The 133,400-nt window shown below is 44.8% G+C and overlaps 8 protein-coding genes and 2 non-coding genes across 28 annotated transcripts in view; 7 read left to right on the top strand and 3 right to left on the bottom strand.

Moving 5' to 3' along the window:
• The window catches only part of ZNF605 (zinc finger protein 605), a 23,042-nt gene extending 12,458 nt beyond the window's left edge, over positions 1-10,584 (bottom strand). For 2 of the 4 annotated variants that reach the window (XM_037160878.2, XM_053669704.1), the window contains exons 1-4: positions 10,513-10,584; positions 3,775-3,942; positions 398-518; positions 74-163 (exon numbers count right to left, since the gene is read on the bottom strand). In XM_037160878.2, the coding sequence (XP_037016773.2) occupies positions 74-163; positions 398-518; positions 3,775-3,789 (226 nt within the window). In that variant the 5' untranslated portion in view covers positions 3,790-3,942; positions 10,513-10,584. Of the gene's footprint in view, positions 1-73; positions 164-397; positions 519-3,774; positions 3,943-10,348 lie in introns of those variants that run through there. The other 2 variants (XM_037160879.2, XM_053669705.1) reach the window with 2 other exon arrangements.
• Positions 10,585-11,874: 1,290 nt separating this feature from the next.
• ZNF26 (zinc finger protein 26) lies at positions 11,875-23,006 on the top strand. The gene is made up of 5 exons (XM_053669710.1): positions 11,875-12,103; positions 12,267-12,322; positions 17,854-17,980; positions 18,243-18,338; positions 20,121-23,006. Exons 2-5 carry the CDS (start codon positions 12,290-12,292, stop codon positions 21,470-21,472), a joined length of 1,608 nt encoding a protein of 535 aa, XP_053525685.1. The 5' UTR covers positions 11,875-12,103; positions 12,267-12,289; the 3' UTR covers positions 21,473-23,006.
• A 6,968-nt stretch (positions 23,007-29,974) lies between these two features.
• ZNF84 (zinc finger protein 84) lies at positions 29,975-48,959 on the top strand. 2 transcript variants are annotated; one of them, XM_053669702.1, is made up of 7 exons: positions 30,222-30,707; positions 32,000-32,108; positions 37,790-37,932; positions 38,022-38,196; positions 42,258-42,384; positions 43,105-43,200; positions 46,214-48,959. In XM_053669702.1, the coding sequence occupies exons 4-7, from the start codon at positions 38,152-38,154 to the stop codon at positions 48,199-48,201; spliced, it is 2,256 nt and encodes a 751-aa protein (XP_053525677.1). In that variant the 5' UTR covers positions 30,222-30,707; positions 32,000-32,108; positions 37,790-37,932; positions 38,022-38,151; the 3' UTR covers positions 48,202-48,959. The 2 variants fall into 2 exon arrangements, with proteins under 2 accessions (XP_053525678.1, XP_053525677.1); XM_053669703.1 differs by lacking the exons at positions 30,222-30,707; positions 38,022-38,196 and adding an exon at positions 29,975-30,192 and having other exon boundaries at positions 37,814-37,986; positions 46,214-48,956.
• LOC119060845 (U2 spliceosomal RNA) lies at positions 37,268-37,456 on the bottom strand. The gene has a single exon (XR_005084676.2). It is a non-coding gene; the product is annotated as a U2 spliceosomal RNA (small nuclear RNA).
• Positions 48,960-53,693: 4,734 nt separating the features above from the next.
• Positions 53,694-63,714, top strand: ZNF140 (zinc finger protein 140). Of its 8 annotated transcripts, none has more exons than XM_053669713.1 (6): positions 53,694-53,791; positions 54,366-54,420; positions 54,525-54,613; positions 57,168-57,294; positions 57,545-57,640; positions 61,537-63,714. In XM_053669713.1, exons 4-6 carry the CDS (start codon positions 57,261-57,263, stop codon positions 62,694-62,696), a joined length of 1,290 nt encoding a protein of 429 aa, XP_053525688.1. In that variant the 5' UTR covers positions 53,694-53,791; positions 54,366-54,420; positions 54,525-54,613; positions 57,168-57,260; the 3' UTR covers positions 62,697-63,714. The 8 variants fall into 8 exon arrangements, with proteins under 8 accessions (XP_053525688.1, XP_053525687.1, XP_053525693.1 ...); XM_053669714.1 differs by lacking the exon at positions 53,694-53,791 and adding an exon at positions 53,812-54,044; XM_053669712.1 differs by lacking the exon at positions 54,525-54,613 and having other exon boundaries at positions 57,548-57,640.
• On the top strand, positions 60,530-60,636 carry LOC119060847 (U6 spliceosomal RNA). Its single transcript, XR_005084677.2, has one exon. It is a non-coding gene; the product is annotated as a U6 spliceosomal RNA (small nuclear RNA).
• An 8,114-nt stretch (positions 63,715-71,828) lies between the features above and the next one.
• Positions 71,829-77,435, bottom strand: ZNF891 (zinc finger protein 891). Its single transcript, XM_037161024.2, has 2 exons — positions 77,329-77,435; positions 71,829-74,893 (listed from the first exon to the last, which is right to left on the bottom strand). Exon 2 carries the CDS (start codon positions 74,661-74,663, stop codon positions 73,125-73,127), a length of 1,539 nt encoding a protein of 512 aa, XP_037016919.2. The 5' UTR covers positions 74,664-74,893; positions 77,329-77,435; the 3' UTR covers positions 71,829-73,124.
• A 110-nt stretch (positions 77,436-77,545) lies between these two features.
• Positions 77,546-96,386, top strand: ZNF10 (zinc finger protein 10). 6 transcript variants are annotated; one of them, XM_053669706.1, is made up of 7 exons: positions 77,546-77,850; positions 81,907-82,055; positions 82,541-83,978; positions 86,322-86,411; positions 88,230-88,356; positions 88,718-88,813; positions 91,274-96,386. In XM_053669706.1, the coding sequence occupies exons 4-7, from the start codon at positions 86,379-86,381 to the stop codon at positions 92,734-92,736; spliced, it is 1,719 nt and encodes a 572-aa protein (XP_053525681.1). In that variant the 5' UTR covers positions 77,546-77,850; positions 81,907-82,055; positions 82,541-83,978; positions 86,322-86,378; the 3' UTR covers positions 92,737-96,386. The 6 variants fall into 6 exon arrangements, with proteins under 6 accessions (XP_053525681.1, XP_053525683.1, XP_037016916.2 ...); XM_053669708.1 differs by lacking the exon at positions 81,907-82,055 and having other exon boundaries at positions 83,835-83,978; XM_037161021.2 differs by lacking the exon at positions 81,907-82,055 and having other exon boundaries at positions 83,816-83,978.
• A 1,688-nt stretch (positions 96,387-98,074) lies between these two features.
• Positions 98,075-112,233, top strand: LOC119060718 (zinc finger protein 268-like). 3 transcript variants are annotated; one of them, XM_053669719.1, is made up of 6 exons: positions 98,075-98,540; positions 101,884-102,084; positions 107,290-107,416; positions 107,720-107,812; positions 108,050-108,137; positions 108,410-108,868. In XM_053669719.1, exons 1-6 carry the CDS (start codon positions 98,508-98,510, stop codon positions 108,645-108,647), a joined length of 780 nt encoding a protein of 259 aa, XP_053525694.1. In that variant the 5' UTR covers positions 98,075-98,507; the 3' UTR covers positions 108,648-108,868. The 3 variants fall into 3 exon arrangements, with proteins under 3 accessions (XP_053525694.1, XP_053525695.1, XP_053525696.1); XM_053669720.1 differs by lacking the exons at positions 108,050-108,137; positions 108,410-108,868 and adding an exon at positions 111,646-112,233 and having other exon boundaries at positions 98,077-98,540; XM_053669721.1 differs by lacking the exon at positions 108,050-108,137 and having other exon boundaries at positions 98,078-98,540; positions 108,410-108,526.
• A 7,977-nt stretch (positions 112,234-120,210) lies between these two features.
• Positions 120,211-133,400, top strand: part of ANHX (anomalous homeobox) — a 14,571-nt gene continuing 1,381 nt past the window's right edge. The window contains 7 exon segments of the mRNA XM_037161025.2: positions 120,211-120,459; positions 123,010-123,137; positions 125,091-125,214; positions 126,233-126,479; positions 126,902-126,983; positions 127,886-128,190; positions 133,196-133,343. Coding sequence (XP_037016920.2) covers positions 120,211-120,459; positions 123,010-123,137; positions 125,091-125,214; positions 126,233-126,479; positions 126,902-126,983; positions 127,886-128,190; positions 133,196-133,343 — 1,283 coding nt within the window.

Below are 133,400 nucleotides of genomic sequence, written 5' to 3'. Positions count from 1 at the left end.
AAGGGTGCTAACCTGTCATCTGAAACCTGCGATTTACCTTCCACGGTATGCCGCACACCTGATTATTTCTCACCTGAGAAGTGGTGACTTACTATTTCTTCGTTTACTATCCAGGGCTCTTGCTCCAGCTTGAAAACGGCATCAGGTTTGATGGTTTGATGACCTGTTGGTTGGAAACACAGAGGACTTGGCCACCACTGTGTCGATGGAGGCACTCTTAAATGTGAAGAATATTTTACTACAAAGGCTACAAAATAAAGGAAGTGAATGACAATCTCTAAATTTGGTAATATAAATCAAAAGAATCTTTGACATCTGAAACTTAAATCCAAAATCAGTAAAACCTTCGAGGCCCCCAGTCACTGGGCACACACCACTCATGTAAGAATGCTCTTACCCAGGAACACAAGATTGCTGTAGTTCTCCAACATCACGTCTCGGTACAAGTTCCTTTGGGTAGGATTTAGTAGTCGCCACTCCTCCAACGTGAAGTCCACAGCCACGTCCTCAAAAGAGATCTAGAAAAGCATAATGCCTGTTAAGTCTTCAGTGAGTCTCCTGTAGAACGCAAGCTTTCTTCTCCACAGAGGCGGCAGCCACTGCCACTGAGCACAGGAGGACAGACCTGACAGCTGTCACTTGCAAGAGTAGCTGGTGGAAGGATGCACCTCCATCCTGGGAACCTGCTCTTGCTCCCTCTTGGGGCACCCAGCTGCCATGCTGGGAGGCAGCCTTTGCAGAAGCCCGGGAGGCAAGGGGCTGAGGCCTGCCCACGCCCCCTGTGGGAACTGCAAGGGCCCCAGCCCTTCCAACATCTTGATTACAGAACCAAATGGGTAAGACGCCAGTAGAGTCCTAGCCCCCCAGAAACCGTCAGATGAGTGTTTTGTGTTTTCAGCCATTAAGATTTGGGGTAATTTGTTACATAGCAATAGTTAACTTATCCTATAATCTTGCATTATACATTGAGAGAGATACAGAAATGTTATTAAAATATTTGTCATTATGCCCTGGTTGGTGTGGCTCAGTGGATGAAGTGTCGGCCTGCAAACCAAAGGGTCACCAGTTCAATTCCCAGTCAGGGCACATGCCTGGGTTGTCGGCCAGGTCCCCAGTAAGGGGGGCAGGAGATACAAGCACACACACATTGATGCTTCTCTTCCTCTTTCTCCCTCCCTTCCCCTCTCTCCAAAAATAAATAAGTAAAATCTTTAAATAAATAAATAAAATATTTCTCCTTATGAATCCATTCATCTATATCCATTGAAACTGTTTCTCAAGGGAGGTGCCGCTGGCATTTGGGGACAGTTCTTAGTCGAGCGCAGTGCCCCGTGCAGTGGCAGCCCTTCAGCCAGCCTGGCCTCCGCCTGCTGAAGGAGGTTTCTCAGTCACTGTCAGACCCAAACCCCATCTGTGCATCTAAGACACTCTCCTCCCCCTGGGGTGGTTCCGCTCCCAAGGAGGACGACTAGCTAGCTCCTTTAGATATCTTCTAGATTACAGACATTGAACACTTAAGGATTCTGGAACTGTAACAGATGCTAGAAATAAAAAAGGTGAGTAAGAAAAAAATCATGTTCTCAAATACTTTGTTTTCTCAAGCCAGAGGCAGTAAAGTGTTACAGAAGCCATGAAACAAGGACACACAGGGCATGGGGACGAAGAGCAAAGGAACTAGAGCAGCAAAAACGATTTGGAAAAAAAAAAGTTGCAGTATTCACATGACCTGATTGCAAGTCTTCTTGTGCAGCCACAGTAGTTTAAACAAGGGGGCCATTAGTGAAAGCATAAACACAAATGAGGGGGGCAAAAAAACAAACAAACTGGGATTATCTTATGGAGAATGGGCCCCTTGTAGTACAGGCTTCTCCTGCTAGATCCTAGGGGTGTGTGTGTGTGTTCTAGGAACCCATCTGTGCCAGCTGGTGTTGTGGTGAGAGGCTGCATTCAGCTTCAGTGAATTTGTTTTTGAACTCTTTCAACGCATTTGCCCATTTCATGATTGGTGATTTACCAGCACGCCTGACCAAAAACTGCATGACCCCCCTGCCCCACCCTCCTATTCATCTGATCTTGCCCCAAGTGGCTTTTTTGTTGTTGTTTTCCCAGATGAAAAAAGTCCTCAAAGGGAAACGATGTGGGAGAGGGAAAACAAAAAAACATCAGAAGTACTCAGCAAGAAGAAGGAACAAACAATGCGAATCAATAGCAAAGACATGATTCCATTATGTAACATTCTAGAAAAGGGAAACTGGAGACAGAAGACAGAACAGTTGCTGCCAGGGGTCAGAGGTGCAGGAAGGTGAGGCTTGGAGTTTGTCTGCAGAGGTGGAACATGACTGTGATGGGGAGTATGTGAGTCAATATGTTTTAAAACTCACACGAGGAGTCGGCGGGGGGCTAGAAACCAGGATTTTTCGGGCCCATCTGCAGGCAATGACAAAGGCTTTACCTGGCCGGCCTCCGGGGGAGGCTGCCCGCAGATACAGGGGCACTGGGCAGACTGGGAAGGCACTGCAGTCAGGGCCTCAGGACCCTGGCTGGTCATGAACTTGTGCAGCCTCGGTCTCTGCATCTGAGGCCTCGCTCAGGTGCCTCAGCCAAGAGCTCCTTATAGGGTGAAGAAGAGGAAGACCTGAAGTCACTGCTCATTTTGACTCAGTACCCAGTACTTCCCTACTCCCGGCCCTTCCACTTTACCCTCCTCCTGACCGAGGACCACGGAACTGCCGGAGCTCGCTGTCTGGGGGTCCCTGGGAAGTGGGCTGACCCCACGCCTGCGCTGATGCACCTGACCCTTGGCCTGTGTGCTGTGGGCAACGAGTGGGGGCTAGGTGCCACCTCGGTTAGGCCCTGGCTGCACCTTCACGGTACATGATGAAAGGTTCACTTACTTTCATCTCAGTTGTTGCTTTAACCAGATACTTTGACACCTGGCAGCCGGGCATCTGACCTAACTGCACATCAAGAAAGGGGAAGAGTTGGTATTATTCTGCACTGGTTTAGACAACAGAACTTTTAAAAGAAAGCAAGCTCGGTGGGTAGGAATGGCTTTGAAAGGTGAAGGGATACGAGTCTGTTTCTTGAGTCCACAAAGTAAAGAAATAGTGCTGAAGGCAGACACCTTCGTGCTGGCTTTTGCCAACAGAAGCAAAAACACTTGTGAGAGAATGTTACAGGGCCACCTGAAAGTTTTGTAACCATCACCTCAGCCTGGTGACTCAGGTTCTTCCTTAAAACTAGAATATCGGTAGCACGTGTCCCCTACGCCCCCTGCTGGTTCTCCGAACACCAGCACCCTACACCAGCAGCCTCCTCCAGAGTCAGGCCCTTCGCCGGCACTGGGCTCTGGAAGAACCCGTCCACATAAATGTGTTTACTATGGGATTGGTGTTTAGGACACCATCCACAGTATCAGCGACATGAACAGCTGTTGACGTGTTTCCTCTCTATGTAACTGTCAGGAAAGGCTCCAGCTGAGGAACTGCTCTGCCTTTGGGAGCTGTTCCTGCTGCCTGGCTTCAGGAGCAGGTCAGTAAAGCTCGCAGCTCATCTCCGACAGTGAATGGCCTCACTGCTTGTACCTCCATGTTCCAACTTCAAGTTGGAACAATGCTACATCCACTGTGCTTCTTTGACATCCTTCCCAGGTTCTCACCCTTCTCTCTGGCTATGATCTAAATATCCGTAACCCTCTCCTATTGCTCGTAGACATTCCTGTAAGCCTCATCACACCCACAGAAGAAAGTTGTGGCAAATAAACGGGTAACTCACCTGTGGCGTGATCATTTTCTGCTGCTTTGGGGAATTCTGCGTTCCGAGCCTTGCCTCTGTCCTGATGCTCCGAGAAAGGCCTCTGTCCAGGGCTGTAAACCGCGCCTCTGGCCCTGCGGCCTCCGCTTCCTTATCTTGCCGCAGTCATCTTGCTCCTGAGAGCATGGTCTGGAGATACAGTGGGAATTTTATTTCAGATGGTATAAGTGAATCTCTGTTCTGTCCTACTGGGAACTCGGAGGAGCTGTTCGCTGCGCTCCAATCAGAAGCAGGAGTGAACGGCAGCCACTGGGTCTCAGCTGAGCCTGACACTGCCCTTGGCAGCCCTGGCTCCCAGCTGGAAATGCCAACCAAGCCCACCCAGAGCCTCCCCGCCTTCACACTGCTCTGCAGACACCTCAGCAGAGTCTGAACATACCATCTTTAAAAAAAAAACTTTATTTGTTAACTTTTATAGAGAGGGGGAGGGAGAAAGACAGAGACTGTGTGAGAGATACATCAGTTGGTTTCACCTTTCAAATGCCCCCAACTGGGGACATAGCCTGCAACCCAGGCATGTGCCCCTGCAAATGTGCTGGGAATCAAACCAGCACGTTTCCTGGGGGCATTTAAGTCAAATGACTTGCATAGGTGTGAAATGCAGCTAGCTTTTAGATCAAGCTGAAGTAGCATGAGGTGCTGGCTCTGTACCCCCAAATCAACTCTGGGGCAAAAGGGAAGCAGAGGTCAGAGAACTAACAGAAATGGCAAGAAGCAAGATACAGGCTGTGGTGAAGCTGAGTGCACACCTGTGGCAGCCCGGAGTGGACAGCAGTAAGAAGAGGCCTACGAAAACCTTTGCTTGCTTCTTTCTTGGCCCCCACTGGGGCGAAGCAGCCCCGACACAGGTCTCCAGGGAGAACAGAGGCAGGTCAAAGTGCTGCTGCACCAAGGAGCCAATGAAAAGGCAAGGGCTGCCCAGTGACCTTCGGGCCTGGACTCATCTCCCTGCTCCCATCGCTCTCCAGGGAAAATGCTCCACTGGGGCTTCCTTCTAAGGACCCCTGACTTCTGACCTGAGGAGCTGCTGGAAGAGGCAGTGGTACTCGCCGCCCAGTGGTTCCACAGGGACCCTCCCCTCTCTTCAAAGGCCTAGGCCTCAGCCCTTCCCTGCTGCAAAGTACCAGAGCTTGTGGGAGGGTAGCTAACACCTCTGGGAAAATACAAGCTCAGAGGCCTGTAAGGGCAACTGTAAATGAAAAATAAGAAAAAAAAAAAAAAAACCCCTAATTCTCCCTCATGCAAAAAAGGAAAGAAACTCCCAGGCCCTATTCAAAGAGCATTTACTTTAGAAAACCTGTAATTGCAAATCCTTCCTCTGCCCTTTTGAGATGTACGTTAATCTTGTCCAAAGCAACACGAGCCTCGTCCAGTTTCACAATGCAAGAATGTGAATGTCTTTCGCAAGGACCTGGAAGCCATCTCTCAGAAGATGGGCTAGCTCCCAGTTTCCAGGAGGACAGGAGCCTCGGCAGCATGACCTCGGCACCCAGCTCCATCATGAAGATGTGAAAGGATGATTTTTTTTCCTTCGGATAAAGGCAATTAGCTAACACAGATGACCACCCCAGTCCCCCGGTAAATTAAGGATGGACTGTGCATCCCAAGTGATCATTTACCCTGAGAACGGGCGTGATGGGCTGCATCTACCTGGCCACAGCCAAGGTCAGCCTCCTCCACATACTCCCTCTGCACGCTGCTCACAATGCTCCCCGCACTTGGGTTTACTTGGGATTGAATAATAAAACTGTTTCTTTCTCTTCTACTTCAGTGAATGTTTCTGGGTTTGCAGATTATGGTTTTAATTATTTCCCTAGCAGGCCAAATAGCCAGATAACTGAGTACAACCACTGTTTTAAACACCTTTAAAAGATCACAAACTGCCCTGGCTGGTGTAGCTCAGCGGATTGAGTGCGGGCCTGCAAACCAGAGGATTGCGGGTTCGATTCCCAGTCAGGGCACATGCCTGGGTTGCAGGCCAGTTCCCAGCAGGGGACACACGAGAGGCAACGATACATTGATGTCTCTCCCTCTCTCCTTCCCTTCCCCTCTAAACATAATAAAATCTTTAAAAATGTTTTTTTAAAAAAAGATCACAAACTGCCTGGCTTGTTGGTTGGGCGTCGCCCCATGAATAGAAAGGTCGCTCGCTGGGTTAGATTCCCAGTTGGGGCACAGGCCTAGGTTACAGGTTCTCTGGGCATGTGGGAGAGGAAATCTGTGGGTGTCTCTCTCACATCGATGTTTCTTTCTTTCTTTTTTTTTAAATTTATTTATCTTTAGAAGAGAAGGAGAGAAATATCAATGTATGGTTGCTTCTCGCGTGTCCCCGGCTGGGAACTGGCCCCTGCTAGGAACTGGCCTGCAACCCAGGCATGTGCCCTGAGTGGGACTCGAACCTCAATCTTTTGGTTCGCAGGCCCGCGCTCAATCCACTGAGCTACACCAGCCAGGACTTCTCACATCGATGTTTCTTGCCTTCTCTTTCTCCTTCCTTTTGTCTCTCTAAAAACTAAAAATAATGATTTTTTAAAAAAGGATCATAAACTGCATAACAGTTACCACCTTAGGCAGAATTATTGGGACAAGACAAACCAAGATTTAAGATAAGCATAATAAACAAAAAATACTACGTTTTGATGTATAAAAATACTGACACTTTTGTTGTCTTCACTGCTCATGGACCAGGTCACCTACATGCAGCCACAGCTGGGGCCAGAGAGGGGCTTCAGGGGTGCAGATTGCACAGGCATATTTCCTTCATAAGAACACATCTGAGAGGAAATGTCCAAAAACCTCAGTACCAAGTTAACATGGGGACAGGAGGGACAAATTCCACCTTTCCCAGCAATCCCGCCACAGGTTGACAGCTCACCAGGCAGACCGAACACGGGGGACAGGTCAGTGGGCATCTTTCCAGAAAATAAACAGAGCAGGAAGAGACTGTTCTACCTGCAGAAGATTGGGAGCAAGAGCTCCTTGTCTGCAGGTGCTGTTTCACTAAAGAACGGGGTGGGGGGGGAATGCGGGTACAAATGGGTACAGACGGAGGCGGATGGAAGTGTCCACTCTTCTGCCACCAACGAGGGAGAAAGTTACACCTGAGTGTTAGCAAACTGCCAGGTTTTGCCCCAGGGCGGCTACAGACAGTGGAGTCAGAACCCTGCCCCTGTGAGGCAGTTACTACTCTTCCTGGAGCTGGGTGAGGCTGGGTGCAGACTGGACGGGACCGCTCTCCTCAGCACTTGCTCAGGAACCGACGCCCATGCAGACAGCAAGCCCGAAGTGGAAAGGAAACATCTGACTGTGGGCATCAGCTCCTGACGTTGTCTCCTGACGTTGTCTCCTGACGGCCGTAAGAGAATCAAGGGAAGACTCAGGCCAGGGACGGGGACAAGCCCCATTATCAGCAAGGTAACGAGGGTCTTGTTGGGCAGTGGAGAACCACGGTCAATTTGGAAAGACAGGCTGGATATTGAACTTTGACCTGAAACAGTGGCAGAGGGCAGAGCAAGGACGTCCAGGGCAGGAAGAGTTCCCAGAGGCAGGAAGGAGGAAGAATGACAGGTTTTTGCCCACTGGTGGGGTGTAGACATAAAGAACAGATTCCTCGGTGAAGCTGGACTCTTCTTAGTCCAATGTGAAGGGTCTGGGGCTTGAAGCGGAATTGCTCCAGGAAAACGTTCCGCGAGAGCCCAGAGCAGCAGGCAAAGGAAAAGCCCCTCCCCCAAGATGCCCAGGGAGCTGCTCTGAGCGCCTGGGGACAGCTGGGGGTCTCGGCAGTCGAGGAGGCCCTGAGAGGGCCCCTGAATGAAAACAGACCAGACTTCCTGCTGTCCAAAGCAGGGGTCCCTGAGACCAAGGCCCACTTGTCTGGGAAGGTTTTATTTAGTATGGAGCTCCAGATCTTCTCCAGCTGTCTCCTCTGGAAAAGGGAATGTCCGATTGTGCTGATGCCTGATGCGCCCACACATGCCCCACAGTCACCAATGACCCCCTGAGAATTCTCCAGCCCCAAGACCACTGAACAGCCCCCTACCCAACTACAGGCCGCACAGTCCCTGAACCCATGGAAATGGTGCCAGGACCCAATCCCAGCATGTCTGTATAGAGGCTGCCCTGAGCACCCAGCAATCCTTGGACACCAGCGGGTGCCCACGAACTCAGTTCAATTCTGGCACTACCTGCCCCTAGACAGAATCGGATTCCACCCACAAAGGGCTCCGCCCCACAAGACCGCCCTCTCCTCTGATGCCAGCCTCGTGCCTAGACTGTTACTGGTGCTTCTGACCCCCTGGCTCCAGACTGGAGGTCCCAGTGCCCTCCGCCTCAGACACCAGTCCCAGCCAGGACGTCCCCTGTACTTCTGACCCTCTGGCTCTAAATCAAGGGTTCCCATGACCCCCTCCTTGGGTCGATTACTCTGCTCCATATCCATTCCACTTTTATGGCTCTAAAATGTTTTCAGTAACTGAGAACAAGAGACCAAATATTATAAAAGATGCTCCCAGTGTTCTTATGACTCTAGAGATCCCAAGGGATCTGGGAACCAGAAACTGGGGACGAGGACTAAGCATGTCTGATAACTACAGCTTGGTCATCTGAATGACCAAATATATATTAGAAATCATACCATCATACCCACTGTCACTCATCCTATGTGCCCATCGCCCATCCCCCCCAGGCCCCAATTATTGATTTCACAGTCCACTCTTCCAAGACCTTCAATCACACACACTGTGGGTCCCCAATAACTCATCTAACAAAGTCCCCAATTGCCAGGCCCCAAGTGACAAAACCAATCCACAGGACCGTATGGACCAATGAAACCCGAAGCCTCTCCACAGCCCCGCCCCCAGTCCAACACCCACAGGACCCTTGACTCGGCCTCCCCCCAGGCTCTCCCTCACTCAGCAGGCCCCAAACCACTGACTCCTGCAGGCTTCCAAACGCTGACGCCAAGAAACACCACCATGGGCTCCCCAGACCCGGGACAGTAACCTCCACCGAATCTGTTCACTGGCTGGAAAGTGAGTCACTGAAAGCCCAACCACTGGGTCCCCAAGAAGCCCACGGAACTCCAATCACTCCCCCACAGGCACTCATTCACTCACCCTGACAGGTGCCCACCCCTGCTCTCACAGAGCTTGCTGCTCCCATCACTAAACCCCAAGGTGCCCCCAATCTTATTGCACCCGACCCCTCAACCATTCCCATCCACAGTTCTCCAATCCACCCGGTGCCCGCCCGCCATTCTGTGGTACCCCCACAGTTTCTCCTTATCATCATCCTGAAAGGTTCTCTGGTTCTGCACAAACCCCAGTACCCCGGCCCCTCCTACAACTCCAATTACCCCATTGTCAGCTCATTCAAACCCCCAAAAGGCCACCATTAACTGGTATCTGGCTCTCTGTCACTGACACTCAGTGGCTCCCATCTCTGATGCCCCAATTACCAGACCTCAAACACTGCACAGGCCCCCCGACAGTCCCTTCCACCAAGAAATCAACCACCGATCAGTCAAATAAAAAACAAATGCAGACTTAGTAAAGAATTATTTTATTCCAAAGGATTACTGGGGTGGGACCTACTGCCACAGGCAGAACACTGTGGCCCTCCGTGCAGAGTGTTTTGGTTTCTTTTATATAGAAAGGGGCAAATCAGGTTAGAGGAGCCAGGTGCGCAGGGACCAAAGTTCAGGGAACTGGGGGAAAGAGAGAAGCTGGGTTAACAAGCATTGTTTTTTAATCCTCACCGGCAACCTTTGATGCTCCAACTAATCCAGCCCCCTCCTAGGGCGGGTTAACAAACATTTTGTCCCCACTGATCTGGGGGACATACACCTCAGCTAATCACTAAGTTGGCACAAAAAAAAAGAATTTGGAGGGTCAGCGTCTGGCTTTGTCACTTGGTTACACGAGGGCTCCTGTGAGCCTGACCCAGCCACGGAGGAAGGGGATCTTTGCAGGGAGCTGTTTCCCCGGAACACGGAGGGTGGCAGGTGCGACCCCACGCTGTCTCCCCCAACAGGCTGCTCTGTGGATGAAATCCTCCACTCAATCGTTCGGTGCCCTCCACCGTTTATAGATGCCCCTCAGCGCCTCACCATTTTTCCTAAAGGCATCCGGGTCGTCGATCATCGAATCTAACTGTTCCCCTGAACAAACCCGCGGCCTGCGTCCCCTCACTCCAAAGGGCAGCGTCCCGGGCGCCCCCACACCCGCCACCGCGCCGGAGGACCCCTAGAGCCCCACCCAGGGATTCGCCCACTTAATTCCCTGCACTGGGTTCACAACCACGCATCCCTGGCCAGCCCCCACTTACTGGTTTTCACAGATTCTACCCTCCAGTGTCCCCAGATTTAATCAGCTCCAGTCTCCACACGGTCCCTCGTGCCGCCACCACGGGCGAGCCCGCCGTGAGCCCCCCACACCTCCGTCCTGGCGCCCCACACTCACTCGTACGCACCCCCAGTCCCCTACCGCGACCGCATCCACCTCCCGCCCGCTCCGCGCGCCTCGCGGCCCCCACCCACCTGGACCGGAACCTCTAGCGCCGCCCGGCCGTCCCGAGGGCCTGACTGGCATCGGCTCCAGGGCCGGCAGGTGCTCGCGCCGGGCTCGACGCGGGGCTGCGAGGGTCACGGGGGCCACCCCAGGCCGCAACCTCACGGTTCTGCCTCTCCCCACACACTCTTACCCCTTGGGGCCGCAGCACCTAGCTGACACCACCCGACGGCGTTGTGTCCGCGCAGAACTACATTTCCCTGAGCTCCACTCGCTCCAGAACTACATTTCCCAGTGGGCTCTGCGGTGTGCCTAGCGGGATAGACAGTTTGAAGCCGCTCAGCAGCTGCGACAGATGCTTGGTTCAGAGATGGGTGGAGCGGGTGTTTAGGTTTCAGAATGTGCAGGTATCAACAGAGTTGTGTCCGCAGGAGGGAACTGCTCTATCCTTTATATTTTTATCATGCCTTAAAATAATTTATAAAATGAAAGTACCCCTGGCTAGTGTGCCTCAGTGGGTCGAATTCGAGCCTGAGAACCAAAAGGTCGCAGTTTGGATTCCCAGTCAGGGCACACGCCTGGGTTTTCGGACCCTGCCACGTGAGCGGCAACTACCCTCCCTTCCCCTCTCTCTAAAAATAAATATATAAAATACAAATAAAAATTAAAAAAATAAAAGTAATGTAGGTGTGTTTTAATACATCCAATCCAACAGACTAACAAAAGGAAGTAAATGAAAATAAATGAGGAATTTAGGGGGAATTAAATGAAATCATGGCAAGAAAAAAATTAATGAATATAAAAGTAAATAAGGAATTAAACAGGAAAAGCTAACCTTGATAAATCCAGTTCCATATGTTCATAAAAATTATGTACATTTAATAGTTTTTTGGTAGTGTTCTCTGTCAACTAAATGGATTCATGGTATTTATTATCTGAGTCTTTTTTGTTCTTGCTCATCTTGTCTAGCTGTTTTCTTTTATCCTTACATTTCTTTTCCTTTCTTTCTTTTGGCTTACTTTTTGGTTTTTAATGACTTTTTGAGAATTAAATGCACCTGTTTTGTTTTTAGTGTTATAATTACTCAAGATTATAAAATTCCCTATCATCGTGGCTTAACATTTCTCCCATAAACTCTTATATAATCTACATTTTGTCTGTATTTTCTTATTTCATTCACTATTTGTGGAATAGAAAGCTTTTTAAAAGATTGTCAGACAGGAAGTCCTGTAAAAGTTATGCTATTTATAGTGTTATCGCATCGTTATGAGAATGAGTCGCTTGATCTGTGTTGGACTGAGAGAAGCGTGTTAATAGGTCCTGTTATTTGATGTACTTCTATTTTTCTCTATTCATCTATTGTATTTTCTCCTCTATGAAGTTGGTAACTGTATAATTTGGTGCATTGGTAAGCAAAGCTGTTTTACAACCCTGGGAACTGAAGCTTGTAGCCTCACGAAGTGTTCCTCTCTGCTACATCTAGTAGTCTGAACCCTTCTGGGAGATGTAGTTTTCGTCCCTGGTCGTCCCTCTGGCTTCTGAAGGTTGACGTACTTCCGCGTGCGCCGCACCGCTGTTGTCCGTCTGTGCCCGCGGTGTTGGATCTGGCGCGCTGTCAGTGGACGCGCCCGGGCAGGGGGCGTTCACAGTGTCTGTGACTGCGGAGCCGGCGGTAACCGGAGTTAAACCCGGCTCTGAGCGTGCGTTGCAAACCTGGACCTTGCTCAGCCAAGCCCTCCGCGGTCCCTCCGACCTCGGTCCTCCCGCGTCAGGGCCGCGGAACGGTACAAACCCTTCGCTCTGCGTTCCTCTGCCCAGGCTTGGGGGCCGCGTCCCTGCTAGGGACTTAGCCCCGGACTCTCCCTCCATGGGGTGCGAGGTCTGTCCTGGGTGGGCGAGGGTGGAGGCGGCAGGGAGACCCTTACGGTTTGGTTCTGTCCCCGGCAGCCTGCACGAAGAAACAGCGCGGAATGGCCACCGGGATCCAGACAGCTCCGTGTTGGGTAAGTAGGGACTTGCTTGCCTTTTAAAGCTGACCGCGCGGAGCTCGGACACGTGCATCCCTGCACGGTCACACCCAGGGCCAGAACTCACGGGCTGCCCCCGACCCCGCCGCGCCCGGGCTCTGGATCTCCAGAGACGCTGTCTTGTAGCATTTCGTGTCCGAGGCCGTCTCCCTCGGCAGTTACTCCTGATCGCCAGCTGCGGACCCTTAACTCCGAGGGAAACGAGCGTCCTTACAGAAACGATCCGCTCTCACTTCAGGTTTTTCACACTTAAGGACCAAGTCGCCCTTATATTCAGTCCTTTAGGGAATCTTTAGGGAAGTTATTTACTGAGTGTCTTTTTGTGTGTGCTGTACCTGAGGGCTGGTGTTGGAGGTGCAAACATAAGTTATGTATGTTTCTTGTTTTGGAGGAGCTGTGGTCCGGCAGGAAGGGTAATCAAAAGTGCACATTGGGCACAGTGGCAGGTTAATGGGTAGGGAGAGGAGTTTTGGAGGAGAGGTCCAGTGGACCACCTGGACTGATGGGGTGAGCGAGAGAGGCGACCTCACAGCGATGGCTGAACTGACCTGTGTTGCACGCCATTGTGTTCCGGCCGTGGGAGCACAGTTAGAAGACTTATCTAGGGACCAGGGCGGTTCTGTAGGTGTTAAATATGCACTGCCTGTAGTTGAGTCTCTCGCTCAGAGGGGACTCTAAACTAGAAATATACAGAGGAAAGGCTCCTACGACAGTGTTAGCTCAGGGTGTGACGGAACAGAGCCTCGAAACGGACCGAGTAGAGGACTATGCAGTGACAAGGAAAGAACTGCTGTGAAGAAGGACTGGAGTGAGTGCAAAAGACATGGAAGTTTGGAGAATGTCCTTTCCGCCCCCTGCAAATTTGAGAAGAGAGCACATAATGTAATGGACGGTCCTTTAGTTTTTTGGATAAGCTTTCCTCTCTCAGTTTACTATGTGTGTACCTACAGCATTAATTTTATTTCACTAGTAGTTTTCTATAGGAATATTGATCAGAGTTAATAAATGAGGTTAGACTACAGTTTGTGCTGTCCTTGTCTGCTACTGTCTGTGGGGTTATGCAAGTTTGTGTGATGTGGTGTCTGCATCATTTCCTGACATGACATCTGATTAGATATGGTGGGAACTTTCTCTTCCTGGGATATTGATAGAACTTACTTCTAAATATAATGTGAGCCCTAGCTGGTTGGTGTAGCTTGGTGGATTGATTGCCAGCCTGTGAACCAAAGGACCACAGGTTCAATTCCCAGTCAGGGCACACCCCTGGGTTGTGGGACAGGTCCCCAGTTGGGGGCTGGAGAGAGGCAACCACACATTGATGTTTCTTCCCCCTTCTTTCTCTCTCCCTTCACCTCTCTCTAAAAATAAATAAATAAAATGTTTAAAAAATTAACATAATGTGAGACCATTTTCTTTCTGGAGTTTGTTTTATGATCATTGGCTAGTTATCCAGGCTTTCCTAATTTTCTGGGCCAATTTTGGTTAGTTTTCTTTTCCTAGAAAGTTTTCCATTCTAAGTTTTAAAATTCATTGACATCAACTTGTAAATACAGTCAGTTCTTCTATCATGTTTGGTTTAAAAGTGTCATTCTGTTTCAATGTAATTATCTTAGGGGAAAAGGTGAGCTTTCTGATTTCAGACCACCTTCTTTCTACCACTTTATAATAAGCTGCAGCCCCTTTGCTACCCAAACATCCGGTGTTTTTCAAGGTAAAGTATCAACTATTTTAGCGTATTTATGTATTTCTTAACCATGAAATATATGTAAAACACCTACTGGTTTTCTTTTTGTATGTGTTGTTGACACAAGTCTTATTTTCCCATGAGCCCCATGGTTTTTACTGTGAGATTTTGCAGAGTAGTGATTTTTTGTAGCATACATATCTCATTACAGCAGCACAGCCAGTGTATAGAAATGTCTTAATAAATTTTTCATAGGGGTCCTGCCCTGGTCATAATAGTCAGAACCAATTAAACAATGCTTGGCCAATTTTAAATAGTTTCTTTGGATTTTATTTTTATTCACATCAAACTTCAAAAATAGTAAAAGGCTTAAAGTAAAATAAGCCTTCTGGTTTACCCCCCTCCCTGCTCCACACCTTGCTCTTTCCATCCTGTCCCCAGCATTGGCGACTTTGGTCTGCATTCACTGTTGTGGCATCGTCTCCTGGCTCTTCTGTGGTCACATCTCTGTGCCTGGTTTCACACTTCCCCTCCCTCCCTCTGAAGTAGCCGACCTGATTCATGGCCTGGATGGACTTCATTAGGACACAGACAAGTCGCAGCTTCGTTTTCTCCATCACAACCTCAGACCACCCTGTGGGCTCTTCTTCCCCAGGCCCTGGTGGTCCTCTTAGCAAAGCCCACTATGTTCCAGTCCCAATCTTACTTGGCTGTCAGTTACGTTCAGGTGTTGGAAAGTCCAGTTCACACTCTCATTCCAACCCCAATTCTTCCCCCTCTAGGGTGCAGAGGGGAGACGAGAGGCTTATCACTGTACTCCCACTTCATTTTCTCATTGCCCTCCTGTGAGGGCTCCTCCCGGATTGGGGTGGGAGGGTCAGTGATGAGAGGGGAGGTGCTCCTGTAGTCCGGCCCTCAGCGCCCAGCCACAGGGGTTGCATGGAGCCTTCTACGTCGATGGTGTGCGCGCGTCTCGCTCGCTCACCTGTGCGGCCATCTGGGGAATTGCGTATCACTCACTCCCCTGCAGGTCCTTCTCCCTGCAGGCGGTGCTGTTCTGTTGGTGGGGGAGCCTGTCCAGGGGATCAAGTCCAGGACTCTTCTGGGTGTCACTTCTCATCTGCGTTTTAAGACTGCTCCAGCACTTTCTGTGTTCAGAATTTAAGAGGGTTGGGTGGGCACCTAGGCTGCGTATAAGACACCGTCTCCTCCATCCCTTCTTCCCATGGGAGCTCTCCTCCATGGTGACACTTCTCCTTCAGTGGCCCACTGCTGGGAACTTTTCTCTGGCAGCTTCTTCACGGTCTTCAGCCCCTCATTCGCTGTGTTTCTCGCCCCTCAGGCTTCCCAGCTCCTCAAAGGGCAGCATCTCGGTCTGCTGTCCTTGACCCCCTTCCTCTCTCTGCATTGCTGCCTCACCTCCGCCAGGACGTCGTCCACCCCTGTCCTCACAGGTCACCCGGAAGCCAACCACTACTCCCGCTTTGGCCCCAGCACCTTCAGCTTCCACCAGCACACTTTGAGCCCTGGTCAGCCTCAGTTATACGCTGCACACTTTCTTGGAAGAAGGCTGAGAATTCACTTCTTTGGCACACTTTTTATAGTTCCAGGCTCTCACTCCCACCGATACTCAAGGTGGGCTGAGTAGCTGGCAAGATGACAGATGCTTCTGGAAAGTCAGACGTTCCAGAAGGTGTCTGGCACCTTTATTTAAAATTGTTCTCTAGCTCTGTGCAAAATATACCCTGGTCGTGTTTTTATCAGACTCAAAACGCCTCATTTCGTTTGCATGTGTAGATGTTCATTTCCCTATACAGGGAAAAGCTTCTCAGGTACAGAAGGGGGTTTTATTCATCCTGAAATCTTTTGTCTTCAAAAAGCATCTGGCACATAGAATCTCAAAGTTTTTTTTTATTTTATTGATTATGCCATTAACAGTTGTTCTATTCCCCCCTTCATTCCCCTCCACCCTGCACACCCCTCCCCCACCATTCCCACCCTTTAGTCCATGACCATGTGTCTCAAGTTCTCTAGATTCTATATTTCCCATACTATTCTTGTCCTCCATCTACTTTCTCCCCACCATCTATGCTACTTATTTTCTGTAACTTCTCCCCCACTTCTCCTCCCACTCCCCTGTTGCTAACCCTCCATGAGATCTTCATTTCTATGTTTCCGCTCCTGATCTAGCTGTCCTTTTAGTTTGCTTTTGTTTAGGTGTGGTTGTTAATAACTGAGTTTGCTGTCCTTTCGCTGCTCATATTTTTTATTTTCTTTTTCTTAGGTAAGTCCCTTTAACATTTCATATAAGAAGGGCTTGGTGATGATGAACTCCTTGAATTTAATCTTATCTGAGAAGCATTTTATCTGCCCTTCCATTCTAAATGAAAGCTTTGCTGGATAAATCAATCTTGGATGTAGGTCTTTGGATTTCATGACTTGGAATACCTCTTTCCAGCCCCTTCTTGCCTGTAAGGTCTCTTTTGAGAAATCAGCTGACAGTCTGATGGGAACTCCTTTGTAGGTGACTGTCCCCTTAGCTCTTGCTGCTTCTAGGATTCTCTCCTTCATTTTAATCTTGGCTAATGTAATGATGATGTGCCTTGGTGTGTTCCTTCTTGGGTCCAACTTCTTTGGGACTCTCTGAACTTCCTGGATTTCCTGGAAGTCTATTTCCTTTGCCAGATTGGGGAAGTTCTCCTTTATTATTTGTTCAAATAAGTTTTCCACTGGTGGCTGTTCCTTTCCCCCTTCTGGTACCCCTATAATTCGGATGTTGGAGCATTTAAAGATGTCCTGGAGGCTCCTAAGTCTCTCCTCATTTTTTTGAATTCTTGTTTCTTCATATTTTCCTGTTTGGCCATTATTTTCTTCCTTCTGGTTCACTCCCTTTATTTGAGTCCCAGTTTCCTTTCCATCGCTATTGGTTTCCTGTGCAATTCCCTTCATTTCAATTAGTTTTGCCTTCATATGTTCCTCTGATTTGTGACTAAAATCAACCAGTTCTGTGAGCATCCTGATCACCAGTGTTTTGAACTGTGCGTCTGAGAGTTTTGCTATTTCTTCATCGCTTAGATTTATGTGTCTGGGGCTTTGAGGTTTTCTTGAGCCATTTTTGGTCTGTTCACACGCATTAAGTATGAGGAGCGGAGCCCTAGGTGTTCACCAGGGCCGGGCCACCCAGGTTGCTGGTTTGTGATGCTGTATGTGGGGGCGGGGTCAGAGCGTGGAAATGGGGGGCCCCCTTTGCTGCCTCTTGCTGCTGGGGCCTGCTCGGTCCTGTCTCACTGCTCACTCCCTCGCTGGTCCATCTGCGCATGAATGCGGGACCACAGTCAACCCGCTGCCCTGTGCCCTCGCTGGATCTGACGATCGCTCGCTCACTGGGTCGCTCACTGGGCCCGCCCATTGCAACCCCACGCCTGGGATCCACGAGCCTGAGTCCATCTGACCGAGTCTTCCTGTGCAACCCCGCTCCGCCAGCTGCTGGTTTTGCCCCTCTTACTGGTCAGGCTGAAGAATTTGTTGTTATCAGACTTCCGAAAAGTTCAATTTTCTGTGTTTTGGCTGTTTTCTGTTGCTAATATTTTGTTATCTCTAAACTTGGTTGTGTGAGAAAGCATGGTGTCTCCACCTATGCCTCCATCTTGGCGGAAGTCTAGAATCTCAAAGATTTTTTTTCCTCACAATTCTCTCTCAAAACAAATGCTGACCTGGAGAAAGCAACCTGCGAAGAAACATTTCTCCCGTTCCATTCTGCCACATCTCTTCCACATCACCTAATGCAACTGTGCCCCTTTGAACGGGGTGTGTGTTATTACAGGGATGGTTGTCATTCAAGGATGTATCTATGGACTTTACCTGGGAAGAATGGCAATTACTGGATTCTGCGCAGAAGTACCTGTACAGGGATGTGATACTGGAAAACTATCGCAACCTGGTATCTGTGGGTAAGTGTAGCTCTCTGTTAACTTTGGCTGTGACTCTGAGGTTGCCATCCATCCCCTTCCTTTTGCTGACCTTCCCTGGGACCTCTGAAGGACTTAGTGATTGTGGGCTTGGACTTTACAGGTCAGGTATTCCTCCCTGTTTGGCCATCACCTCATAATTATAATTTCCGCCCAAGTGTTCATGAGCAGTTTCATGTTGTAGCCTCTGACCCCTTAGTCCCTAGCAGTTTAGCGCACATCCTTTGCAATTTTGTATTAACAGGGTATCATGGTACCAAACCTGATTTAATCTTCAAGTTGGAGCAAGGAGAAGAGCCGTGGATAGTAAATGCCAAAATTTCTCATCCGCGCTGCCCAGGTAGGTGAGTGGGGACCAGGACCACAGGAGGCGTTGGAGTCCATGGGGTGCCGTCCAGGCAGCCTTGTGTGTAGAAACTTCTGTCTGGAGTCCCTGAACCACCGGGGTGGCTGGGGGAGCCCGGGAGCTCCCCGGCTCAGGCATTGGCTGTCATTTGCCCACGGTTGGGCTTCCCCCCCCGGCTTGGAGAGGCAGGCGTGCCCCGCTTCTGTGCACTCTGCCCAAATGGCGTTTTCAGGGTTGGGTTCCTTCCTTCGGGCTCCTTTTTGTGCCTTCCTTCCCATGGTCATGACCTCGTCGGCAGGTCGCCTCTCTCCTGGCGTCACTCGTGCCTCCACTTCCCAGACGTCTCTTGTCCCCTTTGCCATCACCGTCGCATCTGTCAGACCGTACCCAGAGCCTTTTACTTCCTTTCCTCTCCTTCACTGTCTTTGGACATTTCCTTGCCTCCTCTCTTCCCACTGATCACTTTGAAACTGTAACTGTTACATTCTTGGCACTTTTTTTCTTAAGACAGTTCTGAAGCCTAACCTGGTCTCCACTAGCTTCTTTTCCCATTTGAGTTGTCCGGAGTGGTTTGTTTCCCAAATTTGGCTGTTTGGTCCCATATTTATAACTATTTTATTTTATTATTTTTTAGTTGTTATTTTTTAAATCAGTGTGAGAGAGGCACCTCTCCTGGCACCTCACTCTGGTGTCCCCCGTGGCCATGGGTGAGATGAGGTTGGGGAGAATGCACTCTCTGGGGGCTACTTACAGTTTCATTAGCCCACTTCTGTTGGTGCACGTTTTGGGGCATTTAGGGTTGAAGAATCACAGGGTGTTATCAGTAGACTTAGAGTTCCCTTCAAAACTTAGCAGGCTTCTACTCGGTTTTTCGTCTGACCCTGTTAACCCAGGAACAACACTCACAGTCGTCTGGATGTAGTCTTTAGGCCTAACAGGTGCTCCCTTCTAGCCACTGGTCTCACCATCCTCCCCCCTCCACCCGGAGTTTAGTGGCCCCACTTCCAGGCACAAACTGTAAATCGTTCCACCACTGTTGGGAGGCGGAGTTTAGGAAGGAAGCTACGGAAGGGTCCCTGTGGTGACTCTGTGATAAGGGGAGCAGCTGTCCAGACCCAAACCTGCTGCTGCTCCCTCAGCCCTGCCTGCTCAGCCGTCCTTCTCGGCATCGTGTTTGGGCCTCACAGACGGACCATCCTGTCCCCTCTGCCTCTCTGTCCAGCTGTAAGTGTCATTCGCTCCAGGGCTGCGCGGGCATCCCTTCTCACCTGCACACATTCCCTCAGAGAGCTCCTGTCATGTCCTTGAATCCCTTCTATACGCTCTTGACGCCTACTTTTCACTGAGCATGTAGGTCTGACTGCCTGTTTGCTGTCCTCACTTTGATATTTCACTGAGATCTCAAATGTAATAAGCTGCAAAACGAAGTCCTTTATTCTCCCTCCAAACGTGTTTCTCTCTCAGTGCTTTTCATCTCAAAGTGCAGGACCACGTGTTTCCCAAGTTTAAAATCTAGGCATTATTAAAACATCTGTATTGAAAACCACTTTCAATCACTGCCCATTCGCTACCCATTCCACAGTGGGACGTGGTCTGGTGGGACCCAGTCCCCTCGCCTCCACGTTTAGCTCTCCAGTACAGGTGCGTGTGGCCACTGTATCTCTGATCGGCATCAGAGGCCTGTTTCCAAGGGGAGACTCGTTACATGGCAGCTCTAAAGCTCTTTCATTCCATATCACGTTCCTGTTAAGATTTAAAAAATATTTTTCTTTCTAGAAAGTTGGAAAGAATGGTACCAGAAAAATCAAGATGTGCTGGAAAGTGTTGAGAGAAACTACGTGTGTAATGCATTTGGAAAACTTCATCTGAGCAAAACGCATGCTTCTTCAAGACAGAGACTCCACAAGTACAACACACATGGAAAAAGCGTGACACAACACTCAGGTTTAACCAGAAGCTATCTCAGGAAGAGTCCTGATAAGTTTCATGGGTATGAACAATCATATTTTCTTAAGCGTCAAAGAGCTCATAGTATAGAAAAAAACTGTATCTGTGGTGAATGCGGAAAAGCTTTTCGTTGCAAATCACAGCTCATTGTACATCTCAGAATTCACACAGGAGAGAGACCCTATGAGTGCACTAAGTGTGAGAGAGCCTTCAGCGCCAAGTCAAACCTCAACGCTCATCAGAGAGTGCACACAGGGGAGAAGCCCTACTCGTGCAGCGAGTGTGGGAAAGTCTTCTCGTTCAGGTCACAGCTCATTGTCCACCAGGAAGTTCACACAGGAGGGAAACCTTACGGTTGCAGTGAGTGTGGGAAAGCCTACAGCTGGAAGTCCCAGCTCATTTTACACCAGAGAAGTCACACAGGAGTGAAGCCCTATGAATGCAGTGAATGTGGGAAAGCCTTTAGCTTGAAGTCACCCTTCATTGTCCACCAGAGAACTCACACAGGAGTCAAACCCCATAAATGCAACGAGTGTGGGAAAGCCTTCCGGAGTAAGTCATACCTGCTTGTTCACGTCAGGATGCACACAGGTGAGAAGCCCTATCAGTGCAGTGAGTGTGGGAAAGCCTTCAACATGAAGACACAGCTCGTTGTCCACCAGGGAATTCACACAGGAAATAACCCTTACCAGTGCAGTGAGTGTGGGAAGGCCTTCGGTCGGAAGGAGCAACTCACTGCCCACCTGCGAGCTCACGCAGGAGAGAAGCCCTACGGGTGCAGCGAGTGTGGGAAGGCCTTCAGCAGCAAGTCATACCTCGTTATACACAGGAGGACGCACACAGGAGAGAGACCCTACGAATGCAGTTTCTGTGAGAGAGCCTTTTGTGGGAAGTCACAGCTCATCATACATCAGAGAACTCACTCAACAGAGAAGCCCTACGAGTGCAGTGAGTGTGAGAAAGCCTATCCTCGGAAGGCGTCACTCCAGATCCACCAGAAAACTCACTCAGGAGAGAAACCGTTCAAATGCAGCGAGTGCGGGAAAGCCTTCACCCAGAAATCATCTCTCAGTGAACATCAGAGAGTCCACACAGGAGAGAAACCGTGGAAATGTTCTGAATGTGGGAAATCCTTCTGTTGGAATTCGGGGCTCCGCATACACAGGAAAACTCACAAGTGAAATTAGAATGAAGTAGATGTTAGAAGCATTCTAATAAAACTTGCTCCTTAGGAGACCTCAGATGATAATGTAGACAGGACACATAAGCAGGAAGAAGCCCTAAAAATACACATATTAAGTTAACACAGGAGAGAAACCAAGTGTATTTGGAATGAGTGTGCAAAAGCTTTTAGAAATGTCATATACAGGCTTTGTAGATGAGAATAGTGGGAGGAACTGGGCAGTAACTGTACCAAGTGTAATGGTATCATGAGGCATTAATTTGGAGAATCCATTCTGAGAACGCTTTATAAATTTAATAAATTGGGAAAGCATTTTTCCTATAAAAACTGTGTTCTGTGGAGAGTCACATTCCAGATTTGAAGCTATGTTTTTCTAAACATTTTATTTATTTATCTTTAGAGGGGAAGGGAAGGAGAGAGGGAGAGAAATATCAATGCATGGTTGCCTCTCATGCATCCCCTGCTGGGAACTGGCCTGCAACCCAGGCATGTGCCCTGACTAGGAATCGAACCATGAACCTCTAGTTTGCAGGCCTGCACTCAATCCACTGAGCTACACCAGTTAGGACTGAAGCTATGTTTTAGACATTTTCATGGTGGAATATGAAGGTTTTTATTTTGATACGTAAATAAAACATCGGGGAAACAGAAGGAACATATTCTGTAAGTTAAGGGTTTTTTAGTGCAACTCTCCTGAGCAACACTGAATAGCATTTTTTAAAATTTTGTTATTTTTTAATGTAACTTGTTATACATATATTTGATAGTTTGCAGAATAACACCCTTCAATATTCTCCATAGTATATGTTAAATATCCGTATTGTCTATTTCTTAGCAATACAAATAATATAACATGACTTAATAAGTGAAAGGACATGGTTCTAACCCCCGATGAAGTCACTTACTTGAGAGTCGACATACATGGGTCTGGCAGGTGGTGCAGGGCTGCTTGTGGGAGGTCACCGTGAGGAACGTCAAGGGCATTTTCAGGGGCGTCCAGCCTTTTGGTGTCTCTGGGCCACACTGGAAGGAGAAGGGTTGTCTTCAGCCACACATGAAATACATCGCAACACGTAATGTATTGGAATGTATTTGCAATCATAATATTTTAGGTAAATTTATGATTTTGTGTTGGGTCGTCTCGTAGCCATCTGGGGACACATGAGGCCTGTGGGTCACAGGTTGGACACCTCCCATTAGCGGGTCAGGAGCCATTCCCGTGCGTCCATATGAGCACCCTCGTTTTCTCTGGAGAACTAGCTCTGTCGTCATCGTGTCTTTCTGGGTGTCCTGTCCATTCACTGCAGGTGGGCATTGCATCTATTGTTGGGGAAGGGGAGCCTCTTCCAGGACCTGGAGTCTAGCGAGTCTCAGGTGAACCAGAAGGGAAACAGCTTGGATGTTGTCTCAGAACCCTACGGAGACCAAAGGCTCCTTCCTGCTCCGCTGATGTCCCAGAACAACTCTGTACGCTCCCTTTTGGAACCTGGTTTTCTGGCTTTATGGGTGCTTCCTTGTACCTTTTTAATAAAAGTGGGTTTTTGTTTCCTGCTAAAGTTAAAGAGGAGTTTCCTGTAACTGCAGGGCTTTAATTCATAAACTTGGTGCCCCTAACAGTGTGTAGGTAACAAAATGGGAGACAGGAGCAGTTTATGGTTTAGATTTTTTTTCCTAAAATTAAAATCTTTCAGATTCTCATTTAAGTTCCAAGACAGAAACTTTTTAGCTCACGGTATGAAATGGTGTTCTTGTTTGCATATACCAGGAACCTGTGGCCCCTGAGCAGATTCTGGGAACTATTGCCATGGAAGAGTTGTACATTTATGAAGAAATCTGGGACTGGAAATGAGACAGCTCCCTCTGGTCATCTTGGCCCTTAAGTTCCACAGTGACAGGCTTGAAGCCCTGAAGTCTCTCCTCAAAGCAGAGCATTAAACTCTGCACCTCTCCGTGCCGTTGCTGAAACAGTGGCTTACTCACAGCTATAGAGTTGAGATGGTAAAAGCCGGATACACATTTGGCTTGCTGAACTAAAAAAGTCCCCCACCTCAAACTTGCATCGGCCTAGAAACAATCCCCTAATAATTCAGGTACAGGTATCTGAGAGAAATCTGAGAATAGCCTAGCAAGCTCTGATATATGTTGCACTGTGTGCTCCTTATCCAGGCACACAGGCCAACGACAGCTCACTGCTAATGGTAAGAAGCAAGAGGACAGAGGTAAATTGATGACTGAATTAAGCATAAAGGAATTAGATCCTAAAGACTGGGAAGACACAGTTTATCCATATTACTAAGTTAACATAGGAGAGAAACCAAGGGAAGTTAACATAGGAGAGAAACTAAAAATGGGAAAGCATGCTGTGGTGAGGACACCCAGGATGTGGCCGGACAGCTGTTAAAGAAAGCAGGTGTGTGACTTGTGAATCCCATCAAATATCTCAGCAGATATTCTACCAACTTGGACTGACAGGGTCAGAGAAGGGTTGAAATGAAGGAAATTGGTCTTCTGAGATTCTACGCGCAGGAAACAAGCTGACAGAGGGATCTAGCGTTAAACATGGGTTGACCTTAAAGAAAAGTGGGGAATGACTCTGGGGCAGGACCACCCCCGGGCCCCAGAAGGTGAAGCTGTTTTCAGGGCAGAGCGCTGGCCTACCAGGCAGGGATGAGGGAGCAGTACCCCCACCAGTACCCGCCATGGGCTCTGTGGACTGAGCCTTCAGCCACAGAGCACTTGGAAATGTCTTCAGCTAAACGTCCCAGTTCACTACTCAGCAGTTCTACTTTTCACAAAACAGAACACAAGTCAGTCAAATTCTTTCCCACTTTATTCCAAAAATCCCCTTTTTCTCCAGGCTCCGATAACATGTCTCTCATTTTTTCCAACACCTTACCAAAAGTACCTGCAACATTCGTGTTTCTGCTGAGTCTTCTCAAGGTAGTCTGGGCTTTTTTCCTCAAACACCTCTAAACACTATCTTCTGCTGCGAACTGCAAAGACTCACCCACGTTTTTAGGCATTGACTCCAAGAGCGCCCTGTTTTCCAGCACCAGAATCTTTATTCACTTGCTAGGGCCACTGGGACAAAGTGCTACAAAATGAGTGTTTGCCTAAAGTCTCAGCTCTGGAGGCTGGAAGTCTGAAATCAGGTGCCGGGAGGGCTGAGTCTTCCAGGCATCACTTTGGCTTGTAGGTACCCATCACCTCTCTTTGTCTCTTTATATCATTTTTCTCTACTTTTTCCCATCCAAATGTCTCCTTTTTATAGAGATACCAGTCATACTGGTTCAGGACTCACCTAATGACCTCATTTTAACATGCTCATCGCTTTAAAATCGCTTTGTGAAGGGAGGGTCACATGGAGGTGTGGGGGTTAGGACTCTCACATGTTTGTTGGGGCGACACAGTTAACCCACAACTGTCGACGAGGGAAAAGACAACTTGAACCACAAAACCAACGAGACCTCACAGACACGTATGGAGCACTCCACCCAGATGCACGGGGGTTTACATTCTCTAGTGGACAAGGGATGTCCTGCAGCATAGGCCAAATGCTGGGCCATAGAACAAGCCTCAGAACTTAATACTGAGGTTTTGTCAAAAGGAAACTGCAACCAGCTTCAAAGCAGAGGCCAAATCTGGAATATTTTGAGCATCCAAATAAATATAAGAGTTATAACCCAAAGAATAAGATGAGAATCCATGTATCCATATTGATATCCACAAATGTAGGGACAAGTAGGGAAGAAGGGAAAACTCTTCCTTACAGTAGAATATAACTTAATAAATACCAAATGAAAAGCAAGAATCATCCACGAATACTAAGTTTAGGTGGGCGAAAGTGTTTATGAAAGAATATTTCATCAGTCACAAAACACTTATTCATTACAATTGGAAAAATCACAAAAGAGAAATATGGCACTTATCACCTTAATTAAACCATGAAAATTAATATTGCCATTATTGGTACAAACTAATTTATGAAACTTGATATGATTCTCTGAGGATACAACGTCACTTCTGCAGTATTCCTGCCAGAATGCTTAACCTGAATCTAAATCATAAGTCAGTATCTACCAAACAAGGTGCGGGCCCTTCAGCACATCCAAAACCAGTGCTGAGGTCGTAAGACAAAGTCGGAGAGACTGTCCCCGTGCACTGGGACTGAAGACTCATAACATTGGGTACGGAACCCAAATTTTGCTTCTTACACATCAGGACATTTTTTGGAATTTGAATAAGTTCTGTGTATGCATTGGTTTGCCCGCGTTCAATCCACTGAGCTCCACCAGCCAGGGCTAGTTCTGTGTATCAGATAACAGTACTGCATGTTCCTTCTTCAGTTTGATCATTTTCTGTGATCAGACCATCGGTGACTGTGCTGGACTTACACACTTAAGTGTTTAGGAATGTGGAGTGATTATGTCTGCACCTCATGGTCCTACCTTACAAGAAAAATACGTGATTCTATAAAGAAAGCAGACTTGGTAAAATGTTAACATTTGGCAAGTACAGGTAAAAAGTATTTAGAATTCTTTAGTACTCTGTAACTTTTGTAGTTCTGTACTTTCTTTTTTCTTTTCAGTACTATGAAATCATTTCATATGAAATAAAAGAAAAAATGAATTCAACAAGGTCATTGAATGTCATAGGCATAATAAACTACTTATGAATACACCTGATACAATGTTGAATTTAAAATCAGATCCAGGAATAAATCTTTTAAAAACTTACACAAACCAAGAATCTATGAATAAAATGATAAAAGGCTAACAAACTTCATTAAAGAACTGAAAAGATAATTGAAAGATATATTGATGGAATAACGTCAATATAATAAAAAATATTATCTCATACAAAATACAATGCAATTCCAATAAAAAATAAAAGAATACCTTTTCAGAAATGTGACCATCAGATTCTTCTATTTACAGGAAAGTTCCCAGGTCTCACAGTATCTAGCACAGCAATCAGCAAGCACAACAATTACAGAGGTTTCACTTCTACACACAAGAGGTAATTTGTTATGCTACAATAATAAAACATTATGGCATTTACACATGGATAGACTAATAGGTCAATGGAACAGAAAAGATTCCATAAAGTACTCTTGTACATATAGGACCTTCAGATATAAAAAAATTAATTCGCAAATATTGAAGAAAGAATGGGCTATTTGATGCTTAGTATTATGGGCTGGTTCTGTCTTCCCTCCTATGAACATAAATTCGTATGTTCGAGTCTAACACCCAGCAGAGTCAGGACGTGACTATATTTGGACACAGGGGCTTTTAAGAGGTAATTAAGGTAAAATAAGATCGTCTGGATGGCTGCAACCCAAAATGAAGAGACTGGGACATACACGTGGAGGTGACCCTGCGCAGAGCAGGGAGAAGAGAGAGGCCTCAGAAGAAACCACACCTGCCAATACCTTCATCTCCACTTCGAGTCTCCAGACTTGTGACAAAAATTTCTGGTTTTTACCCTGCCCAGTCTGGGTTATTTTGTTATGGCAGCTTTAGCAAACTAATACAGCAGGGATTAGGAAAGTAGCTTGCCAAGTGGAAACAGAATGAAATGAGGTCAGTATCTCACACTATACGAATACATACAACTCCAGAGAGACTGCAACATAAATGTCAGAACTGCCTGTTGCAACTCTGAGGAGATAAAACAAAGAAATATTTTATGATATCAGGACAGAGGAAGATTTCTTAAGACACATATGGAAATCATGAAGGAAAAGCTAGATAAATTTCATAATGTCAAAACTAAAATCTAAGAGACCAACAATTTTATAGACAAAGTTTAGAGACAAGGAATAGACAGAAAAAATGAAAATGTATTGCGTATTGAAGATTAGTAAAGAATACCCATTCAAATCCATGAAACTAGCAGAAAAAGATAAACCCAGTAGAAAAATAAGCAAACAAGCAAAGAATTGACAATCTATGGGGTGAACCCTAAATGGTGTAGAGATGTGTATACTTCAGCAATCATCATGGAAACACATTATTTGTATGTTCTCTATTTCAAATATTATTCCAATTTTTAAAATCTTGAGCTTGAGTACACACACCATCTTCATCATTTTGAATGTTCCACTATTAAGCAGCATACAGGCTTCATTGTTAAAGTCTCTCTTTTTTATCTTTTCAAAGTGGCAATTTTTTATATTGTAATTTATGTTTTTAAAAACCTGGAAGTGCTTTTAAATGAAAACTTTTCATCTTATTAAGGTGATTATATTTTTCCTTTGACTTATTGTTAAGGTAATACTAATGAACAGCCTGATCATTTTTGTACATCTAGAACAGAACCCACTTGGTTGCAGTATATTTTGGGTAGGCACGGCCAGCTTCTCTCTGTTAATCGTTCAGTATTTTTCATGGGTAGACATAATTAAGTTTTGTCTAAGTTTCCATTTCAAATCATGACATTTATTAATTTTGGTGTTCCATGCTATTTAATAAAAAGAAAAACTTTCTTCTAATTCCTGTAGAACTATGTAAGCATAAGAATTCTCTGATCACTGGATGTTTGAAAAAAATCATCAGAAACTCATGACTGATGCTTTTTGACAGAGAATCTCTGAAGTTGCCTTCATTTTTATCCTTGATTAGGTTTTCTAATTTCTTAGATTAAATTTGATACATAGGGTCCAGCAGAAGTAACGCTACTTAAATGTGGTTAGCAGGGTAATAATGTTGTAATAATTTTATAGTTTTAATTTGAATATTTCACCTAAAATGTCATATTGTTGATGAGAGAGACCTGGTTCTTCTTGCCAACACACGTAAAGATTTACAGATGAGCAAATCTATTAGCATGTAATCAGTTTATTACTGGCCCGTTCCCATGGAAGAGAACACGACTGGGTAGAGTAGGGGGTGAAAGGCGAAGTTTCAAGGCAAAGCAGGGCAGCAATAGTAAGAGCGGCTGAAGACCAGGGTGGCCTGGGTGGCCAGCCCCTGGGCAGTCTGAGGCCAGGTGGCCCAAGGCCCTGTGGCCGGGTAGCCAAGAGCGCCAAGAGGGCCCCGAGCCCCCCAGGGAGACAGCGAGTCCTGTGTTCTGAGAACTTACATGGTTGGTGGGATAGGAGAAATAAAGTTACATATTGATTAACGAGTAAATGCGGTGCCAGCTTTCCTGAGGGAATGTGACTACCTAAACTTAGGTATGTGTGTGTGGGGGGGGGTCTGTTAGTCTGAATCCTTATCTTGCTCCAGACTCCATTTGTTCATCTTATTGTGAAACGAATACCTGACATGAGGCAGTTAATTAAAATTGGGGCACTTTCTGAAGTTATTTATGGGCTCTTTCTGTAAGCATCGGGGACTCCCTCTTAAAACAGAGAGTGACCAGAGGTAGGCAATAAACCAAAGCTGTTTTATGGGCTTCTTCTTTGGGCACTGTGGACCCTCTCCTGAATTCCAGGCCTCTGGATGAGAGCACAGTTTCAAGGCTTTCTTTCCCAGAGAGTGGAAATGCTACATAGAATTTTAAGGACTTCCCTTCTTTCTTGCTAACACAGTGTTTTTTGTGACATTGGAACACCTGGCAATATTATCAGACCAGGCTCAGGACTGCTGAGTTAGCATGTGAAACCTGTCTCCTTCCTCCTCCCTGCCTCGGTTTACTACTTATTCTACCTAATTGGTAAAAGTTATTTCCTGGCAACTAGGAAGCTAGACGCTGGCCAGAAACAGTATTACAGTCTCAGAGTTCTTACTATGCTGTCTCCTGCCTGAATTTGGTGTGCTTGATTGTTATATTGTTAAGTTACAGAATTGCATGCTTATGATCTTGTAATAAAAATGTTTGTAATAAAAAAAGGAGGGGGCTTTATTTGTGGCAGATCCTGTATATCTGCCATAAAGAATTTTTAATATTTTAGCACTGAGAGGATCCTCACTCAGTTTCCTGTGTGTCTGCGGTCATTTCTTCCTTTTCATCCTGCCCTTCTCTCTCTTTTTCGAGGATAACTATAACTGCTCCTCCCACCTTGAAGTATGGATCAGCTTGCTTTTTCCCTTTAATTCCTATCTTCTTTCCATAATATATTATTTTGTTTCCTCAAATGAATTAAGCCAATTGTCCTTTAAATAATGTTATATATTTTTAGAAAGAAGGAAAGGAAAGGAGAGGGAGAGAAACATCGATGTGTGCTTGGGTCTCCCGCACCTCTGGGAACCTGGCCCACGTGCCCAGACTGTGACTCCAACCCGGGACCCTTTTGTTCGAAGCCAGCGCTCAATCCACTGAGCCACACCAACCAGGGCCACTTGTCTTTCTTTTTAAACCTACTTTTAGGTTTGTATTCCTGCTCTTTTAAAATTCTAACCGTTTATTTACATTTCTCCCAAAAGCCTATTCTACCATCTCGCTGGGTTGCTAAGGGTCATTCCTAGGACGCCGGGACGCCCATACCGCGAAGTCTTCTGGGAAGTGTAGTCCGCAGGCGCCTTGCTTTCGCGCACGCGCACTCGCTTGGTCACCGACGCTTGCGGGTTGCGCCCTGTCTCTTTGTCCTTCGCAGCCGCGCAGAGGCGAGTGTGGACTGAGCCCCGAACTCTGTCGCAGCTGTTAGTAATCGCGGAGGCGCCGGAGTCGCACCAAGGCCGAGGGCCGGGGGCGTTGTGCCGGCGGAGGGGCGGGGCGGCTGCCGGGTCACGTGGTTCCGGATCCAGCGCGACCGAGGTCGGAGACTTGGGGGTGGGTGTCGGCGTTGTTTCGGATTCCGGCCTGGGTTTCTTGGGAGGGCCTTCGGCTGGGGCTTGTGGGGTTTCGGCTCGGACTGTAGGGGTCGCTGGGCTGCAGGCTTCGAAGCCGGTAGCGTCGCGCTTAGGCCAGCGGGGAGTCCAGGGTACCCGCGGTGGGGTGTGGTGGGCGCCGACGGACCTGGCCAGAGCGCGGAGGAGCTGGGTCTAGGCCGGGACCCAGTCTTTCGGAGGAGTTGGGGACCCTGTGGCATCCTGACGGTGCTCCTTGTGCGGCGAGTCGGTCGGGAGGAGTCCGCACGCCGCCTCTGGGTGGCCCACAGCCCTTTTTCCTGAGACTTCGTTCCCTCGGCCCCCTTGGTTCTTATCTCTTTGGGACGTTATCTTTGAGGTCGGTTTTCTAAAGCAATGCCTCCCGCTGGTGGCATCGTGGATGTGCTCGGCTGAGAGCCCTGGCCTGGTTCCGTTGACAGGCTGGGACCCTGTGGCCGCACCCGGGGAGCCTATTGCGTGAGTGTCTGCGGCGCCCGTGTAGGTGGCCATGGGGACCGTTGCGGGGCCTGATATCTCCTCCAACTCAATTGCACTCATCCCTGCTGTACATTTTTCAGTGGAGGTTTTTAAAGGGTTTCTCCCCTTAAATAAATAAATAAAATCCCCCCGCCCCCGGCGCCCCCAACCCCTGGGGGGAAAATTACAATTTGACAGCAGTTGTTGTGTACCGGACATCACTGACTTGGGCACCTTATCTCCACTCATGTTTTCCGGGTTGAATAATTTTCATATGAAAATGAGGGAGTGGAAAGAAATGAACTTTCCCCCCCAGCTTTGATGCTTTTTGCTCTCATTAAAACATACTTTTTATTTTAATTATTATGATGTTTACTTTGTTTCAACCATGTAGTTCTAGACTGAAACTGCTCTGCTTGCCGGTTGTTTTCTTGGTTTTAAGGACTAACATTTAAAAAAAAAAACAAAACCCTGACTGGTGTGGCTCCTTGGGGTCACTGATTGGATTCCTCATCGGGCACAGGTCAGAGTCCCCAGCCAGGTCCCTGCTTTGGGGCGTGGGAGGCAACCAGTCAATGCTTCCCTTTTTTTCTCCTTCCCGTCTCCTCTTTCTAAGTTAATAAAGTCTTTTTAGAAAGATATATATCTTTATACTTTTTCCATTATTATTTAAAATATGTTCAGTGTAGTTAATTTGGAGAATCTTGGTAAACATTCAAATGCAAATCCTTGTCCTATTAACAAGAGAGTCACTGCTAGCGTTTTGGACCATTTCTTTTAGCCAGTAAGTGTGTATGTGTCTTCAGTACGTCTTACTTATATGTACTTTTCAAAAACAAAATTGAGAACGTGCTGTATGTGCTGCTTAAAGCCATTACAGTATATCACAAATATCTTTTTGTAACTTGGAATATTTTTTCCCAATTGGGGAGTTTAAATTTACCTGAGAAGCTTTTCAATTGGCCTATAAGAACCTCTCTTCCCCTTGTTTTTGTGCTCGGTCTGCCGCCACCTTTTCTGCACAGGGCACTGTATCGCTCCTTTACTGGGAATATAAACAGGGCCTTCCCTCCCTGCAGTACTGCTGAGAGGCTGCAGTCACTGGCTCTGGGGTGGACAGCATGGGACTAGTGGCCCAGATCTGCCACTGCCTGGGTGCATCATTGATGTTGGGCAAGCTGCTGAACCTGTATGCTGAATGCTTTATAAGAGACAATATGGTGTATAGGACATTGACACTTAAGTATAAATGGTACTTTTTATTCTTTTTCTTTCCTTTGAAATTCTTTCAGAACTTGATGCTGAGTGGAACTACAGGATGAAGAGGAAGGTAGCTTTCTCCTGAAGATAAACGTGAGAGCTGTAACTGAGAGCTGCGGTGTCCTGCAGGAAATGACCAAGGTAAAGAAAACACCAATGAAGAGCTTCAGTCTTCATAGATGAGGGGACATGTGACAGCCAAATACAAGAGTGGGGGAGGGCTGGCTGATGTGGCTCAGTGGGTTGAGCACCAGCCTGCAAAATGAAAGCCAGTTTGATTCCCTGTTGGGGCACAGGCCTGGGTTGTGGGCCAGGTCCCCAGCTGGAGGTGTGGGAGAGGCAGACATCGATGTTTCTCTCCCTCCTCCTACCTCCCTTCCCCTCTCTCTAAAAAGAAATAAATAAAATCTTTAAAACAAAAAAGTTTAGGGGTAGGGCTTGTCCTGCAAGGGCCAACTTTCAAAAACATTTTAAAATTAATGTAAATGTGAGTCTTCATTGTTGTAAGAAACTTAAATGATCAAAAATATGTTTTAACTGCTGTGCTGATGGCTTAACACAACCCTGTTCGCCTGCAACTCTCTGTTCTGTATATTCTCTGCAGTAAATATACCTCCTTTTGACCTCTCTACTCCTCACAAGCTCTTGCTGAAACCCAACTAAACGTCACCACCAAATAGTCTGTGACAGGATTATAAAAGAAACTTAAAAATCATGTGGATTGGGCTGTGTGCTTTAGGAAATGGTTTCATCGATAAACACAGTTTTATTCATTAAAATGCTAGAATTAAAAAAAAAGACTTTATTTACTTATTTTTAGAGAGGGAAAGGGAAGGAGAAAGAGAGAAACATCAGTGCGTGGTTGCCTCTCTTACGCCCTGCGCTGGGGACCTGGCCCGCAATGTGGGCAGTTGCCTTGACTGGGAATCGAACTGGTGACCCTTTGGTTTGCAGGCCAGCGCTTAATCCACTGGGCACCACCAGCCAGGGCAAAATGCTAGAATTTTTACTACATGAAATGAGGTGAAGTAGAAGCATAATTTGAAGGAAATGACATACTTGTTGAGGGTGTGTTTTTCTGGTTTGGGTATGTGTGTTCTTTATGATTGATATTTTTTTAACCACATACGGGTTTTTGCATTTTTTAATGTTTAAATGTATTGACTTTGGGGGGAAAAACTCTATTGTTTTTACATTTGTATCATGTTTGGAAAAAATTTACCCCAGTTACCTAAATATTCAACTGTGTTTTCTTCAGGCAGTACTGTAGTTTGCATAATCAGCCAGGAAGTAGAGTGTTGTGCTATAAGGGACACATAACTTGCTTTACTGTCTTTCAGATGTTACCACTCCTGTGTATTAAGTGGTCCATTTTACTCTTGGCTTTGAGATGCCAGCTGCATCCCAAATTCTTGCATATTTGGACTATAAGGCTTTATTCATCTGTATATCTTTTCAGTCAGTGTTAAGTGCTCTTCTGATTATTATTATAATTTTACAAAATTTGTTAATATTACATGGACCTGTTTATACTCATTAGTTTGTATTTCCATAAGGTTTCATGCTGCTTCTGAACCTTTTTGCTGCCAGATGAAAATTAGAGTTGCTTATTGAAGGAAAACTTTTTGAGGTTGTGATCTGACTTATTGAAGATATGTCATTTTTTTTAAATTTATTTTTTTAAATTGATTATGCTGTTACAGTTGTTCTATTCCCCCCTTCATTCCCCTCCACCCTGCCCCCCCATCCCCACCATTACCCCCCCTTTAGTTTATGTCCATGTGTCTCAAGTCCTTTAGGTTCTATATTTCCCATGCTATTCTTGCCCCCCCCATCTATTTTCTATCTACTGTCTATGCTACTTATTTTCTGTACCTTCTCCCCCCTTCTCCTCCTCCCACTCCCCTGTCGCTAACCCTCCTTGAGATCTTCATTTCTATGTTTCCACTCCTGATCTAGCTGTTCTTTTAGTTTGCTTTCGTTTTAGGTGTGGTTGTTAATAACTGTGAGCTTGTTGTTCTTTCACTGTTCATGTTTCTTTAACTTCTTTTTCTTAGATAAGTCCCTTTAACATTTCATATAATAAGGGCTTGGTGATGATGAACTCCTTGAATTTATCTGAGAAGCACCTTATCTGTCCTTCCATTCTAAATGAAAGCTTTGCTGGATAGAGCAATCTTGGTTGTAGGTCTTTGGTTTTCATGACTTGGAATATTTCTTTCCAGCCCCTTCTTGCCTGTAAGGTCTCTTTTGAGAAATCTGCTGACATTCTGATGGGGACTCCTTTGTAGGTGATTGTCCCCTTAGCTCTTGCTGCTTCTAGGATTCTCTCCTTCATTTTAATTTTGGCTAATGTAATTATGATATGCCTTGGTGTGTTTCTTCTTGAGTCCAACTTTTTTGGTACTCTCTGAGCTTCTTGGATTTCTTGGAAGTCTATTTCCTTTGCCAGATTGGGGAAATTTTCTTTTATTATTTGTTCAAATAATTTTTCCACTGGTGGTTGTGTCTTTCCCCCCTTCTGGTACCCCTATAATTCGGATATTGGAGCGTTTAAAGATGTCCTGGAGGTTCCTAAGACTCTCCTCATTTCTTTGAATTCTTGCTCCTTGACTCTTTTCTGTTTGGCCATTATTTGTTTTCTTCTGGGCCACTCCATTGATTTGAGTCCCAGTTTCCTTTTCATCTCTGTGGGTTTTCTGTGGAATTCCATTCATTTCCCTTAGTTTAGCCTTCATATGTTTCTCTAATTTGTGGCTATAATCAACCAGATCTCTTAGGAACCTGATGACCAGTGTTTTAAACTGTGCGTCTGAGAGTTTTGCTATTTCTTCGTCACTTAGATTTATCTCTGGGGCTTTGAGGTCTTCCTGCGACATTTTTGGTCTGTTCTGGCCCTTTAAATGTGAGAAGCGGCGCCTTGGACTCCCAGGTCGCTGGGTTGTGACGCTGTATGTGGGGGCGTGGTCAGAGCGGGGATATGGCGGCGCCCTCTACTGCCGCAAGCCACGGTCCAAGCGCCCACTCCCTCGCCTGTCCGCTCACCCACAGATAGGCAACCGCAGTCAACACGCAGCACCGCCTCCCCACTGTCTCCTCAGCAGTCGCTCACCCGGTGGGTTGCTCGGTCGCTCACTAGGTCCAATCCTGGGTTTGGAACCCGTGCGTCTGGATTCCCGCGCCTGGATTCCGCGCCCAGGTCCGACCAAGCCCTCCTGTGCAACCCCTCACGAGACGCTGGTTTCGCCCCTTACCGGTCGGGCTGAAGAATTTGTTGTTACCGGACTTCCGAAAAGTTCAATTTTCCGTGTTCTGGTTGTGTTTTCTGATGCTAATATTTAGTTGTCCCTAAACTTGGTTGTGTGAGAAGGCACGGCACATCCACCTATACCTCCATCTTGGCGGAAGTCCAAAGATATGTCATTTTTGACTAAATTTTATTTAGTATAATATGAAGTCTTTCTGTCCTAGAAGACCAGATTATACATGTATGAAATCCATGTTTATAGTCCCCATTGGTGTTCTTAGTTTGTTTCATGTGGATCTTACATATTTCTTGTCGAGTATATTCCTACATATTTTATGTATTTTTCTATTATGAGTATTTTATTTTCTACATTTTCATTGTTTTATATAAGAAAGCTGGTGATACTATAGAACTACGTTTATTTATCTGGTAAGATGGTCTTTCTATAGTGGGAAAAAGACAAAAACTAATTTTTTTACAAAGATTTTATTTATTTATTTAAGAGAGGGAAGGAAGGAAGAGAGGAAGAGAAACATCAGTGTGTGGTTGCCTCTTGAGCCCTCCCCCCTGGGCACCCAGTCCACAACCCAGGCCTGTGCCCTGACTGGGAATCCAACCAGCAGCCCTTTGGTTCACAGGCAGGTGCTCAATCCACTGAGCTGCACAAGTCAGGGTGACAAAAACAATTTTTAAATGTACCATGTATTTATTTTTTTTTTGTTAAAAATCTACCGTCTCTTCAGAGTGGTTGTCCGTGGTGTGGTTATATCATAGGTAATAATTACTTCTTACTTAGTCGATATACATTTCAAAATTTCACTGTCATATTTTTCTTTTATAGTAATAATTATGGCTAATACTGAGTGCTGATGTGTGCCAGCTCCTGTTCTGAGATGCGTATATTTTCATAATTTAAGGTGTAAAGGAATAACTTCTGGTGTAGTTGTGAGAAACCTCCATGCGTGTTTCTGAGTGGGCGCTGACCTCTGAATCACGGAGAGGCCGGAAAGGGCGGAGCTTGGGTTTCTTTTCAGAGTGCTGCTTTGGCGTTCGGTGTGGTGGTGAGCAGCTTTTCTCCAGCTGTGTTTTTATGGAAATTAGGTGACCGAATTTGTGCATGGAAATAAGTTAATTCCGTGGATGGACATGTGAATAAACACACCCAGTGACGTTGTGATTTTGGTACTTAATGTCCCCGCAAAGTAAGAGGGCAGGACATTCCAGGTCTGCTGCTTAGTGGCCGTGCAGTCCTGGGCACGGTGTCACCGCAGGTCTTAGTTCTTCCGTGAAATGGAGATTTTACTAAATGCTTTACTGAGTCATCTGTGAGGGTAAATGATAAAGTGCTTAGTGACGTGTAGAAAAGACACAGATGTAGAACTAGGCACTTTCCTTTTAATATCTCATGTTTTCCTGAGGGTCCCACGGAGCCAGCCAGAGGCCCACGCTGTCCACCGTTTTAGCAAGTAAAGACATGGAGGCTTGGAAGACAAGAACAGCATTAATGTGGGATATGGAGTGTTGTTACATAATGAAGGAATCATTCCCCAGAAATATATAACCTCTGTACGTCGAACTGCATAGCCTCAAGCACGTACTGCAGACATCAGTGGACTGACACGGAAAAACTCACCAGTCTGTAATCGTCCTGGGAGGTCCAGCACACACCCTTCAGAAGCTGATAGAACTGGCAGACATAGGTTATAGAAGGTTATAGGTTGACGATTATATAAAGCTCATCAAAATGAAGTTTGACCCTGACCAGTGTGGCTTGGTTGGGTGTCATCCTGCAAACAGAAAGGTCGCTGGTTCAATTCTTGCTCAGGGCACATGCCTGGGTTCCGGGTTTGACCCCTGGTCAGGGTGCAACTAGAGGCAACCGATTGATGTTTCCCTCTCTCCCTCCTTTCCCACCTCTCTGTAAGAATAATAATAATAATAATAATAAATAAAAATTTTTAAATTAAGTTTGTTTTTACCTAAAATTACATAGCCAGTAAAGGGAAAAGTTTTACTGAAATACCTATTTGTTTTTATGTGTTTATTGTATTTTTTGGGGCACACTGTTCCTAAAAGAATTGTGGTACCGGTTCCAAGTGCAGACCGGACAGAGCAAGTTCCTATTCCATCTCCCTGCTCCAAAAGTCCACTTAATGTATTTTCCTCAGATAGACCATGTGTCAGATACTAGATAGTTAAGAACATACCACGCTGGATCTTAGCCAGAAGGCCGAGAAGCATTCTAGTCTGTTCTAATATCACATGAGCTTCCCAAAAGTCCCATCTGTTTAAAATGGAGTGTTTTCACAGCACCTTTTAAAGGGACTTACACTTTTAAAGGAACTGTCCACAGTGAACACCGAATGGACGTCAGACTGACTTTATGGCTGTTATTTTTTATCTCTTGGCAGAAACATAGACTTCTGCTGCGTTTTTACACCATGTTCCATTCCTACCCCGTAGCCCTATTTTGGTTCTGCAGAAACTCTGACTTTACCAGGTCATGAATTCCCAGTTCTTAGGAAGATGTTAGGTACAGTGTAAACATACCAGTTGAATTGCGTTTATCCCTAAGTCCACAGGTCCTGCTTCCCCACAGTGAGCTGTTCTTGCAAGATAAGAAAGGAGTTCTTGGAGCCAAGAATTCATTCTCAGTGTGGAAGACCGAGCCAGGACCGCACACCAGAGCTGCACAGCGCAAGCAGAGGAAACGCAAAGGTCTCAGGCTTGCTAATCATTTTCTGCAGAGAACGGAAAATGACCATGTTGCAGGTGAGCTGATTGTTTATTCCTCATTATTTTTCCAGGGGATTAGAAGTGTGTAAGCCTCCCAATGAAATAGAAGAAAATAGAGAAATTGGGGGCCCTGGCCCTGTGGCTTGCTTGGAGCATCGTCTTGTGATGTAGAGGTTGTGGTTTGATTCCTGACCCGGGCACATGCCCAGGGTGCATATCCTTCCCCCCGGCGCTGTATCTGCTTGGGTGAGTCTCAAAAAAAAGAAAGACAGGAATCAGGAGAAAACCACCTCAGAAGAGGAGCTTCAGAGCAGACAAAGTTGGAGCATTAGCACCCTAACTGGGCCCTGAGACATTTTTAAGGCTTCAGTTTTTATCAACCATAATTACTGAGTATATTCATGTCGATAATTACTGAATATGAGCTGCAATCTTGGTTCTCAACTTTTTGGCAGTAGTAGTAAATAAATATGAACATTTATGTGAGTTATATTACGCAAATTGATTCCTCATATAAAGTAAATGTTCCTAGGTCATGCTTGATGAAGTCTGAATAAATGACACAGTGGGTGATGTCCTGCAGAGGCACATGATAGTAAATACACAGATCTTATGGCGGTTTTTTATAGTTGTACACGGAGTGTAACCCAAAGCAAACATGACAAAACAGGACTTAGTGACCGTAATTATTTATTTACCTCCTGTTGTAAAGCAGAATCACATGCAGGAAAGTGCATAAAAGGTAAAAGAACAACTTAATGAATTTTCAACCGAATGCAATTATAGTTCATAACTACCTGCTCCTGACAAAGGACACCGTGGGTGCCCTCTCCTGTCACAACCGCTTTCTTCCCGACAGGCAACCAGGACCTGGCGTACACCTGTTTTCTTGCTTTCCCTTACACCTTTGTCTCGAAGTTTCCACCCGTGAGCACTGCAGGTTGGCTTTGTGTGCTGCAGCAGAGACCGGTGGCTCTCAGCTCGGGGTCCTCGGGGGGCTTCTAAACCATGTGGCGCCGGGCACTGAGTCAGGGGCACAGACCTCTCTTTCCTGAGATGGTCAACCAAGAAAACGTCAGCATCTAACACAACAATGGCCATCCAGTGTGAATGTATCAGAATTACACCTTTTAAAAAAATCAAATGGGGAAATAATGTAATACCTTTTTTGGTGTGCTGCAGACATTTAAATTTTATTTTTATTTTAATTATTATTTTTTATTTTTATCTTTATTTTTATTTTATTCACTTGTAGAGAGGGGAAGGGAGGGAGAAAGAAACATCAGTGTGTGAGAGATACATCAATTGGTTGCCTCTCACATGCCCCCAACTGGCGACCTGAACTACAACCCAGCCGTGTGCCTTGACCAGGTAGGGAGCTAGCGATGTTTTGGTTCCAGGCTGGTGCTCAATCCGCTGAGCCACACCACCCAGGGCAGTGCTTAGTGTACGTGTGTTAAGAGATGAAAAAGACTGAACATCACTAGACTAGACTCATTTGTGTCCTTTCATTTTGTGTTTGATTCTTTCACTTAACATTTTGTTTTTGAGATCATTGCAATGACAGCCTTTCCTTTAATACGGCAGCTGCTTAATATTGATCACCAAATCCAGGCAGTGTTTAAATTCCCAGTGGTCTCAGAACTCATAAACTGTTTCCATTATAGTTTGTTTGAATTACAATCTAAATAACATTCATACAGTGCAGTCAGTTCATCTGTCTCTTAAATCTCTTCATCTTTTTGCAGTTCTTATAGTTGCTAGCCATATTATCTGTTGAAGAAGCCAGGTATTTAATTTCTGTAGAGTTTCCCACTGTCAGATTTTGCCGATTGCTTCCCTAGCGTGTTTCTTATATGTTGGTACATGTGGAGGTGTGCTGTCCCGTATAGAAGCCGCTGGCTGTCTGCAGACTGTTTAAATTTAAGTTAATTAAACTCCTCAGTCACACCAGCCTCAGGGCTCATTAGACATAAACTAGTGAGGACAGCCAGGAACTGGATAGCACAGATAAAGTATATTTCTGTCACCCCGGCTAGTGTGGCTCAGTGGATTGAGTGCCAGCCTGTGAAGCAAAGTGTTGGAGGGTTTGATTCCCAGTCAGGCTGCATGCCTGGATTGCAGGCCAGGTCCCACGGTAGGGGGCATCCAAGAGGCAACTATACATTGATGTCCCTCTCTCTCTCTTTCTCCCTCCTTTCCCCTCTAAAAATAAATAAATAAAATCTCTTTTTAAAAAAAGAAAATTTCCATCACCTTACAAACTGGGACAGATCTGACCTAGAGCCTTGATCAGATTCAAGTTTGAGATTTTGACGTGAATGTTTCAGAGGCCGCATTTCCTTTCAGGAGGCTCATAATTTTTGCTTCTGTCTATTATCATTGCTTAGGTGGAGTATTTCATCAGGGGCTGCAAACTTACAACATCTGCTTCTATCGTTTCTGCTTTGTTAACTAGAATACTGCTTTCTAGCTTGGCAAGATATCTCAAGGCTCAGATTGTACAGTTATTTTTTAAAGATTTTATTTATTATCTTTTAGAGAGGGGGAAGGGAGGGGAAGTTGAGGGAGAGAAACATCAATATGCAAGGGAAACATTGATTCCCTCTCGTGTGCACCCAACCAGGGACCCGACCCGCAAGCCAGGCATGAACCCTGCCTGGGAATCAGGATGGTGACCCTTCAGTTCACAGGCCGGTGGTTGGTCCAGATAGCCGCACCAGCCAGGGCTGTACAACTTTTTTGCCCCAGACCTACAACTATTCATTTTGACAGTAAATGGTAACTTCAAATTTATGTATTTTTGAAAGCTTTTGTTACCAAAGCATGGTCATATTGTAGATGTTTGCATATTGACTTTGTATATAGGAACTTCTTCTTTTTTTTTTTGCAAGGAAGAGAGAGAGAGAGACACTATTGTAAGAGAGAAACATTGGTCAGTTGCTTCCCAAATGGTGGTTGAACCCGCAGCTTTTTGGTGTATGAGGTGACACTCCTACCAACTGAGCCAACTGGCAGGGCTATCTAGGGACTTTTTAAGCTTATTTATAATTCGAGTAATTTTTATTTAGATTTAATGAGATTTTCCATGTTCTGAAAATATCAGCTAAACCTTTTCTTTTTAAAAGATTTTATTTATTTATTTTTAGATAGCTCAGCCAGGGCTCAGCTACATTTTTTTTTTTTTTTTAGTTAAAAGAAATTCCACCTAAATTCCTAGTTTTCTCCAAGACTTTTTAGAACAAATAAATGTGAATTGTTTTTCAGTTTTTAGTTTGTTGGCTTTCTCTTTTTCATTTGCTCTTTCTTTCAGAAATCTAGTCCATTTTATAAATTTTAAATCTGCTTTTTTAACTGTTAGATTTTTCTGTATTTGCAGTTCTTGTCATATACATGCTTCCCTTTGCAGACATACTTAATGTGCACCTATTGAGGTGATTAGGTATTTTTTCTTACTTGTTAAGGTAGTGAATATCCTTGACTTATTTTTTTTTGAAGATTTTATTTATTTATTTTTAGACAGAGGGGGAGGAAGGGAGAAAGACAGGGAGAGAAACATCAATGTGTGGTTTGCCTCTCATGTGCTCCCTACTGAGGACCTGGCCTGCAACCCAGACAGTGCCCTGACTGGGAATCAAACTGGCGACCCTTTGCTTTGCAGGCCGGTGCTCAGTCCACTGAGCCACACCAGCCAGGGCTGACTTATTTTTTATTTATGGTAAACTAATCTAGTCTGAATATTTTTTCTGTATATATTGCTCACTATAATTTAGTAGCATGTTTAGGATTTTCACATTGGTGTTCATGTGAATGGCCTTTTCCTTTCTTACCAAGGTTATGCTGGTATCAAAAAGTTTAGGGTTATGTTTTTGCTTTTATGTTCCTTAAGAATTTGGTGAGATTGAAAATAATTCTGTATTAAATGTTTACAGAATTAACTGCTGAATCCTTTTTTTTTTGGTCAGAAGATATTAACACAGGGAACCAATAATTTCTACATGTGCAATGCATATGTTATAAAGTCTATAAATAAATGAGTCATTCAAAGAACAAGACAAAACTGTAGATTTTAATGTAACAGAATACGAGGAGTTCGTTGTTGTGCACAGATTTGTCTGATGTACACAAACTGTATGTAAACGAAAGGATGGAGGAGCTGTTCCAGCCTTTTGTCCCACGGTGCAGTCCAGTGGTGTGGGCAGTCTCGGACTCGCTGTGGTCAGAGCGAGGTGCTCAAGCGCTGGCCTGGCTTTTCTATGTCATGGAGGGATAACTGCCTTAGGTTCAGCAGGATTGTGCTTTTCCAGGAGCCATTCTCATTTGAAGATCTGTCTGTGGACTTCACCCAGAAGGAATGGCAACTGCTGGACCCGTCTCAGAAGGACTTATACAAGGATGTCATGTTGGAGAACTATAGCAGCCTGGTGGCACTGGGTAAGAACAGCTTCCCAGAGGACCTCATTGTGCCCAATACCTCGTTGTTGTTGTTGTTGTTTTGTTTTGTTTTAGTTGCTGAGAGTTTATGGGGCTCTGGAATTGTTAACGAGTTCCGGCCTAAAGATAGGAGATCAGAGATTCTTGGACTGTGACGGGAGGTGAAGTATTGGGCTCTCACCTTTCCACGGTGAAGTCTTAGTGCTGCTGTGCAGCCTCTGAAACGCACAGTGATAGTCCCGGTGGTGGCAACACCTCGTGCAGACAACTTCCTGTGTTCCCTGTACTGTTCTTGTCCTGACTCAGTTACTCATTAGGATGATCCTTTGTAAAAGGTATGATTTTACAAAGGTAAAGAAAGCTTCCCTCTGTTTTCTGATGAGGAAATTGAAGCTAAAAAAGGTTAAGTACCTTTCCCAAGGACTGATGGAGTAAATGGAATAGTCAGGATTTGAACCCAGGCAGGCTGGCTCTAGGGTTTATGACATGTTTAATGGTTTTGGATGTGAATTATGAGTCACAGTTTCTTAGACTTTGTCAGCCACCAGGGAGACCATTACTATTTCCCTGAGAATTATTCACTCTGATAATTATCAACCATCTGTTGATTTATAGATTGTTAGCTTAACTGGGTCAGTTCTGACGCCGAACCTCGCCCATTCCTCAGGCCCTAAAGTCCAGGTATTCAGGGCCAAGGCCTTTGTGATTCCCCTTGAACAGGGTATGAATTTATGAAACCTGATGTCATCTTCAAGTTGGAACAAGGAGAAGAGCCTTGGATAGGAGATGGAGAGATTCCAAGGTCAGACTCTACAGGTGAGTGTCCTGGGACCAGGCAGGCGGGAGAAGGTAGTAGTGCGGTCTCCGCTGGTCGGTGGGTTGGCATCTTCAGACGTGCTGAAGAGGCTCCTTCTCACGTCTCAGCCTTTGACACGAGCTACTCAGGAAATCACATTTCTGCGGCTTCTTTGCTTGCAGCTTAAAGTGAAATGTTTCCAGCTTGTCCGGGCTCTGATGTTAACTCCCCATCTGTCACATCTTGGGCTTTGACCTCTTGTTTGGTTTTCCGCCTTTGACCTGTTTATTCTCTTCCTGCCTTCCCTTGCCCTCTGGTCAACGACACCTTTGCTTGTACATTTAAAAATTGTTATCTTTTTCCTCATTTTGGATGTGTTTGATGCCCTGAGTAACACCCTGTGAATGCCACTCTGTTCCATTTCATGATAGGGAATGGGCTCAACAATCCTCCCAGACATGCTGTTCTTGTCCTCCCTTTCGAATCAGGTTTGGCTGTGCTTGTTCTATAGGCTACATGCCGTGAAGTACATTGAGTGATCTCTTTCTACCGTTCTTTCTATTATTTATGGTTTTCCCCCCTTCAGATACATATTTTTAAAGCATTTCCTCCTCAACTCCCACTTAAAACTAGGTCCATCCTGTCTCATTCCTGAATTCCCAAATTGCTAGAGAGACTCAGATTTTAATCTTTCGTAAGTTCAGTGATGCCACCGTTTGAGTTCTTGGAGCATCCAGTACTATGTTCATCTGCTGTTTGACATCAGCCAATTTTGGGTTCCCTCCAGAGCAGACCCTGAGATAACTGTCCGAGGGCAAGACTTTCCTGGGGATGTGATTCGCACGGTGTAGTGGGAGAAAGCGAGGGGTGAGCCATGGGCACTTGGTGCTGCTGGGGGGCCCTCTCGGGAACCAAGGAGCTGGCTGTCACCTCCCACTGCCATCTCTGATTAAGCATTGCGCCGGAAAATTGACCTCATAGTGTCCAGCATCCTTGCCTGGGAACCAGGCGTGCCCTTGCATCCCAGGAGAGTTCTCCCGTGGAGAGATGCGGGTGCCTGGGGTAAGCCCCACCATCCTCCTGAGCTGCAGGTGTCCCCTGGGTGGAGCCGAGGGGTGTAGAGGAGGCAGCAAGAGCACCTGCTACAGAACGTAATCTTCACTGACCTCCATGTTGTCTGTTTCCCCCTTTCACGTTCACAGTCAACTCCATGTAAACGTTTCTCAAAGTTTTCAGTTGTGGTATTTATGCTTTTCTGCATCTGAACTTTTGTGTTATGCTTTCTATATTTAGGACCTCTTGATCCTTTCTGCACAGACTCCGTTTTCAGTGCGTTCATGTTCAGGAAATGTTTCTTGACTCCAGCCTACATTTTTCTCATTGTTTTCTGATTCCTTTCCTAGACCTGATCACATTGTGTGTGATAGTGTTTAGTCGGTTGGTTCCTGAGCTTTTTTGCACACTTAGACACAAAGGCTTATAACTTAATATCTTTCATTATGGAACACATTATGCTCATTCAATAAATATGTCTTCATAAGCCCATTGTTTTTTTTTTTTTAAAGATTTTATTTATTTATCTTTAGAGGGGAAGGGAGGAGAAGGGAGAAACGTGGTGAGCAGGGAGTTGTTTTAATACAGATGTTTTTAACCAGGTGTGCATCAGATTACCTGAGGATATTTTTTCCCAATTTGGGGCATAATGGATCAGTTACCAGAGGGTGGTTAAGTAGGGTTTTGTGCATGTGTGCGCGCGCGCGTGTGTGGGTGTTAAGATTGTTAAAATTTATTTTTAGCTCTGGCTGGTATGGTTCAGTGGGATTGAGTGCCAGCTTGGGAACCACAGGGATCACTGGTTCGATTCCCAGTCAGGGCACCTGCCTGGGTTGTGGGCTGGGTGTGCAAGAGGCAACTACATGTTGACATTTCATTCCCTCTCTTCCTCCCTCCCTTCTCCTCTCCCTAGAAATAAATAAATGAAAAAATTTTTAAATTTATTTTTATTTTTTATTTCTTTAATAAACATTTTTTATTGTTACTTAAATAAATGAAAATTAAAAAATAAAATGACATTTATTTTTTAGAGAGAGGGGAAAGGAGGGCTAGAGGGAGAGAAACAGCGATGTGCAAGAAAATATTGATCAGTTGCCTCTTGCATGCCCTCAACTGGTGGCCTGGCCTACAGCACAGACATGTGCCCTGACAGCAGTGGAATGGGGACCTTTCAGCTTGCAGGACAGTGCCCAAGCCACTGAGGCACCAGTCAGGGGCACATGCAGTTTTTAAGCTGGGTGTTCTGAGACTGGAATTTGTAATTTGAGACCCGCTAAGTGACTTCTGTGTACCACATTATTTGAGACCCAGTGCTTTAATAATGACTACTAAAGTGATAAAAAGTAAGAGACATAGAAAATACCTACCAGTAGCTTAGAAGTTATTTAAGAAGATGGAACATTTGCATATACTATTTCAATTTTGCATTTAAATGTTTTTCTCTTACATCAGTGTTTCTCTCTCCCCCTCATCTTTCTCTAAAATCAATAAATATATTTTAAGGTATGGGTTAAAAAATACATATATATATATAATCTACTTATTACATTTTCTAATTGAATGTAAGTTTCATGATGGCAAAGTCTTATTCTCTTATGTGTCTCATACATCACATACCACCTGGAACACAGTGTGTACTCAGTAGGTGTTAAGTAAATTAATTCCTCAGAACATTGGATCAGTGCTTCTTCCAACCTCCTCTCTCTATTTGTCTTTGCTGCTCATGTATTTTTCACAATCTTCCCATTTTATAAACTTTAACAACAATCAAAGTTAACTTAGTCCACTCTTTCCTGTTTATAGCATTTCTCTTATTTTTATTTTTAGTACCTAGAGTATAAACATTATTATTGGAGCTTATGTCAGACTAGAAAACTAACCTTAAAAAGCATCCATCCCTTTAAATAACATTTGTAGTTTTTTATTCAGCGCACCCATAGGAGAATTCACAGATTGGTGTTTTTTTTTTTTCCTTTATAGAACAAGTCTTGCAAGTAAATGGTCACATGATGTGGCACCAGGATAACCAGGAGAAGCTTAAAAATGTGAAACAAGATTACGAATGTGATACATTTGGAAAAAATTTCAATCTGAGCATAAACCTTGTTCCTTTAAGGAAGTCAAATGATGAAGGTGATGTAGATGGATTAATTTTAAAACATAATTTAGACTTACTTCTTCCAAAAGTTGATTATAAAAAAACAGAACCAGGTGACTTAAATGTATTTGATAAATTGTTTCTGCATAGCAAGACTGAAGAAGAAACTGATACTTGGTTAAAATACTATGAGTGTGATAAATATGACAAAATTATCTATAAAAAGTCACAGATTATTATATATCACAGAAATCGTTTAGGGGAGAAGCTTTACGAATGCAGTGAATGTAGGAAACGCTTCAGTAAGAGATCGAGTCTCATTAAACACCAGAGCAGACATGTAAGAGAGTTAGCCTACGGCTGTGGTAAATGTGGCAAAACCTTTCCCCAGAAGTCACAGTTTGTCACACACCACAGAACTCATACAGGAGAGAAACCTTATAATTGTAGTCAGTGTGGGAAAGCCTTCTCCCAAAAGTCACAGCTCACATCCCATCAGAGGACACACACAGGAGAGAAGCCATATGAATGTGGTGAATGTGGGAAAGCCTTCTCCCGGAAGTCACATCTTATATCGCACTGGAGGACACATACGGGGGAAAAACCCTACGTATGCAGCGAATGTGGCAGAGCCTTTAGTGAAAAATCAAATCTCATTAATCATCAGAGAATCCATACAGGAGAGAAACCCTTTGAATGCAGAGAATGCAGGAAGGCTTTTAGCAGGAAGTCACAGCTTGTTACACATCACAGGACTCACACAGGAACCAAACCTTACGGATGTACTGATTGTAGAAAAGCCTTTTTTGAGAAATCAGAGCTCATTAGACACCAGACAATTCACACTGGAGAGAAGCCCTATGAATGCGGCGAATGTCAGAAAGCCTTTAGAGAGAGGTCAAGTCTCATCAATCATCAGAGAACCCACACAGGAGAGAAACCTCATGGATGCATTCAATGTGGGAAAGCCTTCTCCCAGAAGTCACATCTGATATCACATCAGATGACACATACGGGGGAGAAACCCTTTGTATGTAGTAAGTGTGGGCGGGCCTTCAGCAGGAAATCTCAGCTCGTTAGACATCAGAGAACTCACACAGGAGAGAAACCCTATGCCTGCAGTGAGTGTGGGAAAGCTTTCAGTGAGAAATTAAGCCTCACTAATCATCAGAGAATTCACACAGGAGAAAAGCCCTATGTGTGCACTGAGTGTGGGAAAGCCTTTTGTCAGAAGTCACATCTCATATCACATCAGCGGACACACACAGGAGAGAAACCCTATGAATGCACTGAATGTGGGAAAGCCTTTGGAGAGAAGTCAAGTCTTGCAACTCACCAGAGAACTCATACGGGAGAAAAACCCTATGAATGCAGGGACTGTGAAAAAGCCTTCTCCCAGAAATCTCAGCTCAATACTCATCAGAGAATCCACACAGGAGAGAAGCCTTATGAATGCAGTCTTTGTAGGAAAGCTTTCTTTGAGAAGTCAGAGCTAATTAGACATCACCGAACTCATACAGGAGAAAAACCTTATGAATGCAGTGAATGTAGAAAAGCCTTCAGGGAGAAATCAAGTCTCATCAATCATCAGAGAATACATACAGGAGAGAAACCCTTTCAGTGCAGTGAATGTGGCAAAGCCTTCTCTCGGAAATCACACCTGATACCACATCAGAGGACACATACAGGAGAGAGGCCCTATGGATGCAGTGAGTGTATGAAGGCGTTCTCTCAGAAGTCTCAGCTTGTTAATCATCAGAGAATTCATACTGGAGAGAAACCTTATCAGTGTAATGAATGTGGGAAAGCCTTCTCCCAAAAGTCACAGCTCATTAATCATCAGAGAACTCATACAGTAAAGAAATTATAGACATTGACTTAATACTAGTCTTTGAAAGAGACCTTAACTCATTGTACTTCAGAAATTGCAGTTGGTAAGTCAGATAATAGATCGCATTATATATGTCAGGAAGGACATATATAATGGGTAGGAACTCTAAATGAGGTTATGTCGGGAAACCTTTCATCAGATTGACATGTTTATATATCAGAATTCATAGAGAGGAATGAGCCCATGAAATGCAGCGTGTGTCCAAAGGCTTTCAAACTATAGTTACACCTTATGCAGTAGAAAATTAACAGTGAAGAGGAATACTGGGAATATTAGAAAGCCTTCCAGAGGGCAAATCTCATTGGCTGTTAGAAATACTCCCACTGGGGGTAAATCCTAGTCCAGTGAGTGAAGGAAACCCCCCTGAATGTGGCACTTGAGGTAATATTTTTATTAAGAAATGATAGCTTGTTGTACATAAGAAAATGCCTTCAGGAATGAAATTTTATCAAGACACTTAAGTATGGGACAGTCTTTAGCAAGTAATCCAATCATACTGTATTTTGGACAATTCATATTATGGGTAAACCTAACAATTTAAAGACGTTGGAAACGTGTGCCCTAGAGATAATGCTATAAAGGGAAGCCATGTAATTTTTGTATGCAGTTCTACCCAATTCTAAATGGTTAAAAGGTCTTCACTCTGAAGTATGGAATTTTGAATATATGTGAATAAACTGAATCATTGAAAAATCTAAATAAGGGATTTCTTAGTGGTGTTTGTGGCTTACTTTCCTTTGTCACATAATGTGTGTTGTACTGTGAAAAAGCACATGGTAAAGTAGTTGGGAGCGTGAGGTGGACGTGTAGTGCCTCTGATGTCTGTCGAGACACATCACGCACAACTTGTTTTCTATGTTACTGATAATATACAAGTGGTAAGTAATGTAGCATGTCTTACTGCTAAATAAGAGCTTCAGTAGAAACACTACATCTAAAAAAAAACACTACATCTCATTTCCCTATGATTTGGCATATAAAAAGGGTGTATTGTTATTAATTTTATCTTCAGTAACAGAAGCCAACATTTTATATAGAGCCTTATGCATCCTCAGAGTCTGAGACACAGTTTATCTAAAACCTGGTTAATAAGTATTAAAAGGCAGGAACCACAGAATTGCAGTAGTACGCATGACTGAGTGAGCAAAAGGAAGCGTGTGACTCTATTACTCAGCATTCAAACAAAATGGCCGTGCAAAATCTTTTTCCCATTTACTGAGATGTCTCCATGTGTAACATCTATGTAAAGTTCTTTTGTAACCCAAGTACAACTTGCTTTTTTATTTACTATGATGAAATGTCATGGGTTCTGTGTGCTGCCATTGTTTTTGGAATTATATAAAATATCTTTAAAATAGTAGTGAAAAAAACAATTTCTTAAGAGATACTCTTCAGAAAATGTAAGTATAAGGAATTATGTGGTGAGAATTATATTTTTGATGTGTTCGAGGAAGCCTATTTTACCTTCCAGGAAATTTCTGTGATTACTGAACAAGTTTTAGGAAACAAGATTTTCACCATTACTTGAAAAACTTGTTTCACCTTCCTTTATTATTTGCATCATCCACATTGGAAACTTTCCACTTTAAATTTACCATTATATAAGTATGGTTTCTGAAAATGCATGAACCGTTCCTTAGCTCAACTGGAAATTTTTAGTGATCTTTCTATAATGTTGCTTGATGAAGTCACCAGTATTTATGGGGGGTGGAGTGAAATTCAGAAAAGTCTAACACTGACCTTGCTTCCAATTTTGGGAAAATCAAGACTTTTCTCACACACAAGTTGTTTTGCAGTGTGGGGTATTGCACCTTTTATGAGTATTTTTTATTTAACTTTCAGTTTTACGTTATTATTGAAAAATTGGGACTTTAAATGAGAGTAATTTTTTAAACCATTGCATCAGAATTTTCAATAGCCAGATCATCATTCCTTTTCATATAGTGATTTTAAAAGTGTCCAATTTCCCAAAATTTAATTCATACTCAAATTTGTGGACTGTCTACTTTTCTCCCTAGTACCTGAAAGGGGGTGGGGGTGGGCGGGAACAAACCATTGAGAGTGAACAAAGGATTGCAGGGTGATGTTTTACTTTGTGGTTTTCCCAACTTTCCCTACCCCCAGCCCCCCCATTTATCATGATTGTTCTCTAGTCCCAGAGATTCATTTATGAGGTCTTGGATTGAGCTCAGGAGTCTGTAGCTAAAATTTTTCAACTTTTGTTTATTCCAATTCTAAATTTTATTAATTAACCAGTACTTCCTTCACTAAATAATGGAACTTCAGCACTGGCCTATTGGATGAACACCTAGGAACAATGTTATTTTGGTAACAGACAGGTGTTACTCATAGCGAGGGCTGACACTGGCAACAGAGGTCTGGTTTATCAAAATATCTGATGCAGAATTCACAGATAGCTATTTTGAAATTTCACAAGAGGGCTCTGATCCTGAAATTAGAAATTTTCAGTTTTTTAAATTACCTTGGTAAATTACCTCCCCCCCAAAAAAAGTTTACACATTTCCCCTCTACCACAAAGCCCACTCAAGGAGAAATGCAGTTTTAAACTTAAGAGTTGATTTACTTCCAGTTTTGTGAAGCACAATAAATTTACATCGAGATACAATACATAAGCAGACAAAATAAAAGCATTATCTTTTTTCTCACCACCCAGGTTCTTCCACTGACCTGGAGACAATTATACTAAGGACCATTTCCATTGTATTCATTTTAGTAAATAATGGGCCTGTTGGAAGTCCAGTATGAATATTGAGGTGTGTTTCAGGAATGCCTTCTGTTTAGCTTTTCATTGTGGGATATATTTTCTGACAAAATTATCTCATGGATTCATGTGTTCCTTATATTTTGGTTTCAAGAACATTACTTGTAGAACACTGAGATGAATCTAAACAACACCAGATGTAATACAAGGTATTAAAAAGAATATAGATCAATAGTCATTTGATTTCTATACTTGAGACCACAGTCATTTATTTTGTCATTTATTCCAGAAATATATACCCAGTTTTTCTATTTCAGTGGGTTTCTTAGACTACAAATATGGTACTAACCTTTCAGATGTTCATTACTGGTATCTACTTCTTGACTAAATGCTAATTAACCCGACCCTTTGGCCCTTTGCAGCTGTATGCCTATTTTTTGCAAACTGGCCTTCATCCTTTTTTAGTCTATTTTCACATTCATACATAGTAGTTATTTTAGGATGCAATTACATTCCTGTATTGAAATATTATGTGGCTATTTGTGGACTTAAAGTGTAATATGTTTATGTGAGGACTTTCATACAAATACATGGATCTCCATTTCTGAATACCTTTTCTCCTACACACTATTTTTTGGCCTCCTCGAACTACTTGCAGTTCCTTGAAATTTCTACACTCAGATGCTTTTTGCAAATCTGCCACTGAAATGCGCTTGTTTCTTGTTAATGCCTATCCGGTCTATATGAAGCCGTACCTGTATCTGCCACTGGATAATATAATCATTGCATGTTGTATCTTTTCCATGGGAAAGCTGGGACTACCTTTCTATATAACTTCAGCCACTGAAGATTTACTACATAAATGTGAGTGCTTATCTGTAACCATGTTTTCCACCACATGGAGAAGCATAGTCTGCAATGAGAGAAGAATGAAGCCATCATAGAAGAGTAAAGTCATGGAATAGCCCTGAGTGAGTCCCAAAATCTGGTTCTTGTCTTGATGTGCATATTCATCTCTGCCCTTTTCATGCTTTAATCATTGGAGTCTTCTATAAGATATCACAAATGTCCTCCTAATAAATTCCCAAGTTTGTTTCAGCTGGTTCAGGTTGTGTTTGTTACTTACAACCCATATATTTCTAAGAAAGTCGTAAATTGGATTCTCTGCAAGCAGATACTGAGGTGAAGTTTTGGGTGCAGGATGTTTATGGGGGATCAATGGCTGTGAAGCGATTGGAGAATAAGTAGGAATGGACTGACCAGAGCGAGAAGTCATAATGCATTGTAGTTGTTGAAATCTTTGCCAAGCCAGTAGGGAGTTCTGAATATTCCTCGTAAGAGTGTGCCATCTTGGGCCAAGATTAGGTTTTGCAGTCTTTAGTTGCTCAGTCATCTGAAGCTGCCTTTGGAAGGGCGTAATCTCAGGCGAACCAGCTCTTTGCAGCTGCGGCCAACTCTGAACAAGCTGGGCAGCTAGTCCTTCCTTGAGGAAAGATCTGGGTGATGCATCTGGTGAAGACACAGTCCCTCCGACTATTTAGATCTATTTGTCCCAATTTTTGGCCTCTCTGAGGAGAGACAAAGAAAAGGAAAATTAGTAGGACAAAGTGCAGCCACTACCGTTGAAGTTGTATTCTCTCATCTGTTATCCAGGCCAGATTCTCCCCACAGTTACCACCTCTGGGGGCATCCGTGGCTGTCTTGGTGGCATGACCTGGACCCTCATTCCTGAGCCCTCATGTGCCCTTCTCATTACCGACTTGATCCCAAGAAGCAGGGTGGATCATCTGAATCCACTCACACTCGTCTCCGCCCTGTAGTGTTAACTGCAGCCCTGCCTCTTCCGCAAGTATCAAACTCCCCTAAAAAGACAGCAGCGCCTCTCTGACCTCTTGGTCTCTGGACAGAAGGAGCACATTTCCTACGTCATATCTGTAGCTTATAATCAAGTAGAAAACTTGCTCTGTCCTCTGCGAGTGAAGTCTGTCACCCTTGGGAACCAAGAGCACAAAGTGGCTGGAGGGTCATTCTAATTGTGGTCAGGACATGCCTGAATTCACAAAGTGGTTCCGAGAACCAAGTATCCTTCACTTTGGGGGACACAGCAACACAGCTCTGCTGACAGGCAGCCAGCCCCTTGCTACCCAGCCGCTGCTTGCTCTGGACTCTCCTCCAACCGCGAGGGGCTCTGGGAATCGCAGTCCCTCCCGGCGGGGATCCAGGTGGCCAAAGTTGTGGGAAGCCGGCGGTCTTTGACGGAAGTGCTGGAACCACAGTCGGTTCTGGGAATTGTAGTTGTCTGAGGATGGAGCTTTTGGTTTCAGGAGCCTGAGGCCGCAGAGCGTTCTGAGAGCTGTGGTTGCCTGATGACAATGCCCTTAGACTGGAGGCGCCCCAAGCTTCGCTGCACGGCTTTCTGCGAGTTTTTGTGTGTGGACGCTCCTCCCCCCTACCCCGCACGCTGAGGCCACCGTGTGTCCTGGGAAGTGTTGTCATCTGAGGGCCAGGGTCGCTGTCCCTGGTGCTGCGGGTTTAGGAGGTTTGGGGAAGGTTTGGAGTGTGATGGAGAGCACTCCCCCGCCCCAACGTGCTGAAGTGCCGGTGGATCACGAAGCGCAGTGGTCCGAGGTCTCCGCCTCCCCTACAGCACTGTCGCGGATACCTTGACCCTGCGGAGTTCTGGGAATTGTAGTTTGTGAGGAGAGACTTCCTCCCACTGCAAGCTGAGTTCGCGGAGGGCCCTGGGAAGTGTAGTTGTCTGAGATGTGTTCTGTCAGCGGCTGGCGCCGCCGGCGTGAGGATTTCAGTGTGCGAGGGGGAGTCCGTCCACTGTTTGCTGAGACCCAGGTGGGTGAATCGGTAAATGCAGTTCTCTAGGACCCGCACTACCGTCTCTGGCGCCGTGGTCGTGGGGGGTTCTGGCAGTTGTAGTGCGCGACAGGAGCCTTCCTCCCACGCGCTCCGAAGCCGCGGTGGATCCTGGGGAATGCTGATGTTTGGAACCTGCGGCCTGGTCCAGGGGTTCGGTCCCTGAGGCTCCGGAAGGCGCAGTTTAAGGGCCGGGACGCAAACGCGAAAGTCTGGGATTCTTGGGCTGGAGGTAGGTCAAGGCCCCCAACGCCCAGCCCATGCCGGCATTCCCGCAGGCAAGCCTGTGGGATGACCGTCCGGAACTGGGAACGCTTTGCGCACCCTGCCAGAATCGCAGAGGAAGCGCGCCGTCCCGTGACCCCATTAAAAGAGGCGCTGGGCTCGTGGCAGCAAGGGAGCTCTCAGGAGTGCCCGGGGCCTGCTGGGTTCCCTGACCCCGTGTGCCAAGGACGGAGGCTTGTGCAGCGAGGGGAACCCCCTAGCGGGAGGACCGGGTTCCTTGCGCACTGCCCGCGGGCCTGCCGCTAAGGGCTCCTTTCTTTCCCTCCAGCTCTCCCAGTCTACACTGCCCCGTTCTCCTCGGCCTTGCAGTGAGCATGTATCAGGTAAGCTGGTGCTTCCTTTCTTCTAAGTGAAGCTATGATTTTCAGTCCTTAGGGACTTCCGGCCCCGTGGAACCTCAGGACCCAGCTTGGCTCCTCCCCTCCAGGCGCTGGTACTTCGGTGGGTGTCAGAGGGCTGGCAGGAGGCTGTTCCGGTGTGGGCGGGGTTTCTGACCTGGCAGGTGTCTTTTAGCAGGTAGGGAGCCAGCTGTTCTCTTGCCTCCTCTTTCTCCCTTATTCAGTTGAGATCTTTAAATTTTTATCTCTTGGCCCAGCTGCCCTTCATGCATTTATTCATCATATTTATTGAGCACCTAGTTACAGCACCTGTACCTGGTCTCAAAGGGTGATTCCCCAGACCAGCAGTGTCAGCGTCACCTGAAAACTTACTAGAAATGCAGGTTTTTAAAAAGATTTTTATTTATTCATTCCTAGAGGGGGAGAGAGGGAGAGAAACACAAGTGTGAACAGAGACACTGATGTGAGGGGCTGCCCTTCATATGTGCCCGCCCCTCATCAGGCCCGCAACCCAGGCATGTGCCCACTAGGAATCCAACCAGTGACCTACCACTTTGCAGGACGACACCCAACCAACCGAGCCACACTGGCCAGGACTAGAAATTCATGTTCACGAGCCCTACTCTAGACCTTCTAAACCTGAAACTGGGTGTCTGCTTCAGCAATTTGTGTTTTGACAGCCCCTTCAAGTGGTGCTAATGCCTGACCCATTCTCAGTCTTGGGGATCCAGCAGTGAGCAAAAGAAAATCTCTGAACTTATGGAGTTCATTTTCCATACATGACATCGAGTTTATTTTAGAGCAGGGAATGCTGATTATTTTTGTTTTGGATGTGGCTAAATGCCTGGCTGGCAGTCATGCTTCTCAAAGGTGGATAAGATGCCAACCATTCCAAATTAGTCCCTGTGTTTTATTTATTTATTTGTTTATTTATCGAAGATTCTATTTATTCATTGTTAGAGAGAGGGGCAGGGAAGGAGAAAGAAGGAGAGAAACATCAGTGTGTGGTGTTTCTCTCAAAAGGCAGGTGCCCTGACTGGGAATCAAACCAGAGAACCTTTGGTTAGCATCCAGTACTCAATCCACTGAGCTACACCAGCCAGGGTTGTTTTTATTTTGAATTAATTTATTTTTAGAGAGAGGGAAACGTTGATGTGAGAGAGAAATGTCGATTAGTTGCCTCTCATATGTACCTGAACTGGTATATAAAACTGAACTCACAATCTAAATGTGTGCTCTGGCCTGGAATCAAACCAGTGACCTTTCACTTTGTGGGACGATATCCAACCAACTGAGCCACACTGTCAGGGTTGTCCCAGTTTTATGGGTTTTTTTAAATATAAGATTTGTTTGTTTGTTTATTTATTTTTAGAGAGGGGAAGGGAAGGTGAAAGAGAGAGAGAAACACCGATGTGTCCCTCTGTTTTTAAATCCACTCTCAGTCCTACTTTTTGTCATAGTTGTCTCCAAATCCGAGCTTTCTAAGTTGTGCTCAGGAGTCCAAGTTCCACCCGTGCTACAAATCCCCCTGTTTACTCTAGGAAACAGCTTTATTCTCTATCACTGAATAATCTTTATCACTTAAAAAAATAACTTTGCCATACATTTTGGGCTGTTACTGGCTTGGGACCTTCTTTTTTTTTTTTAATTTCATTCACTTAATTTTAGAGAAAGGGAAAGGGAGGGAGAAAGAGAGGGAGAGAAACATCCATGTGTGGTTGTCCCTCGCACACCCCCAACTGGGGACCTGTTGGGGCGTGTACCCAGGCATGTACCCTAGACTAGGAATCAAACCGGTGACCTAGCGGTTCACAGGCCAGTACTCAAGCCACTGAGCTACACCATCCAGGGCTGAAATTCCTTTTTATGTGTAACAGTTATGTGGATCCCTCAACAGGTGCAAGTCTAGGCGCTTATTGTTCCCTCTAACCCAGAGGGAGGCGGAGGCGTTACATTCCCTCCTCTGGAGGTCCTACCCTCTGCTGCTTACCTTCCCTGTTCCGACATTGCTAAAGTTGCCTCTGAGTTTCACAGCTACTGGCCAGGTGGCTCAGTTGGTTAGAGCATTAACCCCATATATCAAGGTTGCAAACTTGATTTCCTAGTCAGGGCCTGTGCAAGAATCAACCAATGAATGCGTAGATAACTGAAACAACAAATTGATGTTTCTCTCTCTCGCTCCTTTCCTCTATCTCTCTAAAACAATTAAAAATTAAATTTCACAGCTATTTCTTCAGAAATGGGGACAACTATGATAAACCTGAGAATGAATGCATATCACATTTCAAGGGTATGGCTGCTATGGGCTACAGCTAGTTGCTATCAAGAAGAAATTCTTGCCAAATCAAGGTGAAATACACTGGTATTAAGGACAGTAACCATTGCCTATGAAGGCATGGTCGTCAAAGGAATTGTCTTCACTATTCATAAAGTGCTGTAAGTGGTTTTATAACCAAAGCCAGAAATCCCATATTGTTTACATGTATAATTTTTTTACCTTTCACAAAATTGTAAATTATCTCAGGACAAATCACATTTTTTTCTCATTTTTTCCATTAAACAAAACAGCTCTACTCTTAGTTATACTGTCAGTGATCGCTCAGAATTCAGAAACCTCCCATTGCCATCACTTGTATGCACTTTCTGCCCTTGACAGTGGGATGCATTGCACTACTCAGCAGGGCCTTGGGGAGCACTGGTGCTCGTGGCGCAGGTGCCGTGTGTCATTTCAGGGGTCAGTGACGTTCAGAGACGTGGCCATAGACTTCTCCCAGGAGGAGTGGGAATGGCTTCAGCCTGCTCAACGAGACTTGTACAGACGGGTAATGCTGGAGAACTATGGTCACCTGGTCTCACTGGGTAAGTGTTCCTCCTCCTCACCCCTCACGAAGAAGTAACCCTTTAGTGTTACTGTCGTGAATCTTGATTATCTGCCTGAATATTCCCAATGGAGGTATGGTCCCCCTTTTTAAATTTGTTTTTAAGATGGAGATTATAATGCCACCTACTCTTTAGATACCTTTTATACTTAACATCTGACATTTCTTTTAATGGTCGCTCTTTCCTGAAGATTCGAGAAGTGATTTTGAATTTATTTCATTTCTTCAAGCAGGTCTTCACATGTCTAAGCCACATGTGGTTTCCTTATTGGAGCAAGGGAAAGAGCCCTGGCTGGGGAAAGATGTGAGAACAGACTTCTTTTCAGGTGAGTGAATTAGAAGTTGGTGGGGAAATTTTTAAAAATAACAACACAACTAGTCCGTGAGAAGGCAATACTTTGTTTATGTTGGTTAGAAAGTTTTCCCTTCTAGACACCAGAAATACAGAGATTATGAAGTCTTGCCCATAGCTCCATAAGGGACCACTTCATACCACTTACCAGTCCGCCTTCAGTGCTCATTGTAGCCTTTCCCCCACTTTCTCAGAGATATGTGTGTCTTCTCCTTCTGTCATTAGCTCTTCTGGTCTCTGAATTTCGTTTCTTTTTGATTTCTCCTCTTTCTTTTTTTTTTTAAGGTTTATATATGTATGTATGTATTTTTAGAGAGAAGGGAAGGGAGGAAGAGAGGGAGAGAAACATTGATATGCAAGAGATACATCAGTTGGTTGCCTCTCACACACCCCTAACTAGGGGCTGGCCTGCAACCCAGGCATGTGCCCTGACTGGGAATTGAACCCACAACCTTTTGGTTTGCAGCCCAGTGCTCAATCCACTGAGCCAAACCAGCCAGGGCAGGTTGGTTTCTTTGTGAACTTTATATAGAGGGGCTCACAGTGAATACATATACATAGAATGCATACGTTAGATTGTGAATTTTTTCCTCAAAATTAAGATTTATGTATTTTGCATATTGTTCTTACCATTTGTTTCATCATACAAGTAAGTATACCCCAATTTATCCAGTCTATTATTGAGGGCTTCTTGGGTTGTTTGCAGTCTAGGGCTGTTGTAAGCTATGTTGTGATTGTCCCTGTATCCTGGTCCACAGTAGGCAGTATCCTACTGCCATAGGTATCCTGGGGCGGGGTGTAGGATTGGAGCTGCTGGGTCAGAGGATAAGGCATCTCTTCCACATCATTAGATAATGTCAGAATGTTTTCCAGAGTGCTTTTCACAGACATACACTCCACAAATATATTAAGTGGGTTCTTGTTTTAGTTTTTGTTTTGATAGTTTGGAACAGTGAGTGGTAATATTTCAATAATTCACCAAGCTTCTGACTTACAAAGATTTCTGGTACAATTCACTGATTCGACAACTGAGCAGTTTTTTTTTTTTTTGGATACTTTTTTATGTTTTTTAATTACAGTTGACATTCAGTACTATTAGTTTCAGGTGTATAACCCAGTGATTAGACATTTATACAACTTACAAAGTGATCACTTCAGTAAATAAGTATTATCGGACACCATGCATAGTTATTGCAATATTATCGACTACATTTTCTACACTGTACTTTGTATCCTGTGACTATTCTGTAACTACTGACTGTGCTTCTTAATCTCTTCACTACTTTTAACCATTTTCTCAACTCCTCTCTCCCATCTGATAATTATCAAAATATTCTGTGAGTTTGTTTCTATTTTGTTTTTTAGATCCCACCTAGAAGTAAAATCATATAGCATTTGCCTTCTTCTGACTTATTTTACTCAGCACAATACCCTCTAGCTCCATCCATGCTGTTGCCAGTGACCAAACTTCTTGTTCTTTTTCTTTCCTTTTTTTTTTATGTGAGTCATATTTCATAGTATTTACAGGGTGGGGCAAAAGTAGGTTTACAGTTGTGAGTGCATGAAACAATAGCTTATTCTTGTATTATTTTCTATACAAACAACTGTAGACCTACTTTTGCCTCATCTTATACATACCATTTTTTAAATTATTTTTTTAATTTTATTTCATTGTTCAAGTACAGTTTTCTGTCTTTTACTCCCATCCCAGCTCACCACCCCAGTGCTCCCCACCTCCCTCCCATTTCCACCCCCCTTAGTTTTTGTCCATGTGCCCTTTATACTTGTTCTATAAACCCTTTAAACCCTCTAAAAGGGGTACTTTCCCCTTTTCCCCTGAAATTCCCTCCCCTCTCCCCTCTGGTCCCTGTCAGCCTGTCCCCTATTTCAGTGTATACCGCTTCTTTTTATCCACTGATTTAGTGGTGGAGACTTAGGTTGCTTCTATATCTTGGCTATTGTAAATAATGCTGCAATGAACATATGGATACATGTGTTTTTTCAATTTAGTGTTTTGAGTTTCTTTGGATAAATACTTGGAATTGCTGGGCCCTTCTTAGACTCTTACAGCCTTTGTTTTGCTTTTTATCCTCATTGGTCTGGGAAATCATAGAACAAATAGTATGCAGCTAGATCTGGACATAGTTTTCTCAGCGGATCTTTTCTTTATCTGTTGCAGTGGATTTTTATATCTTGTCCCTGATCTTTTTTACATTTTTTTACTCTAAATACTTAACTTTTGTTTCTTTTTCTTTTTTTAGATTTCATTTATTTATTTTTAGGGAGAGGGGAAGGGAGGGAGAAAGAGAGGGAGACAAACATCAATGTGTGGTTGCCTCTCACATGCCCCCTACTGGGGACCTGACCCACAATCCAGGCGTGTGCCCTGACTGGGAACTGAACTGGTGACCTTTCAGTTCTCAGACCAGCACTCAGTCCACTGACCCATACCAGCCAGGGGTTCATTTTCATTTCTTATGTCATTGTTTTCTTTTCTGTCTTCACCCTATTTATTTTCTTAGCTCCTGAAGAGAATTATTCAGTTCATATCCCCAAAGCTCTCATAGAGGTACTCAGAATATATAGAATTGGTTTATAGAAGAGTTGTGAAAGTAATTTAAGACTTCCCGTTATTGCAATGATCATTTTCTTAACAGCTAACTCACTGCCTTCCCTCTCTTATTTTTTCCCTTTTTTTTGGGTGCATACCATATGTAGGTATATATCTTGGTTCATTGCTTAAATGCATATTAAAGAAATATGAGGTCTCTTTACTTTTCTGTAGAAGCTTACAGTCAGTGATAATAAAAGACAGCATTCCCTCCAAACAAAATGTCAAAGCATGTTTTAAAGAAAAACGTGTGTGCTCGCTTCGGCAGCACATATACTAAAATTGGAACGATACAGAGAAGATTAGCATGGCCCCTGCACAAGGATGACACGCAAATTCGTGAAGCGTTCCATATTTTTTTCTTTCTCTCTTTTTTGCCTTGAGAATAAACAGACAACTGAATACTGTGGGAAAAAAAAACGTGTTTTTTTAAGTGTAATAATTTTGGGAATAATTTTAAACTTCCATAAAAGTTTGAAGACTAGTACAGAGAATACCCGTATGTTTATTTGCTACCATTTTACCCCATTTTAAAGGATAATTTAGTATATGAGTTTTTCCAGAAACTTTTGTGCATATGTTGTATACATCATGGACTTTTAATCCTACGTATTTTATAAGACTAAGAATATGAGAGAATGTACATTTTTAGAGACCTTCATGTTATTATAAAATCCCCTTCCCCCCAAATGACTAAGTGTCTGTGTAAAATTTAGCCTGAAGATAATCAGGGCCCCTGCTTGTCTATCAGAAGCGTCTGGTAGAAACACTGTCACGGCAAAATTTGAAAAGTAGAAGTAGAGTGAGCAACATAGAAGGTGATTTTCGGAGAAACCTTTTATTATTTTACTTCGAAGAAGTTACTATTCCAAAGGCATTGGGTGGGCAATCCGATATCTTTGTGGGACTTGAGGAGCACTTGCAGTGTGTTAGCATAACAAAATTTTCATTTTCAGGTCATTCTGGCAGCAAATAAACAGAAGTGAGGAAAACTAGAAACCTTCCCTTCCCAACTGCTTCTCTTTTCCAAATCCCTCACTTTCAGTCACCTCGATTTAATTTCTCTCCCTATTCAATTAAATCTCTCTTCTGTTTGATGTCTTTTGAATTACTGGGCTTAGAATGCTTAGATTTCAAAGTCACATGTGACAAATATGAAAACATTTCATACTGAATTTTTTCATTAAAAAAGGGAGAATGGCTTTCATTTCACTCCATACAGAAAATAAGAAACATTGCTGTGTTTTTTTCGGTTTCAGGGTTGAATGGTGTGATCACAGAGTTCTCTCCAAACAGTGTTATGTATGAAGATGACCCATCCCAGTATCTGATAAAGGAGAGGATTCTGAGCTACAGCCCTGAACAGTCCCGTTTTAAAGGAAGCTGGAAATGTGAGGATGGTACTGAGACACTACAAAGAAATCAGAGATGTATCAGGCAAGTGACAGCCTCTCATCAAGAAGCCCTGTCTCGACACAGTGTCAGTGCCATGGAGAGGCCATATGGGTGCCACGAATGCGGAAAAACTTTCAGTCGGCGCTTTTCCCTGGTGTTACATCAGAGAACTCACACTGGAGAGAAACCATATGTATGTAAGGAATGTGGCAAAACCTTTAGTCAGATCTCAAACCTTGTAAAACACCAGATGATACACACTGGGAAGAAACCCCACGAGTGTAAAGACTGTCGTAAAACGTTCAGTTACCTTTCATTCCTCATTGAACACCAGAGAACACACACTGGGGAGAAACCCTACGAATGTACTGAATGTGGGAAGGCTTTTAGTCGCGCCTCCAACCTCACCCGGCATCAGAGAATTCACGTAGGGAAGAAACAGTATACGTGCAGGAAGTGTGGGAAAGCCTTCAGCAGTGGCTCAGAACTCATCCGGCATCAGATCACACACACCGGAGAGAAACCCTACGAATGCGTTGAATGTGGGAAGGCCTTCCGCCGCTCTTCACACCTCACTCGACATCAGAGCATTCACACCACCAAAACCCCCTACGAATGTAACGACTGTAGGAAAGCCTTCCGTTGCCACTCCTTTCTTATTAAGCATCAGAGAATTCATGCTGGAGAAAAGCTCTACGAATGCCACGAGTGTGGTAAAGTTTTCACATGGCACGCATCCCTGATACAGCACAGGAAAATCCATACTGGAGAAAAACCATATGCATGTACCGAATGTGAGAAAACCTTTAGTCGGAGCTTTTCCCTCATTCTACATCAGATAACTCATACCGGGGAGAAACCCTATGTATGTAAGACATGCAATAAATCCTTCAGCTGGAGTTCAAACCTTGCTAAACATCAGAGAACACACACTCTAGAGAACCCCTATGAATATGAAAATGCATTTCATTACCATTCATTCCTTACTGAACACCAGGGAATTCACACTGTCGAGAAAACCTAAAAATGTACGGATTTAAAAACACAGCAGCTAATGCCTTACTTTGACTTGAGAGCCTTAAGTGATGTGTTGAAATTGAAGACATTGTCCCATACCTGGAGGAAGACCCCAGAAATATATGGGAAAGCTATTAAAGCTGCTTTTTTTGTAATATCAGAAAATGCAGTCAGTATTAAGAGGACTCCTCATCTGGTAGGATTCCCTTACTCTACATTTACTGATTCCTACCAGGAAAGGGATGCAAGTCCAGTGCACGTGAGAAAGCTGTCCCTCGGAGATTAGCTCCAGCACGGATGAACACATGGGTAAGGACAAATGCGTGACTCCTCCCAGGACATCAGAAAATGTATACTGAAGTCAAGTCATACATACAAACACCGTGATTTGAGAATGCCTTCATGTTCCATGCACTGTTTGTAAAATTTTAAAAGTCTTTTAAAGGAGAAAAAGCAGCCCTTTACATGAACTGAATATAGATTGACTTTTTGCAATATCTTAAATCTGTAGAATTATAATGGGGAAAACATACCATTATAATGGGTATGGGAAAATCTTAGCATTCTGAGAAGTCATACTGGAGGGAATTAGTGTGGGGATTTTCTTTTTTTACAGAAGGAATGTTTTGGTCTTTTTCTAAAAAAGCATATTCAGAAAAGAGCTATACATGCTCTTTGATTTATAGTTAAGCTGGTACGTGCTGAGATTTTCCTCCCACAGCATGAGAGATTCTGAAAATGCAGCTATCACAATGTCGACGTGAATAAGGTAGTGTGCTTTGATGGAAACATTCTACAAACATAACTGTAGAAACGTTGGTGTCTCACGGTTTTAACTAAGACAGTGTTTGGATTTAAGGTTATGCTAACGCACATTTATCCTTGAATCTGACTAGACATCTCTTAGTCAGAAATCAATGTTAATAAGGTATATCACAGGGAAACCAAGAGTAGTTTTTTCTTTTGTTGCACTTACAGTAAGAACATTTATTTTGTAAAACCATCCTTGTCTAAATAAATTCTGTTGTGTTCACTTTCAGTGTACACCTTGACCATTTTTTAATGTCTCAGGTAAAGGTTTATCTTCTCTGAAGCAACTGATCGCCTCTTATAAGAACTTGCCTCACACCTGGTGTTTGTGATATGCAATTTAGTAATTGACTAAGTGCTTCATTTATTTTTTCCATGTATATGTAAATTTTACACAAAATGAGAGGGCTAGCATTTTCCTTTGCATTCAGCGTGACAACAGAACATACAGCTGCCGCTTAGTAATTGTTTTTCTAGAATCACCCAGGGAGTTATACTGGTTTTTTTTTTTAATTTAATTTATTTAAGGGGAAGGGAAGGAGAGAGGGAGAGAAACATCAATGTATGGTTGCCTTTCATGCGTCCCCTGCTGGGAACTGGCCTGCAGGGAACCGGCCTGCAACCCAGGCATGTGCCCTGACTGGGAATCAAACCGCGATTGTCTGGTTCGTAGGCCCGCGCTCAATCCACTGAGCTACACCAGCCAGGGCAATTATACTGTTGTTTAAACCCTCCCTTTCCCTGGTGCTGCCAGCACGGTTCCTTTCCCCAGCACTGTGGGCCCCATGGGGGGGTGGGTCTCAGTGAACAAGAATGTATTTGTTATTTCAGAGGTTTGTTAACATTCAGAGGTGTAGCCACAGACTTCTCTAAGGAGGAATGGGGCTAACTGTACCTTGCCCAAAATAATTGATATTGGGATGTAATGATGGGGAACTCTGTGAAGCTTGTCTAAGGAGGTTACCATTCCTCCAAATTGACTGAATTTAGGTATCTTTGCAATCTCCCTAGGAAATACTGGGGGCAGGGGGTAGGCTCTGAGTTGCACGGCTGAATTTCTTCCACGTCCTTGAGGAAATGATTACAAATGGGTAGAAGTGGGAAGTGGGTGCATTTTCCTCCTGCTCTTGTTCTTAAAATAGCTTTTTAAGAGATTGGGTCTGGAGTTGAGGAAAACTGTATTTTGAAGTATCTATTTTCTCTCTTGTAAGCAGGACTTTTTATTTCTAAACCCAATGTGACCTCCTTATTGGAGCAAGGGAGAGAGTGATGGATAAAAATGTGACAAGAGGACTATGACCAGGTAAGTGAGGGGCAGCCAGGCAGGAAGTGCCTTTACAGGAAGTTCCGCACACAGATACAGTATCTGATTCATTTGATCAGAAATAAAAACTTATTCCTCCTTTATGCAACATCATTCAAAACTACATAACTCATCTAAAAAGTTCACTTATTTATTTGTGCTAAGATATTTCAGAAAGTAAGAACTATTATTCTAAAAACCCAAAATGCAGATAATTCCTAGATTATACACTCGCCACTGTAAAAAGACAATGAATACTTTGTGGATGTTTTTGATGATACAGTATGCTTTGTCACTGCAAGAAAGTACTGGCAAGGTTCATAATTGCCTTCTTTCACTCAATTTTAGCATATAAATATGTTACATCTTCCCATATTTAATACATCATTTGCTACAAGCTGTGGCACTTTCCAGAGGTAGAAGACAATAAAATATAGCCTGTTTTTTCAAGATGAAATTTAGTAACAATAGGAAGACACTGTGAGATATAAAAGCAAACAGCAGGAGAAAAATATATGCTGTTGCACTTTAAATTACTTGCATAAAATCTCAGGTCCAATTTGTATTGTACTGTTGAGACAAAGAGACAATGGCAATACATAGTGTGACCATCTCCGTACATGTGAAGGGGTAAATATCCAGTCTGAACATTTTGATCTATGTAGTATAAGAAGTTTATTTCAGACACAGTTTTCTTAGGTTTGCATACTCAAGATATGTGAGATTTATAGGAAACATAGTCAGGAATGCAGCTACTGTATTTTCATACTCTGTTGTCATGGTTATTCAATTACCCATACATTGTAAAACCATCACACTCCCAACGCACATCTCTGTCCTTTAGAGAGGAGCACATAGGTAATCTTCCACACAGCGCAGGGTACCTTGTCCTGGAATGCGACTCCATATGTAACAATTTTTGTGTGAAACCTTTTCTGAATTAGCATTTGCCTTTAGTGTAATTCTCTTGTATACAAACAAAGTGTACAGCTGAGGGACTGTCAACTTTGGACACTGCTAGATGCAGCTGTCACGTACTGCCTGTCAACTATGGTCACAACCGTTTTTTGGTCACTATGGTCACTATGACCCCTTCAACTGAATGCAGCGTTATTATGAGACTGGGTTTAACTGCTATTTATAGTATCTTCAGAAAATCTGCTTCAAGACAGGATGCAGTATTGTGCCAGCAACCAGGTAAAGCAGATAAATTACAAAGTCATTTGTGTCTTTTCTTTTGATTGTTGACACTATTACAGATGCCCCCATTTCCCCTGCCTTTGCCCACCGACACCTGGTCCCCCCAACACCACACTGTTGTCCATGTCCATGGGTCATGCATATATGTTCTTTGACTAATCTCTTCACCTTCTTTCATGCAGCCCCCCTCCCCTCTCTGACAGCCGTCGGTCTGTTCCATGTGTCCATGCTTCTGTTTCTATTTTGTCAATTTATCTCATTCATTAGATTCTACATATAAGTGAGATCATGTTATTGGTCTTTCTCTGGCCTATTTCATTTAGCATAATCTCCAAAAATCATTTTTGAAAGGCATCCCGGAGCTGTGGAAGCAGAGGCCTAGATGAACCAAAGTTCTGTACAGGGACAATGCCTCGGAGGTAACCTGATAATCACAGGCTACTTGGCCCTTGTAAGCATCTCCTGTTTTCACTGTGGGCCTGGGGGAAAATCACAGGAGTTTCAGGGCATCGCTGGTGGCGGGTTAGAAACATGAGCAGCCTCACGCACAGCTGGTTCTTTCACGGGGACACTGCTGAGTCTTAGGGCTGTGCAGGTGGCTAGGGAGTTGGAGTCAAAGCTTCTACAAGGCGGAGTGAAATACCAGCAGTGTCTGCAGTGTTTAGGAGTGAAAAGCCCACCAGGGAAGGGTAACTGCCTAAAATACATGGTCAGCCTCTTCCTCAGCCATTGGTCAGATTTTGACTGTTGGTCGGAATTTGAAGCGACCTGGGGCAGGAGGTCAGGGAGACTAACCCCACACAATCCTTAGATTTAAAAGCCTAGGAGAGTCATACCCAGAATACAAAGGCTAAACAGAGGAAACATTTCAACCCAGCTCAGTCTGTGACTGGACTGAGGCAATTGGCCCCTCCAACTCTCAGGGAGAAACTCTATGGTAGAAGGTGATGTAACCTGGAGCCGCTGCGCTTCTCTGAAACATAATGTCTGGAATACAATATACATTTCTTACATTACAAGTGAGTTGAAGTCATGACATACATTACTTTGAGACTTTCCTGTTTATGTTTAAAATGTCTCAATTTACTTATTGTCTTAAAAGAACTCTGTATGCTGAGGAAATGAGACAAAGCCAGTGTGATCTTTTAAAAACAATTTCTCTTATGAAAGATTATTAAAGACCTTCTAATAGCTCTTCAAATAAAAAAATACACTTGTACCATAGCTGGTAAGGTCTTTTATGATCTGGCCTACCTTCCAACCTGGTTTCATATACTCTTCTCCTTACCCCCTCGCCCAGTTTTCCAGTTGTGAAGGAAAAAAAAAAAAGCTAAAATCGGAATGGTGACTTCTGTTCTGGCAGCCTATTGCTTAAATCCTGTTCCTCCTCCACTACCCCCATGGGGTCTAAAAAGAGCCCTGTGCCCTTTAACAGTACTTTCAAAAAGCTTGCCTTAGCCCCGGCTGGTGTAGCTCAGTGGATTGAGCGCGGGCCTGTGAACCACATGATCGCAGTTCAATTCCCAGTCAGGCACATGCCTGGGTTGCAGGCCAGTTCCCAGCAGGGGACTCACAAGAGGCAACCATACATTGATATTTCTCCCCTTCTCTCCTTCCCTTCCTCTGTAAAGATAAATAAATAAAAATCTTAAAAAAAAAAAGCTTGCCTTTAAAATGTTGGAGGCAGAACATGTGGTTTTAAAAATGTAAAAAAATAAATCTTAAATTTATAAAAGGGACAGAATCTATATACCCAACTATAGTTGAAACAAATCTATTTACAACTTTGAAGATATTAAAAACAATGCTTTTGATAATTAGGACATCATGATGGAATGAATTGTTTTCAAGAAAAAATATAAAAAATAATCAGTTAATCAATTTTTACTTATATCCCTCCAGGATATCTTCAACTGACACAAACATACACTAACAATATATATTTTACTTATTTGTGTTTAAAGATTTCATTTAGTTTTAGAGAGGGGAAGGGAGAAAGAAAGAGAAGGAAACACTGATGTGTGAGAGATGCATCGACCATTGCCTTTAGCAGGTCCCTGACCTGCGACCTGGCCCACAACCCAGGCATGTGCCCTGACCAGGAATTGAACTGGCGACCCTTTTGTTTGCAGGCTGGTGCTCAATCTACTGAGCCACACCAGCCATGGCAGGCAGCATAGATTTTAAGAAAAGTGTGGTCATACTTCAGTATTTTGTAATTGTACTTCAAAAGCACAATATATTAAATACATCCCACGTATCTGTAAATATATAATTACACTTCTAAAAAGATTGCATTTTATTTCTAGAGAGACAAGGAGGGGGAATGAGAGGGAGAGAAACATGGATGTAAGAGAAAACAGCAACTGGTCGCCTCTTACGCGCCCTGACTGGGAACCAGACCTGTAGCCTGGGCGCGCGCTCGGGTGGGATCGGACTGGCAGTCTTTCAGCTGCTGGGACAATGCCCAGCCAGCTGAGCCACACTGGTTTTAGTGACTGGTTTTAACTACATTTCAATGACTGCATTACATTCCATTTTACGATTAGCTATTATTGGGAATTTAGGAATTTTCCAGTTTTTCACTTGAGCACGAAACTGAGATGACTGCTGTTACTTACACATTCATGCATTAAGAGTTTTTTTTTTGTTTTTGCTTCATTTTATAAAGGCTCAGAAGACAAATATTTCGGACATATATTGCTTACCTGTCAACCTGAGAGAGTTGTATTTACGCCTCCATCAGTAGCCTAAAGGAGAACACTGGCCCCTCACCAATATCAGGTCATTTTACACCTTTGAATATAATACACAACGTAGCAGCATATGAACTCTGACCATACAAAGGACACTATATGAGCCTGTAACAGGGGAAAGGAAGAGAGGGAACGAGGGGGAGAATAATAAACGTTACACTGTAGTCCTCCTGACAGTCTCAGTTTCTGTGTGCCTGTCATGGTGGAGTATCTTTCTATGCCAAGTGTGACTCTAATGCTTAGGAAAAAGAAATTTTGACTACGTGCAATTTTTGCCTTATTTTAAGTTAACCTACCACAGAAATACTAAGCAAAAAAGTACTGAAAAACCTTAGGTGTATAAGTGAATTCCTACTATGGGCTAAGTACTAGGAGTAAAACAGTGAACAATGTTGACAAAGTTGCCACCCTAACAAAGCTCCCATCTGTGAGGGGAAGATACATAATTAGACAACACTGTGAAAGTGTGAAGTTTTGTTAAAAGAATTATAGGATAATTCATCATAAAGGATGACTAGGTCAGGTTAAGGTCCAGAGTCACGATATGTAGTAGAAGTGATATGCCTTGAAAAGATAGGTAACAGTTTGAGCATGAAAGGTCCTGTTAAAAGATTTTATCATAAAGGAAGAAAAAGGTGGGGGGGGGATTTCAGAGAATAATGTAAGCAGATTAGTACCTTAGATAGATCACCCTGGGAGCAGTGTTAAGAACCCATGAAAGGATAGCAAGAAATATAAACAATACTGACCCCTGCAGTATTGCTTGTTATTAGGAAACTCCAGGAGGGGAAATGGATTAACTACAGTACGATATCTCCATATAATCAAACACTAAGTGGCTATTAAGAATAAAAGAGAACTACATGTGCTGAAAGATATGTTTAAAAAGATAAGGAATGAAAGATGTGGCAATTTTTATAAAGTGATATATATGCATAGAATACACTATAACAATTTTTATAAAACAATATGCCTGTATGTACATAGAATAGTCTGAGAATGCACAGTCATCTAGAGTGTTAAAATTCAAAGGCAGCAGAATCTGAGGACTTTCCCTTCTATTGTGCATACATAGCACAGGTGGTTTTACATTTTCTCATATCCATGTATTTCATAATTAAGAAACACCAAGAATAAAATAAATATAAAAATAAAACATAATTGAAAGGATACTGTGGGGACTTCCGCCAAGCTGGAGGCATAGGTGGAGATGCCGTGCTTCCTCACACAACCAAGTTTAGAGTCAACTAAATATTAGCAACAGAAAACACAGCCAGAACACAGAAAATTGAACTTTTCGTAAGTCTGATAACAACAAATTCTTCAGCCTGACCGGTAAGAGGGGTGAAACCAGCAGCTGGCAGAGGGGTTGCACAGGAAAACTCAGTCAGACGGACTCAGGCGCATGGAATCCAGGCGCAGGGTTGGACCTGGTGGGCAACTCAGCGAGCGACCATGGGGAAACAGCAAGGGAGCCTGCAGGGCTGGGGGTTGACTGTGGTCGCGCATTGGTGAGTGGATAGACAAGTGAGGGAGTGGGCGATTGGATGGGAGCCAGCAGGCCCCAGTGGTGAGCAGCAGCGGAGGGCGCTACCATTTCCCCGCTCTGACCCTGCCTCCACATACAGCGTCATAACTCAGTGACTTAAGTGGCCCTGCCCTGGTGAACCACCTGAGGCTCTGCTCCATACCCAGTGGTGCAAAACTGCAGAGGGGGCCACCATTTCCCCGCTCTGACCACGCCCCCACATACAGAGTCACAACCCAGCGACCTGGGAGTCCAAGGCTCTGCTCCTCGTACTTAATGTCGGCGAACAGAACAAAAATGGCTCAAGAAGATCTCAAAGCCCCAGAGCCTATAAATCTAAGCGATGAAGAAATAGCAAGACTCTCAGACGCACGGTTTAAAACACTGGTGATCAGGATCCTCACAGAACTGGTTGATTATAGCCACAAATTAGACAAATATATGAAGGCGAAACTAACTGAAGTGAATGAAATTGCACAGGAAACCAATAGCAATGAAAAGGAAACTGGGACTCAAATCAATGGAGTGGACCAGAAGAAAGCAAATAATGGCCAAACAGAAAAGAGTCAAGAAGCAAGAATTCAAAAAAAAATGAGGAGAATCTTAGGAACTTCCAGGACATCTTTAAACGCTCCAACATCCGAATTATAGGGGTACCAGAAGGGGGAAAGGCACAGCCACCAGTGGAAAACTTATTTGAACAAATAATAAAGGAGAATTTCCCCAATCTGGCAAAGGAAATAGACTTCCAGGAAATCCAGGAAGCTCAGAGAGTCTCAAAGAAGTTGGACCCAAGAAGAAACACACCAAGGCACATCATCATTACATTAGCCAAGATTCAAATGAAGGAGAGAATTCTAGAAGCAGCAAGAGCTAAGGGGACAGTCACCTACAAAGGAGTCCCCATCAGACTGTCAGTGGATTTCTCAAAAGAGACCTTTCAGGCAAGAAGGGGATGGAAAGAGGTATTCCAAGTCATGAAATCCAAAGACCTACAACCAAGATTGCTCTATCCAGCAAAGCTTTCATTTAGAATGGAAGGACAGATAAAGTGCTTCTCAGATAAGATCAAAGTCAAGGAGTTCATCATCACCAAGCCCTTATTATATGAAATGCTAAAGGGACTTATCTAAGAAAAAGAAGTTAAAAAAACATGAACAGTGAAAGGACAGCAAACTCACAGTTATTAACAACCACACCTAAAACAAAAGCAAACTAAAAGGACAGATCAGGAGTGGAAACATAGAAATGAAGATCTCAAGGAGGGTTAGCAACAGGGGAGTGGGAGGAGGAGAAGGGGGGGCAAAGGTACAGAAAATAAGTAGCATAGACAGTAGATAGAAAATAGATGGGGGGGTAAGAATAGTATGGGAAATATAGAATCTAAAGAACTTGAGACACATGGTCATAAACTAAAGGGGGGTAATGGTGGGGACACGGGGGTAGGGTGGAGGGGATAGAAGGGGAATAGAACAACTGTGATGGCATAATCAATCAATCAATCAATTAAATTTAAAAAAAAAAAGAAAAGAAAGGATACTGTGGAAGCTGCATAGAAAACATCCTGGAACAAAGTAAGATCCAAGTCAGAGAAACCAGTGATGCGGCGGTTACAGTAGCATCCAGTGTGTTGGTTGAGACTGAGCCTGAATCTGCAGCTGCTGGCCTGCCAAGATTTTGTAGGTCAAAATTTGTACATAAACTTCAATCCCCAAGCAAGCAGAGCTCAACCCCCTTTTCTGAGTACCACTTAAGATAATCTCATACAAGGACTATATTTGTATATTGGACATAGAATATTCAACTGTACATGCCTGTGGATCTGCAGTCTTTTATTTATTTATTTAAAGATTTTATTTATTTTTAGAGGGGAAGGGAAGGAGAAGAGAGGGAATGAAACATCAATGTGCGGTTGCCTTTCGCAACCCCCTACTGTGTGGGGACGTGGCCCACAACCCAGGCATGTGCCCTGATTGGGAATCGAACTAGTGATGCTTTGGTTCTCGGACCCACACTCAATCCACTGAGCTACACCAGTCAGGGCTGCAGTCTTTTATTTTTTAATAACATTACTATATCTCATATACTGCTGTGAAGATAATCAAGAAGCTTATTTTTCCCACCTAAAAAGATGTCCAGATACATCAGTACAGTGCTGGTCCAACTATTTAAAGATGTCTTTGAGGAATTAGCATCTTTATTCTACTCCATCCATAAGCCATAGGGACAGGATGGTTCCTTCAGCTCTAGGAATGGAAAATTTAAAGGGAGAGGAATGGGAAACGCAAGAAGGCAAAAAGAACAAACAGATCTGTCACTAATGACACCGTCTATTTTGGGGTAATCTGGAATGAGGGATATGGCTACACTTGGCTGTAAGGAGGCTGAGAAGTTGTGTAACTGGGCATACTGGTCCTATGAGCCGAAACAGGGTCATCAGGATGGAAGTATGACCTTGTTTAATTGGTTACAGCAGTATCTGCCACAGCAGTGCAGAAAGTAACTCTCCAGAAAATACTAATAAAGTACTATAGTCCAGATATTCTACATGTAATGCATTATTAAATTTACAAATCAATGAGAAGGTAACTGAAAACCTTACGCCACATTACAAAATCATAATTCTAAATAGCTATGGGTCAAAAAGTTGTAATAAATATTAGACAAGTAGAATTAAGAGAAAATCAACATACAGCAATATGTGTTACATAGACAAAGGAATTTTTAAAGGACTACATATGTAGCTTTAAGTGCTTATTTTAGAGAACAAAGACTGAAATAGTGAAACTGGTCCACCTTAAGACAATGAAAAAGGTGACGACTCCACATTTGAAACACTTACAGGGATTCTCTCCTTGTATGAGTTTTCTTGTGTATGGTAAGTGAAGAATTCTGACTGAAGGCTTTGCCACACTGAATACATTCATAGGGTTTCTCTCCTGTGTGAGTTCTCACATGTCTCCTAAGGGAAGAGGAAACACTGAAGGTTTTCCTGCACTCCTTACATTCATAGGGTTTTTCCCCAGTGTGAGTTCTCACATGCATTCTGAGGGATGAGAGACCACTAAAAACTTTCCCACAGTCTTTGCACTCATAAAGGTTTTCTCCAGTGTGTATTTTCTTGTGAACTGTAAGGTGAGAACTCGTGTTGAAGGCTTTTCCACAGTCGCTGCATTTGTAGAGTTTCACCCCAGTGTGTATTCTCTTGTGCACTATAAGGTAAGAACTTGTTCCAAAAGACTTTCCACAATGATTGCACTCGTAAGGTTTTTCTCCAGTGTGAGTTCTCACGTGGGCCTTAAGAGATGTTTTTTGACTGAAAGCTTTCCCACACTGATGACACTCATAGGGTTTCTCACCCGTGTGAGTTCGTATGTGTCTCTTTAGGGTTGAAGAATCAGTGAAGACTTTTCCACATTCTTTACATTCACATTGCTTCTCGCCCCTGTGACTTCTTTTGTGCAAAATAAGATTAGAAATCCTTCTGAAGGGTTTTTCACACTGGCTACATTCATATTTCTCTCCAGTAGGAGGCTGCTCCTTTTGCTTAAGGGGTGAATGATGACTAAAAGTTTTGTTTTTATTACATTCATAGGAATTTTCCACCATATCAAAATTGTTTTGTATAGGAAGCATATTACATTTGAAATATATACCATGTTTGGAGTATGCGTACTCTTTTTGTGCTGTTTGGGCTCTTTCAAGATGCCATCTATCATATTCATGACTTTCATAGAACTTCTCAGTCACAGAGTTCTCATTATTCTTTAGGACTGATTTATGCTTCAAACACTCAATAGTTAAGTAACATTGACGGCAATGTTTGCTGATGGAAACTCTGTTTGAAAAAGCAAGTTTTGATCTAAGTTTAGAGTTTTCTTCTAATTCATGACAGTCATAGAATCTCTCCTGATATGCTGTTTTCTTTTGGGTAGATGTCATTTGCTTCAAATTACCCTCTGGGGTCTTGTGCTGTTTTCTGGTCTTGTGGCATTCCCAGTCTTGTATTAATGTGGAAGACCAATCACCCATTGTGAATCTTACCATTTTACCATTGGATGTTTTCCCCCCCAAAATATTCTGCTTTAGAGTTGACTCTTTGGTTGTAATTTGAATCTCCCAATCTAGATAGGTGCCTTTGGGTATTCTCCTTTTCATAGTTCTTATCTCTTCTTGTCCCAACTGGGAGATCACAGAAGGCCTGCATAATTGATAGGCCACTGAGGTGACATTTATGTAGTTTTCCAACATTACATCTCTGTACATACTTCTCTGAGTGGAGTCTAGCATCATCCACTCCTCCTGCGTGAACTCCACAGCCACATCTTTAAAGGTCACTGATGCCTGTACCCAGGTTGCTGGAAATCCAGCCACCATCCTTTCTTCTTCAGTATTTCTCGCATAGAAACAGGCAGAGTCCTGCCCCGGCCAGCATGGATCAGTTGGTTAAAACATCCTCGCATAACCGAAGGGTTGTGGGTTCGTTTCCTGGTCAGAACACATACCTGGGTTGTGGGTTCAGTCTCTGATCCAGTGTGTGGGGGAGGCAACTGATAGATGTTCCTCTCAGACACTGATGTTTCTTTCTCCCTTTTCTTCCTCTTTCTCTAGAAACAATGCAAAAAAAAAAAAAGTCCCCATGTGAGGATAAAAAAAATTAAAGAAACAGGCAGGCATTTCACTAAGCATCTTCCTTGTAGGTAAAGAGGCAGGTTCAGTTAAAAGAAGAAACATGGAAATAGGTACCCACTGGAGGCAAGGGGAAAAGAAAAAAAAGTCTTCCTCCTACTTCCCAGTAAGGTCTGACCAGCTTAAATCTTTATTGGGATTGTAATGACATGTAATCTAGTTATCCTCGGCCACCTTCCAAAACTGTCCTCTTGGTTATTTATACTGGCTTCTCCTGCAGAATATTTCTCAGTCCAGGGCGGAAGAAGTATGCATTACTAAAAAAAAATTAAAGCTGAATAGAACCAGTCAGAAAAAAGACATGGTTATTTCATTACATTTCATGCATACTTTGCTACTTTTTAAGCTTTTCTGTTAATGGAAAAATAATTTCCCTGATTAAAACAACTGTTTTAGGAAAATTTATGTATTCTACATATAACCTGGTTTACCTGAATAACCTCACGTATAATTAATAGGACTGATGATATGACTGGTACTTTGCTCAGGAATTTTATTGGAGTTGTTAAAGGTAGATATGTAACTTTGAAATAAATGTTCATTTGATTATGTACCTTCATATAATCTCCCCAAAGTTCTTATTTCCTCATGAGAAATCAGGCTAGCTAAAACTTGAACGGCACCAACAAAGAGGCATGAACTATGTTCCAAGCTTTAGGAGTGAGTGCTTAACAATATTAGATGGCACCCAAACAATAATAAAAAATATTTTAAAAAATTAATTCAACAAAGCTAAAAAAATATTACATGGTATAGAACTTTCCTGAGTAATTTTTATAAGAGATTTAACGTAACAAAACAAAACAACACGGTGTGAATACAAAAGACAAATAATGCTTGGAGACTTTTTAAGGATCATAGCAAATCATTCAATAATTTGCTAGTATCTATACAGGTTTTGCTTTTTTTTAAGGTTTTATTTATTTATTTTAGAGAGAGGGGAAGGGAAGGAGAAAGAGAGGGAGAGAAATATCAATGTGTGGTTGCCTCTTGAGAGCCCCACACTGGGGACCTGGCCTGCAACCCAGGCATGTGCCCTGACTGGGAATCAAACCGGCAACACTTTGGTTTGCAGGCAGGCACTCAATCCACTGAGCTACACCAGCCAGGGTAGGTTTCACTGTTTGAAGATGAGATGATAACCTTCAAATGCAAGCCTCCTACCTCAGCATTATACTTCAATAGAGTTCAGTTTTAATGGACAAAATTATGGAATTGGCACTTTAATTTAGACAGGTAGGTTCTATGTCCCTAAACCAGAGACATATTTAACTGTTACTTTAGTGTATATCCTATAGAAACAGATTTGTCTGTACTAGGATTATAATCCTGAAAAAAAAGTTTCCAGGAAATGAGATCCAACACAGAGATGAGGGAATGGATGAGAGTAAAGGGAAGTCATGAGCTGCATGTTAAAAAATAACCTGTAAACCCTGGCTGGTGTGGCTCAGTGGATTGAGCAGGGGCCTGGGAACCAAAGTGTCGCAGGTTCAATTCCCAGTCAGGGCATATGCCTGGGTTGCAGGCCAGGTCCCCAGTGTGGGGCTCTCAAGAGGCAACCACACATTGATATTTCCCTCCCTCTCTTTCTCCCTCCCTTCCCCTCTGTCTAAAAAGAAATAAAATCTTTTAAAATAAAAAAAAATGGTTGAAAAGCAGAACTATTATTGTTAGTATAAAGTGATAGTATAATGAACACTCTTGTACCCAGCACTCTATTAAACAGATCTGGAAATGACATTTTTAAGTATTTCAGAGTTTATTTCTGAATGATAAGAACCCTTCAAAAATCATAACCAGGATGTTATCACACCTATTAAATTAGCAATGACTCCTTAATATAAAAAAAGTACAGGCAGCGTTACATTTTTTGTTATCTCATGCTTTAAAAATTCTGTTTTTCTTGGATTCATAGTCCACCTAAGGTTTATTCAATTTTTTTTCTCATATAATTTTGTCTCTTAACTTAAGGTTTGCTTTAGAGAAATCATATTCTGTGATGCAGCCCATTAGCAGATTAAGGGATTAAGACCTTCAGGAAAAGCTCCTGAATAAAGAAACAAGGTCCCCAGGACCTGCCGGCTCCTCTAACTTCACTGACCGTAAAAGTCAATCAAACCCGCGCCAGCCCTTCCAGACCCGGCGCGGGAACGCCCCCCACTTGTCCAGCGCACCGCCTGTTCCCGCGTCCTCCACCCGTGGCCCTCGGCTTCAGGCCTCTGCAGCCCCCGTTTCCCCGGCTGCTTTCCGGCCTGGGCCTTTCCTGCTCACAGCAGAATTTGGGCGGCCACTCCCCATCGCCCCCTCCCACTCGTCGCGTCTCCTCAGGGTCTACCGGCTTCACCGCGCTCACCAGTCTGTTCAAACACCTGCCTCTCAGCGTCGGAACTACCCGGCCTCCACCCGGAGAGAGGAGAGCCGCGCTGGGCGCACCTCAGCGCCTCGAAGCAGCCTGGAGGAGAGCCGGGCTCGGTGGGGGGGGGGGGGGGGGGGGGGGGTGTCTCGCGGGGACCGAGACTACATTTCCCAGGAGCCCTCGCTCCGCCTTGCGGTGGGATTCTGGGCTTTGCGTCACGGCCGTGATTCGCGGTTCAGGGGGCCACGCTGCCGGGGACGCTAGTTGTGTGGGAGAGGCTCGGATGGTTCGCTCGGGGACGGGCCGGCGTGGGCGTGAGGGGTCTGGGCGCGCGCGTGAGGCGACGGGGACGTGCGGCGAGGCGCGGGGGCGTGCGCGGAGAGACCGCCCGGTTCTGCCGTCACGCCGGCTCTGCGGGGGCCCGGCGCCCCCATGGGAGACCCTGTTCTCTTCGAAGAGCCGCCGCTGCCACCGTCGTGACGGGATTGCTCCCTGTCGACCTTCCAGGGCTTCTCGCAGGTACGCGAAAGTGCTGGGTGCGTGTGGACCTCGTAGTCGGACGTGTATGGATGGACCCTCGTGGTCAGACCGCGGCTTCTGAGCCTCGTCCTGCTGGGGAGACGGGGATTTCATCAACAGTTTTTCTTCTTAACGGGGATGTTTTACCCCTTTGCATGAGTGACTTTTTCCCCTGGACGGTACTTCTGGATTCTTTGCGTAGTGTTATTAGGAACGTTGGTCAGGAATAATGCTACCCCTGCTGGTGACCTTGAGCCCTGTAATCTCGGTATTCTCTGTAATGCAGAACAAGGTTTCTAGAACTGTTGCTTCCCCACGCCCCGACTGGGACTGGTGGTTTGAGATTTCGTGTGCCGGCCTTTGCAGCGTCTGCCGAAAATGGTTACGCTCCCGTTTGTTGGAGTAGGAAATTTGTTTATGGAAAAGTTACGTTTCTAGGAGAAATCAGCGTGGTCACACTCGTTTTTAAAAATACGTACTTGAGCGTGTTGTGGAAGTTATGTGCTACCACCATTGATAACATAGGTTTACTTTGAATAAGTTTGGTAGCAGAAAGGGCTGGACAGATTTCTATTTCTCGGTTTAGTCTAAAATATTCATCAGTCTTCATCAGTTTTATCAGTGCTTATCAACGCTTGCAATGTTTAAGGTCAGGCAGGGTTGTGTGTTGTCGTAAAACATAAACATCTGTAGCTCCTAGCTTCCTGTTCTTCATTTTTGTTTAGTTTTGTTTTGTTTTACTCAAATAGATTAACTAGTGGTGTGTACGTGTTTAATCCGGTTTTATTTTTCAAAGACACCTCAAATTATTATAATTTTATTTCCCTTTGATACTGGAGTTATTAAATAGACATGATATATACCATTCAACATCTAATAGAAATGTCAAAGGAACATCTAGTAGGAATGTCAGGAGTCCACAGGTCCCACCCAAAGTACATGGAGAGGGTGAAGAATTTCAATTCTGTGTATACTTTAATAGCAGAATATATCGTTTAAAAAGGGGGAAGTAAAAGGGGAGACAGGATATTATACAGAATGTTACCTAACATTAGGCAGATTAGAGATGTCGACTGCAATTACCATCTACCTGGGAAATAAATACTTTAAAAAAAGACTTTGTTTATTTACTTTTTAGAGAGAGAGGAATGGGGGAGGAAGAGTTGTAGAGAAACAGAGATGTGTGAGAGATACGTTCATTGGTTGCCTCTCACACACACCCAACTTTGGACCTGGCCAGCAACCCAGGCATTTGCCTTGACCAGTAATGGAACTGGTGACCTTTTGGTTCGCAGGCGGATGCTCAGTCCAGTGAGCCAGGACAGCCAGGGCAAGTACTTCTTTTCCCATCATCTCAACACTGTAGTAACCTTTCTCTGCGACCGAAGTGTGACCTAATGTACTCTAAAATCAGTAAACATGTCCTTGGGTGAGTATAAAAAAGAAAAAGAAAATGTAACTGGGATTTTAAAAAAGAACTCCCATGCACTTTGCTCTCTTCTTTGTATCTTCAACTTCTTAAAATGTTTTGGAAGTGGCTCATTTCTTCATGAGTTAGTGAGAAAATTTTATTTGTAAAGGAGAAATACTACTAGAAATGATGATGCGTTTTCTTGGTTTTCATCACATAATTCAAGCACTGAAAGATTAGTTTAAAAAACATTTTAGGTTTTAAATAAAATGTTTATGTTAAGGAGAAAGAAGTTTCATGTTGTATTGGGTTGGCCAAAAGGCACTTAGTTGTCTTTAACTTCATTTGAAACAATTTCCCTATGTTGTGTTGTGATAGCTGTCATGTTAGTTTGCATTTAAAAGAACTTACCAAAATTGGTGAATTTTTATGTAGCCATTTTAATATTGGAGATGAAAGAAGATACATATTTTTGGCTTATTATGCTTTATTATTCCAAGAAAGGTAAAAATGCAACTGAAATGCAGCAGAAGATTTTTGTACTGTGTGGAGAATGTGCTGTGACTGAGGAATGTGTCAAGAGTGGTTTGTGAAATTTCTTGGTACTATTGACATTTTAGCCAAGTAATTCTTTGCTGTGGCACTGTCTTAATGCATTGGAAGATGTTTAGCATCAATCCTGGCCTCTCCCCACTAGAAGCCAATAGTGGGAGATAGTCGAAATACTCAGAATATCCAAATCAATAAAGTTATTGGTGAAAAAGAAAAATGTGTCTCCCATTTTTTGGAAAAAACTAAACGGACTTTTTGGCCAACCCAATATGTGTCTGTGACTTAGAACTAACACCACGTGCATTGTTTTTGCCCGTCTCCACACAACACCTCTCTGTTGTCTCATCCTTGCTTTTTCTGTTCATTTTATTATGAAAAAATTTGAACATACAGTTAAATTAAAAGATCTTTACAGTGAATGCTTGCAAGCACTTCTCCTAGACTACCATTAATGTTGTAATGTACTTGTATTAGCATGTACGTATCTGTCCCTGTCTCAATCAGTCTATCTTTTTCCCCCGATGTATTTCAAAGACTGTAGACATCAGTGTATTTTCCCTAGATACTTCAGAATACATGTACATTATTAACTAGAATTCCATATTTGTTTAGCTTTTTCTTTTGATGTAAAATTCACGTAAAATAGCCCTGGCTGGTGTAGCTCAGTGGATTAAGGCCGGGAACCAGACTGGGCGTACATTGATGTTTCTCTCCCCTCTGTCCTTCCCGGAAAGATATATTTTAAAAAAATTCACATAAAATGAGTTGTAGAAAATGAAAGTGTACATTTGATGAGTTTTCACAGACGCACCATCTTTCCTTTTGTGTCTCTACATATGTCTTTGCCATCTCTGCTGGCCCCAGAGTCCTAACTGTGTGGCTGCTGGGTCCTTTGCTGATCATTTCTTGCCCTTTGCAGATGCCAAATTCTTGTGAACTTATTCAGAGTGTAAACAGCTCCTGTTCTCTTTTATTAAGAAGCGTGTACTCCATATACCTGAGTGAAACACTGTCAACGACTAGGCCTTGCCTCTGGGTTTTGGCCCATAAGCATTGGGTCTTCAAACAGAGACCTGAAGGCAGACACTTTGGAAAAAAAGGCATATTTTCATTGTGGGTGCTCATTGAGTATTTGACAGATGCCAGAGTGAACAAATAGGAAGGGCAAAGCACTATGCTAGCCTTTTCTGGGATTTAAAATGAGATTATCCCAATTTTCATCTGGGAGGCAGATAAGTAAATAGTGGTGGCCTGAGGGAGAGTGTTAGATCGCTGGAAGCACCAAAAGCTGTCCTTGCTGACTGCAATTTTCAACCTGTGTGCCACAAGAATTTTTAAAACATGGAGTACCTGATTATTGTGGCAGGGGCACTGACCTCTTTTCCCTGAGATTGTCAACTAAAAAAATGACAACAACCCTGACTGGTGTGGCTCACTGGGTTGGACATTGTTCCCCAAAGTGAAAGGTTGCCAGTTTGATTTCCCATCAGTGCATGTGCCTGGGTTGTGGGCCAGGTCCCTGGTTGGAGGTGTGGAAGAGGCAACCGATTGATGTTTCTCTCCCTCTCCTTCTCCCTCCTTTCCCTTCTCTCTAAAAATAAATAAATAAAATCTTTAAAAAATAACCAGTAAGGACAAGGATCTGTGCCTGGTGTCAGAGACCTCACCCCCTGTGGACACAACCCCTTGATCAGTGAGCTCTGGTGCTCTCTCTGCCTTTGTTAAGCACATGTTGCTTCTTGTATTAGGGACTGTGGAAGTAGAAAGGAAGAAACACTAGCCTTTCCAGCGAAATTAGGGAATGACACAAAGGGAGGCATTCAATCTCGCAGGATAAATAGAGTTTTTTCCAAGAGGCAAGAAAGGGAACAGCATCCCTGGTATAAGAATAACATGTAAAGATGTTGAGGTCGTTTAGGTAGGTTACCATGGTGATAGGGAGAAGTGTGATAGTTTGATGGAACATTTAGGGCTAATGAGGTAGAGAAGGGCCCAACCACAAAGGAGCTTGCTGAGAACTCGGTCAATTTTCCTGTCAGTTCTGAGAGACCAACTGAGAATTTTAATCAAGGAGTGAAACTTGTGTTTTACAGAGATGATGCTGATGTACACACTCGAGGGAGTGGGAGAGATGGAAGGCAGAGAAGCCAAGTACCATGTCTAAGTCAAGAATTCTGGGGGCTTGACCCAAGGCCATGGCAGTGGAATGCAGTGTGAGATGTTTAGGAGAGCAAATTTACAGGTAATACTGAATGGGTGTTAAAGAGGACAAAGTCTAGGAAGACACTAGCTTTGCTGGGTCACTAGATGCCAGTTTTCCCCCCAGAATGAATGTGTTGTACAGGGAAGGTGTTCCAAAATGGGAGAGGAATTATTCCGGGAGGCGTAAGGTTGGCAGTACTCCCATTTCAGAGTAGCTTGAAGTCTTTGTGAGTGACCAGTTGGAGTCACTCTTTATCCTCCTTCACATTGTTAGAACTAGCTATTTTCACAGAAAGGTCAAGGCAGCACTTTTGATCGTTTGGGCAGGTTAACTATGGAATTTCATACTCTGCAGGCCTTTCCGCCTGTGCCATGATAAAGCCGGCTCTCACCACAGCGGGATCTGAACGAGCCACCTTTCTTTTGACAACTCACAGTTCTCAACTTCATAGTCTCTGCTTGGTTTAGCTAATATCTTGGGTGGCATCATTTTTCTTAAAGGTCTATTTTTTATTCTTATTCTAGGGGCAGGGAGAGAGAAACAGTGATGTAAGAGAGAAACAGCAACCATTTGCCTCCTGCACACACCCCAACCAGGGAAGGAACCTGCAACCCAGGCATGTGCCCTCACCGGAAATTGAACTGGGGATCTTCCCGTGTACAGGATAATGCTCCAACCAACTGAGCCATGCTGGCTGGGGCTTGGGGGGCACCATTTATTAATTTTAGGGATTCATGTCTTTCAAAACATTTGAAATAAGAAATAGCAAAATCATTTTATTTACTCTATTCACTTGGAAAATAATGAAATGCCAATAATCTCTCTAGCTCACTGGTTTATTGTACAAGGATATAACTCAGGAGCAGCCAGATGGAAGAGATCCTGAGGGCCAGGGGTGTGGGGAGGGGCACAGGGCCTTTCAGCCCTCCCCAGGGCACCGCCCTCTTGCATCTCTACAGGGTCACCTACCGGAAGCTTCCAGGTATTTTCTTATCTCATGAATAATCCTTATCATGTGTCTGGCAGTGTTCTGTTTTACAAATATTGACTCAATTATCATAATAACTCAGTGAAGTAGGACTATTTTGTCCCCATTGTACAGATGAAAAGACTCTGATAACTGAAAGGTTAAGAAACCACCTTGTAAGTAATGGAGCAGGTTTTTGAATCCAGGCAGTCTGGCTGTGGAATCCATGCTGTTAGGCACAGTTAGAGCTATGCATCTGAGATTAGGGGACGAGGTTGGGTTAGAAGACAGTGGTTTATCCATTGTAGACAGAACACTTGGTCCCATTGTGTATCCTGTAGTGGGATAGACAGTGGGGACAAAGCAAGATGTGCTGTTGTGCTGTGTCCTAAGAGTGCCCTGGGGCTCACTGAAAATCGAGACTGGAGAAGACTGAGGATTCAATGTTTAAGCTAATCATGATTTTTGAAATCATTAGAGAAGAATAAGAAGTACCAAAGAGGAAAACTAGGCGAAGGAGGAAACAGTCTGTAAAGAGCTTCAAGAACAATTGAGAGGCCAGCAGTGCCCTTTGTAACAGGGGTCATTGCTGAGACTCATTCACCGGCGTGGGGGCAGAAGCCATAGTGCTTTTATTTACATTAATGTGCATAGAACTGAAATGGAAATTATTAACATCTTCAGAAGGCAAAGTGGGTAAATCATGTAAAGAAAACAACATACAGAAAAACTATACATGTAGACATAGCAAAAATATTCAAATGATAATCAAAATATGGAAATTCAAAATATAGTCTAAATTTAAAACAAGTTAAAAATACAATGTTTATAGACTTCTGCTTCTGGCCAAGATGGAGTAACAGGGAGTGGATTTACCTTCTTGCCCAAACAACCCAACAACAACAAAAAGACAAAGTACACGAAACAGTTGTTGGAAGACGCTGGATGTCAGACAATGCAGGACAGTCATCCCTGTGAGATGGAAAACCAACGAGGTAAGCCCTCTGATCGCCTCAGTTTATTGCCTTGAGAGGGTTTTCAGGTTACAGCAGAGGACGGAGAAACTGACGTGGAGCCCGACAGTCTGCCTGTGTCAAGGACATGGAGCTGAGATTCTGGGGAGAGCAAAGCAGCTGGAGTCTATAGGACAGACACCAGAGAGGGCAGAGCTGCAGAGGGTCTCCCTTGAGTTATCAGAGCACAGGTCAGCACACACGTGTGAGGAAACGACCTGAGGCCAGTGAAAGAATCCTCTGAAGGGTGAGAGGGAATAGTACCCAACGTTCACATGGGTAATATTGCCTGTTACTACTGTCCAGACTGGAAAAAACAAATAATTCCCAGAGTATTGGGAGTGAGCTTTATCTGTAATGCACTAAAAGGAAAAGTAACTACTTCAAATCCCATAGTCAGCAAAAATTTATTTCAACAACAGAGGTAAACCAATGGATAGAATGGGAAGAAATATTTAGAAATCATATATATCTAATAAGGGTTTCATATCCACAATATAGAAAGAACTGCAGCTTACCAACAAAAAGACAAATGACCCAGTTTAAAAATGGGCAAAGAACTTGAACAGACATTTCTCCAAAGAAGATCATACAAATGGCCAAAAAGCACATGAAAATAATGCAAATTAAAACCACAAGGAGATATCACTTAACAATTACTAAGATGGCTATAATGATTTAAAGAATGGAATACCAACACATAATTGGGAAACTTGTGGAAAAATTGGAATCTTTGTATATTGTTGGTGTGAATGTAAAATGATGCAGCCATAATTGAAAGGTTTGGTGGGTCCCCAAAAACCTAAACAAAAAAATTGACCATGTGACGCAGCAATCCCATTCCTAGGTGTATGCCCAGAGGAATTGAAAGCAGGGACTCCAGCAGAATCTGGTGCGCCAATGTTCGTTATTACATTAGTCACAATAACCAGTAGATGGAATCAACACAGATAAATGGGTAAACAAGGTGGTTGTTCCATACAGTGGAATGGAACTCAGCCATTAAAAGGAATGAACCTCTTACACATACTACATTAAGGATTAATCCTGAGAACATGCCAAGTAAAATAAGCTAGACATAAAAAGCACAAATAGTGTATGCTATACTTACAGGATATTTCTAGAACAGGCAGATTCATAGAAACAAGTACAGTGGATTAGAAGTGTTCGAGGTTTGAGGGGAGGGAGGAATTGGCTCAGTGTGTGTGGTGAGGAAAAAGCTTTGGGGTTAGAAGTGACGGCTGCACAGCATTATGGATGCAGTTGATGCCGCTGCGTTGTGCACGGTGGTTACCATGGCAGGTTTTGTTGTATATGTTTCACCATGATTTTAAAGATTAATGATGTAACACACCAGAGCACACTGATTTTGTACACTTCGGGTGAATTGTATGATATGGGAGTTAAATCTCAACAAAGCCGTTTATAAAAGATACAAAGGCAAAATGAAACATTGTCACATTTATAAAAGTTGGAACAATTTGTTACCTGCAGAAACATATTACAAGAAATGTTTAAAGATGTCATTCAGGGAAAAAGGAAATGAAACCAAGTGGAAATCACTATCTACCAGAAAGAATGACAGGTAGTACCAAGTACTTAAGTAAATGTATACTTATTTCTTAATAGGTAAGTACCCTTAAAAGGTAATTGGCCAGGCATTACTGTTCTATTGTTGTGGGACAAATTTCCACAAGTTCAGCAGCTTCAAACAGCACCCACTTACTAGCTGACAGTTCTGCAGGTAGAAGTCTGATGTAGTGTGTGTGGGTTTTCTGCTCAGATAGCTGACAGCTGATACCAGGTGTTGGCTGGTCTGCATTCTCATCTGGAGGGTTTGGGGGAGCGTCCACTTCCACACTTGCTCGAGGTTCTGCGTGGCTACAGGACAGGTCCTGTTGCCTTGCTCTGGCTATCTGCTGGGTGCCACACTTCTTGCCACCTGGCACCTTCCACCTTTAGGCCAGTAATGCACATCATGTGTATCTTGTGCTTCGAATTGCTTCTGCAATCAGTTGGAGAAAACACTTTTTTTACCTGTAAAGTGAGGATGTTAGATCAAGTCAAGTTTGGGGTTTTCGTTTGATTTCCTCAGAAAAAGAGAATTTGTAGCAGTAGAACAGTTTGATTCCAAATGAAATTTGGCATTGAACTTTGGAGGTTAAGGGGGAAAAGGCAATCTACCTAGCTCTCTTCTCTTCCTTCTCTTGGGAACTTTGGAATATCCATGTGGTTCCTCTGTGTGGTTAGAGGGAGTCTGGGCTGAGGATTGAGGAATCATCCCAGCCACAGCAAACTTACGTCAGGTTTCTTTCCTTTCCCCAGCGTTGCCTTTTCAGATCTGTCATTACTCTGGAAAGCATCGTCAGGAACGCGGAGGGCATGGAGCCCAAGTCACTGACTGCCCGGTCCCCTGTAAGTTGACCTGCCTGCCTCCCTTGTTTTCCTGCTGAGAACCTCTTTTTGCTTGGGTTCTGAAGTTTGGCTGCAACTTCAGAAATTGTGTTTCAGACACTCTGCTCTAGGAGACCGGCACCATTTTGTTGTTTTATTTGTAGAAGTAGTTTTACTTCCTTTTATATCAAAGAAACAAGTTTATCAGTCATGTGGGCAGGAATCATTGAGGTGATATTGAGGAATGAAACCCTCCCTGTTTGTCCACAGTAAGGAACTGAGCCCACAGCAAGCTTCCTCCTCCAAAAAAAGATGAAAGAACCGAGAACGGTGGTGCCTATAAGGGTTTCTCTGGTCCCTGGCTGCCCTGGGTGTGGTTTCGGCTGTGTGAGCTCCTCCGTGGTGCAGGGGATGGCCATTCAGAGGAACTCAGGGTCAAGTAACATAATTATCCAGGGGTGATGCAACCCAGGCAGGCAGAGCCACAAGGAGGAAGGAGCTGTGGGAGCAGCATGTCCGAGAGACCAGGTCAGGACAGGGCTCCCTGCCTCTCGGCAGCTTCTTCCCCCCAGGATTCCTCTCTCGTCACCTCTGCAGAAAATGATGCAGGTTTTGTCTCAGCTGTCCTCCATGGTCCTTAGAAGGATTTAAGAAAGAAAATTAGCTTATTATATTTACTGTTGTGTTGCTTCTCTTGAATTCTTGAGATTTAAAGTTTCTCTATGGTATAGTTTCCCTTCTGCCTGAAGGGACTACCTTTCTCCTGTCTAAGAGCAGTTCTGCTGGAGACAAGTGCTGTTAGTTTTACTTCCTTTGGGAACGCATCTGCATCATTCCCGATAGATACGTTCATTGGACATAGAAATTCTGGCCCGACAGTTGTTTTGTTTCAACATTAAAATATGTTATTTTACTGTCTTCTGACCTTTTAAGGCCTTTGATAAGAAATCCTTAGTCATTAAATTAGTTTTTTTTTTTCTGTATGCAGTCATTAGTTCTTTTTGATGTGGCATTATAATAAAGGCCTTACTTCGCCCTGGCTGGTGTAGCTCAGTGGATTGAGTGCGGGCCTGCGACCCCTACGATCGCGGTTTGATTCCCAGTTAGGGCACATGCCTGGGTTGCAGGCCGATTCCCTGCAGGCCAGTTCCCAGCAGGGGATGCACGAAGGCAACCATACATTGATGCTTCTCTCCCTCTCTCCTTCCCCCCTTCCCCTCTAAAGATAAATAAATAAAGTCTTAAAAAAAATAAAATAAAATCTTTGAAAAAAAAAATAAAATAAAGGCCTTACTTCTTTGTCTTTTGTTGTTGTTGTGTTTTATCAAGTTGTTTTGCTACTAGAAGAATATAATATCTTCTTCATTTTTACGCCAGTAAATATTTAGAGAAAATGTTTTAGATAATTATTTTAGGTCATAAAACATGGGAAGGTTGGCCAGTTAAGCATTAAGTTATCCTGAACTCCGGAATGTTTTCCTCTCTTTTCCTGCCTTGAATTATGTTCTTTATTTCACATAACATAAACATAGATTAACTTTCGGTTTTGCCGTAACTGTTTATAGTAAACTTGATTTAAATAAAAGGGTTTGGGCAGTTTCTAGACCTACGGCATAACAGAACTGGTTTCAGGACTGCAGTCGTCTAATGCACCTAGGAGCTGCTGTTCCTGTGGGACTTGACCAGCATCCCCCATAAATACTCCGGCCTCCGGGGTAAATCCTGTCCCCCTCTGTCCCTGCATCGGCACTGTCTACCTCATCTCTCTTCCTGTCGGTATTCAGGGAAGGGAGGGCAGCGATACACATCAGGCTTACTGCAGCTTGTTTCATGGTGCAGACACTAGTGACCTTCAAGGATGTACACGTGGACTTCACCAGAGAGGAGTGGAATCTCCTGGATGCTGCTCAGCAGATCATGTACAAAGATGTGATGCTGGAGAACTACAAGAATCTGGTGTCCTTGGGTAAGGCTGACCTCTGTTTTGGGAGATGCACTCCCTGCAGTGATTTTGGTTCTTCGTTGATCCAAAGCCGGCGGCCCTGAAGCGTGTGTCGGAGTGTGAGCTTCGGTTCAGGGACCTAATTTCTTCAGTGCATAGAACATCATCTTTGTGCTCCGGCTTTTGTGAAAAAGAAATTGTTTTTATTTGTTGGATTTGTAAAAAGAAACATTTTACTGCCTCTATAGCCTCACCTTCTCTGCTCTTCAGAGTTCCCCAGGGCTTTGAAGGGCTTGGGCATCCGGGTTCAGTCTGGAATGTTACTCTGTGTCCACCTCAGAGCTCCCCAATCCTTGTTCAATTCTTTATCTTTCATTGTGACCAGGACATCAGCTTCCCAAGCCAGATGTGATTTTCCAGTTGGAGAAAGGGGAAGAGCCATGGCTGGTAGAGAGAGGGATTCGCCAAGACACCCATCCAGGTAAGGACCAGAGAAGAGGCATTGTGGGTGGTAGCCTAGATGACCCACTGGGCTAGCATCCCTGGAGATAGTGGGTACTAGTCTCATTTCAGAGAAATCTCACTTTATTTACCCTCTACTTCCCCTGGCTAGTCTTTCTACAGTCTTGGCATTTGCGTACATAGACAGCAGTGTCTTGCTTCTTTATTAAAATTGTCTGTCTCTTGATGTGCTTGGTTCGATCCCTGCTTAGTATCACCAACTCTAGCATCCCCATTCTGTCCCTGTTTTTCATAGAATTCATTTTTCTCTTTGCCTGTCTCTTCCCTTTCACATGGTCCCTTCCCACAGCCTCTCCGTTAGGCGCTGCAGTGGGACCCCAGCACCTGCCACTGTCCGCGGTTGTCTCTGCCACTTAAGCCGAGGCAGAGCTCACCTGTGCCCACTGCTTCGTTCTCCTTGTCCAGAACTGCTGCTCTCACCCACCTGTGTTCTCAACTTGTGCTGGCTTTTTATTTAGTGTTTTTTCAGTTTATACCTATTTTATTTCAGTCTTAGCACATAAAATGCAAACCATTTTGTGGATTCCTGACATCACTTCTTTTCTCAACTTCCCTGTGTATAGAAAGTCGGCCTTCTAGGTTAAGAAATAGAAAGTATCTTTTTGTTTTCCTCCTCCTTTATTCTCTATAAGCGATCTTTTCCCTGATCTTTCTTTCTGAGCTCAACATGCAGGCATTTTTCTCCTCAGACCTCATGAGTACTGCTTGTCCGAGTCATGCTGTAACGAGCTGACTTGACATGTGCAGAACGGCCAGGACACTTGCCGGTGACTCTCTCTATGTTTCTATATACATCGAGCTTTCTGAGCCCAGAGCAGCCTGCACGTGTTTCTGTCTGATACCGAGCGTGTGTGCCTGGGAGTTTCCCTCCATCTCAGCATGTGATGTCAGTAAAGTCCCTGAGAGTCAGCTGTCCTGTAAGTGTCTCCTCAAATCCTTTCTCCGTGAAAGCTTTGTAACTTCTCGTCAAGGGCAGGTCTCTTCCTTTTCCAGGCCTCCACTTTGGTTAAGTTCACAGCAGGTCCTTGATTGACGCAGTTTCATTCACATTGTTTTGTGACAGAAATGATGCAGTGCCATAAGATGTAACTGTTTTTGTGTCAGTTAGCCTAGGGTGAAAATGGTTTTGTTATATGTTGTTTTGCCTCAAGTTGCAGAACCTATCGATGATGTTGAGGACTTACTGCACTTTTTAAATATCATAAACACTTTAAAAAACTTTTTTAAAATTTATCTTTAGAAGGGAAGGGAAGGAGAGAGGGAGAGAAATATCAATGTATGCTTGCTTCTCGTGCATCCCCTACTGGGAACTGGCCTGCAACCCAGGCATGTGCCCTGACTGGGAATCGAACTGCAATCTTTTGGTTCGCAGGCCCATGCTCAATCCACTGAGGTACACCAGCCAGGATTTCATAAACACTTTTTGACTTTTTTTTCCATTTGGTCTTATAAGCAATTGTACCAAATTCCTGTTTCAATGGCAGGTCTTCGAATACACTGTCAAGAACTCGATCAGTCAACTGCTCTCAAAAGCACATGGGAGACAAGATTGTTCTCTGCTCTCTTTCATTTCTCTATTAGTTCCTTCCTTTCTTTATTTATTTCATTCACGTGCTCATTTATTTAGCAAGTTTTCCTGGATGTGTGTTGACAAGTATCCAAAAATAATTGACTAGATACAGTTGTTTAGATTTTTATTGAGAGTTTGTTATCCAAAGAAATACTAAAACTCTACATGCTTAAATACATGTAACACCTACAGTCTTATACAGCAAATACTACTGTCCTGGGGTTACAGTAGATAACCAGCGTGATTTTTGTTAACTTTATCAACTTGTCTAAATCCAGCACTGGTTGTGCAAAGGTGAGATTAGCACCTGTGTCTGGGTCACTTCTGTGCGGTAGCTCTTCGGCTCTCCACCTGGTCCCCATGAGGTTCATCAGGTCAGTTGTCTGGGCGTTGTACTTTGGTGCCGTGGGTCAGAGGTGCTGCCTGACATGGCTGCATTCGTAGTTCGGGAATGCTAAACTGGCTGGAGTGTGAAAAAGGCATATCGGGGAGTGCTTGGCAACAAGTAGACACTTGGGTTCTTATGTCCTTAATAGTCAGGTTAGAACAAGGGAGTGCAGCCTTTCCTGTGGGATTTCCTTTACTGACTCCCTCGCCCTAAATATCCTGACCCTGCATGTCTCACCCAGCCCTGTGGCTTCTCCTTGATCTCTTTGCTCCTTGTATGTACTGGGTTGCCTGGCGCATTTCCTGTTTACTGCTGTGTTCTTCCCTTTCTCATTCCTATCCAGGTTGTAGGACCATGTCTGAAAGCACCGCTACATAACTTACATACCTGGTCTCCACATATACCCCCCGTTCTAATGTTAGTACTTTTTCAGTGTTGCAGAGCTTTTTCATTTCTTTCAGATTGGGATGCTGCAGTTGAAATTAAGTCAATTTCCAAAAAGAGCATTTCTAAAGATAAACACCCCTGTGACATTAAAATGGAAGGAATGGCAAAGAGTGATCTCTGGTATCTGTCATTAGAAGAAGTCTGGAAGTGTGAAGACCGGTTGGACAGGTGTCAGGAAAACCAGGAGAGGCATTTGAGGCAAGTGGCATTCACCCAAAGGAAAGTACTTACTCCAGAGACAGTCAATGAAAATGGTGAATTTGGGGGAAACTGTCTCCTTCCTGCTCAACTGGTGCTGACAGAGTACTTCCATAAACATGAGTCACGTGCTAAAAGTTTAAAAGATGATTTGGTTTTCAGAGGTCATCAGGAAAGCTATGTAAATAACAGCAGTGAATGTGGCCAACCCTTCTGTCAGAACATTCATCTTATTCAATTTGCAAGAACTCAGACAGGAGATAAATCCTACAAATGCCCTGATAATGGTAACTCTCGTAGTCATGACAGATCCCTTGGTGTATCAAAGGGTATACACAGAGAGAAACCCTATGAGTGTAAGGAATGTGGAAAATTTTTCAGCTGGCGGTCTAATCTTACTAGGCACCGGCTTATTCATACTGGAGAGAAACCCTATGAATGTAAAGAATGTGGGAAATCTTTCAGCCGGAGTTCTCACCTCATTGGACATCAGAAGACTCACACTGGTGAGGAACCCTATGAATGTAAAGAATGTGGAAAATCCTTCAGCTGGTTCTCTCACCTTGTCACCCATCAGAGAACTCATACGGGAGACAAACTGTACACGTGTAGTCAGTGTGGCAAGTCTTTTGTTCATAGCTCCAGGCTTATTAGGCACCAGAGAACTCATACTGGAGAGAAACCTTACGAATGTTCCGAATGTGGGAAATCTTTTAGGCAGAGCACACATCTCATTCTGCATCAGCGAACTCACGTTCAAGTGCGGCCCTATGCATGTAATGAATGTGGGAAGTCTTACAGCCAGAGATCTCACCTCGTTGTGCATCATAGAACTCACACTGGGCTGAAACCCTTCGAGTGCAAAGATTGTGGCAAGTGCTTCAGTCGAAGTTCTCACCTTTTCTCACACCAGAGAACCCACACTGGAGAGAAACCATATGAATGCCATGACTGTGGAAAATCCTTCAGCCAGAGTTCTGCCCTCATTGTACATCAGAGAATTCATACTGGAGAGAAACCATATGAATGTTGTCAGTGTGGGAAAGCCTTCATTCGGAAGAATGACCTTATTAAGCATCAGAGGATCCATGCTGGAGAAGAGCCCTATAAATGTGACCGGTGCGGAATCCTCTTCAGCCAGAGCTCTCCGCGTATATGCCATCAAATTGCTCACACTGGGGAGCAGTTCCTAACATGTAATCGGTGTGGGTCAGCGCTTGTCAGCAACCCTAACATTATTAGATACCAGACAAATCGTATTAGAGAAAGTACTCCTTAATGTAATGAATGCGGGAAATTTTGCATAAAGAACAGTAACTTTATATTTAGCTTTGGAGAACTCCTGGGGAGTGTGCAGATGTAGTCCATGTGGAAGTGCTTCCAGTCTTGTTGCTACCCTTTTTCGTGCTAGACACTTAGTCTTGGAGGGGGAACCCCACAGGTTTCACTTTAGTACACAGATACATTAGGTTTTATTCTTTCCACAAACTTAATGAAGGATTTGGCCTGCGAGTATTATTGCCCAAGCTCTGACCACTAAAATCTGATAAGGAACCATTAAGTAGATGAGTTGTTGACAGCTATTGTATATTCCCGTGAATTGATAGGCCATTTTTACTCTCTTCTTGGATACTTAATGTTGTGTAATCTGTTTTATGTGTCTGATGTGACCACATTTTGGTTAGCCAGGAAAATGCAAATGCTTATAATGGAAAACATCACATTTGCCAGTAGTAGTACCCACTGTAAAATATATTTGCATGTGGGCAAGAACTGAAAAAGTATCTAGGGATAAACGAGTAGAATGGATTTGTTAGATAACGGGGTAATGAGTGGGTTTTATAGTTTATTTGGTGTTACTGTAATACTTTAATGAAGGTATTTTTAAATATGAAAAAAGTATCTAGTTTCTTTATTCCACCATTAAGGAAACTTTAGAAGTACCTGATACAAACTTTGCCATTAATTCTAAGTTATTTTGGGTTATAGAGTTGTACTCTTTGAACAGGGTGCTAAAGACTCCTGTGAGTTTGAAAAGTGATTCTCTGGACATTGGGACCTAGAGGAACTTTGGGTATTTCGAACACACCAGGGAGGGTCTCCGTTTGAGTGGGAGCAGGCACCTGGGTGATGCTTGGAGCAGGTATGCTCGGGGTGTAAACACAGTACTACCTGAATCACCTTCGTTCCAAAGTGACCTGTTGTCTTTATAAAGAAGACTTGGGCCCTGACCATTGTGGATCAGTTGATTGGGCCTCATCCCACAAATGAAAAGGTCACAAATTCAGTCCCCTGTCAGAGTACATGGCTAGGTTGAGGGCGGACAATCAATGTTTCTCTCTCACATCCGTGTTTCTTTGCCTCTCTTTCCCTCTCTCTAAAATCAATAAGCATGTCCTCAGGTGAGGCTAAGGGAAAAAAAGCAGACTTGGTGGTTAAGAGCATTAAGCTTAAATTAGACTTAAGTTGAAAGCCCGGCTCTGCCCTAAACTGGCTGGGCAAACTTAGGCATGTTGCCTAGCTCCTCTGCCAGCCTCTGGATCTCCTCTGTAAATTCGGGGTAATACTACTGACCTTGTAGGGTTGGGGTGAGCATTAAATCAGCAGACATATAAACAGTTTAGAATAGTGCCTGGCATACTAAGTGCTTTACACTTCTTAACTGTGATTACTAATATTGTTACTGCTTCACCCTCGTGTCATTTAAAACCTCCTGAGTGCTGAGGAGAACTCCTTGGATTCTCAATTCCCTTCCAGTCATACATGTTTTTCCCTTTTAGATACATCAGAATTTATCCACCTGAGGATATCACTGACCCATAGTGGGTGTATGGATTCATTTCTGAGGATCAGTTAACAAATTTTAAAATTTTATGCAAAATCATTGTGTTCATGCAAAGGTTTTTCTCTTCTTGGGAGAGGATCCTAAGCTACAGATTCTCTGGTAAGTCCATGATTTGGGAAGAGAATCTGTCTTAATTCTGTTTTATTGTATAAATGGCTCTCCTGTGTGTAGGGACTGACCATTATTTGCCATTTTCTAGCAAACAAAATGTCTGTTAAATGCTCAGTGATTGGTTTTTGAATGATAAATATTGTTGAGACCGAACAAAATCTTTGTCTTTCCCAGGAGAAAAATCTAGAAATGATTGTTAGCATCATGAGACAGCAGAACTACAAGGAACAGGGACCGTTTAACTGGTGCTCTCCATGGTGCAGTTGAGACACTGTGAGTTGGCTCAGGGCCTCGAGTTTTGAGTGAAGTCAGACCCAGACCTGCATCGCAGGTCCCTCGGTCACTGCTGCCCTCTCAGTGCTCGTGTGCCATCGACACACGTGACATCTTCCTCTCAGAGCCGATTTTCATTGTAAGCAGTGGCTCTTTGTAGGAATGGAAGAGTAGTTCCTTCACTGAGCCCTGTAGGCTTTCTGATAGCCAATGGCTCACTCTTTCTTAACTGTAAAATGGAGGTGCTACTAGTATCTACCTCAGAGAGTTGTGTGGGTTAGTGTGATAACGTGTATAACGTACTTGCAACAGTACCTGGCACATAGTAGTACTGTATGTGTTGTAATGTGGGAGGCGATGTGTCTATGGATGATCAATGAAATGTTAATTATGATAGTGTAAAATTTATAGTATATAAATGTATAATAGCAAGATGGTTATTTATAGTTTATCTATGTAATATTATGCAAAGAGAAAGTTTGGTAACAGGAAAAATGTTGATGATGTTATGTGTTAGGAAAAAGCATGATAAATAATTGTCAATATGGAATAAGTTCAAATATATAAAAAAATAAATTGTAAAAAATGGAACTTGCTCAAAACTCTAAAGAACTTTGTTAGGAGATTAATTGCAGTTAACCTACATATTAGGAGATTTGGCATTTACTTTTTAACTTTTCTGTTCTTTCAAAAGTCTTTAAAGAATACCTATTACTTTTAGGACCAGGAAAACAGTCTTGAAGGTGACGGAATATTTTCTCTTCCAAAGGTCTTATCTACAAATAAGCTAGGATTTTAAGGGAATTGGGTGAGGTCACAGGATTCAAGATCAACACATGGTAATCAATTTCATTTCTATTCCAGCATTGCACAATTTGGAAATGAAGTCAGAAATAGAATCTCATTTACAATGGTACAAAAATGTGAAATACATAAATTAATGAATTAAGCAAGTTCTGTATAGTAAAAAAGTGTAAAGCATTTCTGAAATTCCAGAACACATACTCCAGAATACATACTGGATGATAAATGGAGTAATACGCTGTGGTCAAAGATTGGAAAACTAAATATTGTTAAGATGGCAGTTCTCCCCAAATTAATTTTTAGATTCAGAGGCATTTGTGTGGAATTGGACAAGCTAATCAAAAGTGTATATGGAAATTTAAAGGACCTAGGATTATCAGAGCAATTTAAAAATAAAAGAACAATGTTGGAGGGCTTCCACTGCCTGATTTCAAAGTTTGCTCTAGAACCACAGTAATAAAATGTTGGTATGAGGATAGATACAGATCAGTAAAACATGAGTCCAGAAATGGACCTACACATACATTGTCAAGTACATTTTGATAAAGTGCCAAAATAATTCAATGTGGAAAAGATAGTCTTTTAAACCAATGATGTTGTTAAAAACTGAATATTTTTATTGGGGGGAAAACCTTTTACATAAAAATATTTTTTCAAAACGCATCACAAACCTAAATGCTAAAGTTAAAACCTTCAGATATCTGGAACAAAAGAGAATATATTTATGGCCCTGGTCTAGGGAAAGATTTCTTATAGCACAAAAATCATGAATCATAAAGGAAAAATGGTCAGTTGGACTGCTTAAAATTAAAAACTTCAGGTCTTTTGAAAACACCATCAAGAACATAAAAAATGCAATCCATAGACTAGTACATATTCACAATACATGTATCTGACAAAGCCATGTATCCAGAATACAAAGAACCCTGTAAGTCATATAGCAAGACTAAAGACAGTATTTTACCAGATGCTTCACTTATAGGAAGGCATACGACTATCCAATCAAAGCATGTAAAGATGCTCAACATCATTAGTCATTAGGAAAATGCAAATCAAAACCATGATGAGATAGAATTTCACACTCAGTAGAATGACTTGGATAAAATGGGGGCATAGCCCTGGCTGGTGTGGCTCAATGGATTGAGCGCGGGCCTGTGAACCAAAGGTTTGCCCGTTTGATTTCCAGTCAGGGCACCTGCCTGGGTTGCAGGCCAGGTCAAGACCCGGGAAGAGGTGTGTGTGAGGCAACCACACATTGATGTTTCTGCCTTCTTCGTCTCCTCCCTTTCTCCTCTAAAAATAAATCTTTAAAAAATAAAAAGTGGGCATAACCATCCTTAGTAAGGATTGGCGATCCTTACTTGGTTAGAAGCCTCCTACGTTGCTGGTGGGATTATAAAATAGTGCAGCCTCTATGGAGAACAGTTTGGCATGTCTTCAAAATGCTAAACATACCATAAGACCCATCAGTCCCATTCCTTGAAAATGTAAACAGATAATGTGTATAATCACAACATCTTAGTGGATAAACAAATTATGGTTTAGCCCTATAATGGAATAGTACTCTGCAGTAAAATACAACTAATGATACACACAGTAGCATGGTGAAATCTCAAAGACATTCTGAGTACGAGAAGTCAGACACTTTAAAAAGAGTAGACATGTTTGACTGCCATTTATGAAATCCTAAAACAGTCTCTGTTGACAACATACATCAGCGCTGCCTGTGCCTGTGGATGGGAGAGCACTTCACTGTCCACCGGACCGCAAATAATCTGGATCTTGGATCTTGGCGCAGTTCCTTACTGAACACCCTTCATACGGACCCAGGTTGCTATATATACATTATATCTCAGTAAATCTGGTTGAAAATACCCAGAAGAGCAGGGAGTTCTGGGAAATGAGAGCTGCAGCTCCAAGCAAATGCTAGTAACAATAGTAATTGTAATTGCTGATTTTTTAAACTACAGTTTCACATGAGGTAGCCAATCTACTACGCCTTTTAATGTAGATTATAACCCTATGAGGAAGATAATATTACAGCCCCATAGTTAAGGCACCTAGATTTTTCAATTTTTAAGTAATTCGCCCAAATTCACCTAGCCAATAAATGGAGCTTCATTTGAGAAAATAACTGGCATGTGTGTGGCAGATCTCAGTAAGATGGTGGGTGGCATACAGGGTCTTTAAAAATTAGCTATTATAATATAAAAATAAAGACATGACCTTTCGTTGACATATTGAAAAAATTCCTTCCCTCACCTCCAAAAAATAGTTTTAAAATTCCACCCCTAGTTTGAGGGGAAAACAATTTAATAAAAATGTTATACATTTTGAATTATTAGTGTAAATTAGGACATGCATCGGAAAGCAGGGCCCTGAGTACACCTAATTTATTCCACTGCCGCCTTTGTGCTATTACTGTCAATTACTTTGATTCTTTATATTATGTAAAGGCTGCAGTGCCCATGCCCTAGTACTGGGCAGGAGAACAGGAGCTTTCCCCCCGCCACTGCGCAGTGGGTCCGGCTGGAGCTGCCGCAGAGGCTCCTGGGAGTTGTAGTTCGGTGTGTAGGTCATCCAGACGCATTTCCTGTGCGTCCCTATCAGCAGCCTTTCGCTCTGCCTGGGCCCGAGAGCCGCGCTCCGCATTCTGTGGTCGACCAACTACACCGGTCACCAGTCATCGCGGTCACCCAAACTGCAGTGGGCTGTTCTCGTCTTCCCCCGAGGGGCGTCACGGAAGCGCCCAGGATGGGCTTCTGAAAATCAAGAGCAAGGACGAAGTCGATGTGGCCGCAGGTCCGTGGGTGAAGGCGGCCAGACTTCCCCAATTCCCCGCCTCTCATTCAGGGATCCGAGGAGCCGACGCTCCAAACTCGTAGTTTCTAGGCGGCGGACGGTACGGACTAGTCTGGCCTCCCCGTAGCCCGCCCGTGGGCGTGGCTGGAGCTGAAGCCGGGAGCCCAGCGGCTGCCTCTGTCGGCCTCCTCGCGCGGGGCACGGACGGCGCAGGGATGGCCACCAGGGTCCGCACAACTGCCACCTGGGTGAGTCGGGTTCTCTCTTCTTTGTGCAAAGCTGTCCCTGAAGCTGACGTGTGTATCTGCCAGCTCCTCCAGGGCGATGGAAATGTCTCCTGATGACGTGACTGTTGCAAAACCATATTACTAAAGGTCACTGAAGTTAGAAATGACTCTTTTCATAGAAACTTCATTGAGTTATAAGTTACATACCATAAGATTTATCCGTTTAAAGTATATCATTATGCCGTGGCTGGTGTTTCTCAGTGGATTGAGTGGCAGCCTTGGAACTAAAGGGTTGCCGGTTTGATTCCGTCGGGGCACATGCCTGGGTTGCAGGGCAGGTCGCCCTCTGGGGGCGTGTGAGGCAACCACACATTCTTGTCTGTCTCCTGTCATGTCATGTCATGTCATCTCTTTCTCCTTTCCTTCCCTCTAAAAATAAAGTTTTTATATCATATAGTCATTAGTATAGTAGCACCCCCCACTTTGTGTACACCTCTTTTCATTTAAAGGAAGCACTTTATGGCTTCTCTGTGGCATATTCTAATTAACCGCCTCGCTCCAGTAGTGCTTCGGGCCGTTATTAAGTAAAGTAAGGGTTGATTCAGTGCAGTGGCTGTGGTACCACTGCGGCCCACAGCACGCACATCCTGGCGAAGGGGACATCCGTGTTGTGGGTGGAATAGAGTGGAAAAGTGTGGGATATTATCACACTACTTAGAATGCTTCACAATTTAAAACTCATAAATTGTTTGCTTTGTGGAATTTTGCATTTAATGCTTTTGGACCGTAGTTGCCCATGGAAAGTGAAACAGCAGACGAGGGGCGACTACTGCCTTCATAGAGTTGTGCAAATATCACCACCATCTGATTCCAGAACCTTGTTGCTGCTAGAGAAACCCTGTTCCCAGCTGCAGTAACTCTCCATTCCTTCCCGCTACCATTGATCTACTGTGTGTTCTCGTGAATTGACCTATTTTGGACATTTTTCTGTAAATTGAACCATACGTGTCCGTGTTTGGCCTCTGTATCTGGCTTCTTTCGTTCAGCATGTTTTCGAGGTCGCTCTGTGTTGTGCTCAGCCCGTTGTTCTCAGTCACGACGCTAATGAACAGGGCTGCAGGGCACACTCTTCCCGGCGGTACCTGAAGACATTTCCTCCACAGGATCTAATGTGGCTGCACCAGCCTTTGTGCTTCTTACTGTGTTTGTAAGAAACATGTCAGCAACAGCCATCGGGGAACTTTGAGAAAACAAGGATCCTTACTCCCAGGTCCTGGAAGACACATGACACACCTGAGGGCCACACAGTAAGGTCAGGGTAGAGAGGGCAAGCACACACACACCTGGGGTTCTGCCTTGGTTGGGGCGGAAGGGTGGGGGTGCCTTTGGTGTTACAGATTCATACTTTTTTTGGTGAATTTAAAATATAAGGCTGGGGATTAAAGCACAGGAAGGGAAAAGCATGGTCACTCATGTCAGCCGTTTCCTATGTAAACCAGGGCTTTTGTAAGGGGAATTTTCCTGGGTGAGGCCTCCTGGCTCTTGATGTCATTTATAGTTGACTGTGTGGGTCTCAGAAGGACGCCTTGGGGATCAAAAGTTTAATGTCAAGGACTTACAGGATAAAAAGCTAATTGTCAGGCACTTAAACTACAAAAGTTAGCATTTATCAGTACTTCAGTATCGCTTAATATCACTCCTTTGTAGAGATGGGACCCCATTTTGTCTGTCCATTATCCATTAATGGATGTTTGGATTGTTTCCCCTTTTTGGCTATCCTGAATAATGCTGTTACGAGCATTTGTGTAGTGTTTTCATGGACATGTGCTTTTATTTCTCTTGGCCAGATACCTGGGACTGCAGTTTCTGGGTAATATAGTAACTCTGTGTGTAACATTTTGAGGAACTGCTTGTCAAGTGGTCCAAGGTGGCTGCTCCATTTTGCTTTCCTGTCACATATGACAGTTGTAACTCTCCTACCCTATAGTGTACATAAAATGCTGTTTAAATGTCAGTTTGTTACTAGTATATAATGGTATATTCAGACAGTCCTTGCTTTCATCCCCTCACTCTTTCTCTCTTCCAGAGGTAACCACTTTTACCGTTTCTAGTTCTTCTTTTCAGTGATTCTTTTGGAAATATAAGCAGACACACACACACACACACTTGCACACACACCCCTGACCTGACTCATTGCAAAGGTTCGTCAGGACGCCTATGTTTCTGCCTCAAGCCCTTTCCTAGAGCTCAGCGTGCCTTGTCTCACGTGTACATGTATTTTGTTAAGAAAATTTCTGGAATAAGATAACTCTGGACACTTCCCTCTTTATATCCTCCCATTCCTCCTCCCCCACTCTGATTATTTCTTAAATCCTCTTATTCTTTTCTTTTTTTAATCTTCACATGAGGATATGTTTATTGATTTTAGAGAGAGGGGAAGGGACACACACACACACACACTGATGTGAGATAGAAACATCCATATCAGTCGTCTCCCATACGTGCCCTGACCAGGGATGGAACCTGCAGCCTTTTGGAGTGCGGGGACAGTGCCTCACCCGCTGAGCCACCGGCCAGGGCAGATCCTCCTGTTCTTGCACGCCCACAGCGCTGTGAGGTCACTTTGTGACTATATGGGAATATAGTTTTTAGTTGCCTGCAACTCTGAACTTGAGAAACGTTGCTCAGAGTCCACTCGAGGGAGGTACTCTCCTGTTGGGGATGAACATTTATGGGTGACTTCAGAGACTGGCAGCGTGTGGCGCATCAGTTTTCCGTCATTTCCCACACTTCGTCTGCTGAGAACTGTTCTCTGTGAGGAGACCTGTCACCTTAGTTTCATTTGTTGTAGGCGTCTGGGCTTTTTCTGGCCTCTTGTTATTTTTTATTGTGAGTTTTTGGGAGATTAAATAATAACACTGCTGCCCTAATCTCATCCTACTCTCAATGTTTTAACAACAAAAAGTAACAATCAGTGGGAGAGGTGAAGTGAATTTATTCCTCAGCATCTGCATAGTGAGAGAAGGAACTCTTAACTGAAACAGACTGTTTCATCCAAAATTCATTGCTTGTGTACCCTCCCCCCTCAAAACAGTGTTTACTTTTGAGCACCTGGCATCTGGTTTCGTATTTAAGTGGTTGCCCAAGGTTGTCTGACTCTCAGGGTGGTGGTCGTGCTGGTGTGGTCCCTGGGGCTCTCTCAGAGCCAGGGGTGGTGGGAGACTGTCTTCAGGTGCCAGGTTTCCCACAGTGGCACTGACCACCGCCTGTCCTGGCCTCCTGCAGACATTCTCTGGCAAAAGAGACCAAGATTGGGGCCCAGAGGATGTGTGCTTGGTAAAGTGATTTCCTTTTGAGTCTACAGGTCCCACCCCTTCAGGAACGAGACAGTTCAGGCTGTGGGATCAGAAAGCCCCGAGGTCAGGAACCCACTGTGGGTCAGAGGACCCCCGACCGGAAGCGTATCCCAGGAGGACCCCAGCAGAGGCAGAAGAGTCACGGGACAGAGCAGGTCCCAGCCTGGCTGTGTACTTCCCAGGAACAGCTGGAACCCACCACGTCCCAGGTGAGTTGCTTGTTTATTGATGCCAGATTCTTTGTTAGATTTATTCATTCATTTATTTGTGCAATTTTTTGTTGGGGTGAGAGGGATGTGATTCTTAGCTTGAAGGGGCGAGCTAGTCACCCCCAGTTTGTGGCCGGCTGATCACGCTGGTCCCCGTGGTTTCCGACTGCCTTTCTTTCCATGTTCCCTGGTTTCCCCGTACCCACTTTCCATCTTTTTCTCCGCCTCCCTCAAAACTATTTTGTGCTTTACGGATATCCTTTTGTGTATATGTTTATAAAATGAGTATTGTTGTTGCTGTGCATTTTTAGTTCCCACTCCATCCTCCCGCAGCCCCTGGCAGCCACCTTTCTCCATCCTTCCCTGCGGTTCCCACTACCCCGGACACCACCTGTCGGTGCACTCACCCAGGAGGTGTCTCTGTGCATCAGGTTCTTTCATTTGACAAAATGCCCACGAGGTTTATCCACAGTGCAGTGTATTGTGTAGTTTCCCTCTTCTAAAGGCTGCACGATTTTCCATTGTACGTACATAGCACACTTACTCATCCCATTGGTGATACTGGGACTGCTTGCACATTGTAGCTGCCTGAGCAATGCTGCTGTGAGTGACTCTTTAAGACCCTGCCTTCAGTTCCTTTCAGCATAGACCCAAATCTTCCCCTGAACACTGCTTTTGTTCCATCTGATAAATTTTGGTATGTTGTGTCTGGATTTCATTCAAGTCTAAGTATTTACTATTTCTCCTTTCACTTCTTTGATCCATTGGTTGTTTAACTGTTCGAAGACTCCGCCACCCCGATACCACTTCCTATAGCAGCTATTCAGTTCAACATTCCCACCAATATGTTTCTATTTTTTATGTCTTCTTTAATTTCTTTCAGCAAGGTTTTCTAGTTTTCATTCTACAAGTCATTTTACCTCCTTAGTTAATAAAATACTTAGGAATTTTATTTTCTTCCTAAGTATTTTGTTTTCTTAATACTATTATAAATGGAATTGTTTTTGTAATTTGCTTTTCAGATTGATAATTGTTAGAGTGCAGAAATACCAGGGCCCTGGCCTTTGGCTCAGTGGATTGGGCGCTGGCCTTCAAACCGAAAGTCCATGGGGTTGATTCCCAGTCAGGGCACAGGCCTGGGTTGCGGGACAGGTCCCCAGTTGGGGGAGTGTGAGAGGCAACCGATTGATGTTTCTCTCCCTTTCTCCCTCCTTTTCTCTCTCTCTGAAAATAAAATTTAAAAGCGTAAAAAAATAGGAATCTTGTATTAAAAAAAATACAATTGACTTTTGTTTGTCAACTTTGTATCCTGCTACTTTGCTGAATTTGTTTGTTCTGGTTTTTGTTTGTTTGTTTTGGTGGAATCTTTAAGGTTTGTAGGAACACAGAATCTCTGAACAGAGATAATTTTACTTTCTTTGCAATTTGGATACCTTCTCTATCTTCTCTCGCCTGGTTGCCCCAGCTAGAACTGCCAGCCCGTGTTGAATAGCAGTGGGGAGAGCAGGCATCCTTCCCTGTTCCTGACCCTGCAGGGAAAGCATCCAGCCCTTCACCACTGACAAGGACGCTCTCCGTGGGCCTTTAGGACGTGGCTTTGACTATGTTGGGCACTTTTCTTCTATTTCTAGTTGTTGAGCGTTTTTATTGTTAAATGATGTTGAATTTTGTCACTTTTTTAATGTTTGTTTTTTTAAGATTTTATTTATTTTTAGAGAGAGGAGAAGTGAGGGAGAAAGAGGAGAGAAACATCGATGTGTGGTTGCCTCTTTTGCGCCTCCTACTGGGCATCTGGCACACAACCCAGGCACGTGCCCTGACTGGGAATCTAACCCGAGACCCTTTGGTTCTCAGGCCGGCACTCAATCCACTGAGTCGCACCAGCCAGGTTAAATTTTGCCATTTTTTTCTACATTGAGTTAATTTTTTAATGTTTTTTTTTTCAATTTTGTCATAGTGTATAACTTATTAAACATGCTGTGGACCTGGCTGGTGTAGCTCAGTGGATTGAGCGCAGGCCTGCGAACCAGACAATCGCAGTTCGATTCCCAGTCAGGGCACATGCCAGGGTTGCAGGCAGGTTCCCTGCAGGCCAGTTCCCAGCAGGGGAAGCACGAAAGGCAACCATACATTGATGTTTCTCTCCCTCTCTCCTTCACTTCCCGTCTAAAGATAAATAAATAAAAATAAAATCTTAAAAAACAAAACAAAAAACATGCTGTGGAATTTGATTTGCTAGTATTTTATTGAGGGCTTTTTTTTTTAAGTCAACGGTTAAAGATAGATTTTTTCAATTGATTTGAGAGGGAGAAACTGCCACAGGCCAGCCGCAGCAGGGTCCAGGGATTCCCGAAGGTGGGTAAGGCGTCGGCGATGGGTAACAGACGACATCACGCCTCAAAGGACAGTGAAGCTCTGTTCCGTTTATTGCAAGTACAAGCAGATTTTTATATTTTCATTTTAGGTAGTGATTAACATTTGCAGGTGTATAGCATGATCAGTTAAGCAGAAAAAATCAATACAAAGGTAACTAGGAAAAGTACAAGAATTTCCATAGTTTCAGTTATATTAAACAAAAATTGTTTTGACAAGGAGAACCATTAATCAGACCATTTGAAATAGCTCTATGTACAGAGTTTGAATGTCTTATTGTTTATTAAAGGTCTAGAATTTGGCCTGGGGCAAAAGGTAAGCTAGACCAAGCAGAGGTTAGGAAATTTATTTATTTATTTATTTATTTATTTATTTATTTATTTATTTATTTATTTATTTATTTATTTATAAAGATAAAGAATTTTTTTTAAGATTTTATCTATTTATCTTTAGAGGGTAAGGGAAGGAGAGAGGGAGAGGAACATCAATGTATGGTTGCCTTTCGTGCGTCCCCTGCTGGAAACTGGCCTGCAGGGAACCGGCCTGCAACCCCGGCACGTGCCCTGACTGGGAATCGAACCGCGATTGTCTGGTTCTCAGGCCCACGCTCAATGCACTGAGCTACACCAGCCCGGGCTAGGAAATGTATTATAAGGCCTTTGTGATGTCTAACTTAGCTATCTGTCTTTCTGTCTAAAATATTTCTCTATGTACTATGGACTCTAACTCCTTGGTAATTGTTTCTACATGTTTAGTTTGTGGTATCTCACAAGCTTCTCCTGTTTCTTTGCCTGCTTAATTCTAATTGATATCTATTCCTGTTTAAGGTAAAGGAGGGGCTGTTATTCCAACAGCTTTTAGACATTCAGGGGCTTTGTTCTCTGGTCAAGAAATTATTTTGTACAATTTCATTGGAATTATGCGAATCAATGAACCTGAAATACAAGTGTTTAACAATCCCACCACCTTTTGGTCACCAAAACAAACTTGTAAGGAGAGATAGACAGGAAATCCAGCCACAGATGCCTGTGCCTTGCAGATGCATCTCAACTGTCCTGACCTTGTCAGCGGACGGTTGCTGGCCGGCTCCCGACAAGAAACATCAGTTTGTTGTTCCACTTATTGATGCATCATTGGTTGATTCTTGTATGTGCTCTGACCGGGGATTGAACCCACAACCTTGGCCTATCTGGACAATGCTCTCACCATCTGTGCTACCCAGCCAGGATCGATACTTTGTATAATATTTATCTTTTAGAATCTGTTGAGGCTTAATTTGTGGCCTAACATATTGTTTATCCTGGAAAATGCCCCATTTGCAATTGAGAACAGGTATTCTGTTTTTGGGTAGAATGCTTTTTATATGTATCTTTGGATCTAAAATGAGTCTCACCCTGGCTGCTGTGGCTCAGTGGATTGAACGATGGCCTGTGAAACAAAGGGTCGCCGGTTTGATTCCCAGTCAGGGCACATACCTGGGTTGCAGGTCCAGTCCCCAGTGGAGGGGCACATGAGAGGCAACCACACACTGATGTTTCTCTCCCTCCATTTCCCTCTGTCTAAAAATAAATAAATAAAATGAGTTTCTTGTGGACAACATATAGTTGAGAGAGAGAGAGAGAGGAACATTGATTCGTTGTTCCACTCATTTATGCTTTCCGTGGTTGAATCTTGTATGTGCCTTCCACAGAGTTTGAACCTGCAACCTTGGCGCTTTGGGACAGTGCTCCAACCAACTGAGCTAGCTGGCCAAGGCCTACCCCCCGAGTATTAATGCTTCTTCTTTTGCAGTGGTCACTTCTGTGGTGCCCTTTCCCAGGCTCTACCTGACACCCTCAGGCAGCATTGCTCTGTGCCCCCTCTGTGCCTCTCCTGTGCTCTGTTATTTCATCCTTACCTCTTCGCATTTGTATGTATTTAATGCAGCTTTCCTCTCTGAGATGCTGAATACTTCCTGGGAGCAGGACTAGATCATCCATTTTTATATCACCTGCACCTAGTTGAACACCTAGCAGCTACATTCAGTAACTGCTGCAGAAGTAGGGTCACCAACCACCATGTGTGCCTACAGCTGTCATGTCTAGGCAAATCCTTCCACCCTGGACAGATTGGGACAGTTGGTTACCCCGTCCATGTGGCTTAAACTTTTGAAGATACGGGCATTGCTTTATTGCAGTTCACATTTTTGTTCTTTGAAGATACTGCAATTTTACCAGACCCTCTACGAACTGAAAGATTATGACTCGCTGAAAGTTCAGATGCTGATTATCATTTTTAGGAATAAAGTATTTTTTTAGTTAAGGTATGTACATTGTTTTTTGGTTTTGATGTAATGCTGTTGCACACTTAATAGACTCCTTTATGGTGTGCACATAACCTTTCTACACACTAGGAAACCACAACGTTCATGTGACTCTTCATGGTGATACTTGTGTCACTGCAGTGGTCTGTGGGGTGTGCCTGTGTGTGTTTCATGAGCAGAGTTTGCCTGCTCTGCTGAGCCCGTCTTGTACTCTGTGCGTCCTTCTGTCTTGGCTTCTTTGACTCCCACTTGCATTTGTACATGGTTAACTTTGCTTTCCTGTACATTGTCAGACACTTGTGGGCAGGTATTTGTTTCACCCGCTGTTCTTAGCTGAACCCCTGGTACCAGATATTCTCACATGTTGAGTGAAAGGCTGACTAATGTGGCACATATTGATGGGAAATTTTTCAATACATTTTGCTTTTATCGCAAAGTAGAATGTAATTGATGGAAACCCTCAGAAGCAGTCTGCTGTTGCCCACAAACTCAGTCAGGTAATATAAGTGGATGGGAATATGTCATTTCAGGAGTCACTGTCATTCACGGATGTGTTTGTGCACTTTACCTGGGAAGAGTGGCAGCTGCTGGACCCAGCTCAGAGACACCTGCACAGGAGCGTGATGCTGGAGAACTACAGCAACCTGGCATTCCTGGGTGAGCGCTGCTGCCCTGGGGGGAGCCGCCTGGTTGCCAGGCTGTTTCCCGGCTGATTTAAGCCGGGGGGTAGAGGTGGAGCATTTGTAAAATACTGAGTGATTGTAGACTTCTGTGTAGAGGCCAGGTTCTCTTAGTCTCCCATTGCCATGAGAATATGCTCTGAGAATGGTGTTTGTTTAGCCAGAGTACAAAGGGGCAGCTTCATCATGCTGCCTTTTAACCTGATTGTCCCCATTTCTGCAGTATCCCTGAGCCCTTAGGCAGCTTTGGTCAAGGTTGTCTGTGATTTTCTGTTCACAGGGTATCAGTCCACCAAGCCTGATATCATCTTCCGGTTGGAACACGGAGAGCTGTGGATGATGCAGCCCCAAGTTCCAAGTCTAGGCCATTCAGGTGACTTAGAGTTTTTTCCTTTTTATTTAGAATTGGTGTGAATTTGAAGTGATATGCACCTCACGCTTGTACTTCTTGTCTCACCTATAAGCATTTTCTCTTAGTTACTCTCCTCTCTGGCTCTCTTGGTCTTCTTTTACTTTCCCATGCATCTTAGTGTGACTTTCGTATCCCTTCAACTTCCTTTCTGATTTTCCAATATATTTTTATATCCTTTACACTTACATTCCATGACAGCAGCCCCAATTTCCTTCCTTCTCCCTGAAACCACGCCTTCCATGTTTCTCCATGCTGATCCCTGTGATGTCCTCACCGCCCTTGCCAGGTGCGTTCCTACATCATAGATAGTGTCTGGTTTCCTGCCTGAAGCCTTCCCCTCCCCCTTACCCAGGCGGCACCGCACCGCACCGCACCCCACCCCCTTGTGCACTGCACACTCGATGGGCTTCTGCCCGTGCTCCATTGGCTGCTCCTGCTGTTTCCTCTGAGCCCAAAGGAGTTTCATTTTATATTTACCATTTGCCTCATATATTGTAACTTTTAAAAGATTTTCTTTCCGAAGATTTAAGCTCTTTCTTCTCTATTGGTGATTGACAGGCCATCCCTCTCTCATACGGGGCATCTTGCCTGCCTGAGCCACTCCCTTGTCTCATTTTCACAAACCGGAATGTCTCCTCCACTGCTCCGGAGCCACATCCTGCCTCCTCACCGTTCTCATCGTTGCTTCTTCGTCCTGCCGTGCTCCTTGTTCTTCCTGGGCCGGGGTGGTCAGCGTCCGTTTTCATTTTTCATTTTTCCTGTTCTGCCTTCTTTACCCATCATGCAAACCTTTTAAAGACAAAACAATCTTTAATTATCATTACTTGTTTATGGCAGTGAGCATTTTTGGTTTTGCTTTGTTTTCTCCAGTGCCCAGGAATTTGGGGACATTTATACTTCAGATTTGACTTATATTCAGGTCTGATCTCTGAATGTAAAACAATAACCTCATGAAATGACATTTTCAAGGCAATTTTATGCTCTACCAGGAGCATATTATCATTTATACCATGTTTCCATTTTTAGATAAAGCCTGTGACATTGATCACATGGAATGTTGTCAGGAAAATCAAGACAAGACGGGAAGTGTGTCAGATCGCTGTGAGTGTCCTGCATCTGGAGCGCTATGTCTTCTTACTACAGCTTGTATTTCTGCAAGACAAAAGCTTTATAAATGTGGCATATGTGGAAAGACTTTGAAATATAATATAGACTTCAATAGTAATTATGTTGGAAAGAACCCTAATGGGTTTTATGCACAAGGGGAATCATTCCTCTATTCTAAACATGAACAAACTCTTTTTGGAGTAAAATACTGTGAAAGTAATGGATCTGGGAAAATTGTCAACAAGAAGCCACAAGTCATGTGCCAACAAATCTGTGTGGGAGGAAAGCCCCTCAAATGCAGTTACGGTGGGAATGTCTTCAGCAGCGAGTCATGCCTTGTAGTGCATCAGCGAACTTATGCAGAGATGGAGACCTGCAATTGTGAAGGATGTGCCAGAGACATCAGCCCCAAGTCTCACCTCAGCGAACACCAGAGAAGTCACACAGGAGAGAAGGTACATGAATACAGTGAATGTGGGAAAGTCTTCAGTAGGAAAGACCAGCTTGTTTCATACCAGAGAACTCATTCAGGACAGAAACCCTACGGGTGCAGCGAATGTGGAAAAGCCTTCACGAGTAAGTCATACCTTGTTGTGCATATGAGGACTCACACAGGCAAGAAACCTCATGAATGCCGTGAATGTGGGAAATCCTTCAGTTTCAATTCACACCTCATTGTTCACCAGAGGATTCACACGGGGGAAAGTCCTTATGAATGCAGTGAGTGTGGGAGAGCCTTTAATAGGAAAGATCATCTCATTTCACACCAGAGAACTCATGCAGGGGAGAAACCTTATAGGTGCGGCGAATGTGGGAAAGCCTTTAGTAGCAAGTCATACCTCATTGCACACATAAGAGCTCATTCAGGAGATAAACCATATGAATGTAACAAATGTGGGAAAGCCTTTATTTGGAAGTCACTACTCATTGTACATGAACGAACTCATGCAGGGAAAAACCCTTACAGATGTGGTCAGTGTGAGAAATCTTTCTGTGGAAAACTACGGCTTATTGTACATCAGAGAACGCACACGAGAGAGAAACCCTATGGATGCAGTGAGTGTGACAAGGCCTTCATTAGAAAATCTCAGCTCATTGTACATCACAGAACTCATTCAGGGGAGAAACCCTATGGATGTATAGAATGTGGAAAAGCCTTCTCGCAGAAATCCATTCTCCGCGCACATCAGAGGATTCACACAGGAGAGAAGCCCTGGCAGTGCACCGGATGTGGGAAAGCTTTTTGTTGGAAGTCACAGTTCCTTATGCATCAAAGAACTCATGCAGATGAGAAACCTTGTGACAAGTTAAATGTAAGAAATTTTCTCTCAAAAGTCAATTTATAGGAAATAACCAGCAAATTCATATAGAAGAGAAACTCTGTAAATGAAGTAATTTTTTACACCAGAAATCTTATACTGAATAAAAGCCTTATGAATGTACAGTATGTGGAAGGCTATCCACAGAAAACTGTTTTTATTTATTTTAGAAGAAAGAGAGAAACATTTGTTGTTCCAGTTGTTGACGTGTTCATTGGTTGATCACTGTCTGTCTGACCAGGGTTGACCTGACCATGTTGGCACAGTGGACGATGCTGTAACTGAGCTGCCTGGCCAGGGCTCCACAAAAGTGTTTCTTTATTCCGTACTGTATTAATTAAACACTGGGATTTTAATGACAGAAAATTGCTACTCTGCATAGCAGTATTCTTAACAGATGCAGCTTTTTCCTAGGATAAAATGACGTATTAAAAATGTGTTTTAATAATAGAAATGATGTCTGTTATTTGTTTTTTTTTGTGAGTGGGCCCAGCGCCACCTTTTTGGTGACGACGTATGTCACTGTGTGTGCATTTCTGATTGGGCAGGGTGTCCTGACGTCTGTGGAGACTCAGAACCCATCACACACATGCACTCGCTGCACATGCTCTGACGAGGGACAGAGTCTGTCACCAAGGTGGGCTGGTGTACGGGGTGTGAAAATGTTAATGGACTCCTTAAGTACAGAAAAGTGAACTGAGATCTTGTTTTCTGTTATTACCTTTCAATTAGTAATTAGTTCATTCTCTATCGATTACCCAGTGTGCCTTTAGCTATTGTCATTTTTTAAAATCCTCATCTTAAAGTATATTTATTGACTTTAGAGAGAGGAAGGGAAACATCAGTGTGAGAGAGAAACACCAATCACTTTGCTCCTGTATGTGCCCTGACCGGGTATTGAACCCACAACCTTAGGATGTGCCCTGACCAGGAGTTGAAGTGCAGCCTTTTAGTGCACAGGTTGACGGTCCAACCAAGCAATCTGTCCAGGGCACAATTGTCATTTTTAATTCTAGTTTATTTTAGCTTTGTGGTATTTTTGTAATACATTTAAGTGATGCGGAAATAGGTACATATGGTTGTAGCGTGAGGGAGGTGAGAAAGCAGCTTGCCAGCTGCTTACTCACAAAGTCTGTTTGCCTCACAACCTCACCAGTTTCCTTATGTGAATGAGCAGAATGAATGCGGAAAGAGTTGGGTCCCTGGCAATTAGATTAGCACTGTCTTGGAGGAATACGAAGATCTAAAACTGCAAATATGTCTAAGGCACCCTCCACTTTGTACTCTTCTTGAGGGAATCTGTCTCCTGTTTCTTCCTTGAAGGAGATATTTAACAATTTCCGAGTGACCAATCTTTATTGTTTTCAGCTTATTATACAGGATATAATCTCAAGATACCTGAGATGAATGATGATTCACAGAAGGGAAGAGAAGGCTTGGATAAAGAAATAAGTTCAGATATTTGCTAAAGGACATCCCCTAAATCTGGAAAACCTCATGAATGTGTATTTCGTCATTGATGTACTATGAAGGTACACACAGTACGAATAAGCACATAAGGGAAAATTTATGTGTAGTTTACTCCTCACAGTCAATGAGATTTTAAAAGTTGCTGTGTGGTGTGATGCAAGTCCACTTGAAACCTCACAGACTGTCGGATGCTGTGGGGAAGGATGGTGCTGGATTCGGTTGTAATCTGAAATGCAGTGGTAAGTTTAATCTTAAACTTACCAGATACTTGAAACTTAGAGGAAATTAATAGATGAACAACCAGTAAATAAAACAACTTACATTAACAGTTGAATTTCTGGTGTGAAAATCTACCCAATCTCTGCAACCCAGCCCCGGAAGATGAAGATGTTCCAGAGACTTTTCTGTAACAGTTGATAATTACAGAAAAGTTCAAGGAAAGATGATTTCACTATTTTATAACATTGTCCAGAAAACAAACATTGGGGTTGGGGGGGTGAATTTCAAGTCACGTATGAACATAGATTTTAATGTCCTAAATGGAACTTTTAGCGAAATGTGTATAATCATGTATATTTTCTTAAAAGCCTTTACATTAAATGTAGCAGACCACCGATAGTGGGCCTGGTGCTCCTTCATTCCCAACAGAGGCACAGTATTTTTCCTGGTGGCAATGTGGACTGCTACAAAGCTACCTCTCCATTTTCTTTGCAGTTAAGTGTCATTATGCTACTAAACCATGTGCAAATGGGAATACAAGTTGTTGGGAGGGTCTGATGGGAAGGTTCTTCAGAAGGAAAAGAAGCAGCGGGGAGGTGTCCTCTACTGTCCTCTCATGTTCCTTTTCCATATGCAGCGCGTTATGGTTGGGTTTCAGGAGCCGTCCTGGAAGCAGAGACCATGTTGCGGAGGAAGCCAACTGCAGGACACCACGGAGCCACCGTACACCACCAACATCTGGGTGTGTCTCACCCAGAAGAGAAGTAAAGGGCTGTGTTCCCCTACCTTTGAGTGGGGGAAACTGGGTTATGTTACATGCACCCACATCTGACCCTACTTTAGGGTGTTTGGAAGACAATAGTAGAAAATTGTTTCATAAAAATAACCACTTTGCCAGATAAAGAAAAGCCCTATGTTATCGATATGTGTAGATAATTAAATTAGGGCTAGAAATGAACCCCTTCAACTCCCAAGGAGTGTGTTCATAAAACTGACTAATGTCATGCATAATGGTCAAACAGTGGACATGTTGAAAATTACAAGGATGTTCATTTTATTGAACGGTGTAATGGAGGTTATAGCCAAGGTGTGAAAACAAGTTGTAAGGAATCTGAGGTTGGCTCAGAACACCGCCCCCCTGCCGAAAAAAAAAATTCAATTTTACATCTAGCTATTGTATTCTAGTTAAACTGGGTAAGCTGCAAAATCAAGAAACCAAAGAAACTCAAATAAACAAAACACTAGGAAGTAAGGAACATTCTATATAAGAAAAATGTTGCACCCTTTGCAACAGTATGGGTGGACCTGGAGAACATTATTCTAAGTGAAATAAACCAGGCAGAGAAATACAAACACCTTATGATTTCACTCATGTGTGGAATCTAATGCAAAAAAACTGAACGAAATTGAGACAGCAGGGTAACAGCTAAGAGTTGGGGGAGGCTAGGGGGTGGAGTGAGCAAAAATGGAAAAGGACTCCCGTGGACAACAGGGTGGTGATTGCAGCGGGGGAGGAATATGAGGGGACCGAGTGGTAATGGAAAAAATACAGTAAAACTCCAAAGTGAAGGCATCAGAAATTCATAAATTAGGCTGTCAGGAAAGTGTTGCTGCTCTCACTCTTGGCACAACTGCAGCCAGAGGAGAGGCCCTGCAGTGGAGGGAAACAACATGTACCGCAGTTGCCCTGGACTGGCGCGATGCTCCAGACTCTCTGACACCCCCACCGCAGGAGGTTCCAGCCAGCTCTTTCCAGTGGCGCATCATGGGGCCTTTACAGATAGTATGACATGCAGTGTCGCCAGAGAAGGCTGAGAAAGGATTGTGCTGAGGTGCCCAGGTCCTCTCCTAAGTACAAGGCACATACTGTGTGAAGGCAAGAAGGCGGACAATGCAACAATTGAAAGAAACCCCTGCCGCCCTCCCATGTGAATGAAGACCACCCCAAGGCACTCAGGACATTGTACAAGACATGGCAGAGGGGTCAGGAGAGCTGACAGGGTCTCCAAGGCATTGTAGGCTTTTGCAGAGCTGAGGGGTCAGAGGTCAGAAGAACTGGAAAGCAAGGGGACCTCCGCATGCCAGAAAGTGTGCAGGCTGTGAGGCAAGCAGATATTACACTGCCAGAGCTGGCAGTTTGGCTTTGAGCACAAGCTGATGTCAGACACTCCCATGTTCTGACCCCAGGTCCTCCTGAGGGAAACTTCCTGATCCTGCCCTCAAAATAGTTGAAAGGTGTGATCTAAATACAGCCTAGAACTGCAATGAAGCCCAGGCCAGCTTAAATATAGCTTGGACTGAATCGGTCTCACCCAGTCTAACAGCTGACATTAGAAAATATGCACCCTTTAATAGAAATAAAAACAATTTCACTGCTGGGATTATATCCTAAGAACCCTAAAACACCAATCCAAAAGAACTTATGCACCCCAATGTTCATAGCAGCACAATTTACAATAGCCAAGAGCTGGAAGCAACCTAGGTGCCCGTCAGTAAATGAGTGGATCAAAAAATTATGGTACATTTACACAATGGAATTCTATGCAGCAGAAAGAAGGAGGAGATCCTACCCTTTGCAACAGCATGGATGGAACTGGAAAGTTATGCTGAGTGAAAAAAGCCAGGTGTTGAAGGACAAATACCATATGATCTCACCTTTAACAGGAAGCTAAACAACAAAACAAAGCAAGCAAAATAAAAACAAAGACACTGAAATAAAGAACAAGGGGCCCTGGCTGGCATAGCTCGGTGGATTGAGCACGGGCCTGTGAACCAGAGTATCACGGTTCGATTCCCAGTCGGGGCACATGCCTGGGTTGCAGGCCAGTTCCCAGCAGGGGGCGCATAAAAGGCAACCATACATTGATATTTCTCTCCCACTCTTTCTCCTTCCCTTCCCCTCTCTCGAAAAATAAATAAATAAAATATTAAAAAAAAAAAAAAAAAAAGAACAAGGGGACAGTGACCAGAGGGGAGAGGGGAGGGAATTTCAGGGGAAAAAGGGGGAGGATTTACAGGAACTAGTATAAAGGACACATGGACAACAACTAAGGGCGGTGGAAATGGGAGGGAAGTGGGGAGTACTGGGGGGGGTGGGCTAGGATGGGAGTAAAAAACAAAACTGTACTTGAACAATAATTAAATAAATTAAAAAAAATAAAAACAGACCCAGGGCAAAAAAATAAATCAGGAATGAAGAGATATATAATTATGAAGGCTTCATTTCACCAAAGAAATCCTAAGTGTGTGTGCACGAAACTGAAGCTTCAAAATCATGCAAAAACTGAGCTGAAAGGAATATACTCTTATCATTTTAGTTGGACACATTTATTTCTCAGTAACTGGGAGACCAAATCTCAGCAAGGCCATAGATGAACTGAGTAATGCCATCCACAAAGTGGCGCTGAGACATTTGTAGAATATTCAACTGCAGATTACACATTGGTTTTTGTTATGAATCAAATTGACATTTCTCTCCCACTCTAAAAATAAATTTAAAAATTTTAAACAGGTAAAAGTTATGTAATAGACCAAAACATTCGACAGTTTAGCTGATATGGACAGACTTCTTGAAAAACAAAACCTAAAGCTAACAGCAAAAAAATAATTGAAAAAATTGAATCCAAATTTAAAAACCTTTCCACAAGAGGTTGAAGCCTGAATGACTTGACTAGTGAATTAATTTTTCCTGACAGTTAAAGAAGAAATAATTCCAATCCTACAAAAATTTCAGAGAACAGGAGAATTTCGAGAGAATTTGAAAATTTCTGAGATTTTTCTCAAAAAATTTCAGAGAATAGGTACGATCCTTCCCAATCGATTTAAAGAGACCAGCATAACTGCAGTGGAGATGAAAGTTGGGAAAGAAACAAATACAGACATTCATGAACATAGTTGCAAAAATCCTAAACAAAAAATTAGACTGAATCTCTGATACGTAAAAATTGTATCATGATCATGTGTGGTTTATTCTTTCCATGTAAATATGATTTCGTTGGGGGGAAAAAACCTATTCCACAATTTAAAAATAAAAGAGAAAAACCTTGTCCAGAGACAGAAAAAAAGGTGATGAAATTAAACTTTATTCAAAGTGAAAAATCTTAAGATTATTAAGATAAACCTCATACCTCATATGAGAAATCATGTATAATTTAATGAATTTTATGGTCCTAATTCATTGTTATTCAGCCACTTTTTTGTTTGGCACTTACTGAACACTGAAGGGCCCAGATAAGATGTTATTGTTTACCAACATTGTCTTACGGTAGCCTACTGACCCCCTCTGAGCTAGGGTTCCCTTCCCTTGTTATTGGTGAAGAAATACTGAAACAGTTTGTAGAGGTCCTCCACCGTTAAGTGGCCGCCTTTAACTTGGATTGAAAGCCTACGTTCCTAACTTCAGTATAGAACTATTTGTATTCCTAAGTCTCTAAATCAGGACAGTCTTCATAAGCTCCCATTGTAATAAAGGCCTGATCTTGCAAGGAAAGGTCATTAACAGAGGCGAGTTGTAAATACAGGCTGCCTTTCCTCTTACCATGCCTGTCTAATGTCTGTCTGATGCAGTCATTAGCACATTCTAAAGCAGTTTCTCTGATACTTGGATGTTTAAGTTTCCCTCACTCAGTTGATGTTATTAATTGGGTAAAGAGGGCCGGCCATCAGGAACGTCTCACTGCACACACAGTGTGGTTCAGAGAAAGGGACTACGCTTCCATTGCCAGGTTTTCCCGGTAAACCGCCAGGGAGGACGCGTTGCTGCGAGCAACTTCTCAGTTCCTCTCGCTATACTGGGTCCAACGGGTTTGCTTCCCCCAACCCTGTTTTCTTTTTTCTCGCCTTGGAGAGAATCTAGAATAGAAAAACAAGTATCTTTTTATAAAAAATCAGAAAACATGAATAAGGAAAAAAATTAAAATGCCTAGTAAAAATAATTATATCACCCAGGGTCAACCAGGATTCAACGTTTTATTATATGTACTTTTCAAATGGGCTCCTATCACTGAAACTGTCTCGTAACTCGCGATTTTTATCGTACCACGTGTCATGATCCCCGGCCGGGCAGGGAGCATTAAGTGTGATTATTTAGCAAATCTTCCACCAGCCGCTTGGATTGTTCCCAGAGTTTCACTTAAACAGACGCCGAAATGTCTGTATTTGTGCCTAAGTCTTTTGTCAAGAGAATTCCTTTCTTTGTAGTCAGACTTTGACCACCCTTTAAGACCCAGCATGCAGCCTTCCTCTCCTCTCATTTCTGAAACACGGTCTAGGCGCTGGGTGGGGCAGCTCGCAAAGTGTTTACTGCACCGAAGACCAGGTCTGAGCAGGACGTCAGGATTCCCACCGACTAGACTAGGGTCAGCAGTGCCCAGGCCCTTCCTTCTTGCTGGTGGAGATGTCCCAAAGGCACCCCGCCCGCTGCCCGACGCTCGGGATCACGCGGAGATCAACCCGGTGCTGGATTCAGTTTGCTTGGGGTCGTTCCCGGGTGCCCCTGTGGCCCGACTCAGTGCAGCCCCCTCCTGAATCTCCAGCCCCGTGTCCTGGAGGGGTCTCTGCTCCCACCCTACGTCCTTGGGGTTTGAAAGGCACAGTCGTCCCGTGGGGACAGGAAGTGATCCCCACGGGGTTTGGCTCCTCGATCCACCTAGGGGCCTGGGGTCAGCCAAGGGTCACGGCTTCCTCCGGACCCCGCCTCTGGAGGGTGGGGGTAGTTCGTCTCCGCTGCAGCCTCAAGACCCGCCTGCTCCGTCCGGGAGCTGAGGACTTGCAGAGCCAGGTTATATGGCGCCTCTGAACGCCAGAACTTCTTGGCGCCCCCTGGACTGCGCGGACCCCGGGAACAGGGGGAGTCAGGCGAGGCCGTTGCCGGGATTGGCTGCAGCTTCGATACTTTGTAGCGACCGCACCTTCTGTGCTGCCTGGCAGTCGCCAGGGCGCCTCCTGGAGCTGCGGGAGGAGCACGTGCGCGCAGGGTCAGCGCGGAAGTGGGACTGGGAGGCAGGGTGTGGACCCCTGAAGTGGATTTGGCGGGGCAGGACTCTTGGCCTTCGCAGAAAGCAGCTCGCGGTGAAAGGTACGTGGCGTCGGACCCCAGGCATAGGGGAGCAGGGGTCAGGACTCTGGGCAGACCTGCATACCGTCCTCCCGTCCGCTCCATCTGCGCCCAGGGCCCGGTCCTCTCAGGGTTCGAGTCCTCTCCGCAGGAGCCTGGCCCTTAGCCTCTTTTCCGCCTCTCCTGGAGCCTGTGGGGTCAGCGCTGGAAGAAACCCGAGTCCTGAGCCTAGTTCTCCCCTTCCTGCCTCTGTCGAACCCCTGCAGCTTCGGCTCCCTCGCGGACGCGGGGTCTGGGCCTCCTGCCCATCGAGACGGGGCGAATCTTAGGGTCGCGAGTTAGGACCCGATAAAGTGGCGGCCTAGGTGAGAGAGGGTCCACGTGGACAGGTGGGCGTGGAGCAGGGAGGACGGTGGGGGGGGCGGGGGCGGGGCGGGGCCCGGATCCTGAAGCGAGCGCTGCCCGGGCAGGTTTTCCACAACCTTAGTGGAAAGTTCGGCAGAGTCGGCTAAAAACTTAGATGTCCCATAGCACCGCCTGTTAACTTGGCCCTCAGGACGCCTGTTAATTTCCCCAGGCATATATGGTCCACAGAAATGAGGCCTTATCCTTGGAAATGTTCACGACTGCAGGGCGTTTGAACACGTTACAGCCTCTCCTTTCATGGGATACTTTGCAGGACCATGCATATGCGCCAGTAAACGTCCTTGGTACTAGTCATAGCAGCCGTTCCTTTGTGCTGTTAAAAATAACTATGGTGGGGGGAGGGGAGAAAATGCAGACAACTGTAATTGAACAATAAAATAATTTTTAAAAAATGGGTGTATGGCCCTAGTTGGTGTGGCTCAGTGGGTTGGGCGCCGCCCTGTGAACCAAAAGGTTGCAAGTTTGATTCCCATTCAGGTCACATGCCCGCATTAAGGGCCAGATGGTGGGAAGGGCAATCAACAAATGCTTTTCTCCCTTTCCTTCTCCCTTCCCCTCTCTCTAAAAATAATCAATAAATTTTTATATTTTTAAAAACATTTTATTTATTTACTTTTAGAGAGGGGGAAGGAAGGAGAGAAACATCAATGCATAGTTGCCTCTCATGCACCCCCTACTGGGGATCTGGACTGCAACCCAGGTATGTGCCCTGACTGGGAATCGGACCAGTGATCCTTTGGTTCCCAGTCCAGTGCTCAATCGACTTAGCCACACTAGCCAGGGCAGAATAGTAAATAAAATATTTTTTTTAAAAAACAGTCTTATGTATACACAGATTTGTATATAAAAAAGAAACTCACAAAGCTTTGAAACCCACTTGCTATAGCTTTCCTGTGTTAGCAGGGCAGTGTGGACTTTGTGGAATAATGAATCGGTTCTAAAGGCTTGGGCACTGAAGCCAGCCTTGTGGGGTCAGGTTATGCCAGGTCCCTGCTGGTCGTCCTCACTCAGTGCCACCCCTGAATGACGCTGTGAGGGTGAGGGAGCCAGAGTTCCAGGACTAGTGGGCACACGCAGGCCCAGCAAGGGTGTATTCCGCTGTGTAGGGTGTTTTTTTTTCTCTTTTTTTAATTTGTGTGATTAGGGCAACCTTGAACTCTTTGTGCTTTTCAAATAATAAGTTTCAGGCTTTTTTAAACTCAAAATAGTTAAAACCAGATGGCATTTGTTCTGCACCTGCAGGCCCCATGGCTCCTCTTTGAAGGAATGTAAATGGCCTCTGCCCAGCGCCTGGCCCAGGGCACTGCTAAAGGCTGGTAGAGGCCTCGGCATCCGTCTGGCAGATGCTGAGGAAATTGGACACAGCCCCACCATGGTCCCTGCCCCACTGAGTCCAGAGGGGCAGTGAAACAAAACATCGTCACTGTGTGCATAAGGACAGGTGGAAATAGGGTGGTCAGAGGACCAGGGTGGGGCCTGTGTGCGGGCCACCCAGGGGATAGAGGGAAGGTGCGGAGGAGTGAGTGACGGCTTCTTGCCCGGGAGGGACGCACAACTGGGGGACTGGGAGGAAATGCCACGGGCATCTGCTCCCTTCGGCCTTTTCTCAGGCAACCTCTCATTAGTGGCACCTTCCAAGGTTCTGTGGCAGGAGGGGGGCCCCTCAGAGTTGGTCGAGGGTTGATGCACAATCAACTTGTCATCAGTGCTGGCCATTGTCATAACTGTCACCTTGTTTATAGCGGGGTACAACCCAACACAGGATGCAGAGTTTCTTGAAGATGCTGAGGAGGAGTGGGGGCACCAGCCCACCCCCGGAGGAGCTGGTGACCCTTGCTGGCAGGTTGTGCCGGGACCTTCAGGACGACCTTGCCCAGGTGCAGCCCTTGGTCACAGCTGTGTTGGACAGCGAGCTCCGCCTGTACCTCCTTGACAACGAGGATGTGGCCCTAGTGTGCGCCCGAGTGCTGGTCCAGCAGGAGCAGCACCAGGCTGCCTGCCGGCTGTTGGAGGTAGGACTGGTCTGGACGGCGGGCAGTGCAGACATGGGCAGCAGCCACTACTGTCCTGAGCGAGGCGGAATGCCCAGAAGTCAGCAAGAGCCCAGGGAGAGGTGCTGTGGTCCACTCTCACTTTACTAAGTTCTAAATAGTTTGGCGATCTGAGAAAAAATTCCATTTATCAAATCTTTACTGAGTGGTGGTCCTGGCTTGGAGACCGTCATACCAGTCGATGAGCCCCCCAGTCAGACGGACCCAGGATCTCAGTCCCGTAGGCGGAGGTATGCAGCTAGAACTCTGAAACCAAAAATATCTTTGTCATTCATCCAGTCGTACTGGGAACATCAAGTCATGTGGCCTCGAAAACTAACCTGCATTGATGTGAAGGAATTTATGGTCTTTTTTACAAAAAGATGTTATTTATTTACATTTAGAGAGAGGGTAAGGGAGGGAGAAAGAGAGAGATATTGACTGGTTGCCTGTCACATGCAGCCGCCGACCAGGGACCCAACCCACAGTCTGGGCGTGTGCCCTGACCGGAAATGGAACTGTCGACCTTTTGCTTTGCAGAACAACGCCCAGCCAACTGAGCCACACCAGTTGGGGCTATGGTTTTTCTTTATCCACCTAATAGGACAGAGGTGCATTTTGCAGAGGTGCACGTCTAAATATTGACGTGGTTTTTTTGTTTTGGTTTGGTTTTGAGGCTTTTTTTTTTGAAATATTGATGTGTTTGATTGTAGGATGCTGCCCGCGCCAGACTTTATGGGTAGACATTATATAGTATGTGCCTGTGTCACTGTCCAGAATCTGAGCAATTCTGAATTCCAAAACACAAATAGCTCAGAGGGCTTCAGTGAGGGATCTGAAGGCCTGTCTTTCCCTGGTTCACCCCATATTACAGTCCATGTATAATTTATTCTGAGTTGAAAGATACTCAGTTTTTCCCAGTTTTTTGTACTTCTACTCCTTCCCAGCCAACGGGTGTCCTCTGGCCCCTCAAATTGCCTCCATGCAGCAGCGAGAAAATGTGTAGAACTGCAGGTGGGCCCTTGTGTGCACCAGGGTGGTGGTCCCAGGGCCTGGGATCTGAGCCTGCCTGCTCTCCGGTGAGTCTCCACACTTTGTCCCGGTTCCTCCACAGTGGCCATTCTGGCCTCTAGAATTCCCAAGATATTTCTTTGTTCCAGGACCTACGCGCATGCCTTACCGTCTGCCAGAGGCTGGTGCCTCCCCACCTTTCTAGTTTCTGTTTGAAACGTCACCCCATCTAGCCCTGGCCGGTGTGGCTCAGTTGGTTGGAGTGTCGTCTTGTAACAGAAAGGCTGCGGGTTTGATTTGCAGTCGGGCACATGCCTAGGTTGTGGGTTTGATGCCTGGTCCAGGCGGGTGCGATCCCCCATCGGGGTGTGTACGGGATGTAACTGATCAATGCTTCTCTCTCAAATTGATAATGCTCTCCCTTCCTCTCTAAAAGCAACGACAGCAACTATAAAAAGAAAAATAAATGTCACCCTGTCAAGGTAACACCTGCTTTATCTCCCAGTGCTGCCCCACATTGCACCCGCGGAGGCTTTTCCTCGGGCCGGGTTGGAACCCCTTGTCAGTCTGCTTCTTCAGCCCCCGCCCGCTGTGCTGTGGGCCCGTGAGGGAGGGGCTGCCCCTTGAACCACAGGGTCAGTGGCACCCAGCGTAACATCTGGGACATACACAGGAGGGGCTTGGTGTCTGGTTCTCAGCACCTCCCTCACCGAGGTGGTCCTGACAACACTGGAATTAAAGGCGCAAGACACACCCTGACCAAGATGTCTGGGGAGGCCACTGTCAGATGTCCTTGGCCACCTTCAGAGTCTGGTTATGTGAACAGACTAGGACTCCTTCCTCCCACTTCGCTCAAAGTGCACTCTGTGAGGACCCAGGAGCCACCTGCTGGAGGGAGAAAAAGTCTGTCACATAAGTTGTGGGTCAAGCCCTGGCTGGTGTGGTTCAGTGGATTGAGTGCGGGCCTGCGGAGCAAAGCGTGGCCGGTTTGATTCCCAGTCAGGGCACATGGTTGGGTTGTGAGCCAGGTCCCCAGTAGGGGGCGCGGGAGAGGCAACCACACATTGACGTTTCTCTCTCCCTCCCTTCCCTGCTTTCTAAAAATAAGTAAATAAAATCTTTAAAAGACAAGAATATTTGAAAAAAACAATAAGGTGTGTGTCAGGCTTCAGAACCTCAACTCTGACAGTGTGGTGCTACCACAGCTCTGCCTCTCGTGCGGCCACCAGCCAGTCATCTGCCTGCCCTTGGCCTCATGCTCCTCACCTGTGAGGAGTGGCTGAGAGCTGTGCTCCCCTTAGTGCTTTGTGGGAGGGTTGAGGTGCTAATGTGAATGGGTGGCCAGTTGGGCTACCAGGGACACAGCACTACGCCTGGTGGCAGTCAGGGCACTGGTCCTATGGTCACGCCCTTGCTACTTGGCCCATCAGTGAGCAGCTCTTCCCAAGGGTCAGGGCAGGTTGGATGGCAAGGCTCCAGGTAGGTGAGGGTGGCCACGTCTCAGCAGGTTCTTCTCGGCAGGGGTGCCACGTGCCAGGAGGCAGCCAGGAGCTGGTGAAGCTTTGGAATGACATTCACTACCATCTGGTCATGAAGAGGCTGGGCGTGGCCACACTGACTCCTGTGCAGAAGTTCCGCTGCAGGAAAAGGTACGCCAGTGGCCCTTGCTTATGCTTATTCCCTGGGCCTCCTGAGCGATGTGCCATCCCAAACCACAGGAGGACTTAGGTGAAACAGGCAGGATGATAAGGGCAGGAAAAGTCAGATGAAGCACCTGGTCAAAAGGTAACAGACTCATTATCAACCCACGTGTGTGACAGCCGCACCCTCTGTCTGCTCTGTTGGCCGTGGGGGTGCATTCCTGTGTTTGCCAGTGGGAGGGAGGGAGCAGTTCCCAGGACCCAGGCAGAGAGTTCCAGCTGCAGCAAGAGCCACTGCCCCCAGTGAGGGCCCTGGGGCAGGGAATGAGGCCTCACTACCCTCCGTCTTGTGGGAGTGGCCCAGCACACGTGACTCAGGTAAGACTCTGCAGGTGGTTCAGTCTTAGCAGTGGCCCTCAGAGCAGCAGGACCTTTAGAGAGAGTGCTGTGGGTAGTACTTAGAAGGTTGCCTGGCACAGTAGTTATTAAGGAGACGTAGTATGTAGTAATTAACCACCATAACCTTTGTCAGCACTAAGGAAACATTACAACTGTTAGTTATTGCTACTGTTGTCACCATTCGTGGATGAGAAAACCAAGGCACAGGAAAGTTAGTGACTTGCCTAGGTTACAAAGTGGACAGAGGCAAAGCCAGGATTCCAGCTCAGACATTGAGACCATGGAGCCTTTAATCGTGACCTTGGTTGTTCCCTGCTGGGCTGCAGGGCTACTGTGCTCCTGACAGCCCAAGTGCCGGGACTCCTGAGCCATGGGGCCTGGTCACCAGAAGAGATGGATCCCTTTTGTACCAGAGAGGATTTTTTTTCATGCTTCCCACCAAACAGTGAGATGTGAGTCTTGGGGACCACAGGGATGTAGCCGCGTCCCCACATATTGATGCTGAGGGTCTGCCCGAGTGTGGTTCAGCAAAGTAAAGGATAGGGGACCAGCAGAGAGTGTTTGTGAGGGACCCCTAATTGCTGGGTGTTACTGGAGGTGCTGAGGATAGAGACTGGGCTTTGCTCTCCCAGAGCTGACCTTGGGTGTGGGCGCCGGACAGTACAAAGGAAACCAGGTACACTCCACAACTCCGGGCGAGGAATGCTAGACAGAAGGCCTTCAGACGAGGACAGGGACACATTATTTTTTGCTGTTGGAAGGGGCTGCAGTGCAGGCCGGTCCAATCCTTGGAGGGCAGATCTGAGCAAGTGGATCTCAGGGTCATGAGGAGGGGGTGACATTGGAGTTCCAGCAGATGGTCAGTGCGGGAGCAGAGGCAGGAGGTTCTTGGATTTTTCTGGGAGTGGCTGAAGAAAGGGTTGTGTGATGGTAGATTTTGGAGGATTTGCTGATGGCTTGGATGTACTGGAGGAGGAGAAGAAAAAATAAAGCCCGGCTACAATGCTCTTGGCTCGAGTGGCTGGAATAGGGTGGTTTCTCATCGAGACGCACAGGGTCGGGGCTGGGGAAGATTTGGAGGGCTGCTGGTCCAGCTCCTCTTCAGCTCTGGGAATAACGGGAAGGATGTGTTTTTTGACATCATGGGGATTTGTTCAGTTGGTGTTTGGATATCAAGTCTTGGTATAGACAGGTACTGTCTTGGTATATTTGTTTGGTATATACAAATATACTTGGTATATTTGTTTCTGTGTCGTTATTTTCTTCGGCGAAAATTCAAGTTTACACAACAGTGAAGCATCATCCAGCTTCGACAGTTTATCGGCATTGATCAGCATTGGCATCTCACTGAGTGGTGAGACCTCTGTAAATGTGTAGAGCAGAGTGTCGGCCAGGGGAGCCCCTTCCTCCTTAAGGGTGGGCCCCTGGGACTTAGCAGCAGTGAGAGGCAAGGAGTGGCCGATGAGATGAGAGGAAGTGCAGGGGTGCCCAGTGATCTGCAGCACTTGAAGTGTATCCAGGAACAGGGATGTCTGTAACCACCTCTTCACTGTCCTCACCTAGGAACCCACCGCCCCCCTCCCTCTGCCCTGAGGGCTTGAAGAGCAGGAACTTCCCTAGAGAGATTCGCCAGAAGTTGCATGACTTCGCCTCTGGAGTGGGCAGCAACCCCAGCAAGGCTGAGCGGGTAAGAGCCAATAACAGGTCAGGCAACCCTCCCCTTAGTTAATCTCCGCAGTTAGATGACACCCTGTCCTTTGGTGACCCACCCCCAGGCCTCCCCAGTGGCCCATCTTGCCAGGGCCCTGGTGGTCTCTGGTTCTCCTTGAACTGGCCTGGGGACCATAGCTCATTGTCTGGCAGCCCCTGACAGCCCAGCCTGCACACATGGAGGGTTTAGTTTTCTCACCCTCCATGGTCAGCGAGGTCGCCTATGGCTCCAGCAGATGCTCTCTCAGCACCCGCGGTGGCCAGATATGAAGTACTGGGTGAGGGTGTTGAGTCTCTGCCTTCTTGGAGCTTCCAGTGTTGGCGGGGCAGATGCCGGTGGAGGCTGGTACTTGCTGATGGTGGAGCCACGAGGCAGGGAGCTCGCGACGAAACGGCGCGACGGGGCGGGAGGGAGTTTCCCGGCTGCTCAGAAACGGGGTCCTGCTCCTCCCCCGCTTTGCTGCTTCGTCGGATCGGCCAGGCCCCTCTGTATAATTTCCCCCATTAAATCGTGAAGGTCTTCGAAGTGGTCGCCCTGCCCACTTCTGGAGCTTACCCAATCAAGAGGGTTCTCCTGATGTTTGCTCCACCCACCATTCCTCCTGTCCAATTAGCAGGGCTTGGGCTGTGCGCTCCGTCTTTCGGTCCAGTAGTCGGAGCTCTTCCACTTTTCTCAGCGTCCAATCGGCAGAGCTCTCCGTGATTTTTCCCCGTCCCGCCCTCCGCTTGTCCGCTGTCCAATTGGAAGGGCTCTCCAGTGATTGCCCGCATTTTTTGACCGCTGAAATTTATGCCTGCTACTGAGGAAGCAAAGGGCGCAGGTTCAGAGGTCGTCGTCCTTTCCACTGGGCGGTGCTTGATTTGGGTGGCCGTCGGGGGGCCGCGGCTCTCCCCCCGACCCCCGACACCCCCCCCCGCCACACTGTGCCAGCGAGGTCGCCCCTCTGGACACCGCACCGTGGGTGGAAGCAGGGCTTGAGGCTCGTTTCCGGCAGGACACCCTGGCCGCGGAGACCAGCCTGACTGTAGAGCAGGTCTACAACTGGTTCGCCAATTACCGACGGCGCCAGAGAGCCGGTCTACCGCGCACTGCCCGCCTGCAGCGCACTGCCGGTCTGCAGCGCACGGAGCCCGCGGGGGACACGGCCGAGGACCCAGTGCAGCCCTCACGCCAGCCCCGCCCCTGCTTCCGTTGTGTGTACCGGCCTCGATGGTCATGTGAGTAGCCCGAGGGCCCTGATGGTTGGGGCTGACGTCAGGTCACTGCACCTGCTGTCAGGGCCAGGCATGGGCAGGGTCCCTGATCTGCACGGTGGGGACTTAACCCTTAAGGAGCGAGAACGTTGAGGCTGAGGGTCAGGTGGAGCTGTCGCCGATTTGTGTTTAGAGGCCTCTGTGGTCAGGGCCAGAAGTCAAGTCCGTTTGGGAAGTGAGCCAAGCTCCAGGTTGTAGGGTGCCTTAATCATGGATTGTCATTAGGACCAGCGATGAATCGGGGGACAGGGAATATTGGGATGACTCATAGGTTACACCCTTTTCCAGCCATCTGGGGCTACTCGTAACCTGCCAGGAAGGAGGCTGGAACTTGCACTTCATCCAACCTCCCATCCCATCTGATTGGCTTTTGACAGGTGAGGGAAACGGGCGTGTTCGGTCCCTGGCAGCCACCCACGGTCAGTGGGAGCCTCTGGCCCTGGCCTCCGACTTTTCTGGAGATGAGACAATGCCACAACCACTGATTCCCAGGTACTGCCATCCCCACAGGCTGGGGACCGTCTCCCTGTTCAGTTTCCCTGTCCTCAGTAGGAAACCAGGCCTGCGGTGGGCATGGGAATGTGGGGCCAACACTGGGACCAGGTCAGTGACAGCTGTGAGCCCAGGGGTCAGGGAGCCACTGGCAAGGAACCCAGGTCAGGGGCCCTGCAGTTCTTCACAGGAGCCTGTGGCCCAGCCTGCGGTCACGTAGATTGTGGAGATTGGGGAAAACAGGCGTAGGAAGGAAAATATGCAAATGTGTCACCTAAAGGCAGACCCCGCTGTCATGGTTTGCTTATTTCTGGTATTTTGTGTGGCTTGTGTTTCATTGAGTCGGTAACAGACAACACTGCTTGAAGTCCTACTGTGTACCAGTGACAGTAGCTGGGCCTGGCGCCCAGTGTGCAGACCAACAGCACTGTTGAGGCAGGTTCCTGTGACTTCTGTGCCCTACTCTCCTCACCTGTGAATCGGGGCTGTAGGACCTGCCAGGTGGGCTGTGCTGGGTGGGGCTGTGGACAAACGCCCATGAGTGCCATCCGAGTCACTGTGAGTGTCTGTGGGACGTGAATTCTTTGTGCTGTATCGGCTGCTGCCCAGGGTCCCCTTAACATCAGCCATCACGTATTCAGCCAGCTGGTGGGCCCCTGCTAACAGTCTCCAGCTTTCGGTATTGTGGAAGAACGCTTCCTGGAAGGTCTGTGTAAATGAACTGCTAGTGCATCTTAAGTTTCCAACAGTCATGTTTTTTTGAGTGTCTCCGGAACGCTGGCAGCCCCGAGGAGGACAGGGAAGGCGGCAGGATGAGGGGTGGCGGGCCCCGTGCCCTCAGTGCCAGCTCGGCCTGAGCGAGCCTCTGCCCGCCCAGGAACAGTGTCGCTGGTGTTTCCCAGGTCTCTGCAGGGTGCTGAGATGTACCAGGAGGGGCCCGGCCACGATCCTGCCACTCTGATCCCCGTCTGCCCTGACCCTGGCCTCGGCGCGCTGGCTGCCTGCAGTGACGTGCTGGAGCCCTCTTCAGCTGCCCCCCGGTCATGGCTGATGTCCCTTGCACTGGCGTCCTCCAGGGACGCGTCCTTTCAGACTGGACAGCTGGTCTACAGTCCCAGACTGGACTTCGCGACGCACCCCACGGATGCTCCCATGGCGTCCATCGCTTCTGTGTCCATCGCCACTCTTGCTGGGCCCAGTCCCACAGGTGAGTCTGCTCCAGACGGACCGTGAGTTTCTGCCCCACACGCCGGAACTACTGGGGTCTTGGAGGGAAGGGCCAGGACTTCCCGCTGGAATCCTGCGTTTCGTTAGACCCAGAACCAATGTACCTGAAACGGGCTCTTTTTAAAAAAAATTTTATTTATCTTTAGAGGGGAAGGGAAGGAGAGAGGGAGAGAAATATCAATGTGTGGCTGTCTCCCATGTGTTGCTGTGGGGAACTGGCCCGCACCCAGGCATATGCCCTGACCGGGAATCGAACGGCGATCCTTTGGTTCGCAGGCTGGTGCTCAGTCCACTGAGCCACGCCAGCCAGGGCCTGAAACAGGCTCTTGCCACAATATTCCAGGTAATGTTTCTCATTTAGTTAATAGTCAAAGTGAAATATACACATGAGCCCTGGCTGGTATGGCTCCATAGACTGAGTGCCGGCCTGCAAACCAAGGGGTTGCTGGTTCGATTCCCAGTTCAGGGCACATGCCTGGGTTGCCAGCCAGGTTGCCAGTAGGGGGCATGTGAGAGGCAGCCACACACTGATGTTTCTCTCCCCCTCTCTCTCCCTGCCTTCTCTGCTCTCTAAAAAAAATAATAAAGTCTTTAAAACATAGGCACAGGAAACAAAATAAGGCAGAGAGGGAAGAGCAAAAATGAAATGAGCTGGCTGCCAGCCCCGGCCCCCCCCCAGACGCACCTGACTGCTTGTCAGCATCTGCTGGACGGAGGGCGGAGCTTCTCCGACCCTACTTCTCCCCACTCTCACCCCACCATTAAAATACCATGATCTTAGTTTCTTCCTGATTATCACTGTAGCTGTAAGTACCTTCAGAATATGTATTTGCATGTGTATATGTGTTTTGCCCACCAGTACGGTAGCATCTCGTGACATCCTTCCTTGTAAGGAAGACACTGTGAATTCAGCCCACCACCCACATTTCCGAGCCCTCCATGCTTATATACATGGTGTCCTGGGGGTTTCAGTTGCCATTCTCTTACCCTTCCATTGCCGGCTTTTCCCACAATTCAAATGTCCCCTCTGAAGCCTGGCTGCTGGGAGCCGCCTTCTCCCTGCGCCCCTCCCAGTGGTGCCTTCTCTCTTTCTTCACACCTTTGTCGTGCTGGAGAGTGTCTTCGATTAACCGCGCAGTGAGGTGCGTGCAAGGTAAGTTTTCCGATCAGTGTTCTCAGTTGTCTTTCATCTCCTCTCACATTTGACTGATGGTTTGGCAGGGAAAGAATTCTGAGTTTAACGTGCCTTTTCCGCTAGAAACCCGAAGGCATCAAGTATTGTGTCGCCGCAGAATCTAGTCACATGTTACTCTGATGTTCACTTCTTTGCAGACCGCCCGAGATTCCTGTATTGGAGGTTTTTTAAAGGTTAAATGTATTGAGGCGATACCGTTAGTAGTATATAATTTGCAGGTGCACTTCATGGTACTGTGACACCTGTACACTCAACTGTGTGCTCAAGCTTCTGTTACCGTCCAGTTTGATCCCTTCCCCCCCGTTTCCCCACCCCCGCCCAGCTCCCTTGGTAACACCATTCTGTGGTCCCATCTATGAGTTTGGGGGGTTTTCTTAGTTCATTTGTTACTTTTTGTTTATTCCATCCACCGTGAATGGATAAAACTGAAAAAGGTGTTTTTTTTTTTTTATTTCTTGACGTTCTGAAATTTCATTGTGATGGTCCTGGGTCTTTTTAATTCACTTTGCTGCTGTTAAGTGTTTGAATTTAAAATAAGAAAACAAAATCTTCTTTAAGTTCTGGGCATTTATCGGTAATATTATTTGATAGTTTATTCGGTAATTTCTTCCCTTCATGGTCTCAATTCTGTGTTTTGAGCACAAATGTTATTTGGATGTTGGAATCCTGGACCAGTCTTAAAATGCTTAAAATGCTGTTTTAAGATTGGTGTCTTAAATGCTGTCTTAAAATGCTGTTTTCTTGTATCTTCTTTTCCTTGTTACTGTATATGCTTTTGAGGATGTTTCTTAAACTCTCTCTTCCAGTATTTCATCTTGATAGATAGTTTAAGAGAATTCCAAAAAAACTGTACTTGAAAAATAACTAAATAAAATTTAAAAAAAAAGAGAGAATTCCAAATTCTCTTCCCTTATCTCTGAATTTTCCTTTCTTCCTAGGTCATGATGTTTTTGTAGATTGTTCTCCTGGAGGCAGCTTTTCAGTTGGATCAGACGGGCCTTTCATTCCTTGCTCTCTGTTTGTTTCTGCCACCAGAGACTCACGTGTGCCTGGTTAGTGGCGGAGTGGGGACAGTTGCTGACCTGCCTCCTGCAGGATCGGGGCAGCTGGTCTCTAGTCTTGTGTCCAGCACCTGTGATGGGCAGCGTTGGCTGGGAGCTTGTGAAATTCCCTGTGGACCCCTGAGCCCCAGGACATCACTGCAGTCTCCCCACTGGGCCCCTCCCTCCCTGACCAGTGTTCCGGGTTCCTTTCAGATGAGGTGCCATGTGGAGAACTGGACGTCACCACCTGCCATGGCCCCTCCACAGCCCTCCGTTTGTTCTGAGATTGTGGCTTTTGTACTTCTCTGGGAGGAAGAGGATACATCCCATTGATCTATTATGTTTGAACCCAAAATGTTCAAATTTGCACTTAACTGTATGTCCTGTACCTCAGAGCCTTTGAAAGTTCTGCAGGAAACAGCAAAGAGCAGATGGTCAGGGAGCGTCCTCTGGTCAGAGGAGGTCTGGGCGGGGTGAGCTGGGCTGCTCGCCTGTAGTGAGGGCCGCTCGGTCTGGCCTGGCCCCCTGGCTGACTCAGGGCAGGAAGGGACCTTCCTTCCCAGCTCACTTGCACTCCCAAACGTCTGTAGAGTCCGATCTGTAGGGGCAGTCTTCAAGACTGAGATATTCTGTGAGAGTTTCAGTGGAAAAAGGCATGGTCATGGCGTCCTGCAGCTCCATGAAATCTTGGTGAACCCTGCGGTACCAGGCGAAAATGACCTCGAAGGGCAGGCCTGTGTCCGGTCCTCGGGTGGCAGTGGGGCTGTGGCAGATTTGGGTGCCGAGGCTTTTTTTTTTAAATATATTTTATTGATTATACCATTACAGTTGTTCTATTTCCCCTCTTCATTTCCCTCCACCCTGCACACCCCCTCCCCCACCATTCCCCCCTTTAGTTTATGACCACATTTCTCAAGTTCTTTAGATTCTATATTTCCCATACTATTCTTGCCCTCCCTCTATCTATTTTCTACATGCCGTCTATGCTACTTATTCTCTGTACCTTCTCCCCCCTTCTCCTTCTCCCACTCCCCTGTTGCTAACCCTCCATTTCTATGGTTCTGCTCCTGATCTAGCTGTCCTCTTAGTTTGCTTTTGTTTTAGGTGTGGTTCTTAATAACTGTGAGTTTGCTGTCCTTTCACTGTTCATCTTTTTTATCTTCTTTTTCTTAGGTAAGTCCCTTTAACATTTCATATAATAAGGGCTTGGTGATGATGAACTCCTTGAATTTGATCTCATCTGAGAAGCACTTTATCTGTCCTTCCATTCTAAATGAAAGCTCTCCTGGATAGAGCAATCTTGGTTGTAGGTTTTTGGATTTCATGACTTGGAATACTTCTTTCCAGCCCCTTCTTGCCTGTAAGGTCTCTTTTGAGAAATCAGCTGACAGTCTGATGGGAACTCCTTTGTAGGTGACTGTCCCCTTAGCTCTTGCTGCTTCTAGAATTCTCTCCTTCATTTTAATCTTGGCTAATGTAATGATGATGTGCCTTGGTGTGTTCCTTCTTGGGTCCAACTTCTTTGGGACTCTCTGAGCTTCCTGGATTTCCTGGAAGTCTATTTCCTTTGCCAGATTGGGGAAATTCTCCTTTATTATTTGTTCAAATAAGTTTTCCACTCGTGGCTGTTCCTCTTCCCCTTCTGGTACCCCTATAATTCGGATGTTGGGACATTTAAAGATGTCCTGGAGGTTCCTAAGTCTCTCCTCATTTTTTTGAATTCTTGTTTCTTCATCCTTTTCTGTTTGGTCATTTTTTTTCCTCATTCTGGTCCACTCCTTCGATTTGAGTCCCAGTTTCCTTTCCATCACTATTGGTTTCCTGTGCATTTCCCTTCATTTCAATTAGTTTTAGCCTTCATATGTTCCTCTAATTTGTGACTGAAATCAACCAGTTCTGTGAGCATCCTGATCACCGGTGTTTTGAACTGTGCATCTGAGAGTTTGGCTATTTCTTCATCGCTTAGATTTATTGGCTCTGGGGCTTTGAGTTGTTCATGAGCCATGTTTTGATCTGTTGGTGCCTGTTACATATGAGGAGCGGAGCCTTAGGTGTTCACCAGGGCAGAGCCACCCAGGTTGCTGGTTTGTGACGCTGTATGTGGGGGCGGGGTCAGAAAGGGACAATGGTGGTCCCCTCTGCTGCTTCCCACCACTGCCACTGGGGCCTGCCCGGTCTGTCTCACCGCTCACTCCTGCACCAGTTTGTCTGCGCGTGAATGTGTGACCGCGGTCAGCCCTCAGTGGGTCCACCCACTACTTCACACCTGGGATCCGCCCACGGCTGCTGGCTCACCTGGGTCACACGCCCCAGTCGGTCCGGTGGATCTTTCCTGCCCAAACCTGCTCTGCTGCTGGCTCTGCCCCTCTTACCAGTCTGGCTGAAAGGTTCGTTGTTGTCAGACTTCCGTATAATTCAATTTTCTGTGGTTTGGCTGCGTTTTTGTTGCTAAATCTTTGTTGTTTTTAAACTTGGTTGTGTGAGAAGGCACAATGTTTCCACCTACACCTCCATCTTGGCAGAAGTCCCGGGTGCCGAGCCTTTTGAGTGGGAACAGCATGAGGTCTGGAATGACCAAGCAGGATTTGCCTTTGTTTTGTTCTCTGGAAGCCTGAGGGACACAGGTGTGTCTAGTCCTTGTTCTGGGAGGGAGGCTGCGGCCTGGGGCCAGCGGGCTGGACGCTCCTGTCCTGTAGACCTGGCTGTGCTTCCCCCCGCATTGGGCTGCGGACTGTTCTCCTGTGCAGGGTTCGCTGACACACCCAGCAGAGACCCCCAGAGGACGTACCTGGAGGAAGGTCCGGGCAGCAGCACTGGCCCGGCAGACGGACAGGCGGGCGGCTTCCTGGTGACTCGGCAGCCCCTGCAGGCTCCGGAATTCATCCTTCCCCAGAGGTGAGTCTGCAGACCTTCTGCGATGCCCGTGACACCGTCGTTCACAGGTTTCTGGGA

The sequence above is a fragment of the Artibeus jamaicensis genome, unplaced genomic scaffold (assembly GCF_021234435.1).
Source record: "Artibeus jamaicensis isolate MK-2021 breed Jamaican fruit bat unplaced genomic scaffold, CSHL_Jam_final contig_525, whole genome shotgun sequence".
NCBI classification, from domain to species: Eukaryota; Metazoa; Chordata; class Mammalia; order Chiroptera; family Phyllostomidae; genus Artibeus; species Artibeus jamaicensis.
Note: the sequence above shows the minus strand (reverse complement) of the source record. Positions and strands in the feature narration are given on the sequence as shown.

Bases quoted from the DNA above. Each gene is read 5' to 3' on its own strand.
- ZNF140 (XM_053669711.1), top strand. The intron at 57,295-57,544 runs GTAAGTGTTCCT...CATTTCTTCAAG, and splicing joins TGGTCACCTGGTCTCACTGG to CAGGTCTTCACATGTCTAAG. The intron at 57,641-61,536 runs GTGAGTGAATTA...TTTCGGTTTCAG, and splicing joins GAGAACAGACTTCTTTTCAG to GGTTGAATGGTGTGATCACA.
- ZNF891 (XM_037161024.2), bottom strand. From the start codon at position 74,663: ATGGTGGCTGGATTTCCAGCAACCTGGGTACAGGCATCAGTGACCTTT.
- LOC119060718 (XM_053669719.1), top strand. From the start codon at position 98,508: ATGGCCACCAGGGTCCGCACAACTGCCACCTGG. The intron at 107,813-108,049 runs GTGACTTAGAGT...ATTCCATGACAG, and splicing joins TCCAAGTCTAGGCCATTCAG to CAGCCCCAATTTCCTTCCTT. The intron at 108,138-108,409 runs GTGCGTTCCTAC...GGTGATTGACAG, and splicing joins GTCCTCACCGCCCTTGCCAG to GCCATCCCTCTCTCATACGG.
- ZNF84 (XM_053669702.1), top strand. From the start codon at position 38,152: ATGCCCAGGGTGCATATCCTTCCCCCCGGCGCTGTATCTGCTTGG. The intron at 42,385-43,104 runs GTAAGAACAGCT...CCCCTTGAACAG, and splicing joins TAGCAGCCTGGTGGCACTGG to GGTATGAATTTATGAAACCT. The intron at 43,201-46,213 runs GTGAGTGTCCTG...TTTCCTTTATAG, and splicing joins TCCAAGGTCAGACTCTACAG to AACAAGTCTTGCAAGTAAAT.
- ZNF10 (XM_037161022.2), top strand. From the start codon at position 86,379: ATGGAGCCCAAGTCACTGACTGCCCGGTCCCCT. The intron at 86,412-88,229 runs GTAAGTTGACCT...TTCATGGTGCAG, and splicing joins CACTGACTGCCCGGTCCCCT to ACACTAGTGACCTTCAAGGA. The intron at 88,357-88,717 runs GTAAGGCTGACC...CATTGTGACCAG, and splicing joins CAAGAATCTGGTGTCCTTGG to GACATCAGCTTCCCAAGCCA.
- ZNF26 (XM_053669710.1), top strand. From the start codon at position 12,290: ATGGCCACCGGGATCCAGACAGCTCCGTGTTGG. The intron at 12,323-17,853 runs GTAAGTAGGGAC...GTGTTATTACAG, and splicing joins TCCAGACAGCTCCGTGTTGG to GGATGGTTGTCATTCAAGGA. The intron at 17,981-18,242 runs GTAAGTGTAGCT...TTGTATTAACAG, and splicing joins TCGCAACCTGGTATCTGTGG to GGTATCATGGTACCAAACCT.